Here is a 108938-nt window from a genome sequence, read left to right on the forward strand (position 1 = left end):
AGGAACCTTTCTACTTCCCCAGCGATGAAGAAACAGAAACAGAGCACTGATGTGGGTGCTTGCGTTCCAACAAAAACCAAACGGAGGAGATGTGGCTGCCATATCATGTTAGGATAGGATTCAACATCTGGACTTCTAACATAACTGTCTTATACACTTTTATTCCATTAGCCAGGAACAGGACTGCACGTAGGTCACAAAGTGAGTCTGCATTTCTGGTGAAATCTGCTTGGAAGTGACTGGCCATAAAGCAGTTCAAGGCAGCTCTCCTCGACTAACAAGAATGTGCCAACAGGATGAGAACTGTGATAAAAGGATGCATGTTTACATTTCCTGGGGCAGACCGGACAAAAACAGCAATAAAAGACCTTGCTTTGTGGTAAACAAGAAGATGACCATATTCATAACAAAGGTCCCAGGAAATTGGCCATAAGAGACATTTGTTCAGTAGAAGCTAGTTATATGCCATATGTAGATAGGAAAGGCTCGGAAGTTGTGTCATATCTTAGAGTTATGTTATTGGATGTTTTGTACCACTTGACATATACGTATAAACTTACCCAATTTGCATATTCCCCCCAATAAAAGGGCGTGCACAGCTCTATACTGTGTCATTTCACCCAGAGAGAAATGTGTCCAGGTTTTCTTTCTAGGATTCGAATTCGTGAGTGACCCCACACGTCTGGGTTGCCCTAAGTCCCTCTGAAGACCCTGTTCCCCACAGGGACTTTGTGGCTTCCGCAGTCCATAAATTATGCTTTTGCTGTTGCAGAATATGAGGTCTAGGCACTTTTTGAGTCAATTATTGTTTGTTACTAGTTGGTCGAGTCCTACTTTGGTAACAGCGTTGTAAAGGTTGTATGGATGGGTTCAGACATGCATTCGTTTAGGGTCCAGTTGATGCGAGGTAGGTTGAGGTCACCAACAAAGATAAGGAGGCTGCCCATGTAAGCAGTGAGGTTAATTTCACCGTCACCTCTGCCCCTGTCCAGCTCTCCAGCTAACCCCCTGAATTCACCCGAATGGAGGCGGCGGCGATTTCAAGGGACCAACAGCCAATCCTTCTTGGCGCTGCATTGCTGCAGCCTCCGAGCTCCGCTGCTGTACCCGGGCACTGTTACCTCTAAGCTGCACTGAGAGAGAAAGAGAGAGAGAGTGGAGAGCACCGGACTTTGCCGTCGCCTCCGCCCCCGACTGGCTCTCCAGCTAAGAGGCAGCAGCCACGTCCACTCCTTCACCCTCCACGGCGTCCAGCACCCAGCACCCAGCGCCTCCACCCCCGTCCAGCTCTCCAGTTAAGAGGCAGCAGCCATGTCCACCCCTTCATCCTCCACGGAGCCCAGCGCCTGGCCCCACACCGCCTCTACCTCCCGATAGCGCGCCCGACCTTTTCCTTCAAATGCCCAGCTGGGTGATCTCAGGTGTAACAGCCAACATTTGCACCCAGGACTGAGCGAGCTTGAGAATCACTTTCAGAGTCAACTGTTGAATCAAGATGTTTCTTCTCTCAGGTGAGTGGGATGGAGAAGGGGCCTGCCATCCTTCACCCCAAATCCCCCCCACTGTTTAAAGGCATCTTGCTCTTCCTCTCAGTTTGCCCCAGAGAGAAGAAAGGGAGGGAAGGAGCAGGATTGGACTCTGAGGTTTCACTGAGGAAAGACTGAGTTGTGGGTTTCTCCTTTTACCCTGCCTGAATGTAAGGTTATTACGCAGATAGCCATTCCTAGCCATGATTCAACAGGGATTGGACCTACTCCTGTTCACGCCAGCATCACTGTCCACTGAATCCTGGAGGAAGACTCTCCAATTATGTGTTTCCCAAAAATCAAAACACTTGAATTGAATGATAAAGTTTATTTGATTCTCAAACTACAGAACTAGCAGAAGGAAAGCAAAGGATGATGAGGTGTCAAAGACAGCAGGGGGGAGAGGGATTATGGACCATCTGGTGATGGATGACTGCAAAACTCAAGGAATTTAGCCGTTTGTAGAACTACGAGTTGCACCTGTCTGTTGTGCAAAGTGTAACTCTCTCATCGGATACCGGTGAAGTGCACTTAGTAGAACATCCCCTCCTGACTGGCCCTCCTGTGAAGGAAACACAAAGCAGAATGATTCTTTTAAAAAATACCAAAGAACAGTTGTGGCGGTTGCTGAACAAAGTGGCAAACCCACACAACACATTCTTGCATCCCCTCCCAGTAGAAAGGCAAATCTCTTTCGTCCTCTACTTAATACTCGGGAGTAAATGACTAAAGAAGAGATTTCTAGGGAAATCCTGTCTTTGGACATGACTCAGTGGCAATTCTACCTTTCTAGATATCTTCGTCTCTCCCCGAGCTGCATTGGCTTCTGATTAGTATCTGAACGCAATTTAATGTGTTGGTTATTACCTATAATGCCCTACAAGGCTTAGGAACAGTTTACTTATGGGACCGTCTTCTGCCTCATATATCCCTCTGTCGCCTCTGCCCCTGTCCAGCTCTCCAGCTAACCCCCTGAATTCACCCGAATGGAGGCGGCGGCGACTTCAAGGGACCAACAGCCAATCCTTCTCGGCGCTGCATTGCTGCAGCCTCCGAGCTCCGCTGCTGTACCCGGGCACTGTTACCTCTAAGCTGCACTGAGAGAGAAAGAGAGAGAGAGTGGAGAGCACCGGACTTCGCCGTCGCCTCCGCCCCCGACTGGCTCTCCAGCTAAGAGGCAGCAGCCACGTCCACTCCTTCACCCTCCACGGGACCGTCTTCTGCCTCATATATCCCAGCGGCCGGTCAGATCCCTACGGATTCTGTCAGAGAAGCATTGCCGGCTGGTGGGACCACAGGGAAGAGCCTCTGGCGCTTCGGTGCCTCCAGCCCTCTGGAATCACTCCCCCTGGAGGTTCATACTGCCCCCACCCTCCTGGCCTTCTGAAAGGCTTTAAAAACTCAGCTTTGCCCGCAGGCCTGGGGCTATTGAGAGATAACACCTTGGTCCGGACACTAGTGTATCAGTAGAGTGGATGAGTGATAGATGATTGTATTTAATATTGTGGGGTTTTAATATTTTTGGGTTTTTATTATGTATTTTGATATTTTTAAAATTCTGTACACCACCCTGAGTCCACAGGAGAAGAGCGGCTTATAACAGTGATGGCAAACCTATGGTATTGGTGCCACAGGCGGCATGTGGAACCATATCAAAGGCTTTGCTGAAGTCCAGATAGGATATTGCCTATCTGGACTTCAACAAAGCCTTTGATACAGTTCCACATAAAGAGCTGATAGATAAATTAGTGAAGATTGGACTTAATCCCTGGATAGTTCAGTGGATTTCAAGCTGGCTGAAGCATAGACATCAGAGAGTTATTGTTAATGGCGAGTATTCTGAGCAGAGACAGGTTACAAGCGGTGTGCCACAAGGGTTTGTTCTGGGTCCTATTTTTTTTAATATGTTTGTGAGTGACATAGGGGAAGGTTTGGTAGGGAAGGTTTGCCTATTTGCCGATGACTCTAAAGTTTGCAATAGGGTTGATATTCCTGGAGGGGAATGGGACTTTTTGCCTCCGCCAGTTGGATGAGACACACAGAATGATAGAGAGGAAAGGGAACTCAGTGGCCATCTAGTCTGACCTGACCCACCTTCTCATTCAGGAGACTTACAGAATGATAGATAGGAAAGGAAACTCAGTGGCCATCTAGTCTGACCCACTTTCTCATTCAGGAGACTCACAGAAAGACAGAGAGGGAAGGGACATCAGTGGCCATCTAGTATGACCCCCTTCTCATTCAGGAGACTTACAGAATGATAGAGAGAAAAGGGAACTCAGTGGCCATCTAGTCTGACCCACTTTCTCATTCAGGAGACTTACAGAATGATAGAGAGGAAAGGGAACACAGTGGCCATCTAGTCTGACCTGCCCCACCTTCTCATTCAAGAGACTTACAGAATGATACAGAGGGAAGGGACCTTGGTGGCCATCTAGTCTGACCCACTTTCTCATTCAGGAGACTTACAGAATGATAGAGAGGGAAGGGAACTCAGTGGCCATCTAGTCTGACCCACTTTCTCGTTCAGGAGACTTACAGAATGATAGAGAGGAAAGGGAACTCAGTGGCCATCTAGTCTGACCTGACCCACCTTCTCATTCAGGGTTGGACTAGATGACCTCTGTGGTCACTTCCATCTGTCTGATTCTGTAGAAATCTGCTTGAGAAGGGTGTTGGACTAGATGGTCTCTATGATTCTATATGACCTCCTTAAGGTCCCATCCAATTCTGTAAGGGTCAACTGCCGAATGAAGGAGGGGTGAAAAGAGGCATGGGTCCCCAAAGTTGGGGGGCAGGGGGCTTTGTGGGGAAAAACTTGGGGAGGCTAATGATCCTTTCCTATTTGAAGAGAGAGAGAGAGGTCTGTTCATACTCTGGGCATCTAGACAATCCCATGCCTTCTTCTGCGTTCATGTGGAGAGTCCCCAAAGTGTGTGGGGGCTTTGGGAGCTCTTTCACACACACACACACACACACACACACACACACACACATTATCAGCAGTGATGAACTTTTGTTTTCAACAAAGCTAAACTCCAATAGTTATCCCATCAATAGATATGGAATTAAAATCACCAAAAAGCTCCTCATATTCAAAGAAACAGAAATTAAGAAAAAATGAGAAAAATATAGGAGTTATCATTCTACAAATTGGCATACTGGTCACATTTAGTTGGGACTAGGTAGCATTCACTTTGTAAATGAGAGAAGGCTGGTTGCTGTCTGGGGCCCCTTTATGACCTGCTCCTCATTATCTGTGGAATTTTTACGATGCCTCGAAGCAGATGCAAAGGGAACAAGCGGTTATGACAAAACAAACTAGAGGGCTTCTAATCCAACCCCCTTCTCAAGTAGGTGACCCTTACAGAATTGGATGGGACCTTAAGGAGGTCATCTAGAATCATAGAGACCATCTAGTCCAACCCCCTTCTCAAGCAGATTTCTACAGAATCAGAGAGATGGAAGGTACCACAGAGGTCATCTAGTCCAACCCCCTTCTCAAGTCAGTGACTTCTACAGATTCCCAAACAAATTAACAAATGTTGGAAGGGACCCTGGAGAGAGTGAGAGAGAGAGAGTGAGAGAGACAAATGCAAAGGGAGTTTGAGAGAGGACCATGTTGCAGTGTGTTCCCCCGGCCAATTTAGCAGGTCATAATTTGTCAAATGTGTATGGGCGGAAGGACAGGGTGGGACTGGATGACCACCAATGTCCCTTCCAAATCTTGTTAAATGTGTATGGGTGGAGGGTGGGGGTGGCCCCCTACCCCCATGTCTGGGGCCTCCAAATTTTTGCCTCTCTTGACACTTTCTTTTGTCATAAATGCTCCACGCATCATAAAAATTCCAAAGATTACCATGAGTAGCATGTCATAAAGGGGCCCCAGACAGCAACCAACCTTCACTTCTGTCCTTTGCTAACTAGCAGTCTCTCCCAAACCTCTTTTGAGAGGACTGCTCTGATTGGTTTCCCAAATTAGCTTTTAAAGGATTAGCTTGTTGTGAGGCAAAGAGTTCCACCAGCCAATTTAGCAGCCCAAGAATTTGACCGGAAGACCAATTCTCCTAACGAAGAGGGTTGGACTAGATGGTCTCTGAGGTCTCCTCCCTCTCTATCATTCTGCAAGTCTCCTGAATGAGAAGGGGGTCAGACTAGATGGCCACTGAGGTCCCTTCTCTGTCTATCATTCTGTAAGTCTCATGATTGAGAAGAGGGGTCATACCAGATGGCCACTGAGGTCCCTTCCCTCTCTATCATTCTGTGAGTCTCCTTAATGAGAAAGTGGGTCAGACTAGATGGGCACTGAATTTCCTTTCCTGAGCAGGACAGGGTGGCCAAAACGGGAGGGACTAATGGAGCTCAAGAGAGGAGAAAGGTGTGGGGAAAATGAGCATAACGGGGTGGGCAAAAATGGGAGGGACTCATGGAGCTCAAGAGAGGAGAAAGGTGTGGGGAAAATGAGCAGGACAGGGTGGGCAAAAACGGGAGGGACTTATGGAGCTCAAGAGAGGAGAAAGGTGTGGGGAAAATGAGCAGGACAGGGTGGGCAAAAACGGAAGAGACCCATGGAGCTCAAGAGAGGAGAAAGGTGTGGGGAAAATGAGTAGAACGGGGTGGGCAAAAACAGGAGGGAAAGACCCATGGAGCTTAAGAGAGGCTCTTTTCGCCTTGCTTCGTTGGGACTGCCACCTCTTGCCACCTCTCGCTGTCACTCCCCCCACTCCGTTCACCTCAGCTTAGTCTGCCCCCCCTCCCGCTTTTTTTTAAAGCCTTAATGTTTTGGATGTTCCTAATGGGCTTGCATGCATTATTGGCTTTTCCATTGATTCCTATGGGAAACATTGTTTCATCTTACGAACTTTTCACCTTACGAACCTCCTCCCGGAACCAATTAAGTTCGTAAGACGAGGTATTACTGTATAAGCATTAGTTTTTTCATCACAATTTTCCTTTCGTTGTGTTCAGAAAAGTTAAAATTAGTATCCCAGTGAAAACAGTTTTCAAAAGGACCAAATTTAAATACCTAAAATAAACCGGTTTTGGTCCGGGTCTTATACGACCTGAACAGTACATGTGTGACGTTTTTACGAACAGAAAGCAGGTTAAATTTAGGAAGAGACGTCAACTCTCCAGGTGCCAAAGCTTTGCCTGCAGAACAGTAGTATTTGCTTTGGAACTGGTTCACCTGGTCTGATCCAGTTTTTGGTTTGGTGTTGGGTGCAAAAAGGCCACCCTTGTTCCTGAATCTCCCCGGTCTTCTCTCTGAATCCCAGATACCCAGCCCCCTCAAGGATGACGTCTCAGAGGGGTATAACTAAGTGTCGGCTTGCATGCTGGGCTACACTTTGCAAGGCTGAATTGAAGATTGAAAGATGAAAGCTGTGATACTGTCCTTGGTGGTGGCGGCATTTCTCTACTCAGGTAGGGCCACCAAGCTTTGGTCTTGGGTGACAATCCAACAAAATCTGCTGCACGAATCCCAGTGACCAGTGGGCCTTCTCCGGGTCCCGTCAACTAAACAATGTCATTTGGAGGGACCCAGGGAAAGAGGCTTCTCTGTGGCGGCCCCGGCCCTTTGGAACCAACTCCCCCCGGAGATTAGAATTGCCCCCACCCTCCTCGCCTTTCGTAAGCTTCTTAAAACCCACCTCTGCCATCAGGCATGGGGGAACTGAGATATTCTTTCCCCCTAAACCGCTACAATTTATGCATGTTATGTTTGTATGTATGTTTGGTTTTATAATAAGGGGTTTTTTAGTTGTTTAGTATTGGATTGTTACATGCTGTTTTTTATCACTGTTGCTAGCCGCCCCGAGTCTACGAAGAGGGGCGGCATACAAATCCAATTAATAATAATAATAATAATAATAATAATAATAATAATAAGAGAGGCAGAGGGAGGTATGATATTCAAGGCTGTTGTGCTTCAATAAGTTAAATAAGGTCCAGGAGCGAAGTGTTTTTAATAGGAAAGTGAACACAAGAACAAGGGGACACAATCTGAAGTTAGTTGGGGGAAAGATCAAAAGCAACGTGAGAAAATATTATTTCACTGAAAGAGTAGTAGATGCTTGGAACAAACTCCCAGCAGATGTGGTTGGTAAATCCACAGGAACTGAATTGAAACATGCCTGGGATAAACATCCATCCATCCTAAGATAAAATACAGGAAATAGTATAAGGGCAGACTAGATGGACCAGGAGGTCTTTTTCTGCCGTCAGTCTTCTATGTTTCTATGTTTCATTCTGCTGGTGCGGGTTTCTCGTTGTTCTGCACTCCATGGGAGCCTTTTGGGCTGAAGAAGAACTCTCCATTTGGAGAGGAGCCCATAGCTGGGAAAGCGGCTATTCTAGGCTGGTATTCAGAGGTAGACTACCTCTGAAAGTGAAGGTTCCTTTTCATAGTGGATTCCATTATAGAATTACTCCTGGGGATAATAAGATTAGATTAGATTAGATTTATTGGATTTATATGCCGCCCCTCTCCACAGACTCGGCAAAAACAGTACATAGTAACAAATCTAATATTTAGCCATCTAAATTACAGTTTTAGGTTAAAAAATTCATAAAAACAACCCCAATATATATAAAAAAACAAGCACGCAATCAATCATACACCAAAACAACATGGGCAAGGGGGAGATGTTTCAATTCCCCCAGGCCTGACGGCAGAGGTGGGTTTTAAGTTGTTTACGAAAGGCAGGGAGGGTGGGGGCAGTTCTAATCTCTGGGGGGAGCTGGTTCCAGAGGGTCGGAACCACCACAGAGAAGGCTCTTCCCCTGGGTCCCGCCAGACGACATTGTTTAGTCGACGGGACCCGGAGAAGGCCAACTCTGTGGGACCTAACCAAAAGATAAATACCAAACTGAGATTTTATTTCTTCCATCCAGGATACACTCTGGACTGCCGAAAATGCGATGAAACGGTTTGTCAACTCTATTGGACTTGTGCAGAAGCGGAGACTCTTTGCTATATATTGAAGAATAAAACCGATACCATGGGTAACCAAAGTTCTTATCTTTTCTCAGCAGATGTGGTTGATAAATCCACAGTAACTGAATTTAAACATGCCTGGGATAAACATAGATCCATCCTAAGATAAAAATATAGGAAATAGCATAAGGGCAGACTAGATGGACCATGAAGTCTTTTTCTGCTGTCAGTCTTCTATGTTTCTATGTACATAATAATCATTTTGGTCTGTGTTTCCTTCCCAAGGAGTTCAGGCTATCCAGGGATGTGCTGAAACCTGCCCTGTTCCAGAACCAGATCAAGAAGTGAAGTGCTGCAAAACCAATTATTGCAATAGCTACTTCTAAAACCGGCGAATCATTTCGCTTTCCTTTCACCTAATATGAACCATCCTTGATGATTTATGCTTCCGGCCTTTACCACAAGAGGGTCTGTAGTCCCTCTTCTGCTTTTTCGGACAACCCACCATTTCTCCCTTTTCTCTTGTTCCGCAACATCAATCTGCTACGTCTGTAATAGGATGGTTGAATAAAATTCAGCATTCAATTCAGCTCTGTTGATTTTGGGGGGGTTTCCAACAGGGATGGGCTTCCGATCCTTTGGCAATGGGTTCGCTTCCCCATTGCTGGGTGGGCATGGGCACCTGCACCAAAGCAAGGAGGGGCATTTTTCACCCTGCCAGGCTGCAAAGGCTTTCCTCGAGCCCCCAGGAGAGCAAAAACTGTTTTCCCAAGGCCCTGGGGGCTTCCGGAGGCTAAAAACGGGCCTGTTTCTGGATTCCCAGATCTTCCAGGAGGCTCGTTTTTCGCTCTCCCAGACCATCCTCATGGCCCTTACACTTATTTGTTTATTTGTTTGTTTGTTTGTTTGTTTGTTTGTTGATTTATTGATTTATTTAATTTGTATGCCGCCCCTCTCCGCAGACTCGGGGTGGCTCACAACAATAATAATAACAATATACGATGTAACAAATCTAATATTAAAAGAAAGTATCTAAAAACCCATCATTTAAAAAAGCATACAACACAAACATACCATACATGAACTCTATAAGCCTGGGGGAGATGTCTCAATTCCCCCATGCCTGGCGATATAGGTGGGTCTTAAGCAATTTACGAAAAGCAAGTAGGGTGGGGGCATTTCTGATCTCTGGGGGGAGTTGATTCCAGAGGGCCGGGGCCTCCACAGAGAAGGCTCTTCCCCTGGGGCCCGCCAGATGACATTGTTTAGTCGACGGGACGCAAAGAAGGCCAACTCTGTGGGACCTTATCAGCCGCTGGGATTCATGCGGCAGAAGACGGTTCCAAAGGTATCCTGGTCCGATGCCATGTAGGGCTTTATAGGTCATTACCAACACTTTGAATTGTGACCGGAAACTGATCGGCAACCAATGCAGACTGCGGAGTGTTGAAGATACGTGGGCGAATCTTGGAAGCCCCACGATGGCTCTCGCAGCTGTGTTCTGCATGATCTGAAGTTTCTGAACACTTTTCAAAGGTAGCCCCATGTAGAGAGCATTGCAGTAGTCGAACCTCAAGGTGATGAGGGCATGAGCGACTGTGAGCAATGACTCCCGGTCCAAATAGGGTGCACCAGGCGAACCTGTGCAAACGCCCTCCTTGCCAACAGCCGAAAGATGATGTTCCAATGTCAGGGTTTCCTGACTAAACAGGGTGTTGGACTAGAAGACCTCCAAGGTCCTTTCTAACTCTGTTCTTATGATTACTTAGAGAAAGACTGGTCAGCTTCTGCTCAGGCAATCTCACTCTACTCACAAGAGCCTACAAAACTTTTGCCAGACGCATCTTAGACTACTGCTCATCTGTCTGGAACCCATACCACATCTCAGACATCAACACCCTTGAAAATGTCCAAAGATACTTCACCAGAAGGGCCCTTCACTCCTCCACTCGAAACAGAATATCCTACGAAAATAGACTAACAATCCTGGGCCTAGAAAGCCTAGAACTACGGCGCCTAAAACACGATTTGAGTATTGCCCACAAGATCATATGCTGCAATGTCCTACCAGTCAATGAGTACTTCAGCTTCAACCGCAACAACACAAGAGCACGCAACAAATTCAAACTCAATACGAACCGCGCCAAACTTGACTGTAAAAAATATGATTTCAATAATCGAGTTATCGAAGCGTGGAACTCATTACCGGACTCAATTGTGTCAACCCCTAACCCCCAACACTTCTCCCTTAGACTCTCCACGATTGACCTCTCCAGGTTCCTAAGAGGCCAGTAAGGGGCGTACATAAGTGCACTGGTGTGCCTTTCGTCCCCTGTCCAATTGTCTTTCCTTTCTTTCATCTATCATATATATTCTCTTCCTGTCATATATCCTCTCCTCTAAGCCCACTTTCACCCTTTGATATTATCACGTGTCTATTTTCTTCCTATATACTTGTGTATTGGACAAATGAATAAATAAATAAAAAATAAATAAATGGCAATCAATTTCACAAAGGTGTTGTGGGACCTCAGCAAAGGGCATTGGAAGGGAGATCCAGCTGATTAAGAGTTATTTGATGGCTCACCTGTAAAAACTAATCCATCAGATCAGTGAAAAATTATAATATTTGGAAAATAGTCACAATTCTGTTGCAACTGTGAAATTATAAGATCTGGGGGGTGGAAGCACTGAGACTTTCTTTATTCTTCTTGCTCACAACTTCACAACATCTGCCTTGTATTACTTCTACAACTTTACTAAACAGAAAGTCTTGATTAGATAAAATCAATTTGAACTGACGTAATCCTCTAGTTTGAGACAAACTGAAATATGCTGCGAAATTTTCCATTTAAGCAACAGGGAAATGGTACGACTCGGTTCTTTTCAGTTACGCCTCTGGGCATAGCAACAATATTTCTGCTCAGGTTATGCCAATCAGTAGAGAAAAGTACACATCTCTCTTAAGCTGCTATACTTGAAGGTACATCCAGAAAGAACATTAGATATTGATTCAAAGGTCTTTTATTTATTTATTTATTTTGTCCAATACACAATGAGGGTTTTAGAGGGTATATATCTATATACACATAGTAAAATACATGATAGAAACATAGAAGACTGACGGCAGAAAAAGACCTCATGGTCCATCTAGTCTGCCCTTATACTATTTCCTGTATTTTATCTTACAGTGGATATATGTTTATCCCAGGCATGTTTAAATTCAGTTACTGTGGATTTACCAACCACGTCTGCTGGAAGTTTGTTCCAAGGATCTACTGCTCTTTCAGTCAAATAATATTTTCTCACGTTGCTTTTGATCTTTCCCCCAACTAACTTCAGATTGTGTCCCCTTGTTCTTGTGTTCACTTTCCTATTAAAAACACTTCCCTCCTGGACCTTATTTAACCCTTTCACATATTTAAATGTTTCGATCATGTCCCCCCTTTTCCTTCTGTCCTCCAGACTATACAGATTGAGTTCGTGAAGTCTTTCCTGATACGTTTTATGCTTAAGAGCTTCCACCATTCTTGTAGCCCGTCTTTGGACCCCTTCAATTTTGTCAATATCTTTTTGCAGGTGAGGTCTCCAGAACTGAACACAGTATTCCAAATGTGGTCTCACCAGCGCTCTATATAAGGGGATCACAATCTCCCTCTTCCTGCTTGTTATACCTCTAGCTATGCAGCCAAGCATCCTACTTGCTTTTCCTACCGCCTGACCACACTGCTCACCCATTTGGAGACTGTCAGAAATCACCACCCCTAAATCCTTCTCTTCTGAATTTTTTGCTAACACAGAACTGGATTCCACACATCAAGTCTGAGAATCAAAACATTTACTCGAACGTAAGTCATAACCAAGGCCTGTCGGCTTAATCAACCAGCCTGAGGCATCAAAACAGTGATGGGCAGTAGCCGGTGTGGTCAGGTGCTTCCCTAGTTTTGGAGTGTGTTGATGCAGCTTAAGATTGGGTTGGCTTCTTTTAGCCACTGCTGCATGTTGCTGGCTCATATTTAGTTGGTTATCCACCAAGATTCTGAGATCTCTCTCACAGTCGCTACTGTTAAGAGTGGCTTCTCCCAGTTTGTATATGTGTTTTGGGTTTTCCTTGCCTAGGTGTTGGACCTTGCTTTTGTCAACATTGAACTTCATTTTGTTAGCTTGGACTGACAGTGTTAGTCTATTGAGATCTTTTTGTATTTTGAGTCTATCATCCGGGGTATTGGCTACCCCCACCATCTTGGTATCATCTGAAAATGTGATTAGTTTCCCCTCAATTCCCTCGTCTAGGTCGTTGATGAAAATGTTGAAGAGCACTGGTCCTAGGACTGAGTCCTATTTATTTATTTTATTTATTTATTGGATTTGTATGCCGCCCCTCCCCGTGGACTCGGGGCGGCTAACAACAGTGATAAAAACAACATGTGACAATCCAATACTAAAACAGCTAAAAACCCTTGTTATAAAACCAATCATACATACAAACCTGCCATGCATAAATTGTAGAAGCCTAGGGGGAAAGAATATCTCAGTTCCCCCATGCCTGACGGCAGAGGTGGGTTTTAAGGAGCTTACGAAAGGCAAGGAGGGTGGGGGGTATTCTAATCTCTGGGGGGAGTTGGTTCCAGAGGGCCGGGGCCGCCACAGAGAAGGCTATTCCCCTGGGTCGAGCCAAGCGACATTGTTTAGTTGACGGGACCCGGAGAAGACCCACTCTGTGGGACCTAACTGGTCGCTGGGATTTGTGTGGCAGAAGGTGGTCCCGGAGATATTCTGGTCCGATGCCATGAAGGAATTTATAGGTCATAACCAACACTTTGAATTGTGACCGGAAACTGATTGACAACCAATGCAGACTGCGGAGTGTTGGTGTGACATGGGCATATTTAGGGAAGCCCATGATTGCTCTCGCAGCTGCATTCTGCATGATCTGAAGTTTCCGAACACTTTTCAAAGGTAGAACCGTGAGGAAGCGCTTGTTGCTTTAATAGTGAGCCAAACTCTGATTACCATGTCGGAAAGAGAATCTTACCGAGAGAGCTCAGTCTGTTAAAACTGAAGTAAGGCTTTCCGAAGGTCGATGGAATGAAAGCACAAGCATTCATTATAAAAATGAATTAAACTTTTTATTATAAAAGTAGAAAAAAATAAGTTTAACCGGAGCAAAGCAGGGTTACATCATAGAGAGGGAGGAGCTACATTAAAAACAGAGTTAACCATTTAACTACAGGATGCTTTCTTAATGTCTTTGGAGGCTGTCAATCCACAGCGTGACAGCCCCATGTAGAGAGCATTACAGTAGTCGAACCTCGAGGTGATGAGGGCATGAGTGACTGTGAGCAGTGAGTCCCGGTCCAGATAGGGCCGCAACTGGCGCACCAGGCAAACTTGGGCAAACGCCCCCCTCACCACAGCTGAAAGAAGTTTCTCTAATGTGAGCTGTGGATCGAGGAGGATGCCCAAGTTGCGGACCCTCTCTGAGGGGGTTAGTAATTCCCCCCCCCCCATGATAATGGATGGACAGATGGAGTTGTCCTTGGGAGGCAAGACCCACAGCCACTCCGTCTTACCCGGGTTGAGTTTGAGTCTGTTGACACCCATCCAGACCCCAACAGCCTCCAGGCACCGGCACATCACTTCCACTGCTTCACTGACTGGACAAGGGGTGGAGATGTAAAGCTGGGTATCATCTGCATATTGATGATACTTCACCCCATGCTCTTGGATGATCTCACCCAGCGATTTCATGTAGATATTAAATAGTAGGGGGGAGAGGACCGACCCCTGAGGCACCCCACAAGGTAGTAACCTAGAGGTCGACCTCTGACCCCCCCCCCCTCTAACACCGACTGCGACCGACCGGAGAGGTAGGAGGAGAACCCCTGAAGAACAGTGCCTCCCACTCCCAACCCCTCCAGCTGGCGCAGAAGGATACCATGGTACCCCGCTATCTCCCCCTCCTGTATTTGGAACCATTGAGGACAACTCATTTGATGCTGTTGGTCACCAATTGTTGATCCATCTCCATGTGTTGTAATCAATCCCATTTTTTTTTTCCAATTTGTTGAGTAGGAGATTGTGGTCGACTTTATCAAAAGCTTTACTGAAGTCCAAGTATATCAGGTCTACTGCATTTCCCTGGTCTACTGATTTGGTTACAGGGTTGAAATATTATAAGAGATTCGTTTGGCATGATTTGTTCCTGAGAAAACCATGTTGGCTGTTGGTGAATTTAATAGGCCAGATAAAAATGTCCATTCACGAGAGAGTGAATGTTGTGTATTGTTATTGCAAAAATCGACAACTTTAGTCCAGGGATGGGCTACTGCCCGGATGGGGGTGAACGCAGTGGGGTAACGAAAATGGAGCTCCACCCCAGAGTCCCCAATTTGCACTAAAAGATGTTGAAAGAAAATGCCCACAGTGTGGTAGTAAAAATCTTGGTAGCCCTTCACTGCTTTGGTCCCACACAGAGATAATATTATATACATACCCTGCTAAAAAAAAAAATCTTTAGGAAAACAGCCATTATAAGGAAGAACTTCAATGTCGAGATACAAATCAGAACTGCTGAAGTCCTGTGCTTGAGGGAAGCAAACAGAACGGGACAAATTCTAGGAAGCCGAAGAAATACAGCATTGCAACAAAGAATGAGATGTTCTCGTTGGGGACTGCAGAGAACTGAAGAACATCATGCGCAACTGGAAAAGCTAACAGAATTGAGTTCATAGGGGAAAGAATGTCCCACTTAAGTTGTTGGGTTCTAGGTGTTCTCTTAAGCCAGCTGTATCTCATGCCCTCATCACCTCGAGGTTTGATTACTGCAATGCCCTCTACAATGCCCCGGCCCTCTGGAACCAACTCCCCCCAGAGATTAGAACTGCCCCCACCCTCCCTGTCTTTCATAAACTACTAAAGACTCATTTATACCGCCAGGCATGGGGGAGTTGAGATAGCTCTTCCCCCTAGGCCATGACAAGTTATGCATGGTATGTTTGTGTGTATGTTTGGTTTTATAATAGGGGTTTTTAGTTGTTTTTTATTATTGGATTGTACATGTTGTGCTTATTATTGTTGTTAGCCGCCCCGAGTCTACGGAGAGGGGCGGCATACAAATCCAATATATTATTATCATTATTATTATTATTATTATTATTATTATTATTATTATTATTACATGGGGCTATCTTTAAAGAACGTTTGGAGACTACAGTTAATGCAAAATGCAGCTGTGCAAGCTATTATGGGCCTCCCAAGACATACGTATATCTCACCATCATTCTACGAGCTTCATTGGCTGCTGATTGGTCTCTAGACACAATTTAAAGTGTTGGTTATGACGTACAAAGCCCTACGTGACTTAGGACCAGGTTACTTACAGAACCGTCTTTTGCCTCATGTATCCCAACGGCCAGTCAAGTCCCACAGAGTCAGCCTTCTCCAGGTCCCATCAGCTGACCAATGCTGGCTGGCAGGGCCTATGGGAAGAGCCTTCTCTGTGGCAGCCCCAGCCCTCTGGAATCCACTCCCTCCAGAGATTCGCACTGTCCCCACTCTCCTGGCCTTTTGCAAGGTCCTAAAAAGTCACCTTTGCCAGCAGGCCTGAGTCCGTTGAGTATTAACGGCTTCTTCCAAGGACTGCTGGAGTTGGAGCGCCACCACCTTCTCAACAACCTTCCCCATAAAGGGAAGGTTGGAGACTGGTGGGCCCCAGGGGAAGAGCCTTCTCTGTGGCGGCCCCGGCCCTCTGGAATCAACTCCCCCCGGAGATTAGTACGGCCCCCACTCTCCTTGTCTTTCGCAAGTTAAGACCCACCTATATTGCCAGGGATGGGGGACATCTCCCCCAGGCTTTCTTATATTTTATGTTTGGTATGTATGTGTTGTGTGGTTTTTAAGTTGTTGGGGTTTTTTAATGTAATTTTATTATTAGATTTGTTCCATTGTTATACTGTTTTTATTGTTGTTGTGAGCCGCCCCGAGTCTTCGGAGAGGGGCGGCATACAAATCTAATAAATTGAATTGAATTGAATTGAATTAACACCTTGCTCGGCCGATGATATAAATGTAGGATTGTGGTTAGAATGAATGTGAATGTCTGATTTTAGTACCAGTTATATGTTTGTGTTTCCCTTTGCTGTATCTTGTATTTTATTCCTATTTTTGTAAGCCTTCCCGAGTCTATGGAGAAGGGCGGCATAGAAATCCCAACATATAAAATAAATAAATAAATCTCTTCAGATACTTCCTTAACAGGCCAGATAATAAGGTCCATTCATGAGAGAGCTCACAGAAAGCTCACGGAATTCAGTTTGTGGGGAAAACAATGTCTTGCTTAACTTGTTGGGTTTGATCGAAGTGTTCTCTGAGATCAGCTTTGTCCCTGAAAATGCTTCCTTAACAGCCCAGATAACCATCTTCTGCCGCACGAATCCCAGCGGCCGATAAGGTCCCACAGAGTTGGCCTTCTCCGGGTCCCGTCGACTAAACGATGTCGTCAGGCGGGACCCAGGGGAAGAGCCTTCTCTGTGGCGGCCCCAGCCCTCTGGAATCGTCTGGGTAACTTATTTTTCGGGTGGGGTGTTATGGAAATTTCAATAAAATTAGGAGGAAAAGCAAGTAGGATGCTTGGCTGCATAGCTAGAGGTATAACAAGCAGGAACGGGGAGATTGTGATCCCGCTGTATAGAGCGCTGGTGAGACCACATTTGGAATAATGCTGTGTTCAGTTCTGGAGACCTCACCTACAAAAAGATATTGACAAAATTGAAGGGGTCCAAAGACGGGCTACAAGAATGGTGGAAGGTCTTAAGCATAAAACGTATCAGGAAAGACTTCATGAACTCAATCTGTATAGTCTGGAGGACAGAAGGAAAAGGGGGGACATGATCGAAACATTTAAATATGTCAAAGGGTTAAATAAGGTCCAGGAGGGAAGTGTTTTTAATAGGAAAGTGAACACAAGAACAAGGGGACACAATCTGAAGTTAGTTGGGGGAAAGATCAAAAGCAACGTGAGAAAATATTATTTCACTGAAAGAGTAGTAGATCCTTGGAACAAACTTCCAGCAGACGTGATTGGTTAATCCAGAGTAACTGAATTTAAACATGCCTGGGATAAACATATATCCATTGTAAGATAAAATACAGGAAATAGTATAAGGGCAGACTAGATGGACCATGAGGTCTTTTTCTGGTGTCCGTCTTCTATGTTTCTATGTTTCTAAAATATTTTCCCCCATTTGCTATTTTTACTTGATTAACTTAGTTTCAGCTTGCCTGTCAATTATCTAGTGGAGACGCTGGTTCCCAATCCAAATTGTGGTTTCTGTTAATATTTAAGGGAAGATGGTGATAGTATAAGGAATAAAATATCATTTGATTAAAACTTCCCATGGGATAACACCAGACTATTTCTAAGTAGTCTCAACTGTGTTGACAGACTAAAGGGATATTTAGCTCCGCTTCGGAGCTGTTCCTAATTGCACTAGGGGAATGTAGCCGGAGATTGCACTCTGGGTAATGTAGTCCATGACATGTGACCTCATCTGTGTGTTCATATCATCCATTAAGCTATACCTAGGCAGCTGGGTAATTGTGCCATGCTCTCCAACAGCCAAGTCTTAACAAAAGACCATGCCATTGCCTGCAGATGGGAGAAATGAATCTCTTTTCACCTACGTGTAGTGGGACAGATTATGGACATCAGATCTGTGATATGAAGATACCAGACAATAAATGTAATCTGTATGACTTACCCATTTGCACGGAGTTGTATCTGACTGAGAGAATCTTTCCTAAGCTTGGACCAGAACAACAACCACTTCCTCTCACTTCCAAGCCATTTTGACCAGGGTTAATCGTCACCAAAGTGGCCTAAAGTTAGCTTTTCCCTACCCTCTTGCAGTTGTGCCCTTTCCACACCAGGTGGATAGAACCATCATTGACTCATCTTGGAAACTGTGGGAGGGGGGGGGAAACATAACCAGGAAGAGAATGTGGTTAATGATGCCCTTTGGGTTCACTTCCAAAGTAGGAAGTTGTTTTTAATTGAACCGGTTTTGCAAAATAATGTTATCGTGGTTATAGTAGCGTATAGTTATATAAGAGGAAGAAGGTGTTGTGAGTGGTCCACATCTGGCTCAGCTGGTCACGGATTTTGAGGGGGATGAGCCGGGTCCATCTGGGTATCCTAAGCCAGTGTTCTTACCAGCTGAGAGTGAGAGTGAAGGAAATTAGAACCTGGAGGAACTGGGGAACCATCAGAGACTGTAGAACCCTAAGCCATGGTAGTGTCAGAGTCCGAGGACGATGAGGGTGTTGAGGGACCTATATTAGATGAAAGAGTCAGAAGAAAGAGACCCAGACATGAATATCTCTATAGACAGGGGTCTAGGCATTGAATATCTCCATGGGACATTTGGCTGCTGGGAAAAGGGGGTGTGGAAAGACAACATTTGTAATGGAGGGCAGAGTTTGGGAGCTAAAAGACTTTCTTATTCCTCTTGATCCTTGATTCCTGCTTTTGTTTGTAGTTGAAAAATGTCTTTGTACCTGCCATGAGTACACTTGTCAAAGAAAGAACATCAGACCGTGTTGTGGTTTAGCCTGAGGCAGATCAAAGGCCAGCTGCATCTCTGCTGGCTCCATGCCCGGAGGAGGCTGACAGCGAAGAGGAGGGGGCTGAGCAGTCGGATGGGGGAAGGTCCAGTCAGGAATGTGACGAGGAAGAACAGCATGGGAGCCCCGGGGAGGGGCTCTCCCCTGCCAGTAGCTTGGAGTCATTAGGTGACGAGGCACAAGCTGTCATTGACATGCGACAGAGACATTTAGATCAAGGGAAGGAGCAATTAAGGAAATATTATCAGCATTGAATAAGGAACACCAGGGCTTGGGTGTGGTCCTCATTAGCAGGGAAGGGTTTATAAGGCAGGCAAGCTATTGAAGCCATATGGAGTGTTATCAGTTTGGAGTTCCTGTAACCTGCATTGTTTCTCGGCGTCTCTGTTCCTGGCTTGTGGCCCAGCAGTCTTGCAGAACCGTGGGAGGTGTATGTCTGTTATCTACAGCCTCGTCTTGGCAGCAAGAATCCTATATTGATGCATGGACAATTACCTTCGTGTATATATTTGGAGTTCCAGTGTTTTCCTGCTTTGTAAGGACATTTTCTGTTAGCTTCGTTTTCCTTGAACATTATAAAACTGTATTTGACTTTTATCGGTGTGTCTGGCTTATCTTTTTGGGTTGGTTATAGCTTCCGGAGTGACCCAGACAGAACAGACCAGGAGAATTCTAACCTTCTGGCTAGCTTCCCAGGTTCTCCAGTATCTATCGCTAATGAGAGACTGCAGCCAGTCTCGCATTCCAATGATTTAACTTTCATACTACAGAACTGTGTTTGCAAAAAAATACTTGCTGTGCTAGTTTTTGATTCTCAGCGTGAATTGGGTCATTATTTCTAGTAATTGGGCCAGCCGGGCAGAACAGAAGGATGCTATGTTAGCCATGGGTTTTGACAATCTTTAATAAATGTTCTCACTATAAATTTTCCCAGGATTATTATGGTGAGGCAAAAAAAGGTTTTGTGCTAGACTTAGATACAAGTGCATACTAAATAAAAACACTACTTAATACAAAGGACTTCTCTATGTACAAAGGGAAACTTATGTTCTGCAATATGGATACAGAGACCAATTTTCTCATAGGAGAACCGAGAATTTAGTGTGTTGACCCTACGTACAGGAGGAGAGCCTCTGAGATGCTTCAGGAGTCTGGCTGAAATTTGTTGGTCTCTCTTTCTTGCAAGAATGATGAGCAATCCCTTATCTAGACTGGAAGATGTAGAAGAAACTGCCCAGGATTCCCAAAGCCAGCACCATATTGCTCATTTTCACGCTGGACGCCCCACTGAAATTGCACATGGAAAGCTGGCAGCACTTTGTAGCGGCAGACGATGACCCAGTGTCCATGAAGTTTTCGTCACAGGTTGGAGCACATTGCTTGCTGATCCGGTAGTCATCGGGCTGACCTTATGTGGAGGAATAAAATCAAGTAATTATATAAAATGCAAGAAATTAGAAGCCACCAAAAAGGGGTGGATTAAAGCCCTATATAGACTCAGCTTCCCTTTCCAGTTGGACCTTCTTTTTTATTATTATTATTTATTATTATTTTATTATAAGACAAGACAAAACACAAACAGACATAAAACATATATAGGGGCTTTTGCTGCCCCGCACTTATCAGAAGTTTCTAAATTAAAATATACATATATCTTCATGCAAAGATACATATTCTTATATTCCTTACAAATATTTTCTCTAATTCTTAATACTTAACATTCTAATATTGTTTACTATTAATTACTTACACATTTATAACTATTTACTATTTACACATTTATAGAAACATAGAAGTCTGATGGCAGAAAAAGACCTCATGGTCCATCTAGTCTGCCCTTATACTATTTTCTGTATTTTATCTTAGGATGGATATATGTTTATCCCAGGCATGTTTAAATTCAGTTACTGTGGATTTATCTACCACGTCTGCTGGAAGTTTATTCCAAGGATCTACTACTCTTTCAGTCAAATAATATTTTCTCATGTTACTTCTGATCTTTCCCCCAACTAACTTCAGATTGTGTCCCCTTGTTCTTGTGTCCACTTTCCTATTAAAAACACTTCCCTCCTGGACCTTATTTAACCCTTTAATATATTTAAATGTTTCGATCATGTCCCCCCATGATCAATTATCAATCAATCCCCTCAATTATGACTTGATTATTTATTCATAATTCCTTAATCTTCTATCTAGACAAGGGGTAGGCAAAGTTGGCTCTTCTATGACTTGTGGACTTCAACTCCCAGAATTCCTGAACCAATCATGCTAGCTCAGGAATTCTGGGAGTTGAAGTCCACGTGTCATAGAAGAGCCAACTTTGCCTACCCCTGATCTAGACAATCATAAACCTTATCCTAGACTTTGTGATATTCTTATTCTTCCTGTCCTTTTAACCTTCTCATCATCATATCCATTTCAGCACATTCATTTACTTTTTTAATTGTCTCTTCTTCTTTTAGAGTTTCTTCACATTTCCACCGTTTTGCAAACATTATTCTTGTCACCGTCAAAATATGTATTATCAAATATTGAATTTATTTTTTGTAATTTTTGGGGAATATACCTAATAGGAAAAGTTCTGGAACTTTCCTTAGTTCATACTTCGTTATTTCTCTTAACCATTTTTCGTTCATATTGCAATATGTTTTGGCTTTGGGGCATATCCACCACTGATGGATACGGTAGTAAAAATTTTGGTAGCCCGTCACTGCCTGAGTGGTGCCAAGTGGGTGTGGAGTCTTCTTGCAATTGCTGAAAGGACTGTGTGGTAGACTGAAGGTGGTCTTCAAAGGAACAGCAGAAAGTCCAGCTGCCTCTTGAAAAAGCACCTTTGGCACAACCATGACCTGAGTGATGGAGAATCTCCATAGAGATTCTACTTCAATACATACCATTTCTGCCGCGGTTAATAGTTTTAACGGTACGACAGTATTTGTCTGTTTCCGCGCACTTCTTTATTGTTGTTATACAGTTCCAGTTGGAGGGTTCATTGTCACAGTAATAGCAGGCAAAGGAATACACTGAATAAAAGACAGAAAAACACATTTTTTTAAATTATTATTATTATTATTATTATTATTATTATTAATCAGATTTGTATGCCGCCTCTCTCCGTAGACTCGGGGCGGCTAACAACAGTAAAAAGACAATGTAAACAAAGCTAATATTTTAAAAATCTAAAAAACCCAATTAAAAAAGATCAGTCATACATACAGTCAGACAATACATAAATTTTATAAGCCATGGGGAAGGGAATATTTCAATTCCCTCATGCGTGACGACAGAGGTGGGTTTTAAGGAGCTTACAAAAGGCAAGGAGGGTGGGGGCAACTCTGATATCTGGGGGGAGTTGGTTCCAAAGGGTCGGGGCCGCCACAGAGAAGGCTCTTCCCCTGGGTCCCGCCAAACGACATTGTTTAGTTGACGGGACCCGGAGAAGGCCAACTCTGTGAGACCTAACTGGTTGCTGGGATTCGTGCGGCAGAAGGCGGTCCCGGAGATATTCTGGTCCGGTGCCATGAGTAGCCTGACTAAACATCTTTCGTCCATTGAGAAACTTTCCAGACTAAGAATCCAGTATCCCTGGATTTTGTAGTCCAACCTAGGAATGGCTGAGCATTTTATTTTATTTTTTTAAGAAAGCTTTTATTATTTAAAACAGACAAACAGACATACAAAAATAACTCATATCTCTGTTTTTACAGGTCTAATACCATAACATTTTGCATATTATTGTTACAAATCACACCTCTATATCATAAACAAACTACAGTGATACCTTGTCTTACAAATGCTTCATCACACAAACTTCTCGAGATACAAACCCGGGGTTTAAGATTTTTTGCGTCTTCTTACAAACTATTTCCACCTTACAAACCAACCGCCGCTGCTGGGATGCCCCGCCTCCAGACCTCCGTGTCCAGTGAAGCACCCGTTTTTGTGCTGCGGGGATTTCCCTTAGGCTCCCCTCCATGGGAAACCCCTCCTCTGGACTTACATGTTTTTGTGATGCTGCAGGAGAATCCCAGCAGGGGAATCCCAGCAGCGCAAAAATGGGTGCTTCACTGCCAATGGAAGTCCGGAGGTGGGGTTTCCCAGCGAGGGGAGCCTCAGTGAAACCCCTGCTGGGATTTCCCTGCAGCATCGCAAAAACACAGAAATCCGGAGGTGGGGTTTCCCTGGAGCGGAGCCTCAGGGTAATCCCAGCAGTGCAAAAACGGGCGCTTCGCCTGGCAAAAGGGGTGAATTTTGGGCTTGCACGCAGTGTTCCCTCTAATTTTTGGGGGGGGTGGGCGGAAAAGTATAGTGTCTGAGCAGCAGTCCCTTTGGGACTGGGCGGCACAGAAATAATAAATAAATAAATAAATAAACAAACAAACAAACAAACAAACAAACAAACAAATAAATAAATAAAAAACCCACCGTTTTGCCTCAGGGAATTTCAAAATAAAATACTGTACTGTGTGTCTATAACAGTGAGCTCATAATAGGGCAACTCTATCAATATCAAAATGCCACTTAAATAGTTGAGCTAGTTTCAAACTAGATTTTGATTTTCTTTCTCTCTTTCTTACTCCCATTCTTTTTCTTTCTCTTTTTCTTCCTCTCTTTTTTCTATCTGTTTCTCTCTCTTCCTCTCTTCCTCTCTCTCTCTCTCCTTCCCTCTCACTCTTTCCCTCTCGGCTTCTGGGTAGGTTTGGAAAACTCTGAGTTGATGATGATTTTTAAGTGAGCGATTGCTCACTGCTCAGCTTAGAGGGAACTATGCTTGCACGCATTAATCGCTTTTCCATTGGTTCCTATGGGAAACATTGTTTTGTCTTACAAACTTTTCACCTTAAGAACCTCGTCCCGGAACCAATTAAGTTTGTAAGACAAGGTATCACTGTATATACAATTTAGCAAGTTAGTAAGGCATACAATTTTGGTACATTCGAATCTTCTATACGTACATCTCTCCTTTTTTGTGTATTGGTATATTTAGTGGGTTTTTTTAATCCATTCATACCATCTTTGCCATATCTCTTTGGTTTCTTTAATTCTTACTCCTTTAAAGCAATTTGGAGAACAGCTTGACCCCCTTCTCTTTGTGGCAGCCCCTCAAATATTGGGAGACTGCTATCATGTCACCCCAAGTCCTTCCTTTCATTAAGCTAAACATTTCCAAGTTGATCAGCATCTTCTACTGCAATTCAGTCACAAAGCATCAAGAGCCAACCAAACTGTTCTGGTTACATCTTGAAGTTTACATCTATAGCAACAGCAACAGCATACTACTTCATAGGGCGTTTACAGCCCTCTCTAAGTGGTTAGTTAGAGAATCAGTATATTGCCCCCAACAATCTGGGTCCTCATTTGACCCATCTCGGACAGATGGAAGGCTGAGTCAACCTTGAGCCGGTGGTGAGATTTGAACTGCTGAACTACAATGAGCAGTTAGCGATAGATAGATAGATAGATAGATAGATAGATAGATAGATAGATAGATAGATAGATAGATAGATAGATAGATAGATGATTGATAGATAGATAGATAGATAGATAGATAGATGATTGATAGATAGATAGATAGATAGATAGATAAAAGATAGATAGATAGATAGATAGATAGATAGATAGATAGATAGATAGATAGATACCGTGTTTCCCCGAAAGTAAGACAGTGTCTTACTTTCTTTTTACCCCCAAAAGCCCCACTACGTTTTACTTTCGGGGTATGTCTTACATTGGAAAAAAATTGAAAGGGTCGCGTTCCCGAAGGCATCTCCCCAGAGTCCAGAAGGGCAGCCGCGGGACAGGAGCCTCGTGAGCCCTTTTCCAAGTTCAACCTCAGGGCTCCAAGCGGCGTGCACGCGTGTCGCCGCAGACGCGTGTTGGGGAAGCGTGTGTCTGGAGGGGAGGAGCCGCTCTGCGCAGTTGGGCAGCCCCACCTGCCTGCCGGAAAGGAGGCGGGCGAAGGAGGGCGCAGCTCCGGCCGCTCGCCTCGGAGCCGGTCGGCCTCGCTGGCGGCTTGCAGCCAAGCCTCGGCAGGACTCGGTTGCTGGGACGAGCACCTTCGCTGCAAGCCGCCGCCCGCTCGGCTCGCTTCGGACCAGTGCCGTCCTTCGCTTTGCCAAGCCGGGGAAGAGGCGGTGGCGCTGTGGCGAGGCGAAGGCGAGGGGCACGCGGGGAGCTTGGAAGCGACGTCATCGGGCTCCCCCCCGGCAATACCCCCATGTTTCCCCGAAAGTAAGACATATGTCTTACTTTCGGGGTACGGCTTATATTAGCCGACCCCCCTGAAACCCCCGATACGTCTTACAATCGGGGGTGTCTTACTATCGGGGAAACAGGGGAGAGAGAGAGAGAGAGAGAGAGATAGGAATAGCAATAGCAATTAGACATATATCGCTTCAGAGTGCTTTTACAGTCTTCTCTAGGCAATTTATATAATCATTGTCTTGCCCACAACAATCTAGGTCCTCATTTGACCCACCTCCGAAGGCTGGAAGGCTGAGTCAACCTGGAGCCAGTGGTGAAATCTGAACTGCTGAACTACAGCTGGCAGTTAGCCGAAGGAGCCTGTAGCGCTGCTCTCTAACCATTGCACCACCCCGGCTCTTAATTGCCGGTTGTCTATTTAGCCTTAGATATGCAGGACCTGATGAAATTCTAATGGGGATTTAGGCATGTAAGATCCGCTTCTTTGTTTTTCTGCCCTGCCTAAGTTGAAATAACTCATTAGAGCCAAATAGCTGGGTGGAGCTGGGTGGAAAGAGAATGACCTAGAAATGAATCCAAGAAAGAATTCCCCGGGGCGGTTTCATCAGAAGGCTGTAGGTGGTGAGATTGGCAATTAACCTGTGGGTGAAACCTGTTGGCATTGCAACATTTCATCAAGCGTCAGAATTGGGAAGCATGAAAGACAGAATGAGAAAGATTGGCGCTGTTTCAAATCAGCCTTATGATTTTCCCCGGGCATAAATTGGGTCATTAATAGAAATTTGCCCAGCCAGTCAGAAGTGGATTCTTCCCAGCTTGGACCCTGGTTCACCCAAACTGATGATAATAATAATAATAATAATAATAATAATAATAATAATAATAATAATAATAATAATAATAATAATAATTGTGCAGATTGTTGTTGTTGTTGTTGTTGTTATTATTATTATTATTATTTATTGGATTTGTATGCCGCCCCTCTCCGCAGACTCGGGGTGGCTAACAACAATAATAAACACAACATGTACAATCCAATAATAAAAAACAATTAAAAATCCCTATTATAAAACCAAACATACACACAAACATACCATGCATAACTTGTCATGGCCTAGGGGGAAGAGCTATCTCAACTCCCCCATGTCTGGTGGTATAAATGAGTCTTGAGTAGTTTACGAAAGCCAGGGAGGGTGGGGGCAGTTCTAATCTCTGGGGGGAGTTGGTTCCAGAGGGCCAGGGCCGCCACAGAGAAGGCTCTTCCCCTGGAGCCCGCCAAACGACATTGTTTAGTCGATGGGACCCGGAGAAGGCCAACTCTGTGCGACCTTATCGGTTGCTGGGATTCGTGCGGTAGCAGGCGGTTCCGGAGGTAATCTGGTCCAATGCCATGTAGGGCTTTAAAGGTCATGACCAACACTTTGAATTGTGACCGGAAACTGATCGGCAGCCTGTGCAGGCCACGGAGTGTTGAAGAAACGTGGACGAATCTAGGAAGCCCCACGATGGCTCTCGCGGCCGCGTTCTGCACGATCTGAAGTTTCCAAACACTTTTCAGAGGTAGCCCCATGTAGAGAGCGTTGCAGTAATCAAACCTCGAGGTGATGAGGGCATGAGTGACTGTGAGCAATGACTCCCTGTCCAAATAGGGCCGCAACTGGTGCACCAGGAGAACCTGGGCAATAGGTTCCCTCTGACAGCATCCCTCTGGTGATGTCACAATGACGTTGTCAATGAACCAAATAGCATCTGAGAAATAAATCAATTTCCACTCCTGTGCTTTCACACACAGTTCGATTTATTAACATAGAAACATAGAAGACTGACGGCAGAAAAAGACCTCATGGTCCATCTAGTCTGCCCTTATATTATTTCCTGTATTTTATCTTACGATGGATATATGTTTATCCCAGGCATGTTTAAATTCAGTCACTGTGGATTTATCTACCACGTCTGCTGGAAGTTTGTTCCAAGGATCTACTACTCTTTCAGTAAAATAATATTTTCTCATGTTGCTTTTGATCTTTCCCCCAACTAACTTCAGATTGTGCCCCCTTGTTCTTGTGTTCACTTTCCTATTAAAAACACTTCCCTCCTGGACCTTATTTAACCCTTTAACATATTTAAATGTTTCGATCATGTCCCCCCTTTTCCTTCTGTCCTCCAGACCAGCGTTTCCCAACCAGTGTGCCGTGGCACACTAGTGTGCCGCGAGACACGGTCAGGTGTGCCGCAAAGCTCCTAGGGAAGCTCCAGCTGGGCGGGGCGCTGCCGGTGCCGGTACCTCCAACCTGGAGCTCCCACTCGCAACTGTCCCCCGGCTACTGCCCGATGCCGCTGTTGCCGGCGCTCTCCTGCTGGGCCCCAAAGAAGGAAGGCAGGAAAAAGGAGAGCTTCATTCTTCGCGCCTCCTTTTTCCCGCCTTCCTTCTTTGGGGCCCAGCAGGAGAGCGCCGGCAACAGCGGCATCGGGCAGTAGCCGGGGGACAGTTGCGAGTGGGAGCTCCAGGTCGGAGGCACCGGCAGCGCCCCACCCAGCTGGAGCTTCCCTGGCGTCAGCGACAAGTGTCCTTTGGAGCCCGGCAGGAGGGCACCGGCAGTGAGAGCAGGAAGGCGCCATCAGCAGTGGCACCAGGTAGTAGCCGGGGGATGGCAGTGGCAAGAGCTCCAGGGTGGAGGCACCGACGGTGGCGGACGTGCTGCAAGAGTGACAGAGAGAAAGAGAGAGAGAGAAAGAGAGAGAGAGAAAGAGATAGCAAGAGAGACATAGAAAGAGAGAGAGAAAGAGAGAGAAAGAAAGAGAAATAGCAAGAGAGGCAGAGAGAGAGAGAGAAAGAAAGAGAGAGATAGCAAGAGACAGTGAAAGAGAGAGAGCAAGAGAGAGAGAGCAAGAGAGAGAGAAAAAAGCAAGAGAGAGATAGTAAGAGAGACAGAAAGAGAGAGATAGAGCAAGGGAGAGAGAAAGACATAGAGGGAGGGAAGGAGGGAGAGAAAAAGAGCAAAAAAGAGAGGAAGAAAGAAAGAGGGATGGAGAGAGAAAGAAGGGAAGGAAGGAAGAGAGAGAAAGAGGAAGGGAGAAATAGAGCGAAAGGGAGGAGGAGAGAGATTTTTTTTGTCCAAACTTTTCTTTAGCCCGCCCCTTTCAGTGTTCCCCAGGATTTTGAAATTGTGAATAATGTGCCGCGGCTCAAAAAAGGTTGGGAAACACTGCTCCAGACTATACAGATTGAGTTCATTAAGTCTTTCCTGATACGTTTTATGCTTAAGACCTTCCACCATTCTTGTAGCCCGGGGTCTAGAAACCAAGACTTACGAAGAGAGATTGCGGGAACTGGGCATGGATAGCCTAGAGAAAAGGAGGGCCAGAGGGGACATGATAGCAGTCTACAGGTATATGAGGGGTTGCCACAGAGAGGAGGGGGCCACTCTATTCTCCAGAGCACCAGGGGGCCGGACAAGGAACAACGGCTGGAAGCTGACCAAGGAGAGATTCAACCTGGAAATAAGGAAGAACTTCCTGACGGTCAGAGCGATCAACCAGTGGAACAACCTGCCTGCGGAGGTTGTGAACTCCCCAACTTTGGACTCTTTCAAGAGGAGATTGGACTGCCATTTGACTGGGGTGCTTTAGGATTCCTGCTCAGGCAGGGGGTTGGACTTGATGACCTGCATGGTCCCTTTCAACTCTAACAATAAATAAATAAATCGGACGCGAGTGAGCAGAAGAGAAAAAAATGTTTTAATATTAATATTCAGCCCCCATTCATAATCTCAATGAGGTTTTTGCTTCTGCACAAGTCCAAGAAGCAAAAGTTTGTGAGGGGATGCACGCAAGGGAGTGTTTTAAGCAATTTTTTGTTTCTGCACATGCGCAGAAGCGAAATCTTGCAAGGAGATGCACACAAGAGACTGTTTTCAGCAATATTTTGCTCCTGAGCATGCGCAGAAGCCAAAAAATTGCCCAAAATTTTCTTGCACATGGGTCCCCTCGCGAGTTCTTGCTTTCTGCACATTCATGTGAGCCGCCCCGAGTTTTCGGAGAAGGGTGGCATACAAATTGAATTAATAATAATAATAATAATAATAAGAAGAAGAAGAAGAAGAAGAAGAGGAGGAGGAGGAGGAGGAGGAGGAGGAGGAGGAGAAGAAGAAGAAGAAGAGGAAGAAGAAGAAGAAGAAGAAGAAGAAGAAGAAGAAGAAGAAGAAGAAGAAGAAGAAGAAGAAGAAGAAGAAGAAGAAGAAGAAGAAGAAGATTTGTATGGCGGCTCCTCTCCGGAGGCTCGGAGCAGCTCACAACAACAGAACACAGTACAAATCCAATAGTTTTAAAAAAAAAAATTAAAACCCATTAATATAAAAACATTGGCCTCTTGCTTGTATAATCATCGTGGTTCCATCATATTATTTGTCATGTTTTTAATATGCAATTTCGTATTAAGAAGAGAAGAGGTTGGTTGGGAGAGACTCTTTCCTATCAGATCATAAATAATTGGAGATTGTAGGCTACTTCCGCCACTCCCATATCCCCTTGATTTCCTGTGTGGGTTGAGAGGTGGCCTCCTTAGCAAATGTGTCATCCATCCAAAGCCACAATGCACATTGAAAAACATCCTTTCTTTTGGGACAGCCCCAAATGGCTGTGCCAAAACTTCCAAAGGTATTTCAATGCGTGAAGTGTTAATACCACTTTATACTATTTGCACTGGTTGCCAATCAGTTTCCAGTCACAATTCAAAGTAATGACCTATAAAGCCCTGCATGGCATCGGACCAGAATACCTCTGGGACTGTCTTCTGCCGCACGAATCCCAGTGGCTGATTAGGTCCCACAGAGTTGGCCTTCTCCGGGTCCCGTCGACTAAACAATGCCATCTGGCAGGACCCAGGGGAAGAGCCTTCTCTGTGGCGGCCCCAGCCCTCTGGAATCAATTCCCCCTGGAGATTTGAACTGCCCCTACCCTACTCGCCTTCAGTAAAATGTTGAAGACTCACTTTTGCCGCCAGGCGTGGTGGGATTAATCTCCCCCCCTCCTTTTTCACTGACCTTTATTATGTTTATGTTCAGTCGGCCTGAGTGTGTATGATTGTGTAGTAGATACGTTTTTTATAACAATGTATTTTAAATTAGTTATTTAATTTTTTTAACATTATTTGTATTTATATTGTATTGCTGTTATGTTGTGAGCCGCCCCGAGTCTTCGGAGAGGGGTGGCATACAAATCTAATAAATTATTATTATTAATAATTATTATTATAAGACCTTGGTAAAGCCACACATGGAATACGCATGAATCCCAGCGACCAGTTAGGTCCCACAGAGTGGGTCTTTTCCGGGTCCCATCGACTAAACAATGCCGTTTAGCGGGACCCAGGGGAAGAGCCTTCTCTGTGGCGGCCCCAGCCCTCTGGAACCAACTCCCCCCAGAGATTAGAATTGCCCCCACCCTCCTCGCCTTTCGTAAGCTGCTTAAAACCCACCTCTGCCATCAGGCATGGGGAAACTGAGATACTCTTTCCCCCTAGGCCTCTACAATTTATGCATGGTATGTTTGTATGTATGTTTGGTTTTATAATAAGGGTTTTTTTAGTTGTTTTAGTATTGTATTGTCACATGCTGTTTTTATTACTGTTGTTAGCCGCCCCGAGTCCACGGAGAGGGGCGACATACAAATCCAATAAATAAATAAATAAAAAGGACGTTGAGACTCTAGAAAGAGTGCAGAGAAGAGCAACAAAGATGGTTAGGGGGCTAGGAATAATTAGAGGACACCATGAGAAGGCCAACAATTGGGGGGGAAGAAAAAAGAGAGAAAGAGGGAAAGGCCTATTTGAAAGGATGTATAGAAACCGTAAATAAATTGTTAATATTAGCTGCATAAGTATGAATAAGTATTAATGAATGTCATGTGAAATGTAAACTGACTTGTCACATAATTTCCACTGTTTTTAAATATTCTTTGTTTGTCATCTATATTTGTAAATATTTTTTTTAAAAGGGCCAACTATTATTTAATAACTCACATATTAACAAATGGTTTTCGCTCAAAGTTGGAAAAAGGGAAAGGTACCAACTGATGATGTGGCAATTAGGAAAATATTAGAATGTGCAAAGTGGAGCAAACTTACACTAGAGTTACAGAACAAATGGGAAAAAGAATACTATACTGCAGTGACGGCGCCAGTGCCCACTCCAATAACTCAAATAAATAAGGTTCAGGAGGGAAGTGTTTTTAATAGGAAAGTGAACACAAGAACAAGGGGACACAATCTGAAGTTAGTTGGGGGAAAGATCAAAAGCAACATGAGAAAATATTATTTTACTGAAAGAGTAGTAGATCCTTGGAACAAACCTCCAGCAGACGTGGTAGATAAATCCACAGTAACTGAATTGAAACATGCCTGGGATAAACATATATCCATTGTAAGATAAAACACAGGAAATAGTATAAGGGCAGACTAGATGGACCATGAGGTCTTTTTCTGCCGTCAGACTTCTATGTTTCTAATGCCTGGGGAGGGCAAAAAAAAGCTTCCTCTACTCCCTGGAGGCCCTCTGGAGGCTGGAAACGGCCTGTTTCTCAACTTCTGGTGGGCCCAGTAGGCTCGTGTTTTGCCCTCCCTAGGTTCCAAAGTCTTCCCTGGAGCCGGGGGGGGAGGGTAAAAACACCCTCCCTCATCCCCCCCGGAGGCTCTCTGGAAGCCAAAAACGCCCTCCCAGAGCCTTTGTGTGAGCTAAAAATCTACTGGCCAGCACACACATGCATGCTGGAGCTGAGCTAGGGTAACGGCTCGCGTGCCAGCAAATATGGCTTCGCGTGCCACCTGTGGCATCCGTGACATAGGTTCGCCATCACTGCTGTACTGTGTGAGATAAATTGTATAACTTGAATAGGTAGGTAAGGTAGGTGGGTAGGTAGATGATAGATAGATAAATAGACAGACAGACAGACAGACAGACAGACAGACAGACAGACAGACAGATAATTCATTCTGGAATAGACAGCACTGGAAGGAAGGAGAGATGGAAGGAAGGGAAGAAGAAAGGAAGGAAGGAGGGAAGGAAGGAAGGAAGACATGCATAAATAAATATGTACGTAAATATACATACATACATACATACATACATATATACATACACAAATAATATGTAAATATTTGTTTTAAGTATAGTATATCTATATTGAATGACTGACTGACTGAATGAATGAGTAAATGAGTGAGTGAATGAATGACTGTTATATTGTGACTTTATTCTACAATGGGAAAGGAAGGAAGGAAGGAAAGAAAGAAGGAAGGAAGGAAAGATGGAAGGAAAAAAGGAAGGAAGGAAGGAAAGAAGGAAGGAAGGAAGGAAGGAAGGAGGAATACAGACCATACATACATACACACACACATACATACATACATAAATCCATGTCAAGTGGGGAAGAACTGACTACATTTAAAATACAAATGAGAAATTACCTGGAACCCACCCACCAAGATCAAGAGGCAGAACTCTAACTATAAAAAATTAAAATTTATATTTTAAAAATTTATCCACTAAACAGAAATTCCAATCAGCCCATTTACTGATGTCAACATAGTGCTATTTCTTAAAGGTGTCCCCTGCAAAGAGAGGGAAGAAAGTACAGCCTTCCATCTGGTAGAGCCAGGAGACCTTTTCTAGGAAAATCCATCCTAATAGACATCCTAACCTCATGTTTTGCTGTCTTGCCTCCCCTGTTTCACCAATACTGCATCCAATTTTGGTCACCACGATGTAAAAAAGATGTGAAGACTCTAGAAAGAGTGCAGAGAAGAGCAACCAAAGATGATTAGGGGACTGGAGGTGAAAACATACGAAAAAAGGTTGCCGGAATTGGGTATGTCTGGTCTTATGAAAAGAAGGACTAGGGGGGGCGTGATAGCAGTCTTCCAGTATCTCAGGGGTTCTTCCAAATCTTCCAAAAATGAATAGAAGACTGGAGGCTAAAATATATGATGAATGACAGCGGGGCCCTTGATATTCTCTGAGGTTAGTTGTAACATCATCAGTGCTAGAAGGTGTTCTGTGCACGGCCCTCAGAGCAATCCCACCGACTCAAAAATCCTTTATTCTATGAATAAATCAAACTTTATTGATATAAGCACACATGACAAAAAGCATATTTTAAACTGCAAGGGGAAAAGAGTTAGTTTTTTCTTCTGAGCAAAATAATGCCCAGGAAAGGCGAGTCCATTCATCATTTAAGCATATGAATTTGCCGACCGAAGTCCTGGCCAACAAGCTTCCAGCAGAGAACGTCTTTTTGGAGCAGAAATCATGGTTTTAAAGCCTTGTTCGATCACACACACCCCGTCTCACATCTCTCCCATTGAACAACGCTGAAACTCCGCACTCAATTTCCCAAGATCCTTTGCCTTTATACTGCCTGGATGTGACATCACACCCCAAAGAGGCTAAGTCTGTACAATAACATTTTTTACTATGCAAGTCCTATTTTTTTATCTACCTATCTATCTATCTATCTATCTATCTATCTATCTATTTATTTATTGTTAGAGTTGAAAGAGACCATGAAGGTCATCGAGTTCAACCCCCTGCCCAAGCAAGAACCCTATAGTGCACCAGTCAAGTGGCAGTTCAATCTTCTCTTTAAAATGTCCAGAGTGTTGGAGTTCACAACGTCCGCTGGGTAGGTTGTTCCATTGGTTGATCGCTCTGACCATCAGGAAGTTCCTCCTTATTTCCATGTTGAATCTCTCCTTGGTCAGCTTCCAGCCGTTGTTCCTCGTCCAGCCCTCTGGTGCCCTGGAGAATAAAGTGATCCCCTCCTCTCTGTGGCAACCCCTCAAGTACCTGTAGACTGCTATCATGTCCGCTCTGGCCCTCCTTTTCTCTAGGCTATCCATGCCCAGTTCCTTCAGTCTCTCTTTGTAAGTCATGGTTTCCAATCACTTAATCATCTTGGTTGCTCTTTTTTGCACCTTCTCCAGAGTTTCAATGTCTCTTTTGAAGTGTGGTGACCAGAACTGAATACAGTACTCCAGGTGTGGTCGGACCAGAGCGTAGTAGAGTGGTATTAAGACTTCCCTGGTCTTGGAGTGTATTCCCATGTTGATGCAGCTTAGGATTGTGTTGGCTTTTTTAGTTGCTGCTGCACATTGTTGGCTCATGTTTAGTCGATTGTCCACCAAGACTCCGAGGTCTCTTTCACAGTCGCTACTGCTAAGAGGGGTTTCTCCCAGGCTGAATGTGTGTCCAGGGTTTTTTCTGCCTTCCTTCCTTCCTTCCTTTCCCATTGTGGAATAAAGTCACAATATAACAGTCATTCATTCATTCACTCACTTGCCATCTCAGAAATCTCCTATATCGAACATCTAAGAACAGATTGTCCACTCTAATGTCTTCCTCATCCTCTGACTAGGACCACTCCTCCATTGTCACATCAGCCCCCTCTAGTGGTTCCTCGGGCTCACTCAGGTCACTTTATCCCCCACTCTCGCTCTCTGCATCAGCTGGCAACCCCCCTGGCCCCCAGGGTATCCAGAGGGGCCTGACTCATCCTCCTCAGAATCTGACATGACCTGAGGTGGACAAGGAGCACTCACAACAATTATCATTATCATTATTTGTAGGACCAACCAGATATTTAGACTGAATATTCACCTATCAAGTTCTTCCCAAAGACCTAGATAAGCGGATGTTTTTCTGATGATGTAAGTATCATCACAGAATATAAACTGCTGCTGTTATTATCATTTTGCTGATACTATCTGAACTTTTTTCTTTTTATATTTCTTTTCTTTGACATTGCATATTATTCACCTTCTGGCTATGAAGCAGAATATAAATAAACAGGTGTATCTAGTTTGTCATATTTATTTTAAGCTGTATTATTTATTATACATTATTTATTTAATGCAAGCTGCTTCGAGATATTTGGAGACGGGCAACCTAATTAAATAAATACACGAGTAAATTACATAAATCCTACATCACCATGTAGCCAAGATCGACAACTGAATGTACACTTTCTCACAGACATAAAGAGCTGTGTGATAGAATTCACTATCTCGCTGGAGCTACCAGTCTCAAGTGAAGTCTATCTCACAAAGCTACATGCGATAAACAGTCGGACAAAAGCTACCCAATTTGTCGGCTCTGGTGCAAACCTAGAAGAATGGAACTCTGGTGCAAACCTAGAAAAAAAATTGATTATTCTTTTATTTAGTTATTTGATTATGTCTGAAATAGATAGCTCTGGTCACTGACCTCAGACGCCTTCCTACACACCAAAACTCTTCAAGAATTGCCCCATTGTTGTCGTTGTTTTAATTAATTTTAAAAAGCCATCAACACTTAATGAAAAATGTTCTGTTCATTTTGTAATGGGATTTTTTTTTTTAAAGGCCATACCTTTCTCTGTGCAAACGACAGCCACCAGGAAGGCAACAAGCAGAGTTTTCATGGTTGCAGAGTTTCCCAGAGCCTCACCAGAGGTTCATGCAAAGGGAAGGTTCTATTTATACCTTGGAGGTGTTGCCTTTTTTGTTGTTGCTGCTGTTTTTGTTATGGTGTGGGATGCCTGTATTGCCATCGCCACGAACGGCAGGGAAGAGCGATGCAAATTATCAAGGGAGGATCCCGAATCCAGGGAAGGGCGCCTAATTTCCTAGCAAGATATCCCAGGCATTAAAATTCTTGTGCTGCCTACAGTCCAGGCAAGTTTCTAATTGTCCAGAGAAAGCGAATACTGAGTTGGAGGGAGGAAGAAGCCTCAGATATCCTTTCTTTCCACTCCAAAGGAAATATTTGGCCAGGAGATGATAAATCACAGTTGCAATTCACCTGAAAAGGTATATGGTTTCCTGATTGAGCAAGGTGGGTTGGACTAGAAGACCTCTAAGGTCTCTTTCAACTCTATTATTCCACATTCTATCTTTTGGACACAGGGTGGAAAGCAAGAGTCCTTTGAGACGACCCTAACACTTGGAGAAATTAATAATAACTATTATTATTATTATTATTATTATTATTATTATTATTATTATGTCAATATAACACAGCAAACGAGATCACTATGCTGGATTTCGTATTTCATCACATAAGCATAAGCCAGTGAGAGTGGTCCCAGTGGTCCTTGTCACACTGGGCACAGTGCCAAAAGATCTCAGCGGACATTTGAAAACATCGGAATTGACAAAATCTCCATCTGTCAATTGCAAAAGGTTGCTTTACTGGGATCGGCTCACATAATTTGCTACTACATCACACAGTCCTAGGTGCTTGGGAAGCACCCGACTGGTGATGAAATACAAAAGTCAGCGTAGTGATCTCATTTTCTGTGTTGTATTGTTGAAATAATAATAATGATAATAATAATAATAATAATAATAATAATAATAATAATAATAATAATGACAACAACAAGAGGGATCTTGGAGGTCTTCTAATCCAACCCCCTACTTAGGCAGGAAACCCTATACCACTTGAGACAGATGTTTATCCAACATCTTCTTTAAAACTTCCAGTGTTGGAGCATTCACAACTTCTGGAGGCAAACGGTTCCATGCATCAATAATCCAGTGATTGAGCAACCACAACTTCCAGATGTGACTTTGATTTCAGCTTTAAATCACAGATTTCATGTTCAGCTTTCTTATTTCTCCTTCCTGTGAGCAATCTTCTGGTTTGGCTTTATCTAGGGTGGAATGAAGTTGAATTAGCAACTAGGTCATCTTTGTGGGTAAATAAAGATAATTTTGGTTTATCCCACACTTTTATATTTACGTTTTGACCCGAATTGACATCCAGAGCAGAAATTCAGACCCTGGCAAAGCTCCTTGTTAAGAACCGACTGATTTTGACTTCTTCATTCATTGTTCTCAGTAGATTTTAATACTTTTCACTTAATATGTTTGGCCTAGAACATCAAGATGTTCCAATGTAAAACATTAGTGCATTTACCATGCATTAATGCCCAGTACTCTTCAACATGTTCATCAATGACTTGGACGAGGGGATAGATGGGGAACTTATCAAATTCGCAGATGACAACAAACTGGCAGGAATAGCCAACACTCAGAAGATAGCCACAAACTACAGAAGGATCTTGACAAACGTGAACATCTAACTATCTAACAAAATAAAATTCTATGGTGAAAAAAATAAGGTTCTACATTTAGGTAAGAAAAACAGAATGCACGGGTACAGTATATGTGGTACATTGCTCAACAGTAGCACCTATGAGAGGGATCTTGGAGTCCTAGTGGATGACCATTTAAATGTGAGCCCGCCGTGTGCAGCAGCTGCCAAAAAGGCCAACACAGTTCTAGGCTGCATTAACAGAGAGATAGAATCAAGATCACACAAAGTGTTAATGCCACTTTATAAGGCCTTGGTAAGGCCACACTTGGAATCCTGCATTCAGTTTTGATGGCCACGATGCAAAAAGGATGTTGAGACTCTAGAAAAAGTGCAGAGAAGAGCAACCAAGAAGATGAGGGGCCTGGAGGCTAAAACATATGAAAAACGGTTGCTCCACTGATGAAGTTTCTCACTATCAGGAAATTTCTCCTAATTCTACGTTGGATCTCTCCGTTACTTCTTGTCCTCGTGGATTGTTTTTCAGGGCTCTTTATACATTTCCAAAGGAGTACAAAACACACACGATATTAGTCAATCAGATACTAGTTGTCAACATTTACTTATACAGAAAGTAAAAAAGGGTTACAATATAGAAGATGTAGAATGTACAACAAAAAGGAACTTGCGGTTAGTATGTGGGTTCATGCATGAAGCTATGTGCCTTGAGAGCAGCTAGCAGATCTATCTATACACCATCAAAGCCATGTCCTTTTCCTGTTGCATAGCTATGTTCCACCAGATGCAAGGCAGATTATAAACACAGAATGTACTTTTGTACACTATATATGTGGGGCATGGGTCAAGGCTTAAGAAATGCAGAATTTGGGCTAGCACTAAATATGAATGTATATTTATTTATTTATTTATTTGTTTGTTTGTTTGTTTGTTTGTTTGTTTAAGTTATTTATTGTTAGAGTTGAAAGGGACCATGAAGGCCATCGAGTTCAACCCCCTGCCCAAGCAGGAACCCTATAGTACACCAGTCAAGTGGCAATTCAATCTTCTCTTTAAAATGTCCAGAGTGTTGGAGTTCACAACGTCCGCTGGCAGGTTGTTCCATTGGTTGATCGCTCTGACTGTCAGGAAGTTCCTCCTTATTTCCAGGTTGAATCTCTCCTTGGTCAGCTTCCAGCCATTGTTCTTCGTCCGGCCCTTTGGTGCCCTGAAGAATAAAGTGATCCCCTCCTCTCTGTGACATCCCCTCATATACTTGTAGACTGCTATCATGCCCGCTCTGGCCCTCCTTTTCTCTAGGCTATCCATGCCCAGTTCCCTCAGTCTCTCTTCATAAGTCTTGGTATATCTCAGGCTAGCTTCCTCAGTTCAACTGTTCTTCATATAGTTTAGCCTCCAATCCTCTAATCATCTCAGTTGCTCTCCTCTGCACCACTCTATACTAAAGAAAGTGGTTAGGACAATGGAGGAGATTATATGATGCTGGCTTCCCATTATTCAGGATACTGCTTATTAACACTAGGTGCTTAGAGCTCCGAAGCATTGCAAAAGACCCTACATACCAACTCTATGCTTTGTTTCTGGGGGCTCCCCTCTGGGAGGAGGTTTGTAAGTATTTCTAGCAGGACTACCAGATTCTGTAACTGCTTTCTTCCCTAGGCCCTCAGTCTGCGAAACTCGCAAGATTGGTGTTTTTCACAAGTTTTAAGATTAATCTTAAGAAGTTAGTCTTGTACATGTATACATCCAAACTCAACTGTGTTGTTTTTATTGTCTGTCTGTCTGTCTGTCTGCCTGCCTGCCTGCCTGCCTGCCTGCCTGCCTGCCTGCCTGCCTGCCTGCCTGCCTGCCTGCCTGCCTGCCTGCCTATCTATCTATCTATCTATCTATCTATCTATCTATCTATCTATCTATCTATCTATCTATCTATCTACCTACATTATCTATCTATCTATCTATCTATCTATCTATTTATCTATCTATCTATCTACATTATCTATCTATCTATCTATCTATCTATCTACATTATCTATCTATCTATCTATCTATCTATTTATCTATCTATCTACATTATCTATCTATCTATCTATCTATCTATCTATCTATCTATCTATCTATCTATCTATCTATCTGACTTCTATGCTGCCCAATCCCATAGGACACAGGACGGCTTACAACAATATAAAAACACAATATAATACAATAATGGAAGAAGTCAATATTAACAATAAACACATTAAAAGAATAAAAGAATAAAATCCCATAGAAACAGCAATCCAATCAACTAGACATACATACCTGTAGAATGCGGCCACGAGAGCTATCGTAGAGCCACCTAGATTTGCATTGGCTCCCAATCAGTTTCCGGTCACAATTCAAAGTATTGGTAATGACCTATAAAGCCCTACATGGCATCGGACCAGAATACCTCCAGTACCGCCTTCTGCCACACGAATCCCAGCAGCCAATAAGGTCCCACAGAGTTGGCCTTCTCCGGGTCCCGTCGACTAAACAATGTTAGTAGAGAAGAAATACGAGATATAGGAGAGACTATATGACAGGGGACGGAAGGCACTCTAGTGCGCTTATGTACGCCCCTTACTGACCTCTTAGGAATCTGGAGAGGTCAACTATGGATAGTCTAAGAGTAAAATGTTGGGGGTTACGGGATGATACTACAGAGTCCGGTAATGAGTTCCATGCTTCAACAACCCGATTACTAAAGTCATATTTTTTACAGTCAAGTTTGGAGCGGTTAATATTAAGCTTGAATCTGTTGTGTGCTTTTGTGTTGTTGTGGTTGAAGCTGAAGTAGTCTTTGACAGGCAGGACATTGCAGCATATGATCTTGTGGGCAATACTTAGATCATGTTTAAGGCATCGTAGTTCTAAGCTTTCAAGACCCAGGATTGTAAGTCTAGTTTCGTAGGGAATTCTGTTTCAAGTGGAGGAATGAAGGGTTCTTCTTGTGAAGTATCTTTGAACATTTTCAAGGGTGTTAATGTCTGAGATGCGATATGGGTTCTAAACAGATGAGCTGTATTCGAGGATGGGTCTGGCGAACGTTTTGTAAGCTCTGGCAAGTAGTGTGAGATTTCCAGAGCAGAAGCTACGTAGGATTAGATTAACAATTCTTGAGACTATAACATTTATTTATTTATTTATTTATTTATTTATTTATTTATTTATTTATTTATTTATTTATTTATTTATTTATTTATTTGACTTGACTTGACTTGACTTGACTTGACTTGACTTGACTTGACTTGACTTGACTTGACTTGACTTGACTTGACTTGATTTGATTTGATTTGATTTGATTTGATTTGTATGCCGCCCCTCTCTGTAGACTCGGGGTGGCTAACAACAATGATAAAAACAACATGTAACAATCCAATAATAAAAACAACTAAAAACCCTTATTATAAAACCAAACATACACACAAACATACCATGCATAACTTGTAATGGCCTAGTGGGAAGGAATATCTTAACTCCCCCATGCCTGGCGGCATAAGTGAGTCTTGAGTAGTTTACGAAAGTCAGTGAGGGTGGGGGCAGTGCAAATCTCCGGAGGGAGTTGGTTCCAGAGGGCCGGGGCCGCCACAGAGAAGGCTCTTCCCCTGGGGCCCGCCAAACGACATTATTTGGTCGACAGGACCCAGAGAAGGCCAACTCTGTGGGACCTTATCGGTCACTGGGATTTGTGCGGTAGCAGGCGGTTCCGGAGGTAATCTGGTCCAATGCCATGGAGGGCTTTAAAGGTCATAACCAACACTTTGAATTGTGACCGGAAACTGATCGGCAGCCAATGCAAGCTACAGAGTGTTGAAGAAACGTGGGCGAATCTTGGAAGCCCCACGACGGCTCTCGCGACTGCGTTCTGCACGATCTGAAGTTTCCGAACACTTTTCAAAGGCAGCCCCATGTAGAGAGCAATTGAATCTCGAGGTGATGAGGGCATGAGTGACTGTGAGCAATGACTCCCTGTCCAAATAGGGCCGCAACATGGTTCCCTTGTAACAGCCCCTTCAAAGCTTGCTAGTAGATTAACAGGTCTTCGCTGTGGAAAAGGTTGCGCAAGATAAATACATGGAGAACCCATATCTTCCTGAGTATTGTGTCATAGAAAGAATCTGAAACTGTGTTTCACACTGGGAACTCCCTGAAAAGCTATGCTTGGCATTACTTGTTTGACTCTCTCAAAGTTTCCATGTTGTGAAAATGTATTTAAGTGGGTGCGAAAACAAAACTGAAAATAGATAGAGGACACAAACACGAGCGGTGTCTAAAAGGGGTGTGTCTGTGCAACAGGCTGGTTCTGGCCCAATATTATGGTATCGGTCACATGGCCATAGAACAAAACTCAAGTCAAGTCAATCAATCAGAATACAGCTGGAAGGTGCCTTGGAGGTCTTCTAGTCCAGCCCCCTGCTGAATCAGGAAATGCCATACCATTTCAGACATAATGTCAAAATGTCCAGCCTCCTCTTAAAAACCTCCAGTGAGGAAGTACCCACAACATCTGGCGGCAAGCTGTTCCATTGTTCATTTTTATCAGATTAACAGAGTTGGGACCTTGGAGGTCTTCTAGTCCAACCCCTGCTTAGGCAGGAAACCCTGCACCACTTCAGACATATGGTTATCCAACATCTGCTTTTAAACTTCCACTGTTGGAGCATTCACAACTTCTGGAGGCAAGTAGTTCCACTGATTAATTGTTCTGTCTGGAAATTTCTCCTTAGTTCTAAGTTGCTTCTTTCCTTGATTAGTTTCCACCCATTGCTTCTTTTCCCACCGTCAGGTACTTTGGTAAATAGTCTGACCCCCTACTCTCTATGGCAGCTATCATGTCTCACTTTGTCTTTCTCTTCACTAGACTAGCCATGCCCACTTCTTGCAAGAGTGGAGCAGAGTGGAATGGAATGGAATAGAATAACATAGAACATAGAGAATAAAGAAGAGTGGGGTAGGGTAGGGTACAGTAGAGTAGAGTAGAATAGAACATAGAACATAGAGCATAGAGCATAGAGCATAGAGCATAGAGCATAGAACATAGAACATAGAACATAGAACATAGAACATAGAACATAGAGAATAAAGAAGAGTAGGGTAGCATAGGATAGGATAGGATAGAGTAGAATAGAATAGAATAGAATATCGAAATGATTGAAACATTTAAATATGTTAAAGGGTTAAATAAGGTCCAGGAGGGAAGTGTTTTTAATAGGAAAGTGAACACAAGAACAAGGGGGCACAATCTGAAGTTAGTTGGGGGAAAGAAGAGTTGGAAGGGACCTTAGAGATCTTCTAGTCCAACTCCCTTCTCATTCCTATTTCTGACAGTCACGGTGTCATTCAATCCCCTTTTGTGACAGTCTGGCCAGCAAAATCAAACGGGGAAACCAGATTCACTGAACAACAGTCTTCTTAATTTTTTTAAACAACTACCGTGATTCACTTAACAACTTTGGCAAGAAATGTCATGAAAAATGGGGCCGAACTCACTGAACAAATTTCTCACTGAGCAACATCAGATCTGGGCTCAGTTGTGGTTGTAAGTCTTTATTGCATGACGTGAACCTTTGGCTTGATTTAGAACTCTTGGTTTGACACGGCTGGAAAAAAATTAAGTCCATAATTACTGAGAATAAACCTTGGCAGAACATAACAAAGAATCTTCAATGTTTTAATTCAGAAGGGGAAAAAATGACATTACTTTGCCAAGTTAGTCGAAAGTTCAGAGTTTAGCTGTTTCCTTTTACAATTGGCTTTTGTGCCATGAGCGGTGAAGTTTCAATGTTAAAGTTCTCTTAAAAAAGAAACATTATTTAAAACAAAACAGACATATAAAAACACACAAACATAAAAGAAAAACAGACCTATCCGAGATGGTTTACATCCCAATTTTCGTCAGAAGCACATACGGAGTTGTATATGTTTTTACATAAAATTGGAAATACAGTGATACCTCGTCTTACAAACACCTCATCATACAAACTTTTCGAGATACAAACCCGGGGTTTAAGATTTTTTTGCCTCTTCTTACAAACTATTTTCACCTTACAAACCCACCGCCTCCGCTGGGATGTCCCGCCTCCGTACTTCTGTTGCCAGCAAAGCACCCATTTTTGCGCTGCTGGGATTCCCCTGAGGCTCCCCTCCATGGGAAACCCCACCTCCAGACTTCTGTGTTTTTGTGATGATGCAGGGGAATCCCAGCAGGGGAATCCCAGCAGCGCAAAAACGGGCGATTCACTGGCATTTGTTAAGATATTCCTTCCCCCTAGGCCATTACAAGTTATGCATGGTATGTTTGTGTGTATGTTTGATTTTATTATAAGGGGTTTTAGTTGTTTTATTAATTGGATTGCTACATGCTGTTTTTATCATTGTTGTTAGCCGCCCCAAGTCTGTGGAGAGGGGCGGCATACAAATCCAATAAATAAATAAAATAAATAAATAAATAAATTTGCTGGTTGGGGAATTCTGGGAGTTGAAGTCCAAATATCTTCAAGTTGCCAAGGTTGGGAAACACCGCCCTATAGTATTCCAATAGGTTTTGCTTTAGTGCACGTCCACCATGAGTGATAAAAGGATCCTTTTTCTTTTTTACACTTCCAACACAACGGCGATACATTTGGAAACATTTTTGACATTCTCTCCGGTGCTAAATGCCAACGGTAGAACACCTTGCAACGTTAAAGTTCTCATGAAGTTGGAAGGTTGATTCTCACATTCCTGCAGCACAGAGAAACAACGTTAATGACCTGGGGAACTCGGGGAACTGGGAACAGGTATGGGAAGTCAGCATTCCAGTTTTTCCAGAAGTATTTGTTGCAAATCTACTTAGCTAGGCAGGAGCTGGCAAGCAAGCAACACTTCAAAGTCGTGATGTAGGTAAAATGTTCCTAAACAAATGGGATTAACTTATGGCTCCTATGAGGGATCCTTGTTATTCTCTAAGCTGGGTGGTTTCTTGCACAAGTTTCATTACCCAACTAGATGGATCTTGAGAGACTTGAACACTGGGCCCAATCTAATAAAATGAAATTCAATGCAGAGAATTAGATGGCAGCTGTGGCGAGGGGGGGTGTTTGCCCAGGTTCGCCTGGTGCACCAGTTTGCGGACATATTTGGACAGTGAGTCTCTACTCACAGTCACTCATGCCCTTATCTCCACAAGGTTCAGCCACTGCAATGCTCTCTACATGGGGCTACCTTTGAAGAGTGTTCGAAGACTGCAAATCATTATTATTATTATTATTATTATTATTATTATTATTATTATTATTCTACCACTCTACTACACCCTGATCCAACCACACCTGGAGTACTGTGTTCAGTTCTGGTCACCACACTTCAAAAGAGACATTGAAACTCTGGAGAAGGTGCAGAAAAGAGCAACCAAGATGACCAGGGGTCTAGAAACCAAGACTTACGAAGAGAGACTGAGGGAACTGGGCATGGATAGCCTAGAGAAAAGGAGGGCCAGAGCGGACATGATAGCAGTCTACAAGTATACGAGGGGATGTCACAGAGAGGAGGGGATCACTTTATTCTCCAGGGCACCAGAGGGCCGGACGAGGAACAACGGCTGGAAGCTGACCAAGGAGAGATTCAACATGGAGATAAGGAGGAACTTCCTGACGGTCAGAGCGATCAACCAATGGAACAACCTACCAGCAGACATTGTGAACTCCAACACTCTGGACATTTTTAAGAGAAGATTGAACTGCCACTTGACTGGTATACTATAGGGTTCCTGCTTGGGCAAGGGGTTGAACTCGATGGTCCCTTTCAACTCTAACAATAAATAAATATTTGCTCCTATGGCTGTGTTCTTAATCCCCTGAAGATGTGGTAGCTTCAACATTGTAGATCCTCAAGCAACGAGGATCCCCCATCTGGAACCTGCACTGAATAGCGAACATTAATACAATCGGGAGAGTCCAGAAATATTTCACAAGAAGAGTCCTCCATTCCTCTGCTCGCAACAAAATACCTTATTCCAGCAGACTTGAAATATTGGGCTTAGAAAACCTAGAGCTACATCGCCTTCGATGTGATCTAAATGTAGTTCATAAAATCATGTACCACAATGAATACTTCAGCTTCAACTGCAACAACACACCTCACTTATCTGTACTTACTTTGCTTATGTTTATGTTTACCTGCTATCTTGTGCATGTTTGACAAACAAACAAATTATAAATAATAAAAATAATAAATAAATAATAAACTGTAAACTCAAAACTTTATTATTTTATTTATTTATTTATTTTGTCCAATACATAACACACATCGAAGAGAAAGATATGTAATAATATAAGTAAAGAAAAGAATAGAAGAAAAGATATAAAAGTATAGGTGAACCTATTTGAAAGGAAGAAAAGATAAATGAGATAAGGAGAGACAATTGGACAGGGGGTGGAAGGCACACTGGTGCACTTATGCATGCCCCTTACTGACCTCTAAGGAACCCGGAGAGGTCAATCGTCCTTTTATTTTATGCATCCCCTCCCCTATTTATCTTTAGTAAAGATTATATTTTCAAATAAATAGATAGATAGATAGATAGATAGATAGATAGATAGATAGATAGACAGACAGACAGACAGACAGACAGACAAATAAATAAATAAATAAAAACAATCAGAAAGTCATTTGTTTGCGATGGTCTGATAATTCCTGCTTTTGGCAGGGGAGTTGGGCTAGAAGACCTTCCCTGACCTTAAGAGCCAGGGTGGCACAGCAGGTAGAGTGCTGCACTGCAGGCCACTGAAGCTGACTGTAGATCTGTAGGTCAGCGGTTCAAATCTCATCACCGGCTCAAGGTTGACTCATCCTTCCATCCTTCCGAGGTGGGTAAAATGAGGTCCCGGATTGTGGGGGCAATAGGCTGGCTCTGTTAAAAAGTGCTATTGCTAACATGTTGTAAGCTGCCCTGAGTCTAAGGAGAAGGGCGGCATAAAAATCGAATGAATGAATGAATGAATGAATGAATGAATGAATGAATGAATGAATGAATGAATGAATGAATAATGTAGTTCTGGGAAATCCACAGAAGAGGAGAAAAAAGGCTGATCTCCTCTAACCTCTAATTGGCACTTTTAGAACCAGATGACGTTATTACATCGACACCCATCATCCCAAATGGCATTATTACATCGACACCCATCATCCTGGACACTTTGGTGGAGGAGGAGATGAATCACACTTGTCTTAAACCGTCTCACATTTTCTAGTTTGCGCAACCCATTTAACCAGGTTGCTTACAGTCACATGACTGCATTTGTTTATTTATTTGTCAATCAAGTATAGGATAGTAGTTTCTATAAACATAACCTAGAAATTAATGATAAAAGAAAACAATATTGTGTGGTCTGTGCTTAGGTAGTATTTAAGACGACGTAGTTCTAAGCTTTCTAAACCTAGGGTTGTAAATCTAGTTGCATAGGGTTTTCTGTTGTGAGTGGAGGAGTGGAGGGCTCTTCTAGTAAAGTATCACTGGATATTTTCTAGAGTGTTTATGTCCGAAATGCGATGTGAATTCCAGACAGATGAGCTGTATTCAAAGATTGGTCTGGCAAAAGTTTTGTATGGTTAGTAATGTGAGATTACCAGAGCAGAAGCTACGTAGAATTAGGTTAACAACTCTCCTTGTACAATTTCCATCTATTATTCCTTGTCTGGCCTTCGGGGGGCTTTGAAAAATAGTTTGACTCCCTCCTCGCTTCAACAGCCCCTCAAATACAGTGATACCTCGTCTTACGAACCCCTTGTCATACGAACTTTTCAAGATACGAACCTGGGGTTTAAGATTTTTTTGCCTCTTCTTCGTTGGGAAACCCCACCTCTAAATTTCCATTGCCAGCGAAGTGCCCGTTTTTGCGATGCTGGGATTCCCCTGCAGCATCGCAAAAACACGGAAGTCCAGAGGTGGGGTTTCCCATGGAGGGGAACCTCAGGGGAATCCCAGCAGCGCAAAAACGGGCACTTCGGCTGGCAAAAGGGGTGAGTTTTGGGCTTGCACGCATTAATCGCTTTTCCATTGATTCCTGTGTGAAACATTGTTTTTTCATCTTACAAACTTTTCACCTTACGAACCTCGTCCCGGAACCAATTAAGTTCATAAGACAAGGTATCACTGTATTGGAAGGCTGCTCTCATGTCTCCCCTGGTCCTTCTCTTCAGCAGCCATGCCCAGTTCCTGCAACCGTTCATCGTTTTGATTTGGTCTCCAGTCCCCTCATTATCCTGGTTGTTCTTCTCTGCACACTTTTTAGAATCCCAGTATATTTTTTATTATTTATTTATTTATTTATTTGTTTGTTTGTTTATTTATTTTGTCCAATACACAATGAGGGTTTTAGTGGGTATACACACACACACACACACACATAGTAAAATACATGATGAAGGTTATAGAGGAGATACTCATAGTAAAATATATCTAAGAAATAATAGAAAAGAAGATAAAGTAATAGAACATATCAATGAAAGAAAAGAAGAAGAGATATAGGAATAGAAGAAAGGTATAGGAGATATAGGAGAGCAATAGGACAGGGGACGGAAGGCACTCTAGTGCACTTGTACTCGCCCCTTACTGACCTCTTAGGAATCTGGATAAGTCAACCGTAGATAATCTAAGGAGAAAGTGTTGGGGGGTTGGGGATGACACTATGGAGTCCGGTAATGAGTTCCACGCTTCGGCAACTCGGTTACTGAAGTCGTATTTTTTACAGTCAAGTTTGGAGCAGTTAATATTTAAGTTTAAATCTGTTGTGTGCTCTTGTGTTGTTGTGGTTGAAGCTGAAGTTAGTCGCCGACAGGCAGGACGTTGCAGCCTATGATCTTGTGGGCAACACTTAGATCTTGTTTAGGGCGTCTTAGTTCTAAACTTTCTAGGCCCAGGATTGAAAGTTTAGTCTCGTAGGGTGTTCTGTTTCAAGTGGAGGAGTGAAGGGCTCTTCTGGTGAAGTTTTGACAAAATATTGACATATTTTTTTATAGTGTGGTGACCAAAACTGGATGCACTACTCCAGGTGTGGTCTTACTAAGGCTTTACAGAGTGGTTTATTAGTACCTCCCTTGATCTTGATTTTATCCCTCTGTTAACGCAATTTAACACTGCACATTGTTGGCTCATCCAGACTGAAGTGTTCGTGGGTGTAATTATCGAGGAGACGCTAAGGCATTTCCAACTTGCTTTATTAATTGATAACAGCGTAACTGGAACAAACGTGTCTGACAGGAACTCAACTGTCACTAGCTGGCAACGCCCCTTTTATATTGCAGTTTCTCCCTGACTAACCAATCACGGCTCATATTAATCCCGCTCCTGCAACTGCCCCCTTGTGGCTTTTCAGTATACTACACAGACATCTTAAAGTTGTTCAAGGTTTTCTTTATCATGGTTAAATTTAGCCTAGGCTTAAGTGATAAGATAGCAGGGTAATTAAATAAGAACAAATTACTGTAAATATACTTAATTGACCTAGAATGTATATCGAAAAAAGAGCGGTAAACTGCTGAAATGTAAGCCTAAAAACTTCAACCATGTTTGTTAATTTTGTTTATTTTAATTGTTTAAATAAAGTCTATTTTTAAAACCTAAAAAAAAAATAAGTACACAATTACAACATCCTAATACACGATATGATCCGAAGTATAAAGAAATGTTTACATAGGTATAGAGTCCTCAGAGAGGGGCAGCATACAAATCTAATAAATTATTATTATTATTAAACACTGTTTAACTCCACAGCTTGGACCATAAAGAAAACACTCAATCAGGTAAAGGCCTAAGAGATGACCAATATAATTACAGTCTGCAGGACTAACCAGGTCACCCTCAAATACTGAAATACTGGAGTTCTGGAGACCTCACCTACAAAAAGATATTGACAAAATTGAAGGGGTCCAAAGACAGGCTACAAGAATGGTGGAAGGTCTTAAGCATAAAACGTATCAGGAAAGACTTCATGAACTCAATCTGTATAGTCTGGAGGACAGAAGGAAAAGGGGGGACATGATCGAAACATTTAAATATGTTAAAGGGTTAAATAAGGTCCAGGAGGGAAGTGTTTTTAATAGGAAAGTGAGCACAAGAACAAGGGGACACAATCTGAAGTTAGTTGGGGGAAAGATCAAAAGCAACATGAGAAAATATTATTTTACTGAAAGAGTAGTAGATCCTTGGAACAAACTTCCAGCAGATGTGGTAGATAAATCCACAGTAACTGAGTTTAAACATGCCTGGGATAAACATAGATCCATCCTAAGAAATAGTATAAGGGCAGACTAGATGGACCAGGAGGTCTTTTTCTGCTGTCAGACTTCTATGTTTCTATGTTTCTATACTGCTATCATGTTCCCTATAGGCCTTCTTTTCTCTAGACTAGTCAAATCCAATTCCTGCCACCATTCTTCCTGCATTTTAGTCTCCTGGTCTTTAATCTATTGAATACATTTATAACTTAATGTGGTGAAATGCAAATTCTATCCCTACCATTCATTCCTGGATCTATGCATTTTGCAAACCTAGACATTCTTCTTAATAAACTATAGGTAACCATGAGTAAGTCAAGGCTATATCTAGATTTCATCTGAAGACTTTCCAGTGAAAACATAATAATATTATCTGTACAAAATGCAATTTTTCACTATAATGGTTCTTTGAATGGGAGATGTTATCCTAGGTCAATTTTTACATGAGACTCTAGATTTCATTCTTTGAAAGGAAGTAGGTATGGTAGACCATTTTTGACTTGAGATTCTAAATTGCATAACTACTTTGAGTGTAAGAAGCTATGGTGGACCACATTTGACACAAGACCCTACATTTCATATTTTCTTTGAATGGGAGAAGCAATGGTAGCTTCAAAGTGTTGGTTATGACCTATAAAGCCCTTCATGGCACCGGACCAGAATATCTCCAGGACCGCCTTCTGCCGCATGAATCCCAGCGACCAGTTAGGTCCCACAGAGTTGGCCTTCTCCGGGTCCCGTCAACTAAACAATGTCATTTGGCGGGACCCAGGGGAAGAGCCTTTTCTGTGGCGGCCCCAACCCTTTGGAACCAACTCCCCCCAGATATCAGAGTTGCCCCCACCCTCCTAGCCTTTCGTAAGCTCCTTAAAACCCACCTCTGTCGTCAGGCATGGGGGAATTGAGACATTCCCGCCCCCTAGGCTTATAAAATTTATGCATGGTATGTCTGTATGTATGATTGGTTTCTAAACTGGGGTTTTAAATTAACTTAAATATTAGATTTGTTTACATTGTGTTATTATTGCTGTTAGCCGCCCCGAGTCTGCGGAGAGGGGCGGCATACAAATCCGATTAATAAATAATAAATAAATTGTGGATCATTTTGGATGTGAGACCCCAAATGTCACATTTCTTGAGTGGGAGAGGCTGTGGTAAATCTTTTTGTTTGCTTGAGACTCTAAATTTCAGAGCTTCATTGAGTTGGAGAAGCTACCATAGATCATTTTTGATACCCTAATTTTCACAACTTCAAGTGGGAGAAGCAATGGGAGGCCGTCTTTGATGTGAGGTCCTATATTTCAAAATGTGTTTGGGAGAAACTACAATAGATGATTTTTGACTAAATTTCAGAGCTGTGTTGTGTGGGGAAACTACAGTAGACCATTTTGAACATGGGCATGTCACAAAGTACCAGAGATTGAAAAGTAGAGCTGTTAGACAAAGGCTTTTCATACTCAGTAAATCTCATAACACTTGCCTATTTACAAAAACACAAATTGCAAAATGAGGAGATGGAACTGGTTCTAGAGATGATCTGGATAAGTGGATAAAATTTGGCTCCTTCTCTTCACCCTGCATCCCTTTCCTGGAACCCTTGCGAAGAGATTTTATTTTATTTATTTATTATTTATTCATTTGTCCAATATACAAATACATAAGAAGAAAAATAGACATGTGATAATATAAATGAGGGTGAAAGCGAACTTAGAGGAGAGGATATTTGAAAGGAAGAGAATATATATGATAAGTGAAAGAAAGGAAAGACAATGGGAGAGGGGACGAAAGGCACACCAGTGCATTTATATACGCCACTTACTGGCCTCTTAGGAACCTGGAGAGGTCAATCGTGGAGAGTCTAAGGGAGAAATGTTGGGGGTTAGGGGTTGACACAATTGAGTCCGGTAATGAGTTCCACGCTTCGATAACTCGATTGTTGAAATCATACTTTTTACAGTCAAGTTTGGAGCGGTTCGTATTAAGTTTGAATCTGTTGCGTGCTCTTGTGTTATTGCGGTTGAAGCTGAAGTAGTCATTGACCGGTAGGACGTTGCAGCATATGATCTTGTGGGCAATACTCAAATCGTGTTTTAGGCGCCGTAGTTCTAGGCTTTCTAGGCCCAGGATTGTTAGTCTATTTTCGTAGGATATTCTGTTTCGAGTGGAGGAGGGAAGGGCTCTTCTGGTGAAATATCTTTGGACATTTTCAAGGGTGTTGATGTCTGAGATGTGGTATGGGTTCCAGACAGATGAGCAGTAGTCTAGGATGGGTCTGGCAAAAGTTTTGTAGGCTCTTGTGCATAGTGTGAGATTGCCAGAGCAGAAGCTGCGTAGCATCAGGTTAACAACTCTAGAAGCTTTTTTGGCGATATTGTTGCAGTGGGCTTTAGCACTTAGGTCATTCGATATTAGTATTCCAAGGTCTTTTACTGAGTGTGGGTTGGCAGTGAGAGATTGTTTATTCAGTTCGTATGTGTGGTTTGGATTCTTTTGGAAGACAAGACCCTCCTGTCCTTTTCTAGTAACTTCTTACTCTTCTTCAAGTTCTGTTGTCAGAGTGGCTGGCATTCCTCTCTCCTAGAGATCCCCAAATATTACACCAGGATTGTTGGCAACAGGAGGTCCCAAATGAAGCAAAACCCAAGGCCATCTGAAGATCTGGGCAAAAGGCTGAACATCTCTTGGTGATTCTCTTTTTGAAGGTCATCATGCCTGAAGGACACAAGGAAGAAACTGAAAGTGGGCTAATTTATAACAATAATAACAACAACAGAGTTGGAAGGGACTTTCAAGGTCTTCTAGTCCAACCCCCTGCTTAGGCAGGAAACCCTACACTACTGCAGACAGATGGTTATCCAACATCTGCTTAAAAACGTCCAGTGTTGGGGCATTCACAACTTCTGGAGGCAAACTGATTAATTGTTCTGACTGTCAGGAAATTTCTCCTTAGTTCTAAGTTACTTATCTCCTTGTTTAGTTTCCACCCATTGCTTCTTGTTCTACCCTCAGGTGCCTTGGAGAATGGGTTGACTCTTTCTTCTTTGTGGCAACCCGAGATACTGGAAGGCTGCTATCATGTCTCCTCTGGTCCTTCTTTTCATTAAACTAGCCATGCCCAGTTCCTGCAACCGTTCTTCATATATTATAGCCTCCAGTCCCATAATCATCTTTGTCGCTCTTCTCTGCACTTTTTCTAGGGTCTCAATATCTTTTTTGCATCGTGGTGACCAAATATCTCCAGGACCGCCTTCTGCCGCACGAATCCCAGCGGCCAATTAGGTCCCACAGAGTTGGCCTTCTCTGGGTCCTGTCGACTAAACAATGCCGTTTGGTGGGACCAGAGCAAGAGCCTTCTCTGTGGCAGCCCTGGCCCTCTGGAATCAACTCCCCCCAGAGATTCGAATTGCCCCTTCACTTCCCGCTTTCGGTAAGATGTTGAAAACTTATCTATGTCGCCAGGCATGGGGGGAATAACTATGTTGTCCCCCCAGCACCACCTTTTTTCTGACTAATATATGAGAATGGTGTGATTGTGTATTAATTATCATTTTTTAATATTTATGGGTTTTAAATTGTTTTTAACTTATATTGGATTTGTACTTTGTATATTGTATTGCTGTTGTTGTGAGCCGCCCCGAGACTTTGAAGAGGGGCGGCATACAAATCTAATAAAACTATAAACTATAAAACTGGATGCAGTATTCCAAGTGTGCCCTTTCCAAGACCTTATAAAGTGGTATTAACCCTTCACATGATCTTGATTCTCTCCCTCTGTTAATGCAGGCTAGAACTGTTTGGGCTTTTGGGGCAGCTGCTACACACGGCTCCTTCTCAGGAGATGGTGGGAAAAATATCTTTGAAAATTGCATTGGTGGATTCCTACCAGTGTGTCTCTCCCATACGCTCTGCGTGACACCTGTGGCACGCGTGCCATAGGTTCACCATCATGGTTATAGGTTCTCCTGCTAGACCAGGGATTGAACTGGAAGACCCCCAAGGTCCCTTCCAACACTGTTATTCTGTTATTCTATTGGTACTCAACATAGAGCATAGAGCTGGAACAGACCTCAGAGCTTTACTAATCTCTCTGGGGATCTTCTTCTGCCTTGGATCCATATAATCTGGGTCTCTCTCTCCCCCTCCCTCTCTCTCCCCCTCAATCCCTCCCCACTCCATCCCTCTTTCTCTCTCTCTCTCTCCGTCTCATCCTGCTGCAAGAGATCAAGGCAACTGCCCTACTTTTGGAATACACTCCAAGACCAGGGAAGTCTTAATACCACTCTACTACGCCCTGGTCAGACCACAGCTGGAGTACTGTGTTCAGTTCTGGTCACCACACTTCAAAAAAGACATTGAAACTCTGGAGAAGGTGCAGAAAAGAGCAACCAAAATAATCAGGGGTCTAGAAACCAAGACTTACGAAGAGAGACTGTGGGAACTGGGCCTGGATAGCCTAGAGGAAAGGAGGGCCAGAGCAGACATGATAGCAGTCCACAGGTATACGAGGGGATGTCACAGAGAGGAGGGGATCATTTTATTCTCCAGGGCACCAGAGGGCCGGACAAGGAACAACGGCTGGAAGCTGACCAAGGAGAGATTCAACCTGGAAATAAGGAAGAACTTCCTGACGGTCAGAGCGATCAACCAGTAGAACAACCTACCAGCGGACGTTGTGAACTCCAATACTCTGGACATTTTTAAGAGGAAATTGGACTGCCATTTGGCTAGGATGCTATAGGGTTCCTGCTTAGGCAGGGGGTTGGCCTTGATGACCCGCATGGTCCCTTCCAACTCTAACAATAAATAAATAAATAAAAATAAATATTGATGCCAAACAACTAGTGGCCAGGTTACTTTCACCCCAGCTGGTCAGCAACCAGATGCCTGAAACGTACCGAATTCATATGTGGCCATGGCTGTCACGCAGAACGTTTCTTCCTCGCCACACTCTCGGAAACGAAGACACCACAGGTTGCTGGGGCGATTCTCACACACGAAGCAGGTCAGTGGGGAAACTGCAGAAGGCGAGAAGGATGGGAGGAGAACAAGGAAAGAGCGTTTCAGCTCTGGAAAGCGACGTCTGGCAAATATTCTTTCCCAACATTTCCAGATGTGGTTTAGCCTCCGAATCCCCAAGTGTAGTAGCCTTATCTCAAACCTTTTTGACTTTTGCTTGCTGGTGTAGGGTCAGAATCAACCATTTATATTGTTGAGGTACTTTGAAGGAGGATGAGCAGTTAAAGATGCCAGCTGGAAAGTGGATAGGCTATGTTTGAGACCCTAGTGTCATGAGTGTAGGAGCGAGGATGGCATTAGAGCAAAGACCAGCAGTCAGACAGTGGATCCTGGCCGCTGAAATCTCACCATAGAACATAAGAACATACCTTGCTGAATCAGGCCAAAGCCCATCGAGTCCAGCATTCTGTGTCACACAGTGGCCCACCAATTGCACATGGGGATCTACTCAAGTTTTGCTCTTCTTTTCCCTTGACCCCCAGCAAATGGTACCCAAGGGAATCCTGCCTGCCTCAACCAACATAGAAGCAGCACATGGACATCCATTTCAATAACCACTGATACACTTGGCATCCATGAATCTGTTTAATCCTGCCTTGAAGCTATCAAGGCTGACATCTGTCACGACATCTTCTGGAAGGGAATCCCATCAACCAACTACCCTCTGGGTGAAGAAATATTTCCCTTGATTTGTCCTCACTTTCTTACCTATGAGCTTTAGGGAGGGCCCCCTTGTGCTAGTATTGTGTGAATTTTTCTCTATCCACCTTTTCTATCCCCTGCATGATTTTATACACTTCGATCAAGTCACCCCTTAAACGCCGTCTTTCAAGGCTGAAGAGACCAAGGCCTTGCAACCTGGTTTCCTAAGGAAGGGGCTCCATTTCCTTGATCATCCTTGTTGCCCTTTTTTGAACCTTTTCCAGTTCCATTCTATCCTCCTTGAGGTGCGGTGACCAGAACTGTACACAGGACTCCAAGTGTGGTCTCACCATCGATTTGTACAGAGGCAATTTGTACAACACTTGAGGCATAGAAAGGAGATACCACAGGATTGCCCAAATGTACTCCAGACAGCTGTTCCTTAAAAGTAGACTGCAAGATCCAAGGCTTTTGCTGTGAGCCATGCAGCAGATTCCAGCTAAGCTCGCAGTGGTAATGTCACCCAATCAATCAATCAATCCTAAACCCTGACTGTTCCTTGGAAGGACAGAAACTGAAGTTCGAAATCCTTTTGCCCCCAAATGGGAAGAGGGGATTCCTTGGAGAAGACTCTGAGGTTGGGAAAGATGGAAGGCCAAAGAAGAGGAGAACGGCAGAAGAGGGGATGGTTAGATGGTGTCATTAGAAACATAGAAGACTGACGGGAGAAAAAGACCTCGTGGTCCATCTAGTCTGCCCTTATACTATTTCCTGTATTTTATGTTAGGATGGATCTATATTTATCCCAGGCATGTTTAAATTCAGTTACTGTGGATTTACCAACCACGTCTGCTGGAAGTTTGTTCCAAGGATCTACTACTCATTGACCGAAGGAATGTGAATTTTGGGCAAAGTGTGAGAAACGGTGGAAGACAAGAGGTCCTCACATGCAATTGCAAAGACAAGATTATTTCCGGGACCGCCTCCTGGTGCATGAGTCCTAGCAACCAATTAGGTCCCACAGAGTCGGCCGTCTCCAGGTCCCGTCAACTAGACAATGTCGCTTGGCAGGGCCTAGGGGAAGAGCCTTCTCTGTGGGGGGCCCGGCCCTCTGGAATCAGCTCCCCCTAGAGATTTGTACTGCCCCCACCCTCCTTGCCTTCCGCAAGTCTGAAGACTCACCTATGCCACCAGGCTTCGGGTCATTAGATTCTGCCCCCCAGCCAATGAATGTATAGTGGGTTTGTTGATTGAATGGATATGTGTGCGTTTTAACTGGTTCCTTGGTTTTTAGATGTAACTTCAAATTTTAATTTATTGGATTTTGATGCATATTGCCTTTTTATATATTGTAAGCCGCCCCGAGCCTTCCTCAAGTGTCGTGTTGGGCAAACCGAACTTGCACAGCTTGGGTTCGTACCGAACTTTGCACCGTTCGTGATGCCGAACCCGAACTTTACTGAAAGTTCGTGCAAAAAGTTCGGAGTTCAGTGCAAACTTCGCGACGGGCTCTGCGATGGACCAATGGACAGCCTTCTTCTTACCTGAAGCCATGTGGTCTCCAGACTTAAAGCTAAAGAAAAGGCTTCAAGAGTCAAGAGTCCAAAGACTCATCTATATCACTGGGCTTGGTACCATTAGACCTTAGCTGCCTAGTCAACGAATGTATGTATGTCTGTTGTATAAATAGTAATAATTGATTTTTAATATCATTGTGGGTTTTAGACTAGTTAGTTTTAAAATTAATTGGAGTAGGATGTTCTCACTGTTTCTTTTATATGTTGTAAGCTGCTCTGAGTACTCAGAGAGGAGCGGCAAAGAAATCAAATCAAATTATTATTATTATTATTATTATTGTTGTTGTTGTTGTTGTTGTTGTTGTTGTTATTTATTAAATTTGTATGCCGCCCCTCTCCATAGACTCGGGGCGGCTCACAGCAGTGATAGAAACAATGTACAATACAAATCTAATAATACGAAGTTAAAAACCCATAATTTAAAAAACATGCACACAACACACCATACATAAATGATATAGGCCTGGGGAAGATATTTCAATTCCCCCGTGCCTGACAGCAGAGGTGGGTTTTGAGAAGTTTACGAAAGGCAAGGAGGGTGGGGGCAATTCTGATCTCTGGGGGAAGTTTGTTCCAGAGGGCCGGGGCCGCCACAGAGAAGGCTCTTCCCCTGGGTCCCGCCAAATGACATTGTTTAGTCGATGGGACCCGGAGAAGGCCAACTCTGTGGGACCTAACCGGTCGCTGGGATTCGTGCGGCAGAAGGCAGTCCTGGAGATATTCTGGTCCGATGCCATGAAGGGCTTTATAGGTCATAACCAACACTTTGAATTGTGACCGGAAACTGATCGGCAACCAATGCAGACTGCAGAGTGTTGGTGAAACATGGGCATACTTGGGAAAGCCCATGATTGCTCTCGCCGCTGCAAATCAAATCAAATCAAAAATAAATAGTTGGCTATGACTTAGCAACTGAACAACTAGATAGAACTGGAACCCTTGAAATGTTCTACCCCTCCCAACACATAATACTTTTCCAATAGAAGTAGGTCAATAAACAAATCAAAACTAGAGTTGTGTAACTTTATCAGTGCCTGAAGGTAACTTGGGCAATCAATTGCGTTGGTCTGGGTAGTGCGGGCTTACCTTCGTTTTTAACTAGAAACAGCAGAACAAGAATGACCAGATAGACCTTCATGGCCGGAGGTTCTCCGTCTCCCTCGGACACCCTTGAGTGGACCTTGGAGGACCTGACGAAGCAGTGGACTTACCTTCTCCAAAGGAACTGGAACATTTGTGAACAATGATATACATTGACTTCCCCTATGGGAGGTACAAACTGAAATGAAATGATCGATGGTTGCCTCCAGAAAATAGGTGTTGCTAGGACTTTCTCCACCATTATAAGCTCCTCCTCTTTACCTTGCCACTTCTCTATCTATGGGAAGTCAATGGCTGGCTGGAGATCACCTGAAGAGCATCAGATTTGCAAGACATTTGGATCAGAGGCGGTCACGTTCCTGCCAATGTGAATGCAACTTATGATGCAAGGTCTCCTGAACTGTTATATACAGAAAGTCTGGTCCAAATGTATGGAATCCATCTGATTTAGGTGTACATAAGAACCTAAGAAGAGCCCTGCTGAATCAGGCCAAAGCCCATCGAGTCCAGCATTCTGCGTCACACAGTGGCCCACCAATTGTCCATGGGGATCTTGAGCAGAAAGAGAAGGCAAGACCCTCCCTTTCCCTTGACCCCCAACAAATGGGACCCAAGGGAACCCTGCCTGCCTCAACCAACATAGAGGCGGCACATGGACATCCGTTTCAATAACCACCAATACATTTGGCATCCATGAATCTGTCTAATCCTTCCTTGAAGCCATCAAGGCTGACAGCTGTCACAACCTCTTCTGGAAGTGAATTCCATAAACCAACGACCCTCTGGGTGAAGAAATATTTCCCTTTATTTGTCCTCACTTTCTGACCTATGAGCTTTAGGGAGAGCCCCCTTGTCCTAGTATTGTGTGATGGAGGAAATATTTTTTTCTCTATCCACCTTTTCTATCCCATGCATGATTTTATACTCTTCGATCAAGTCACCCCTTAAACGCCCTGTTTCAAGGCTGAAGAGACCAACGCTTCACATGATCTTGATTTTATTCTTTTGTCGATCTGGCCTAGGACTGAAGAATCTCATTGGAAAAAATCTCCAATGGGTTTATTTATTTATTTATTTATTTATTAGATTTGTATGCCGCCCCACTCCGGGTGGGGTGTGAAATTTACAAGAGGGTTAGAAAAGGTTCAAATTGCATTTGTTCGTTCGTTCATTTGTTCGTCTGTCAAGTACGTATTGGTGATATACAAAGATATAACAATATCTATAGACATGATACTAGTAAGAGAAATATTAGGACAGGGGACAGAAGGCACACTGGTGCACTTATGCACGCCCCTTACTGACCTCTTAGGAATCGGGTGAGGTCAACTGTAGACAGTCTAAAGGGTAAAGTTTTGGGGGTCAGGAGATGATACTACAGAGTCTGGGAGTGAGTTCCAGGCATCAACTACTCGGTTACTAAAGTCATATTTCCTGCAGTCGAGTTTAGAGCAGCTTACTTTAAGTTTGTATCTGTTGTGTACTCATGTGTTGTGGTTGAAGCTGAAGTAGTCATTGACAGGAAGGACATTGTACCGTGTTTCCCCGATAGTAAGGCCATGTCTTACTTTCTTTTTACCCCCAAAAGCCCCACTATGTCTTACTTTCGGGGTATGTCTTACATTACCATCCCCGGAAGCGAGCCAGTTTATGCCCTGGAAACCAGCTACTCTTCCAGCCAAGGCACCTTTTGAGCGGCGTTGCAAAAAAAAAAAAAAAACATCTTACGTCTCCCCTTCCCCCAACCCCGGCCTCTTTCACACAACCCGACCTCTTTCTTTCTCCTTCTCTGGCAGATCGAGCGCGCGAAGTGGCACCTCTCACCTTCCGCCGCTGCTGGCCGCCCGCCCTCTTTCGCCCAGCGCCGCTTGAAAGGACCCCCCCCCCCCCTTGGCTTCTGCGATATGCCGGAGAGCCGGAGAAGGGGGCGTCCGGACCCCCCCACCCCCAGCAGAAGCCAAGGGAGGGGGGTCCTTTCAAGCGGCGCTGGGCGAAAGAGGGCGGGCGGCCAGCAGCAGAAGGCGAGAGGTGCCCCCTTCTCCGGCTCTCCGGCATATCGAAGAGGCACCTCTCACCTTCCGCCGCTGCTGGCCGCCCTCTTTCGCCCAGCGTCGCTTCGGAAGCCGCCGAACGCCGTCAGGGGGGTGCTTGGCGAGCGGCACTTGGCGAACGGAGAGGCGGTCACCAAGCGCCCCCCTGACGGCATTCGGCGGCTTCCGAAGCGACGCTGGGCGAAAGAGGGCGGCCAGCAGCGGCGGAAGGTGAGAGGTGCCTCTTCGCGCGCTCGATCTGCCGGAGAGCCGGAGAAGGAGGCACCTCTCGCCTTCTGCTGCTGGCCGCCCGCCCTTTCGCCCAACGTCGCTTGAAAGGACCCCCCCCCCTTGGCTTCTGAGATATGCCGGAGAGCCGGAGAAGGGGGCGTCCGGACCCCCCCACCCTCAGCAGAAGCCAAGGGGGGGGTCCTTTCAAGCGGCGCTGGGCGAAAGAGGGCGGGCGGCCGCGGCGAGGCGAAGGGGATGGGCGCGTGGGGAGCTGCGAGAAAGGAGGCGGCCGAAGCGGCGGCCCTGGCCGAAGCGGCGGACCAGTTCGCGGCGCTGGCGAGGGAGCTGCGTGCCCAGGAGAATCTCCCTTACGCAGCCTGGTGCCAGCTGGCGGTGGCGTGCTGCGTAAGGGAGACTCTCCTGGGCGCGCAGCTCCCTCGCCAGCGCCGCAAACTGCTCCGCCACTTTGGCCAGGGCCGCCGCTTCGCCCGCCTCCTTTCTGGCAGCTCCCCACGCACCCATCCCCTTTGCCTCGCCGCGGCGAGGCGAAGGGCGCGCGGGGAGCTGCCGGAAAGGAGGCGGGCAAAGGAGGGCGCAGCTCCAGCCGAACAAAGTGCAGCCGAGCAAAGTGCAGCAGGTCAAGCAGGCCACCAGGACAGGCCACTGCCGGCCGCTCGGAGCTCTCCACAAGGCTCGGCGTGCGCGCGGCTGCTCCTCCGAAGCCGGCTCGGGGGTTTCCATGAAGAGGCGGTGCCTGCGCCACGGAGGCAGCTGGCACCAGGCTGCCTAAGGGAGATTCTCCTGGGCGCGCAGCTCCCTCGCCAGGGCCGCGAACTCTTTGCAAAGCGAAGGACGGCGCTGGGGCCGAGGGAACCGCCGCCAGGGCTGCTGCCGCGCTGCCTGGGTCTTCCCGAAGTCATCGGGCTCCCCCCCGCAATACCCCCGTGTTTCCCCGAAAGTAAGACATATGTCTTACTTTCGGGGTATGGCTTATATTAGCCAACCCCCCTGAAAACCCCCATATGTCTTACAATCGGGGGGGTCTTACTATCGGGGAAACACGGTAGCAGATGATTTTATGGGCTATGCTTCGGTTGTCTTTATTTTTTTTATTATTATTTATTATTTGGATTTGTATGCCGCCCCTCTCCGAAGACTCGGGGAGGCTCACAACAAGTGAAACAATCATAATAATCCAATTAATTAAAATATTTAAAGATTTAAGAAAAACCCCATATACTAACAGACACACACACAAGCATACCACGTATAAATTAAACGTGCCCAGGGGAGATGTTTAATTTCCCCATGCCTGACGGCAAAGGTGGGTCTTAAGGAGTTTACGGAAGGCAGGAAGAGTAGGGGCAGTTCTAATCTCCGGGGGGAGTTGGTTCCAGTGAGCCGGTGCCGCCACAGAGAAGGCTCTTCCCCTGGGACCCACCAACCGACATTGTTTAGTTGACGGGACCCGGAGAAGGCCCACTCTGTGGGACCTAATCGGTCGCTGGGATTCGTGCGGCAGGAGGCGGTCTCGGAGATATTCTGGTCCAGTGCCATGAAGGGCTTTAAAGGTCATAACCAACACTTTGAATTGTGACCGGAAATTGATCGGCAGCCAATGCAGACTGCGGAGTGATGGTGAAACATGGGCGTACCTAGGTAAGCCCATGACTGCTCTCGCAGCTGCATTCTGCACGATCTGAAGTTTCCGAACACTTTTCAAAAGTAGCCCCATGTAGAGAGCATTATAGTAGTCGAACCTCGAGGTGATGAGGGCATGAGTGACTGAGCAATGAGTCCCGGTCCAGATAGGGCCGCAACTGGTGCACCAGGCGAACCTGGGCAAACGCTCCCCTCGCCACAGCTGAGAGATGGTTTTCTAATGTGAGCTGTGGATCGAGGAGGACGCCCAAGTTGCGGACCCTCTCTGAGGGTCAATAATTCCCCCCCCAGGGTAATGGACGGACAGATGGGATTGTCCTTGGGAGGCAGAACCCACAGCCACTCCGTCTTATCCGGGTTGAGTTTGAGTCTGTTGACACCCATCCAGGCCCCAACAGCCTCCAGGCACCGGCACATCACTTCCACCGCTTCGTTGACTGGGCATGGGGTGGAGATGTAAAGCTGGGTATCATCGGCATATTGATGATACCTCACCCCATGTCCTTGGATGATCTCACCCAGCGGTTTCATGTAGATGTTAAATAGCAAGGGGGAGAGGACCGACCCCTGAGGCACCCCACAAGGGAGAGACCTCGGAGCCGACCTCTGACCCCCCACTAACACCGACTGCGACCGGCCAGAGAGGTAGGAGGAGAACCACTGGAGAACAGTGCCTCCCACCCCCAACCCCTCCAACCGGTGCAGAAGGATACCATGGTCGATGGTATCGAAAGCCGCTGAGAAATCGAGGAGCACCAGGACAGAGGATAAACCCCTGTCCCAGGCCCGCCAGAGATCATCCATCAACGCGACCAAAGCGGTTTCCGTGCTGTAACCAGGCCTGAAACCCGACTGTCGGGGACTTAGATAATCGGCTTCTTCCAAGGACCGCTGGAGCTGGAGTGCCACCACCTTCTCGACAACCTTCCCCATAAAGGGAAGGTTGGAGACTGGACGATAGTTATTAAGTACGGCTGGGTCCAGAGAAGGCTTCTTGAGGAGGGGGCGCACGAGCGCTTCTTTATAGAGTGTTGGAAAGACTCACCTCCCCAAGGAAGCATTGGTAATCTCCTGGGCCCAGCTCTGTGTCACCTCCCTGATGGCCAAGACCAACCAGGAGGGACACGGATCCAGTAGACAGGTGGCGGAACTCACAGCTCCAATGGCCTTGTCTACTTCATCAGGTGTCACCAAATCAAACTCTTCCCAGACAGGTGGACAAGTACGTGCCCCAGTCACTTCGACTGACTCGTTGTCAGTCGACTCTGTTTTACAATTGGAGTCGAGGTCGGCCCGGATCTGAGCGACTTTATCAGCGAAAAACGTGTTAAACTCCTCGGCACTACTCTGCAAGGGCTCCCCATCTCCCCCCTGATTAAGAAGGGAGCGGGTCACCCTAAACAGAGCAGCCGGGCGGGATTCCGCTGATGCAATCAAGGCGGCATGGTACGACGTAGTGCTAAGCTTTCTAGGATTGTGAGTCTAGTTGCATAGGGTATTCTGTTGTGAGTGGAGGAGTGGAGGGCTCTTCTCGTAAAGTATCTCTGGACACTTTCTTTTTTATATACAGTATATATAAATATGTTTATTGATGCTTTTATATTTTTCGATACAACATATAATCCTATTTACAGGTGAATCTGCATCATGTATATACATTCTTATCAAATATACCTTTGATTACATTTGTACATACTCTTGTTGTGGAATCCTGTTTGTCCATGAAAACCGTTTTGTCCAAATTGAGTAATAGTCCGAATCAATTTGATTATTTAGTTCCATAGTCAGCCTGTCCATCTCGGCACACTTGTAAATTTTTTTGATTATCTTGGTCTTTTTCCATTTCTGTGCAAATGCGATCCTTGCCGCTGTTATTATATGCAAAATTAAATATCTTACATTTTTAGGATAAGATCTTTTCATAATTCCTAATAAGAAAAATTCAGGTGTATACTCGATCGTTAAGCCTGTTATTTGTTGTAACCAATTACTCACTTTTTTTCCAATATTTTTTCGTCTTTGTACAAGCCCACCACTAATGAAAATAAGTACTTTTCTTTCATTTCCAGCATGTCGAATTGTTATTTTTGTGTATTTTAGCCAATCTCTTTGGTGGGAGATGCCAGCGGTATAGCATTTTATATTGATTTTATTTATATACCATAGATTGAGTCAATTTGATATTTCTTTTCCAGATTTGTTCCCATTCTTCTAAATATATATTGTAGCCAAAACATTTTGCCCAGGCTATCATTGGGCCCTTTACTATTTCTTCCGGTCTCTCTTTTTCCATTAGATATTTGTAAATTTATATTTATGTTTTGTGTAGCTAGTTCTTCTCCAAAGACTTTCTGGACACTTTCTCATGTACAGTAATACCTCTTCTTACGAACCTAATTGGTTCCGGGAGTAGGTTCATAAGGCGAAAAGTTCGTAAGACGAAACATTGTTTCCCATACAAAACAATGTAAAAGCAATTAATCCGTGCAAAAAGAAAAAAAATCACGAAATGGCGCTCCGCTGGGCGCCACCGCCCAGCTGTCACCTGGTTTGGTCTTCGTGACGTCAAGGCTACGCCCATGGAATTCCCTATTGGGATTCCCCACCTCCTTTCTAGCCTCCAGATCGGCCAAAAACGCCGCCGCTGATCGTAAAAACGGCGCTCCGCCGAGCGGCGGCGCCCAGCTGTAACCTTCTGAAACAGCCGGGTGCTTCTCGGCGGCCTCCGGAACTCAAACCCGAACTTCTGGGTTCGGCGTTCGGGAGAACGCCGAGAAGCCCCCCGGCTGTTTCAGAAGGTGACAGCCGAGCCGGAGCGCTTCTCGGTGGCCTCCCAAACCGGAAAAGTTCAGGTTCGGGTTCAGAACGCCGAGAAGCCCCCCAGCTTTTTTAAAAGGTGACAGCCGGGCGGCGGCGCCCAGCAGAGCGCCATTTTGCGATCTGCAGTGGGTTCATAAGCCGAAAAAAGTTCATAAGAAGAGGCAAAAAATTTCCAAACCCCGGGTTCATATCACGAGGGGTTCGTATCACGAGGTACCACTGTATTTATGTCCGAAATGCGGTGTAGGTTCCAGACAGATGAGCTGTATTCAAGGATTGGTCTGGTGAAAGTTTTGTTTGCTCTGGTTTGGCGTGTGAGATGATCAAAGTAGTTGGTAGAACCGCATTCCCTCCACATAAAGAGGCAATTCATCCCCGCCTTATAATTGCACATTCAGTGACTGCGGAGGAAGACGTGACGATTTCGCAGATTGCTGAGAAGATTAAATCAACCGTACAATTAAAGAATTGCTGCATGTTCTGAACTCATTTCTGGAGAACACGACCATTGGAGTTGAATTTCTACTTCCTGGCATTTGGGCAGGCTTCCTCCAGAACTGTGAAATCATGGCAATTACCTTACCATCATTATTACCATTACAACAATGACTCTACCATAAATTCGTGCTGGTTGCCAAACACCTGACAGTTGATTGTATAAGTGTGAGGATGCTGGGATGGCTGTAAGTGTGAGGAAGGTTGCAACTTCAGGCATGGAATGTAAAGGGTTGTAAATTAAGAGTTGGTACTTTCTCTGCTTGGTTGTGTTGTTTTTTCTTCTTTTCCCTTCCTTTATTCCTTTTCTTCCTTCTTTTGGTTTCCTTCCTTTCCCTTCCTTTTCCTACCCGTACCTCCTTTCCTCTGAAGTTCCCAACCTTGTTCACTTTCATCCTTCCTTCCCTCTGCCTCCCTCATCTTCTTCCTTCCTCCCCATCTTCCTTCCTTCCTCTGAAATTCAACCTCCCTCCCTCCCTTTTACTTTTCTTCCTTCCCTTCCCTCTTCCTTCTTCTTAAATTCCAGACCCCCCTTGCCCTTTTTTCTTCCTCCCTTTCCCTTTCTCATTCCTTCCCTTTTCTGCCCTCATTATATTTCCTTCCTTCCCTCCCTTCCCTCTCCCTTCCTTTCTCTTAAATTCCAGATCTCCGTCGCCCTTTTTTTCTTCCTCCCTCTTCCTTTCTCGTTCCTTCCCTTTTCTGCCCTCATCGTATTTCCTTCCTTCCCTCCCTATCTTCCTTCCTTTCTTTCACCTTCTTTCCTTCCCTCTCTTAAATTCCAAAACTCCCTCACCTTTTTCTTCCTCCCTCCTTCTTCCTTTCTCATTCCGTACCTTTCCTTCCCTCGCCATCTTTCCTTCCTTCCCATCTTCCTTCCTTCCTTCCCTCCCTTCCCATCTTCCTGCCTTTCTTTCCCTCCTTCCCTTCCCTTCCTTTCCCTCTCCCTTTTCTTTTAAATTCCAGTCCTCCCTCACCGTTTTTTCTTCCTCTCCCCTCTTCCTTTCTTGTTTATTTCCTTCCCTTACCATCTTTCCTTCCTTCTCATCTTCCTTCCTTCCTTCCTTTCCCTCCTTTTAAATTTTATTTATTTATTTATTAGTTGGACTTGTATGCCGCCCCTCTCCGAAGACTCGGGGCGAAGACTCGGGACCTCCCTCGCCCTTTTTTCTTCCTCCCTCCTTCTCCCTTTCTCGTTCCTTCCCTTTTCTGCCTTCACCATCTTTCCTTCCTTCCTTTCCCATCTTCCTCCCTTCTCTTCCTCTTTCCTTCCCTCCCTTCCTTTCCCTCTCCCTTCCTCTTAAATTCCAGACCTCCCTCACCCTTCCTTCCCTTTTTTTGCCTTTTTCTTTCTTTCTTTTTTTTCTTTCTTTCTCTCTCCTTTCTTTCTCTTTCTTTCTTTCCTTTCTTTCCTTCTTCCTCCCTCCCTCCCTTCCTTTTCCTTTCCTTGCATTCTTCCCATCAAACTGGGCACGTTCACACAACAAGGTGGCTGACAGGCGGAGCACAAGAGCCCCTCACAGACTCCGATAAAGCAATCACAAGATTTTTACTTGTGACTTCTGTACATCTTTCTCCATAAATGTGACCGGAACAACATCAGACACTGGCAAAGACGCACGCCCTCGTGTGGCGAGAGGTCGCATCACATCGAGAAGAAAGTAAGAAACCACCCGAATCTTTTCAAAACTCCATTTTTAATTGGTTGCAAAATATTAGAAAAATGGGGCAATCCAAGGAAAAAGGCCCTGTGATTGACCTCAAAAAATACATTTATAGATAAATCCTCTGTTGAACAAGACAGTCTCAAATAAATAAATAAAGGCATTAGAATTGGGGTCGAATAAAACCACCCAAACAAGTTTCTGAGAAAATAGCAGCAGAAAAGAGTATTATTGTAATACATTTCTGGCATGACATATATTAGAACAGAAATGAATCTTCTTCTCTTTTTTTTTGGTTATTCCCATTGTATCAAGAACAATATACACAATGATGAAATTGTAGTGGCAATTTCACATGAAAATAATTCCGACATATTAGTTTCTATTAGTGCAAATTTCTAGCTCTGAAACATTCCACGCTACCTGCTTCACATAGTGATAGAAATAAGCTATTCAAATATTGAACTGTATAAAATTTTTATTTTAATAAGCAGACCTCTTAGCTGCTTCCTTCACTGGGTCCTGGTGAATTCAGCTAAAACCCCAAGCAAAGCTGGCACTTAAAGTCTTAAATATACAGTGATCCCTCGATTTTCGCAGGGGTTGCGTTCCCAGACTGCCCGCGAAAGTCGAATTTCCGCGAAGTAGAGATGTGAAAGTATATACACCATTTTTGGCTACGGACAGCCAAAAATTCCCCCTGCGCACCCTTTTCCAAGGCCACGCAAGGAGCTGGGCTTGAAGTTGGGGGTGGGGAGCGACGAAAGTGCGCAGGCCGGCAAAGATTGTTTTGAATGTCGGCCACTTCCACCTCCCCAGCGCCTCCAGCCCCCTCGCCGCTACCCCCCGCCCACCCGATCCACCCCTCTCACCGGCTTTCTTGGGGTACGGGTCCTCCTGAAGCAGCGCTGGCGGCTACGGCTTCTCGTCCTCCTCATTCGGCCGCTAGCCGCTCTGAGCGCTTTGAGAATGCCCGCCCCACCCCTCTCACAGTCCCTTAGCTGAGAGCGCTTTCGTCCCAGCTGTCAGCAAGGGGGCTGCAGGAGAGGTGGGGCAGACGTTCTCACAGAGAGAGAGCAACAGAGCGAGATAGAAAGGAGAGAGGGAGAGAGTGAGAAAGAGAGAGAGAGCAAGAGGGGAGAGAGTGGAAGGTAGAGAGAGAGAAATGATAGAAAAAAGGGGAGAAAAAAGAGAAATGAGAAAATGATTGAAGCAGAGAATGACAGGAAAGAGAGAAAGAGAGAGAGAAGTGACTCTTGATGATGACGTATGACGTCATCGGGTGGGAAAAACCGTGGTATAGAAAAAAAAAACACGGAGTATTTTTTAATTAATATTTTTTGAAAAAACATGGTATAGCCGTCTCGCGGTTTGAACCTGCGAAAATTGAGGGATTACTGTATTCCCAAAGTGATACCCTCTTCTGTCTTGGATAAAAGTGTCCATCATCCCCAATCAACATTCATTCCTATGATGGCTTTGGACGGCCACTGAACTAGAAAAAGTTGATTCCACTCCACTTACTGCTTTACCAGGTAAGTAAATTGATTCTGCATTGAATTCTTCCCATTATATTAATGAACGCCAATCACCTTGTTCTCAGAAAAACATCCAATAAACCTGAAAGTGACTCTAGAAATAATTAGATCTAAGAATACTTTTAATCACCAGTGGCACCAAACTCAAGGGCTGAATTTTTTAAGGAAGTAGAATTGAAGCATAAAATCGATATGTGGCAATTGAAACAAAGATTTTAACCCTAGAATTACCACCACCGCCATAATTGTTGTGGAAGGATTAGATGATCCCAGAATATTAATTGTGGAAGGAATCCCACCTACTAATGGCTCTAGAAACAAACTCTGGAATTAATCACTCAATATATTGGCACTTTAGACCAGTGTTTCCCAACCTTGGCAACTTGAAGATATTTGGACTTCAACTCCCAGAATTCCCCAGCCAGCAAATGCTGGCTGGGGAATTCTGGGAGTTGAAGTCCAGATATCTTCAAGTTGCCAAGGTTGGGAAACACTGCTCTAGACCACAGGTGAGCAACTATGGCCCCTTGATGATTTGTGGACTTTATCTCCCAGAATTCTTGGTAAAAGGATCATAGTTGCCTAACCCTAGTGCAGGGGTAGGCAAAGATGGCTCTCCTATGACTTGTGGACTTCAACTCCCAGAATTCGTGAGCCAATCATGCTAGTTCAGCAAGTCTGGGAGTTGAAGTCCACAAGCCATAGAAGAGCCAACTTTACCTACCCCTGCCCTAGTATATATGTTGCATCCTTTGTTGGTTTTGAAGTCTAGCTACTGTTTAATTACCCAACCATCATAAACTGGCTATGAATTGTACAAGTGAAACTCGAAAAATTTGAATATCGTACCATGCTGCTTTGAGACAGTAACTGCTGCCAAAGAGGCACAAACCAAGTCCCGAGAACCAATGCATGCTTATACTTTTCAGAGGTGCGATATTAACAATATAATAATAATTAATAATAATAATAATTTATTAGATTTGTATGCCGTCCCTCTCCGAAGACTCGGGGCAATATTGTTCTGTGTACAATCCTTGCTTTATTGATTTCATGCAACATTCTAATTTTCTGAGATGGTGGATTTGGGGTTTTCATAAGCTGTACCCCATAATCATCACAATTATGACAAATCACAACTTGAACTATCTTGCCTTGCATGTTATGAGCATCTCTCATATATTACGAGAGATATCATGGGCTTTCCCAAAAATGCCCATGTAACACCAACACTCTGCAGTCTGCATTGGTTGCGGATCAGTTTCCGGTCACAATTCAAAGTGTTCGTTATCACCTATAAAGCCCTTCATGGCACCGGACCAGGGTATCTACGAGACCGCCTTCTGCGGCATGAATCCCAGCGACCGGCTAGGTCCCACAGAGTGGGTCTTCTCCGGGTCCCGTCAACAAAACAATGTCGTTTGGCGGGGCCCAGGGGAAAAGCCTTCTCTGTGGCGACCCCGGCCCTCTGAAATCAACTCCCCCCAGAGATTAGAATTGCCCCTACCCTCCTTGCCTTTCGTAAGCTCCTTAAAACCCACCTCTGTCATCAGGCATGGGGGAACTGTGACATTCTTTCCCCCTAGGCCTTTACAATTTATACATGGTATGTTTGTTTGTAGGGATGTTTGGTTTTACAATAAGGGTTTTTTAGTTGTTTTAGTATTGGATTTACATGATGTTTTTTATTACTGTTGTTAGCTGCCCCGAGTCTACGGGGAGGGGCGGCATACAAATCCAATAAATAAATAAATAAATTATGTTTCACCTTTTAAGTTGCATTACTGAAATAAGTGAACGTTTGCACGATATTCTAATTTTTCGAGTTTCACCTGTAGATGTTTACTGACAAAATCTGCAGAACTTTCCTGACTTGGGTAACTTTGCACAATTTCTATTACAAATACTCGGTGATAAATTTAACTTATCATCAGTGAGTGTGTCAAAACTGTGTGTAGGAACAGCCTTGGGCTACCCATTTCTTCTGATCCACATTTTTGAAGGCATCTCCGATAACATCTGGACCGCAGTCCAGTTAAGGAGGAAGGGACCTACCTCTATCTTGTCTCTCCCAAAGGAAGGCACTCAACTGGTTTAGTTAGCTTGAGATTCCTCACTAAAGGATGAGGAATAAAGATGGTGAGGTAGCACCCAAGGAGGAAAAAAGTTAGAAAATGCACCAAATGGCCTACGAAAAGTCTCTTTCCTTCCTGGACTCCATGTATCTCCTCAAAGTTGTTGTTCTCGTGAGCCATCCAACATCTAAGGATGGAGAACGAATACTTACTCATAAATAAATAAAACGGGGCAAACTCCCGTTTTACGCAGAAGAAGAAACGACGGGCTCTCCATTCTCTTTTAGATGTATTTTGTGTGCAAAACAGCTCTCCCTGATAACAAAGGCACACACAACATGCCAACGAGCGAACCTCAACAGACTGGGAGTCGCCTAGGTCCTTTCAGAATACAAAATCTTCACCCGCCATCGCAATGGCCCACGCAAACTTCTCTCGTTGAGTTTTGCTGTAAATCTTCTCGATGGGCACGTCAAACCGTCGGCACCTAGAGTCAAGGAATGCAGAAGGACACAGGTCAGCATCAAAGCAGAAGTGGAGGAGGCAATTATTTATTATTTATTTATTATTTATTTATTATTTATTATTTATTTATTATTTATTTATTTATTATTTATTATTTATTATTTATTTATTTATTATTTATTATTTATTATTTATTTATTTATTATTTATTATTATTTATTTATTTATTATTAATTATTTATTAATTATTTATTATTTATTTATTAATTATTTATTATTTATTAATCAGATTTGTATGCCGCCCCTCTCCGTAGACTCGGGGCGGCTAACAGCAATATTAATACAATGTAAACAAATCTAATATTTAAGTTAATTTAAAAAAGAACCCCAATTTAAGAAACCAATCATACATACTGACATACCATGCATAAATTCTATAAGCCTAGGGGGAAGGGAATATCTCAATTCCCCCATGCCTGACGACAGACGTGGGTCTTAAGGAGCTTACAAAAGGCAAGGAGGGTGGGGGCAACTCTGATATCTGGGGGGAGTTGGTTCCAAAGGGTCGGGGCCGCCACAGAGAAGGCTCTTCCCCTGGGTCCCGCCAAACAACATCGCTTAGTTGACGGGACCCGGAGAAGGCCAACTCTGTGAGACCTAACCGGTCGCTGGGATTCGTGCAGCAGAAGGCGGTCCCTGAGGTAATCTGGTCCGGTGCCATGAAGGGCTTTATAGGTCATAACCAACACTTTGAATTGTGACCGGAAATTGATCGGCAACCAATGCAGACTGCGGAGTGTTGGTGTGACATGGGCATACCTTGGGAAGCCCATTTTATAGAAACATAGAAGACTGACGGCAGAAAAAGACCCCATGGTCCATCTAGTCTGCCCTTTTACTATTTCCTGTATTTTATCTTACAATGGATATATGTTTATCCCAGGCATGTTTAAATTCAGTTACTGTGGATTTACCAACCACGTCTGCTGGAAGTTTGTTCCAAGGATCTACTACTCTTTCAGTAAAATAATACTTTCTCATATTGCCTTTGATCTTTCCCCCAACTAACTTCAGATTGTGTCCCCTTGTTCTTGTGTTCACTTTCCTGTTAAAAACACTTCCCTCCTGAACCCTATTTAACCCTTTAACATATTTAAATGTTTCGATCATGTCCCCCCTTTTCCTTCTGTCTTCCAGACTATACAGATTGAGTTCATTAAGTCTTTCCTGATACGTTTTATGCTTAAGACCTTCCACCATTCTTGTAGCCCGTCTTTGGACCCGTTCAATTTTGTCAATATCTTTTTGTAGGTGAGGTCTCCAGAACTGAACACAGTACTCCAAATGTGGTCTCACCAGCGCTCTATATAAGGGGATCACAATCTCCCTCTTCCTGCTTGTTATACCTCTAGCTATGCAGCCAAGCATCCTACTTGCCTTTCCTACTGCCCGACCACACTGCTCACCCATTTTGAGACTGTCAGAAATCACTACCCCTAAATCCTTCTCTTCTGAAGTTTTTGCTAACACAGAACTGCCAATGCAATACTCAGATTTAGGATTCCTTTTCCCCAAGTGCATTATTTTACATTTGGAAACATTAAACTGCAGTTTCCATTGCTTTGACCATTTATCTAGTAACGCTAAATCATTTACCATATTACAGACCCCTCCAGGGGTCTGTATGGGTTTTTTATTACGGGGTTTTATAGTTTAGATATTATATTCGATTCCTATTTATTGTTCTGTGTTTGTATTTATATCATTATTGCAAGCCGCCCTGCGTCCTTTGGGATTGAGCGGCATAGAAGTCGAATATATATAAGTAAGTAAGTAAGCAAGTAAATAAATAAAACAAGTAATCTTAAAACTCCAAATTGATCTAAAAAACAATCATGCACAGTCCATCAACTTATTTCTCATTCAGCATACATTCTTTCATAGGCAAGGGCCGTAAATATTAGTGTCCCCAAGCCTATCAGCACAAGTGCGTCTTCAAATTGCCCCTATTAAAAATCAAATTGCCTCCAGGGGGTATGAGCCCCACTTTGGGAACCAGGGGTCTAAGGGCTATTGCTATTTTTCATGTTCTCCAAATTTCATTGTTTTCGGTCAGATGTTTCATTAGTCAGCTAACATCAGCACTGCAAGAGACTGAAACTAAATCTACTGCTTTGATGAGGTTATCTAGCTGGTTTGCCCAGGTTCGCCTGGTGCACCAGTTGCGACCCTACCTGGACCGGGGCTCACTGCTCACAGTCACTCATGCCCTCATCACCTCGAGCCTCGACTACTGTAATGCTCTCTACATGGGGCTACCTTTGAAAAGTGTTCGGAAACTTCAGATCGTGCAGAATGCAGCTGCGAGAGCAATCATGGGCTTCCCCAGATATGCCCATGTCACACCAACACTCCGCAGTCTGCATTGGTTGCCGATCAATTTCCGGTCACAATTCAAAGTGTTGGTTATGACCTATAAAGCCCTTCATGGCACCGGACCAGAATATCTCTGGGACCGCCTTCTGCCGCATGAATCCCAGCGGCCGGTTAGATCCAACAGAGTTGGCCTTCTCCGGGTCCCGTCGACTAAACAATGATGTCTGGCGGGACCCAGGGGAAGAGCCTTCTCTGTGGTGGCCCCAACCCTCTGGAACCAGCTCCCCCCGGAGATCAGGACTACCCCCACCCTCCTTGCCTTTCATAAACTTCTTAAAGCCCACCTCTGCCGTCAGGCATGGGGGAACTGAGACATCTCCCCTTGCCTATGTAGTTTTATGTATGGAATGTTTGTATGTTTTTATATAAGGTTTTTTTTTTAGGTTTTTAATGTAAAATTGTTATTTTAGACTTAATATTAGATTTGTCATTGTATACTGTTTTATCACTGCTGTGAGCCGCCCCGAGTCTGCGGAGAGGGGTGGCATACAAATCTAATAAATGAATGAATGAATGAATGAATGAATGAATGAATAATAAATAAATAAATAAATAAATAAATTCAATTCAATTCAATTCAAGTCCAATAGAATTGGACTTTGTTTGTGACTACGTAGGGATTCCAGGCTGAATCCTATCTTGACTCTGCCCCCATATTCTGCCATTCCTTCTCCCACAAGTTTATTTGTTTGGATTTCTACACTGCCTAGAGATTTGTTTTGAAGTTCCTGTCCTTCATTCTCCCTCTAAAGCCCCCTTCTAGCTGCCCTTTACCCACCAGGCCACAGTGATGCGGGGGTCCAGGTAATTCAACTTAGAGGTGCCCAGGGCAATCTGCTTGTTTTCCACTTTGTCGGTGGCCTGGAATTTCAGCTTCGCCAACTGTTCTTCTAGCTTCTTCACCAGCTTCTTCTTCCTTTCTAGGGCACTGTTTCAAAACAGAGACGCACTCGTAAAAGTGTTTCTCAAGCTTAGGCACTTCAAGATGGATGAGTTTCAAACTCCAGAACTCCCTCGCCAATATGAGTTATTTTAAATACAGTAGTACCCCTAGATACGAGCTGCTCCACATGTGAGTATTCCAAGTTACGAGCCGCGACGTGAGCAAAATTTCTGTTCGACACCCAAGCTCAAATTCGGGATACGAGCCGAGCTTCCACTAGGTGGCGCAAGAATCTCCTTGCTTCCGGTTATCTCGGCGCGAAAAACAAAGTCTAGAGGCATTCGTTCGAGATGCGAGTTGATCGACTTACGAGCTCGGGTCTGGAACGAATTAAACTCGTATGTCGAGGTACCACTGTATGTATAATTACAATAGTGGCCAAAATTGTGGAAATCCTTTTTTGGGAAAAGTGCGTTTTCTAAAACTAGTTAACACCACCACTTTTTCTCGGAGTAGTGCCATAAAATTATATACCGATGGAGAGATAATTTAATCAAAAATGTAAAGCAATAACTTATATGAAGGATTTGCTATTAGACTAGCAGCTATAAAGAAGAAAAGTGAAACAAGATACAGTGGTACCTCTACTTAACGAACTTAATTCATTCCATGACCAGGTTCTTATGTAGAAAAGTCTGTAAGAAGAAGCAATTTTTCCCATAGGAATCAATGTAAAAGCAAATAATTTGTGCCATTGGAGAAAACACAGGGAGGGTGGAGGCCTTGTTTCCTCCCAGGAGATTCCTAGAGAGGCCCCACGGAGGCTTCTCCCTGTTTTTTCCAGCTCTGTTTCCTCACAGGAGATTCCTAGAGAGGCCCCACGGAGGATTCTCCCTGCCTTTTCCGGTTACAATTTCAGAGGTTCGGGTTTGTAAGTGGAAAATGGTTCTTGAGAAGAGGCAAAAAAATCTTGAACATCCGGTTCTTATCTAGAAAGGTTCGTAAGTAGAGGCATTCTTAGGTAGAGGTACCACTGTATACAAAAATTATCACCGTAGGGGGGGGAAACGAGATATACAAAAACTATCACCATGTCAGTTAATAGTTGGGTAACCTTTAGCACGAGTTACAGCCTCATGACGTCTTCCCAGGGAGTAAACCAAATCTTTTAGTTCTCCAGTTGTTATAACGTGAAACCAAGGCAACTCCCAATTTCCTGGTGATTGGCCCAAAATCACCCAGACAGTTTTCATGCCTAAGGCAGGACTAGAACTCCCAAATTTCTGGTGATTGGCCCAAAATCCCCCAACCAGCTTCCATGCTTCTTGTGACCTAGAACTCACAGTCTCCTGGTGTTTGGCCCAAAGTCACCCAGCCGGCTTTCATGCCTAAGGCAGGACTGGAACTCACATCTCTTGGTTTCAAGCCTGGGGCTTTCACCACTACACTGATATCTACACTCACCATGAGTGACTGTGAAAGGGATCTTGGACTCTTGGTGGATAACCAGCTAAACATGGGCCAGCAATGTGCAGCAGCGGCTAAAAAACCCAACACAATCCTAAGCTGCATGAACAGGGGGATACACTCCAAGACCAGAGAGGTAATAATACCATTCTATAAGGCCCTGGTCAGACTGCACCTGTAGTATTGCATCCAGTTCTGGTCACCACAATTCAAAAGAGATATAGAGACTCTGGAAAGGGTGCAGAAAAGAGCAACTAAAATGATAAGGGGACTAGAGACCAGGCCATACGAGGAAAGGTTGCTGGAACTGGGCATGGATCGTCTAGTAAAAAGAAGGGCTAGGGGGGACATGATAGCTGTATACAGGCACTTAAGGGGTTGCCACAGAGAGGAGGGGGACACACTGTTTTCCAGGGCACCAGAGGGCCGGACGAGGAACAACGGTTGGAAGCTGACCAAGGAAAGATTCAACCTGGACATAAGAAAGAATTTCCTGACAGTGAGAGTGATCAACCAGTGGAACGGCCTGCCACCGGAGGTTGTGGACTCCCCAACTTTGGACACTTTCAAGAGGAGATTGGACTGCCATTTGGCTGGGGTCATGTAGGATTTCCTGCTCAGGCAGGGGGTTGGACTTGATGACCTGTAAGGTCCCTTTCAACTCTAATAATAAATAAATATCTACATACCTTTTAATGACAATAAAGAGGGACCCTCATTGCTGAAATTAAACACCCCAGGCCTCAAAAGAATTAAGATATTTCACTCACGCTTTGGATTTTGCCTCCTTCTTGCATCTGTGTTCTGCTATGGCCTTTCTCAGCCCCACTTTTGCGTCAACCAGCTGGTCCTTTCTGGCGTCTATCTGGAAATACAGGATGAGTAAGACAAAACGGAGTCCTCTACTCAGAGGTGGTATTCAGCCGGTTCGGGCAAACCGGTAATACTAACCTGTGAGTGGTGCTATGCCAGTGATGGCAAATGAGAGAAAAATGCAAAGTTTGATTATTTATTTTTAGAAACATAGAAACATGGAAGACTGACAGCAGAAAAAGACCTCATGATCCATCTAGTCTGCCCTTATACTATTTTCTGTATTTTATCTTAGGATGGATCTATGTTTATCCCAGGCATGTTTAAATTCAGTTACTGTGGATTTGCCAACTATGTCTACTGGAAGTTTGTTCCAAGGATCTACTACTCTTTCAATGAAATAATATTTCCTCACATTGCTTTTGATCTTTCCCCCAACTAACTTCAGATTGTGCCCCCTTCTTCTTGTGATCACTTTCCTATTAAAAACACTTCCCTCCTGAACCTTATTTAACCCTTTAACATATTGAAATGTTTTGATCATGTCCCCCCTTTTCCTTCTTTCCTGATACATTTTATGCTTAAGACCTTCCACCATTCTTGTAGCCCGTCTTTGGACCCGTTCAATTTTGTCAATATCTTTTTGTAAGTGAGGTCTCCAGAACTGAACACAGTATTATTCCAAATGGGGTCTCACCAGCGCTCTATACAGCGGGATCATAATATCCCTCTTCCTGCTTGTTATACCTCTAGCTATGCAGCCAAGCATCCTACATTTGTAAGAAGGGAACAAGAGGGCAGCTATATTTTGTTACAGAGCCAAAGATATATTTTGGACTCAAATGACCTTCTCAGTATAATTATATAATCATGCGTGCCAAACATGCATCAGTACCAGCATTGTATTTTAAGAACATTTTGTGAAAATGTTTATCAATCTATCTCACCTATCTCTCATCTATCTATCTACCCACCTCTGTCATCAGGCATGGGGGAATTGAGATATTCCCTTCCCCCTAGGCTTATAAAATTTATGCTTGGTATGTTTCTATGTATGATTGGTTTCTCAAATTAGGGTTTTTTAATTTAACTTAAACTTAAATATTAGATTTGTTTATATTGTCTTATTATTGTTGTTAGCCGCCCTGAGTCTACGGAGAGGGGCGGCATACAAATCTGATAAATAAATAAAATAAATAAATCTATCTACAGCATCTGTCTGTCTGTCTGTCTGTCTGTCTGTCTGTCTGTCTATCTACAGCATCTATGCCTGTCTGTCTGTCTGTCCATCTACAGCATCTGTCTGTCTGTCTGTCTATGTACAGCATCTATGTCTGTCTGTCTATGTACAGCATCTGTCTGTCTGTCTACAGCATCTGTCTGTCTATCTATCTACAGCATCTGTCTATCTGTCTGTCTATCTATCTACAGCATCTGTCTGTCTGTCTGTCTGTCTATCTACAGCATCTGTCTGTCTGTCTGTCTATCTATCTACAGCATCTGTCTGTCTGTCTATCTATCTACAGCATCTGTCTGTCTGTCTATCTATCTACAGCATCTGTCTATCTGTCTGTCTATCTATCTACAGCATCTGTCTGTCTGTCTGTCTATCTATCTACAGCATCTGTCTGTCTGTCTGTCTGTCTATCTATCTACAGCATCTGTCTATCTGTCTATCTATCTACAGCATCTGTCTGTCTGTCTGTCTACAGCATCTGTCTGTCTATCTATATCTATCTACAGCATCTGTCTATCTATCCATCTACAGCATCTATCTGTCTATCTATCTACAGCATCTGTCTGTCTGTATATCTATCTACAGCATCTGTCTATCTACAGCATCTGTCTGTCTGTCTGTATATCTATCTACAGCATCTGTCTATCTATCCATCTACAGCATCTATCTGTCTATCTATCTACAGCATCTGTCTGTCTGTATATCTATCTACAGCATCTGTCTATCTACAGCATCTGTCTGTCTGTCTGTATATCTATCTACAGCATCTGTCTGTCTGTCTGTCTATCTATCTACAGCATCTGTCTGTCTGTCTGTCTACAGCATCTGTCTGTCTATCTATATCTATCTACAGCATCTGTCTATCTATCCATATACAGCATCTATCTGTCTATCTATCTACAGCATCTGTCTGTCTGTCTGTCTGTATATCTATCTACAGCATCTGTCTGCCTGTCTGTCTATCTACAGCATCTGTCTGTCTGTCTGTCTACAGCATCTGTCTGTCTATCTATATCTATCTACAGCATCTGTCTATCTATCCATCTACAGCATCTATCTGTCTGTATATCTATCTACAGCATCTGTCTATCTACAGCATCTGTCTGTCTGTCTATCTATCTACAGCATCTGTCTGTCTGTATATCTATCTACAGCATCTGTCTATCTACAGCATCTGTCTGTCTGTCTGTCTGTCTACAGCATCTGTCTGTCTGTCTATCTATCTACAGCATCTATCTGTCTGTCTATCTATCTACAGCACCTGTCTGTCCGTCCGTCCGTCTATCTGCCCTGTTTCTCCCAAAATAATTATTATCCCCTGATAATAAGCCCAATCAGGTTTTTGAGTGCATGGCAACAATGCCAAGAGCTTATTTTACTGTCTCACCTTTCCCTGGAGATTCTTCATGGACTTCTCATAGGTCTTTGGAGTTGCCCGCTGATGGTTACACAAAACGGCCACTGCTCGGTTGGCTCGATTGTAGGAGAGGAGCTTAGCAGCCAGGCTGTCCTTCTCTGGGGGTGCAACGTGTGAGAAATTAGCTCAAGGAATCAAGATCATCAGAAGAACAGAGTTGAAGGGACTTGGAGATTATTATTATTATTATTATTATTATTAATTATTATTATTATTATTATTAACTATTATTATTAACTATTATTAATTATTATTATTATTTATTATATTTATTATTATTATTATTATTATTATTATTATTATTATTATTATTTATTAGATTTGTATGCCACCCCTCTCCGGAGACTCGGAGAGGCTCACAACAACAAAGCAGTACAAATCCAATGGTTAAAACAATTTAAAACCCTTAATATAAAAAAAACAATCATACATCTCATACAAACTATACGTAAAGCGGAAATGGCCCAGGGGAATCAATTTCCCCATGCCTGGCGACAGAGGTGGGTTTTAAGGAGCTTACGAAAGGCAAGGAGGGTGGGGGCAATCCTAACCTCTGGGGGGAGTTGATTCCAGAGGGTCGGGGCCGCCAGAGATAAGGCTCTTCCCCTGGGTCCCGTCAGACGACATTGTTTAATCGACGGGACCCGGAGAAGGCCAACTCTGTGGCACCTAACCGGTCGCTGGGAATCGTGCAGCAGAAGGCGGTCCCGGAGATATTCTGGTCCGATGCCATGAAGGGCTTTATAGGTCATAACCAGCACTTTGAATTGTGACCGGAAACTGATTGACAACCAATGCAGACTGCGGAGTGTTGGTGTGACATGGGCATACTTGGGAAAACCCATGATAGCTCTCGCAGCTGCATTCTGCACAATCTGAAGTTTCCGAACACTCTTCAAAGGTCGCCCCATGTAGAGAGCGTTCAATAGTAATGCTAATGCTACTGCTAGTCCAGTGATGGTGAACCTATGGTACAGGTGAGTCATTGCCCTAGCTCAGCTCCAGCAAACGTGTGCGCTGGCCAGCTGATTTTTGGCTCACACGGAGGCTCTGGGAGGGCATTGTCAGCTTCCAGAGGGCTCTGGGGGGATGGGAGTGGGTGTTTTTGCCTTCCCCCTGCTCCAAAGAAGCCTTTGGAGCCTGGAGAGGGTGAAAAACGGGCCCAAAGGGCCCACCAGAAGTTAGGAAACGGGCTGTTTCTGGCCTCCAGGGGGCAGGAGAGAGGAGTTGAGACACCTTTCCCCCAGGCTTTTTTATACTTTGTTGTATGTTTGGTATGAATGTGCTGTTTGGTTTTTTTTAAATAATGATAGGGTTTTATACGTTTTTAATATTAGATTTGTTCCACTGCTATATTGTTTTTATTGCTGTTGTGAGCCGCCCCAAGTCTTCGGGGAGGGGCGGCATACAGATCTAATAAATAATAATAATAATAATAATAATAATAACAACAACAACAACAATAATCATTTTCACCCTCCCCAGGTATTGAATTATAGGTGTGAGCACTCGCCCAGGCGCAATAGTGTGTGCGCAAAAGGGTTTGCCATCACTGCCTTAGAACATGATGCATCATATGATGATGAGGTTGAATAACCAAGTTGAAACAGAATTTTATAAAACTTGGCAGAAGGTTTACAATTGGTGGAACATAAAAAAAGACTTTTAAAAGTGTTAAATAAATTTACTAGATTGAATATACCATATTTGATAGATAAGATTTTTTTCTCTTTACAAATTGCTTTAAATTACAATTATACAATTGGTGAAAAGTACTGGAAAGTTAAAATTTCTATGTTAGCATATATTATATAGAGATATTTTATTGATGTTTACTTTTCTGTATTGATCTTAACTATAAGCAGGGGTTTTTTCTGTATTAAGAAGACTTCTATGCTGAGCAGAGCAATTGTAGCTCCTTTTTGTGTTAAACATTGTACGTCTTGTTTTGTCTTTTATTCTGAAAAATTAATAAAATAAATATTATTTTAAAAAAGAATTGATTTACTATTGGTCAGTGCTTCGAGCTGTTCCTGCAGTGTGATGGACGCATTGTATGTCCGCAAGACTTTTGCCGTCAATCCATCCATCAGGTCCTGGAGATGTTTGTTCAGCGTTGTTGTCTGAGAAGACAAGTGGGGAATAAAGTTAGAGAAGAGGAGCAGGAAAAAATAATGGCCCAGGTAACAGCTCTCAACTGACCTTCAATTTCAAGAAGGCACAGGTAGGAATTTAACTCCTATCTTTCATGCAACTGAGAAATAATTCCTTTCTCCCTCAAAGGTATTTATTTGGTGTTGTGGTTAGCTCAGGCCCAGCTCCCGCCCCAAGGACTGTGGATGTGGGGGAGACATCCACATGCTGCAGGCCTGTTTTGCCCCCGGTGGAATCTGCTGATGAAGACTCCTCTGACCAAGAAGACATGAGTGACAGGGAGGAGGAGAGTGTGGCAGACAGCTCAGGAGATCAATTATCTAGCTCCTCCTTGGATTCAGAACAAGAGTTAATGATACAGCCACACATGCGGAGAGCGATGCATAGGCAGCAACAACTGAGAGATTATTATCAAAGAAAATGAGGCCACCTGTGGTTGGGTAGGGCTGTGGTCATTAGTGAGGCTGCTATAAATAGCAGCCTGTGGGTTTGGCCATTGTGGAGGATTATCTGATCGTTGTGTTTCCTGCCTGCCTTGCTGACTTTGACCTTTGTGTGCTGATTTTTCCCCGCTTTGAAGCTAAACCAGAGCAAAGTGTGTTTCACTTTGTGAAAGAAGAAGGACTGTGAATTGCTTCACAGCTGCAAGCTAAGTATCTCAGAACTGATAAGGGACTTGTACAAATTACCAGTTTGTTTGGAGACGAGTGCTCTTTGCTATACCAAAAGAGGGCTTGGTTTAAGTGAATTTTCATTATAAAGAACATTGTTTTGAATTTTCAAACGTGTGTGTGTGTCTGAAATTTGTACCTGTGAATTTTTGGGAGGATTCTACCAGAGAGCCCGACAGAACAATTTATTATTTATTAATTCGATTTCTGTGCCACCTTTCTCCTGACACTCAGGGCAACTTACAGCAAAAATTAATGCAAATGTGTTAGAAACCTAAGTGAAAATACAATCTTAAAACCCCAATACTTAAAATTAATCAATCACACATCATGCACCATACAACCTATCCTTGGCTGGGGCTAGATATTAGAAACTCAGTGGCCCCAGGCCTGTCGGCAGAGGTGGGTTATTAATACCTTACCGAAGGTGGGAAGAGTGGGGGAAGTGCAAATCTCTGGAGGGAGTTCATTCGAGAGGGCCGGGGCCGCCACAGAGAAGGCTCTTCCCCTAGGCCCCGCCAACAACATTGTCTGGCTGAACCTGGAGAAGGCCAACTTTGTGGGACCTGACCGGTCACTGGAATACATGGGGCAAAAAGACGGTCCTGTAAGTAACCTGGTCCAGTGCCATGTAGCTGTGGGATTGCCATTAATCCACTTCCCATAATCTTTAATCCAAGAGAAATCTTACTGAAGAGTTTTGTGGTAGTAATGAAAGCTACTTCTGCCATATGTACTAAGACGTCTCCAAACTTTGGCAACATTAAGACCTGGAATGGGGGCTGGAAATTCTTGGGGTTAAAGTGCAGAAGTCTTAAAGTCGCCAAGTCTGGAGACCCCTGGACTTAGGAGAGATAATGAGACCCTGGAACTGAAATGCAAATAGAAGATATTCAAAAAGTAAACTATCCCGCGTAATTCTATTGAATCTTTATCTTCTTCCATCTCAGAACCCCTAACTATACTGCTCAAAAAAATAAAGGGGACCCTTAAACAAGCACTTACAGAAAGCTTATCAAAGAGGTTGTCTCCAGGTTCTTTCTCCTCCATGAACAACTGCAAATTCTTGAACACCTACAGCAAAGACAGACCTCACAGTAAGGACTTCAAAGAATTTAATAATAATAATAATTAATAATAATAATAATTTATTAGATTTGTATGCCGCCCTTCTCCGAAAACTCGGAGCGGCTCACAACAACAATAAAACAATGTTACAATGGAAACAAATTGTCTCAGTTCCCCCATGTCTGGCGATACACGTGGGTCTTAAGTAATTTGCAAAAGACAAGGAGGGTGGGGGCAGTTCTAATCTCTGGGGGGAGTTGATTCCAGATGGCCGGGGCCGCCACAGAGAAGGCTCTTCCCCTGGGGCCCGCCAAACGACATTGTTTAGTCGACGGGACCCAGAGAAGGTCAACTCTGTGGGACCTTATCGGCCGCTGGGATTCGTGCGTTAGAAGGCGGTTCCGGAGGTATTCAAAGAATTTACATTGTCTAAAACACCACTGTGTGTAGACCCAAGAGACAAAGCTATGAGGGTTATCGGGAAAATAAGGTTACAAGGCCTGTAGCTCTTGCAGGAATGTTCGCAGGGGGCAACATCTTTCGGCTGTGGCGAGGGGGGCATTTGCCCAGGTTCGCCTGGTGCACCAGTTGCGGCCCTATCTGGACCGGGAGTCACTGCTCACAGTCACTCATGCCCTCATCACCTCGAGGTTCGACTACTGTAATGCTCTCTACATGTGGCAACCTTTGAAAAGTGTTTGGAAACTTCAGATCGTGCAGAATGCAGCTGCGAGAGCAATTATGGGCTTCCCTAAATATGCCCATGTCACATCAACATTCCGCAGTCTGCATTGGTTGCCGATCAGTTTCGGGTCACAATTCAAAGTGTTGGTTATGACCTATAAAGCCCTTCATGGCACCGGACCAGATTATCTCAGGGACCGCCTTCCGCTGCACGAATCCCAGCGACCAATTAGGTCCCACAGAGTGGGCCTTCTCCAGGTCCCGTCGACTAAACAATGTCGATTGGCGGGACCCAGGGGAAGAGCCTTCTCTGTGGCAGCGCCGGCCCTCTGGAACCAACTCCCCCCGGAGATTAGAATTGCCCCCACCCTCCTTGCCTTTCGTAAGCTCCTTAAAACCCACCTCTGCCATTAGGCATGGGGGAACTGAGATATTCTTTCCCCCCAGGCCTTTACAATTTATGCATGGTATCTTTGTTTGTATGTAAGTTTAGTTTTACTATAAGGGTTTTTTAGTTGTTTTAGTATTGGATTTACATGATGTTTTTTTTATTACTGTTGTTAGCTGCCCCGAGTCTACGGAGAGGGGCGGCATACAAATCCAATAAATAAAGAAATAAAATAAATATTCCTATCGTGTAGTGGGAAGCCAGTGGAAGAGAACAAGCAGTGCCAGTGGTCAGTAAATCATCGACTGGCGTTGTGAGGATACTTAGAGATGAACGTTCTCATTCCGTTTCCCTCCAAGTGCAAAGTGCGCGCCGTAATGCACTACCTGAATGCTAAGAGCATGAATGCTGCTGCAATGGGTGCCCAAGATTTGTGCGCGATGGTTGCCCAAGATTTTTCTCGCCGATTGCTGAGTTTTGAATTTTTGGGCTGAAGGAGAACGGGCATGGGGCCACTGCATTGATTGACATTTGCTCTCTGGGGTACAGTGACAAGCCCACGTTTCATCTCCTGTCGCTAGACCAATGAGAAACGCCTGCCCTTCAATGTCGAAACGGTCAACATTTTGTGCGCTTCAGTAAGCATCTTGGGCACCCATTGCATCAGCGTTCCTGCGCTCCCAGCGCCCAGTTAGATCAAGACATCTCCTGCCTCCTCACCTGCTTCTCCACCGACACCTTGTTGTAGTAACGGATGCAGTCTTTGCCCAGGAAGTCGAAGACCACCACGTTCTCCTTGCCCCCCTGCCGAGAGTGCAGAGCGATGTGTTCCACCCGCAAAGAGCAACAGCCCACCGTGTCCGCCGACTCCCCTTCCTCCTTCTCGTGTCCTGCCCTCAGGGCCAGCTGGAAGGAGACAAAAGAAGGGCCATCTTTACTTTATCGTCACCAGAAGAGCCCTTCACTCCTCCACTCGAAACAGAATCCCCTACGAGACTAGACTTTCAATCCTGGGCCTAGAAAGCTTAGAACGAAGATGCCTTAAACATGATCTAAGTATTGCCCACAAGATCATATGCTGCAACGTCCTGCCTGTCGGCGACTATTTCAGCTTCAACCACAACAACACAAGAGCACACAATAGATTTAAACTTAATATTAACCGCTCCAATATTGACTGAAAAAATATGACTTCAGTAACCGAGTTGTCGAAGCGTGGAACTCATTACTGGACTCCATAGTGTCATCCCCAAACCCCCAACACTTTACCCTTAGATTATCTACGGTTGACCTATCCAGATTCCTAAGAGTACAAGCGCACTAGAGTGCCTTTCATCCCCTGTCCTATTGCTCACCTATATCTCCTATACCTTTCTTCTATTCCTATATCTCTTCTTCTATTCTTTCATTGATATGTTCTATTACTATATCTTCTTTTCTATTCTTTCATAGATATATTTTACTATGAGTATCTCCTGTATAATCTTCATCATGCATTTTACTATGTGTATATATATATATACCCACTAAAACTCTCATTGTGTATTGGACAAAATAAATAAATAAAATAAATAAATAAAATAAAATAAATTCTAGGCTGCATTGATAGAATAAAGATCACGTGGTGTTAATACCAATTTATAAGGCCTTAGTCAGGCCACACTTGGAATATTGCATTCAGTTTTGGTCGCCATAATGCAAAAAGGATGTTGAGACTCTAGAAAAAGTGCAGAGAAGAGCAACAAAGGGGATTAGGGGACTGGAGGCTAAAACATAGGAAGAACGGTTGCAGGACTGGGCATGGCTAGTTTAATGAAAATGACCAGGGGAGACAGGATAGCAGTGTTCCAGTATCTCAGGGGTGGCCACAAAGAAGAGTTTTCAAAGGTAGCCCCATGTAGAGAGCATTGCAGTAGTCGAACCTCAAGGTGATAAGGGCATGAGTGACCGTGAGCAAAGACTCCCTGTCCAAACAGGGTCGCAACTGGTGCACCAGGCGAACCCGGGCAAACGCCCCCCTCTTTTTTCTAAGTTTAGGATTCTATACTCTATACTCTCTTTTCTAAGTTTAGGATTCTAACATTGGTTGTAATCCCAGTGTGGACTGCTAACATCAACCATTTGGGCAGTGATAAACCCGGTGCTGCAGTGTCTTTATCCTTCACCTTATCAATGAAATAGAGCGCCACTGATATTTGCCGCTTCTTCAGATCCTTTGATTTCCAATCATCCCGGTACTGACGTCGGATCCTATGGACCACCTTCTTCAACCGACGAGCGACTTCATATTTTTCCCAGTCTTTCTCGCCCTATAACAAAGAAAGGACTGTTTTGTAGGCCGTTGCCGATTATTGCAGCGATACAGAAAACTATCTTGTCAATAAAAAGCATCTCATTACTGTCTTATACTTTCTGTGTATCTAGGGAAAAGGGTAAAATGTGGGTTAACTATCCATATCTATATGGAATGCCCTCTGTGGATATGATAGGATCAAACCTATGTGCCCGGTTAAGGCAACCCAACCCTTTGATTAGCTTAAGGAAATAATTAACCATTTAAGCTTCCATTTACCTAAGGTAATTAAACCCTTCTATTTGTTTAAGGTAAAAACTAATTAGATATTCTTGTATATTTAGTAATCATACCTGGACAGGATTTTGTCCATATGCTATGTGCTATTATTATTTATTATTATTATTTATTAGATTTGTATGCCGCCCCTCTCCGTAGACTCAGGGCGGCTCACAACAGTGATAAAAACAATACATGGTAACAAACCTAATAATTAAAATCTAAAATAACAGTTTTACATTAAAAAGTCTAAAAAGAAAAAAAAACCAATATATAAAATACATACAAACAGTCATATCATGCACAAAACTACATTGGCATGGGGGAGATGTCTCAGTTCCCCCAAGCCTGATGACAGAGGTGGGTTTTAAGGAGTTTACGAAAGGCAAGGAGGGTGGGGGTGGTCCTAATCTCTGGGGGGAGTTGGTTCCAGAGGGTCGGAGCCGCCACAGAGAAGGCTCTTCCCCTTAGTCCCACCAGACAACATTGTTTAGTCGACAGGACCCGGAGAAGACCAACTCTGTGGGACCTAACCGGTCTCGCAGATATCCTGGTCTGGTGCATATTAACTATTCACATTGTAACTAGGTTAAGTGAAAAGTTAATTCCAAGTTAAGCAATCATATACAGTTCTATACACACAACAGCTAACCAATAATATTCCCCTTAAGATCACACAGTTCCATATACATATATAATTCCACAATATTCCTCTCCTACTGAACATAGTTCTATACATAATAAACAGACTTACATACATAATAAACAGACCGCTATTTAGCACACAGCAATATATGGCACACAGCAATAGCAAGCATTAGCAAGACTAACCACAATTGTCACCAACTACAGCAATCCAGAGCAACACATCTGCCTCCCTTTTATGGCTAATTGGAGCCCTATCCCTTAAAGTAACATTATACTAATTCCTCCAAACATACATTGCTGGTTAGTTCAGATTCAATTCAATTCAATTCAATTTATTAGATTTGTATGCCGCCCCTCTCCGAAGACTCGGGGCGTCTCACAACAATAATAAAACAATATTATAGCGAAACAAATCTAATTTTAAAAGAAGCATATAAAACCCTATCATATTAAAAAGCAAACAGCACATACATACCAAACATAAATATAAAAATATAAAAAGCCTGGGGGGAAGGTTGTCTCAACTCCCCCATGCCTGGCAGTATAGATGGGTCTTGAGTAATTTACGGAAAACAAGAAGGGTGGGGACAGTTCTAATCTCCGGGGGGAGTTGATTCCAGAGGGCCGGGGCTGCCACAGAGAAGGCTCTTCCCCTGGGGTCCGCCAAACGACATTGTTTAGTCGACGGGACCCGGAGAAGGCCAACTCTGTGGGACCTTATCGGTCGCTGGGATTCGTGCGGTAGCAGGTGGTTCCGAAGGTACTCTGGTCCACTGCTATGTAGGGCTTTAAAGGTCATAACCAACACTTTGAATTGTGAGCGGAAACTGATCGGCAGCCAATGCAGGCCACGGAATGTTGTAGAAATGTGGGCGAATCTAGGAAGCCCCACGATGGCTCTCGTGGCCGCGTTCTGACAAACACAACCAGTGAAGTACGTAGTACTGACAATGTGTGTGTGAGAGAGGCAGAGAAGAGAGTGGGAAAGAGGGGGGAGAAAAAGAGGGAGAGATAGGAGAAAGAGGGCATAGAGGAGGTAAAGAGAAAGGAGAGGGAGAGAGGGAGAGAGGGAGGGGAGGGAGAGAAGAAGGATAGATAGAGGAGAGAGAAAGTCCACCTGACTGGCACTGAGTAACTCACTACAAAGGTAGGTTAGCGATGGGTCTCACCTTCAACTTGGAACTGGGGTTCAACATTATATATTTGATGGAGCCCTGAATGTTCTCTGTCCAGGATGCCAACCAGGTGACGGTGTTATCGCACCTGACCTCCCTCCACTTGTGACCGCGTGGAGGCCGGGGGGTCTTTGAATCTCTGGGAGGAAGGAAAAAGGGAAAAAAAGTTTAAGACGTCAAAAATGCCATCAAAAAAGCACTGCAAAGAATGTTCTTTCTGCGACAACTCAGGAAGCTCAAACTGCCCAAGGAGCTGCTGATCCAGTTCTACAGAGGAATCACTGAGTCTGTCATCTCCACCTCTAGAACTGGTTTGGTTCTGCCACCCAAAAAGACCAACACAGACTTCAGAGGAGATATACAAAGATATAACAATGCTTATATACACGATACTAGTAAGAGAGAAACATTAGGACAGGGGACGGAAGGCACACTGGTGCACTTACGCACGCCCCTTACTGACCTCTTAGGAATCAGGTGAGGGCAAAAGAGGAGAGTCTAAAGGTCAGGTTTTGGGGGTTAGGTGATGATACTACGGAGTCTGCTACGGAGCTCCGGGCTTGAACTACTCGGTTACTAAAGTCGTATTTCCTGCAATCGAGTTTAGAGTGGTTTACATTGAGTTTGTATTTGTTGTGTGCTCGTGTGTTGTTGTGGTTCAAGTTGAAGTAGTAGTTGACAGGAAGAATGTTGTAGCAGATTTAAGACTGAATTGGATTTGTATGCCGCCCCTCTCAGGGGACTCTGGGCGGCTTCCCTGAATCCTCCGGAGTGCAAAAAACAGCACAACGGCAAACCGGAAGTGCGTTTTCCTGAACTTCCTGTTTGCCCATTTGGGCAATTTTTACCTACCAGGCTGCAGAAAGGCCTGTGCGCCTGCGTGGCGGGCAGCGCAGAGGGGATGCGTATGCATGGGGGGGAAGGGGTGTGGGCCCCCACCCCTTTTGGCAGGCAAACCGAAAAAGGTTCACCACCCCTGTCACAGACCCATCATTACCCAATTCCAGACTCACTTGCTACAATTGATGACCACGTCTTCAGGCACGATCCTCTTCTTCAGCATTCCCATTTTGGGGTGATCCCCACGGCCCCGGAATAGACCCGGAGGTTCGGTTTTGAAGTTCCCGATCTTCTCCCGATGCCCATCGATTATGCAGTAACCGTATTCCTCTTGGATTCGTTCTGCCTCCCCTTTCAACCTCTATGAAAAAGATGGTCAACCAAAAAGAAATCCAATATTTAACCATTCACATTTTGACAATGGTGAGAGTGGCCTTTGCGCAACAGAAGAAAAACAAAGAAACCCCAAAAGAGAGAATGATAATTTAAAAAATTATAGACCATGCAGAGCTTGGTGCCTGGAGGCTGTTGGGGTCTGGATGGGTGTCAACAGGCTCAAACTCAACCCTGATAAGACGGAGTGGCTATGGGTTTTGCCTCCCAAGGACAATCCCATCTGTCCATCCATTACCCTGGGGGGGGGGGGGGGGGAATCACTAACGCCCTCAGAGAGGGTCCACAACCTGAGCGTCCTCCTCGATCCACAGCTTACATTAGAAAACCATCTTTCAGCTGTGGCGAGGGGGGGCATTTGCCCAGGTTCGCCTGGTGCATCAGTTGCAGCCCTATCTGGACCGGGAGTCACTGCTCACAGTCACTCATGCCCTCATCACCTCGAGGTTCGACTACTGTAATGCTCTCTACATGGGGCTACCTTTGAACAGTGTTCAGAAACTTCAGATCGTGCAGAATGCAACTGTGAGAGCAATCATGGGCTTTCCCAGATATGCCCATGTTACACCAACACTCCGCAGTCTGCACTGGTTGCCAATCGGTTTCCGGTCACAATTCAAAGTGTTGGTTATGACCTATAAAGCCCTACATAGCATCAAAGCATCATACCAGAATACCTCCAGGACCGTCTTCTGCCGCACAAATCCCAGCGACCAATTAGGTCCCAGAGTTCGCCTTCCCCGGGTCCCGTCGACAAAACAATGTAGTCTGGTGGGACCCAGGGGAAGAGCCTTCTCTGTGGCAGCCCCGACCCTCTGGAATCAACTCTTCCCGGAGATTAGGACTGCCCCCACCCTCCTTGCCTTCTGTCCCCTGTCCTAATGTTTCTCTCTTACTAATATCATTTATATAAATATTGTTATATCTATATACTGCCAATACATACTTGACAAATAAATAAATAAAATAAAATAAATAAATGGACTTCCTTCAAAAGGTCCCAAGTTTCAACAAGAGTGAAAAAAAGACCTTAAGTTGCACCAACATCAATTGTGTCTGCACCTGTTTCTCTTCCTTGGACAAAGCCTTCTGGGCTTCTTGCTTTTCCAGAAAATAGTCACAGATGTCGCTGAAATCGCACCTCTTCAGATCTCTGATTTTCTTCCTTTCCTGCGGAGTCATCACCTAGGGGGGATGAGTTATACTCAATAATCGTGGCAACAGGAGAACTGTGTACTTCAACTCCCAGGATCCCTTGGCCACTGCAGACAAGGGTTAAGTATAGACTTCAATTCCCAGAATTCCCTGCGCAACATAGCTACTTTAAGCAATGTCTATGGAGAGGGGCAGCATACAAATCCAATAAATAAACAAACAAATAAAAATAAAAATATATAAATAAATAAATATAAATAAATAAATAAATAAAACTAAATAAATATATGCAAATAAATAAATAAATATAAATATAAATAAATAAATAAATAAAATATATACAGTGATACCTCGTCTTACAAACGCCTCATCATACAAACTTTTCAAGATACAAACCCGGGGTTTAAGATTTTTTTGCCTCTTCTTACAAACTATTTTCATCTTACAAACCCACCACCGCTGCTGGGATGCCCTGCCTCTGGACTTCCATTGCCAGCAAAGCACCCGTTTTTGCGCTGCTGGCATTTCCCTGAGGTTCCCCTCCATGGGAAACCCCACCTCTGGACTTTTTGTGATGCTGCAGGGGAATCCCAGCAGCGCAAAAACGGGCACTTCACTGGCAACAGAAGTCCGGAGGTGGGGTTTCCCAGCAAGGGGAGCCTCAGTGATATCGCAGCATCGCAAAAACACAGAAGTCCGGAGGTGGGGTTTCCCATGGAGGGGACCCTCAGGGAAATCCCAGCAGTGCAAAAACGGGTGCTTTGGCTGGCAAAAGGGGTGAATTTTGGGCTTGCACGCATTAATCGCTTTTCCATTGATTCCTATGGGAAACATTGTTTTGTCTTACAAACTTTTCACCTTAAGAACCTCGTCCTGGAACCAATTAAGTTTGTAAGACAAGGTATCACTGTATATATAAATATATATATATATAAATATAAATATATATATATATATCTATCCTAGTCTCCCTTAATTTTCAAATTCAGCTTAAACATGTGACATATATATATATATATATATATGTTTTTCTTAAGTCGGATCACCCTGGTATATTTAAGGAACGTCACAGCTCCTTTTTGCCTCTAGGCCCAACCCAGGACCACTACAAGGCAGTTAATATATTTATAGCCGACAACTATATTCTGTATGTGTTAAAATGTTTTCAGCTGGAATTTTAAAATTAAGGGAGACTAGGATGGTCCCATTTCGGCCTTATTAGGCCTCATCAGCTAGCCACACCCCTTTCTTTTACTGGGATTCGATCTGGTGAACTCTGCATTGTAAAGCAGAGAACTAGCAGTTAGAGCTATTCGATCTGAATCCTTCCAGCTCTGTACCAGGGAGGGGCTATATGTTTTTCTTAAGTCGGATCACCCTGGTATATTTAAGGAACGTCACAGCTCCTTTTTGCCTCTAGGCCCAACCCAGGACCACTACAAGGCAGTTAATATATTTATAGCCGACAACTATATTCTGTATGTGTTAAAATGTTTTCAGCTGGAATTTTCAAAATTAAGGGAGACTAGGATGGTCCCATTTCGGCCTTATTAGGCCTCATCAGCTAGCCACACCCCTTTCTTTTACTGGGATTCGATCTGGTGAACTCTGCATTGTAAAGCAGAGAACTAGCAGTTAGAGCTATTCGATCTGAATCCTTCCAGCTCTGTACCAGGGAGGGGCTATATGTTTTTCTTAAGTCGGATCACCCTGGTATATTTAAGGAACGTCACAGCTCCTTTTTGCCTCTAGGCCCAACCCAGGACCACTACAAGGCAGTTAATATATTTATAGCCGACAACTATATTCTGTATGTGTTAAAATGTTTTCAGCTGGAATTTTAAAATTAAGGGAGACTAGGATGGTCCCATTTCGGCCTTATTAGGCCTCATCAGCTAGCCACACCCCTTTCTTTTACTGGGATTCGATCTGGTGAACTCTGCATTGTAAAGCAGAGAACTAGCAGTTAGAGCTATTCGATCTGAATCCTTCCAGCTCTGTACCAGGGAGGGGCTATATGTTTTTCTTAAGTCGGATCACCCTGGTATATTTAAGGAACGTCACAGCTCCTTTTTGCCTCTAGGCCCAACCCAGGACCACTACAAGGCAGTTAATATATTTATAGCCGACAACTATATTCTGTATGTGTTAAAATGTTTTCAGCTGGAATTTTAAAATTAAGGGAGACTAGGATGGTCCCATTTCGGCCTTATTAGGCCTCATCAGCTAGCCACACCCCTTTCTTTTACTGGGATTCGATCTGGTGAACTCTGCATTGTAAAGCAGAGAACTAGCAGTTAGAGCTATTCGATCTGAATCCTTCCAGCTCTGTACCAGGGAGGGGCTATATGTTTTTCTTAAGTCGGATCACCCTGGTATATTTAAGGAACGTCACAGCTCCTTTTTGCCTCTAGGCCCAACCCAGGACCACTACAAGGCAGTTAATATATTTATAGCCGACAACTATATTCTGTATGTGTTAAAATGTTTTCAGCTGGAATTTTAAAATTAAGGGAGACTAGGATGGTCCCATTTCGGCCTTATTAGGCCTCATCAGCTAGCCACACCCCTTTCTTTTACTGGGATTCGATCTGGTGAACTCTGCATTGTAAAGCAGAGAACTAGCAGTTAGAGCTATTCGATCTGAATCCTTCCAGCTCTGTACCAGGGAGGGGCTATATGTTTTTCTTAAGTCGGATCACCCTGGTATATTTAAGGAACGTCACAGCTCCTTTTTGCCTCTAGGCCCAACCCAGGACCACTACAAGGCAGTTAATATATTTATAGCCGACAACTATATTCTGTATGTGTTAAAATGTTTTCAGCTGGAATTTTAAAATTAAGGGAGACTAGGATGGTCCCATTTCGGCCTTATTAGGCCTCATCAGCTAGCCACACCCCTTTCTTTTACTGGGATTCGATCTGGTGAACTCTGCATTGTAAAGCAGAGAACTAGCAGTTAGAGCTATTCGATCTGAATCCTTCCAGCTCTGTACCAGGGAGGGGCTATATGTTTTTCTTAAGTCGGATCACCCTGGTATATTTAAGGAACGTCACAGCTCCTTTTTGCCTCTAGGCCCAACCCAGGACCACTACAAGGCAGTTAATATATTTATAGCCGACAACTATATTCTGTATGTGTTAAAATGTTTTCAGCTGGAATTTTAAAATTAAGGGAGACTAGGATGGTCCCATTTCGGCCTTATTAGGCCTCATCAGCTAGCCACACCCCTTTCTTTTACTGGGATTCGATCTGGTGAACTCTGCATTGTAAAGCAGAGAACTAGCAGTTAGAGCTATTCGATCTGAATCCTTCCAGCTCTGTACCAGGGAGGGGCTATATGTTTTTCTTAAGTCGGATCACCCTGGTATATTTAAGGAACGTCACAGCTCCTTTTTGCCTCTAGGCCCAACCCAGGACCACTACAAGGCAGTTAATATATTTATAGCCGACAACTATATTCTGTATGTGTTAAAATGTTTTCAGCTGGAATTTTAAAATTAAGGGAGACTAGGATGGTCCCATTTCGGCCTTATTAGGCCTCATCAGCTAGCCACACCCCTTTCTTTTACTGGGATTCGATCTGGTGAACTCTGCATTGTAAAGCAGAGAACTAGCAGTTAGAGCTATTCGATCTGAATCCTTCCAGCTCTGTACCAGGGAGGGGCTATATGTTTTTCTTAAGTCGGATCACCCTGGTATATTTAAGGAACGTCACAGCTCCTTTTTGCCTCTAGGCCCAACCCAGGACCACTACAAGGCAGTTAATATATTTATAGCCGACAACTATATTCTGTATGTGTTAAAATGTTTTCAGCTGGAATTTTAAAATTAAGGGAGACTAGGATGGTCCCATTTCGGCCTTATTAGGCCTCATCAGCTAGCCACACCCCTTTCTTTTACTGGGATTCGATCTGGTGAACTCTGCATTGTAAAGCAGAGAACTAGCAGTTAGAGCTATTCGATCTGAATCCTTCCAGCTCTGTACCAGGGAGGGGCTATATGTTTTTCTTAAGTCGGATCACCCTGGTATATTTAAGGAACGTCACAGCTCCTTTTTGCCTCTAGGCCCAACCCAGGACCACTACAAGGCAGTTAATATATTTATAGCCGACAACTATATTCTGTATGTGTTAAAATGTTTTCAGCTGGAATTTTAAAATTAAGGGAGACTAGGATGGTCCCATTTCGGCCTTATTAGGCCTCATCAGCTAGCCACACCCCTAATAAGGCCGAAATGGGACCATCCTAGTCTCCCTTAATTTTAAAATTCCAGCTGAAAACATTTTAACACATACAGAATATAGTTGTCGGCTATAAATATATTAACTGCCTTGTAGTGGTCCTGGGTTGGGCCTAGAGGCAAAAAGGAGCTGTGACGTTCCTTAAATATACCAGGGTGATCCGACTTAAGAAAAACATATAGCCCCTCCCTGGTACAGAGCTGGAAGGATTCAGATCGAATAGCTCTAACTGCTAGTTCTCTGCTTTACAATGCAGAGTTCACCAGATCGAATCCCAGTAAAAGAAAGGGGTGTGGCTAGCTGATGAGGCCTAATAAGGCCGAAATGGGACCATCCTAGTCTCCCTTAATTTTAAAATTCCAGCTGAAAACATTTTAACACATACAGAATATAGTTGTCGGCTATAAATATATTAACTGCCTTGTAGTGGTCCTGGGTTGGGCCTAGAGGCAAAAAGGAGCTGTGACGTTCCTTAAATATACCAGGGTGATCCGACTTAAGAAAAACATATAGCCCCTCCCTGGTACAGAGCTGGAAGGATTCAGATCGAATAGCTCTAACTGCTAGTTCTCTGCTTTACAATGCAGAGTTCACCAGATCGAATCCCAGTAAAAGAAAGGGGTGTGGCTAGCTGATGAGGCCTAATAAGGCCGAAATGGGACCATCCTAGTCTCCCTTAATTTTAAAATTCCAGCTGAAAACATTTTAACACATACAGAATATAGTTGTCGGCTATAAATATATTAACTGCCTTGTAGTGGTCCTGGGTTGGGCCTAGAGGCAAAAAGGAGCTGTGACGTTCCTTAAATATACCAGGGTGATCCGACTTAAGAAAAACATATAGCCCCTCCCTGGTACAGAGCTGGAAGGATTCAGATCGAATAGCTCTAACTGCTAGTTCTCTGCTTTACAATGCAGAGTTCACCAGATCGAATCCCAGTAAAAGAAAGGGGTGTGGCTAGCTGATGAGGCCTAATAAGGCCGAAATGGGACCATCCTAGTCTCCCTTAATTTTAAAATTCCAGCTGAAAACATTTTAACACATACAGAATATAGTTGTCGGCTATAAATATATTAACTGCCTTGTAGTGGTCCTGGGTTGGGCCTAGAGGCAAAAAGGAGCTGTGACGTTCCTTAAATATACCAGGGTGATCCGACTTAAGAAAAACATATAGCCCCTCCCTGGTACAGAGCTGGAAGGATTCAGATCGAATAGCTCTAACTGCTAGTTCTCTGCTTTACAATGCAGAGTTCACCAGATCGAATCCCAGTAAAAGAAAGGGGTGTGGCTAGCTGATGAGGCCTAATAAGGCCGAAATGGGACCATCCTAGTCTCCCTTAATTTTAAAATTCCAGCTGAAAACATTTTAACACATACAGAATATAGTTGTCGGCTATAAATATATTAACTGCCTTGTAGTGGTCCTGGGTTGGGCCTAGAGGCAAAAAGGAGCTGTGACGTTCCTTAAATATACCAGGGTGATCCGACTTAAGAAAAACATATAGCCCCTCCCTGGTACAGAGCTGGAAGGATTCAGATCGAATAGCTCTAACTGCTAGTTCTCTGCTTTACAATGCAGAGTTCACCAGATCGAATCCCAGTAAAAGAAAGGGGTGTGGCTAGCTGATGAGGCCTAATAAGGCCGAAATGGGACCATCCTAGTCTCCCTTAATTTTAAAATTCCAGCTGAAAACATTTTAACACATACAGAATATAGTTGTCGGCTATAAATATATTAACTGCCTTGTAGTGGTCCTGGGTTGGGCCTAGAGGCAAAAAGGAGCTGTGACGTTCCTTAAATATACCAGGGTGATCCGACTTAAGAAAAACATATAGCCCCTCCCTGGTACAGAGCTGGAAGGATTCAGATCGAATAGCTCTAACTGCTAGTTCTCTGCTTTACAATGCAGAGTTCACCAGATCGAATCCCAGTAAAAGAAAGGGGTGTGGCTAGCTGATGAGGCCTAATAAGGCCGAAATGGGACCATCCTAGTCTCCCTTAATTTTAAAATTCCAGCTGAAAACATTTTAACACATACAGAATATAGTTGTCGGCTATAAATATATTAACTGCCTTGTAGTGGTCCTGGGTTGGGCCTAGAGGCAAAAAGGAGCTGTGACGTTCCTTAAATATACCAGGGTGATCCGACTTAAGAAAAACATATAGCCCCTCCCTGGTACAGAGCTGGAAGGATTCAGATCGAATAGCTCTAACTGCTAGTTCTCTGCTTTACAATGCAGAGTTCACCAGATCGAATCCCAGTAAAAGAAAGGGGTGTGGCTAGCTGATGAGGCCTAATAAGGCCGAAATGGGACCATCCTAGTCTCCCTTAATTTTAAAATTCCAGCTGAAAACATTTTAACACATACAGAATATAGTTGTCGGCTATAAATATATTAACTGCCTTGTAGTGGTCCTGGGTTGGGCCTAGAGGCAAAAAGGAGCTGTGACGTTCCTTAAATATACCAGGGTGATCCGACTTAAGAAAAACATATAGCCCCTCCCTGGTACAGAGCTGGAAGGATTCAGATCGAATAGCTCTAACTGCTAGTTCTCTGCTTTACAATGCAGAGTTCACCAGATCGAATCCCAGTAAAAGAAAGGGGTGTGGCTAGCTGATGAGGCCTAATAAGGCCGAAATGGGACCATCCTAGTCTCCCTTAATTTTAAAATTCCAGCTGAAAACATTTTAACACATACAGAATATAGTTGTCGGCTATAAATATATTAACTGCCTTGTAGTGGTCCTGGGTTGGGCCTAGAGGCAAAAAGGAGCTGTGACGTTCCTTAAATATACCAGGGTGATCCGACTTAAGAAAAACATATAGCCCCTCCCTGGTACAGAGCTGGAAGGATTCAGATCGAATAGCTCTAACTGCTAGTTCTCTGCTTTACAATGCAGAGTTCACCAGATCGAATCCCAGTAAAAGAAAGGGGTGTGGCTAGCTGATGAGGCCTAATAAGGCCGAAATGGGACCATCCTAGTCTCCCTTAATTTTAAAATTCCAGCTGAAAACATTTTAACATATATATATATATATATATATATACATATATAAAATATATATGAATAAACATATAAATAAACATATAAATAAATATATAAATATATAAATAAATATAAATAAATAAATAAATAAGGACTTCCAACTCCCAGAATTCCCCAGACAGCATGCCTTACTTCTGGGACTTCAATTCCCAGAATTCCCTGTGCAACATAGCTACTTTAAGCAATGTGGACCTCAATTCCCAGAAAACCCTAGCCAGTATAACCACTCAAAAAAGCAGATATACTGTAAAAGTTAGCAACAGTAATTTCCTACACCAGGGCTATGCAAATTTCAAGACTTGTGGACTTCAATTCCCAGAATTCCCTGCGCAACATAGCTACTTTAAGCAATGTCTACAGAGAGGGGCGGCATACAAATCCAATAAATAAACGAACAAATAAAAATAAAAATAAATATATATAAATAAATAAATATAAATAAATAAATAAACTAAATAAATATATACAAATAAATAAATATAAATAAAAATAAAAAAATAAATAAAAATATGAATAAACATATAAATAAATATATAAATAAATAAATATAAATAAATATAAATAAATAATGATGAGGCCAAAATAAGGCCGAAATAGATCTATCCTAGTCTCCCTTAATTTTCAAATTCAGCTTAAACATGTGACATATATATATATATATATATATATATATATATATATATATATAATATAAATAAATAAAAATATGAATAAACATATAAATAAACATATAAATAAAAATAAATAAATAAATAAGGACTTCCAACTCCCAGAATTCCCCAGAGAGCATGCCTTACTTCTGGGACTTCAATTCCCAGAATTCCCTGTGCAACATAGCTACTTTAAGCAATGTGGACTTCAATTCCCAGAAAACCCTAGCCAGTATAACCACTCGAAAAAGCAGATATAAAAGACAGAGTTAGCAACAGTAATTTCCTACACCAGGGCTATGCAAATTTCAAGACTTGTGGACTTTAATTCCCAGAATTCCCCAGCCAGCTGGGAATTGGTCCACAAGTCATAAAATTGAACTCTGGGAGTCTTAAAGTTGAATTTTGGGAGTTGAAGTCCACAAAGTCTTAAAGTTGAATTCTGGGAGTTGAAGTCCACAAAGTCTTAAAGTTGAATTTTGGGAGTTGAAGTCCACAAAGTCTTAAAGTTGAATTCTGGGAGTTGAAGTCCACAAAGTCTTAAAGTTGACACTGTACCAAGCAACCTCAACCTCCTGTCAGTTTCACCTTTCCATCATTCTGCTTTTGAGAGATGGGGAGGGCACTTCCCCTGTAGTAATCTCCCAAATAGCTCCCACCCCCCACCCCACCGCAGTCGATACCTGCATCCAGTCACAGAAAAAGTTGTCCCGGAATTTCTTCTTGCGTACACAACCTTGGTCCAGCATCTTGGCATAAAATGTCGCCACTTCCTCGGCGGCACGGCTGAGTTTCACAGGCCTGCCTACAACAGAAGGAGGTGACCATGCAGTGATCAGGTGGAGGTCGTGGCTATCCTTCCATCCCAGCAAGGACCAACTCTTCTCTCCACCCACCTACGAGGCTCAAGAGATGCCACCACACCCAGCTTCTCTCCCACCTTGGATGTCTGTAGATATTCTCAATCACCCAAGTAGTAATAATAATAACAACAACAACAACAAAGTTGGGAAGGACCCTGAAGGTCTTCTAGTCCAACTAGTGGAACTCATTACCGGATGACATTAGTGTCATCCCCAAACCCCCAACACTTTACCCTTAGATTATCTACAGTTGACCTATCCAGATTCCTAAGAGGTCAGTAAGGGGCGAGTACAAGTGCACTAGAGTGACTTCCGTCCCCTGTCCTATTGCTCTCCTATATCTCCTATACCTTTCTTCTATTCCTATATCTCTTCTATTCTTTCATTGATATGTTCTATTCCTATATCTTCTTTTCTATTATTTCTTAGATGTATTTTACTATGAGTATCTCCTCTATAACCTTCATCATGTATTTTACTATGTGTACTGTATACCCACTAAAACCCTCATTGTGTATTGGACAAATAAATAAATAAAATAAAATAAACCCCCTGCTTAGGCAGGAGACCTTACACCACTTCAGACAAATGGTTATCCAACATCTTCTTAAAACCTTCCATTCACAACTTCTGGATGAAACTTCTGTTCCACTGGTTAATTGTTCTAACTTTCAGGAATTTTCTCCTTAGTTCTAAGTTGCTTCTCTCCTTGTTTAGTTTCCACTCATTGCTTCTTGTTCTACCCTCAGGTGCTTTGGAGAATAGCTTGACTCCTTCTTCTTTGTGGCAACCCCTGAGATATTGGAACACTTCTATCACGTATCCCCTGGTCCTTCTTTTCATTAAACTAGCCCTGCCCAGTTCCTGCAACCGTTCTTCCTATGTTTTAGCCTCCAGTCCCCTAATCCCTTTTGTCGCTCTTCTCTGCACTTTTTCTACAGTCTCAACATCCTTTTTGCATCATGGCGACCAAAACTGAATGCAGTATTCCAAGGGTAGCCTTACCAAGGCCTTATAAATTGGGCATTAACACTGTGTGATCTTGATTCTATCCCTCTGTTAATGCAGCCTAGAACTATGTTGGCTTTTTGGGCAGCTGCTGCACATAGAAACATAGAAGTCTGACAGCAGAAAAAGACCTCATGGTCCATCTAGTCTGCCCTTATAGTATTTGCTGTATTTTATCTTAGGATGGATATGTGTTTATCCCAGGCATGTTTCAATTCAGTGACTATGGATTTATCCACCATGTCTGCTGGAAGTTTGTTCCAAGCATCTATGACTCTTTCAGTGAAATAATATTTCCTCACGTTGCTTTTGATCTTTCCCCCAACTAACTTCAGATTGTGTCCCCTTGTTCTTGTGTTCACTTTCCTATTAAAAACACTTCCCTCCTGGACCTTATTTAACCCTTTAATATATTTAAATGTTTCGATCATGTCCCCCCTTTTCCTTCTGTCCTCCAGACTATACAGATTGAGTTCATGAAGTCTTTCCTGATACGTTTTATGCTTAAGACCTTCCACCATTCTTGTAAATTTAAATTTGGCTGGCTCCTGTTTAAATGGTTGTCTACTAGGACTCCAAAAACTTGAAAAAGCCCAACTTTGGAGCTCCACCTTGGATGCAACCACCTACCATTATAGTAGAACTTGACGCAGTTTGGCAGAGGATGGTAGGGTGGAGCAAAGTAGGGTCCTTTGTGGTGAAGTTTATGCCATTTGACCCCATCATTCCGTTTCTCTTCTTCCCACCTGGCGAGAAGAAATTTAGAAAGTGTTAAAAACATCATCCGAGAAGACCAAGAGCCTCTTGGGCAGAGGGTCTTCAAACTTGGTAACTTTAAGACTTGTGGACTCCAACTCCCAGAATTCTCCAGCTCTCAAGTTAAATGATAAAACAATGTTTACTTGCTGACTGTGACTCTTAAAGAGGGAGCTGCAGAAAAGCAAACAAGAGTTTTAATAACTTGCATTGAGAAAAGCCTGCAGGATTTCAATCAGCTTATACTATTTTCCTAGGATGCAGTAGCCCTTAAAAATAAATAAATGAATGAATGAATAAATGAATGAATGAATGAATGTACTGAGGATTAGTGCCTTGAGCAAGGGTTGGACTAGAAGACCTCCAAAGTCCCCTCCAGCCCTTATGATTCCACAATTTATACATCTTTATGCAACACTATAACTGTCTGATTTGGTCCTGCAACCCAACAAGAATGACACAGACTTCAGAGGAGAATCAGAACTGCAGAACAAAACAATGGCTGCCACCTGCCTTCCATTGAGGACCTGTATACTACACGAGTCAAAAAGAGGGCGGGGAAAATATTAACTGACCCCTCACATCCTGGACATAAATTGCTTCAACTCCAACCCTCAAAACGCCACTACAGAGCAGTGCACACCAAGACAATTACACAAGAACAGTTTTTTTCCCAAATGCCATCACTCTGCTAAACAAATAATTCCCTCAACACTGTCAAATTATTTACTGTCTGCACTACTATTACTACTAGTTTTTTCTCATCATTCCTATCACCCAATTTCTTCCACTTATGATTATATGACTGTAACTTGTTGCTTGTATTCTTAAATTTTTTATTAAGTGATTGTTTCCTGATTGCTTATTTGACCCCTATGACAATCATTCAGTGTTGTACCACATGATTCTTGACAAATGTACCTTTTCTTTTAGGTACCCTGAGAGCATCTGCAGAAAAAACAAATTCCTTGTGGGTCCAATCACATTTGGCCAATAAAGAATTCTACCTATTTCCAAAATTAAGCCATAGTTCCAGTAAAAATATTATTGTTCACTTTGGTTTGGTTATTGTATTTTATTCTTTTTAAATGTAAACTAATAAAAAATATTTAAGGGAAGGGGGGAGTAAGGGAGGGAGGGAGGGAGGGAGAAAAGAAAGAAAGAAAGAGGAAGAGAGGAAGGAAGGAAGAAAAGGGAGGGAGGGAGAGAGAGAGAGAGAGAGAGAGAGAGAGAGAGAGAGAAAGAAAGGAAGGAAGGAAGGAAGGGACAGAGAGTAAAGGAAGGAAGAAAAGAAGGGAGGGAGGGAGAGAGAAAGAAAGAAAAAGAAAGAAAGAAAGGGACAGAGAGGAAGGAAGGAAGAAAAGAAGGGAGGGAGAGAGAGAAAGGAAGGAAGGGAGGGGACAGAGAGGAAGGGAGGAAGAAAAGAAGGGAGGGAGAGAGAGAGGGAGGGAGGAAGGAAGGAAGAAAGGAAGGGACAGAGAGGAAGGAAGGAAGAAAGAAGGGAGGGAGAGAGAGAGAAAGGAAGGAAGGAAGGGACAGAGAGGAAGGGAGGAAGAAAAGAAGGGAGGGAGGGGGGAGAGAGAGAGAGAAAGGGAGGAAGGAAGGAAGGGACAGAGAGGAAGGGAGGAAGAAAAGAAGGGAGGGAGAGAGAGGGGGAGGGAGTAAGGAAGGAAGGGACAGAGAGGAAGGGAGGAAGAAAAGAAGGGAGAGAGAGAGAGACAGAGAGAGAGAGAAAGGAAGGAAGGAAGGGACAGAGAGGAAGGGAGGAAGAAAAGAAGGGAGGGAGAGAGAGAGGGAGGGAAGGAGGAAGGAAGGAACAGAGAGAGAAGGAAGGAAGAAAAGAAGGGATGGAGAGAGAGAGAGAGAGAAAGAAAGAAGAAAAGAAGGGGGGGAAACCTCATCTCACCTCCCATATATTCTTTCCAGTTCTAGGACCCCACTGGGAGAAAACGCAGCCAAAAAAATCCAAAGAAAATCACTATATACAGAGCATCAAACCTCCTTTTCTCTTTCATGCTTTACCGCCAGCAACGCCGGGGCGCCTCCCACGCTCATGCACGCCCCATGCACACCCGCAAAACACGTGTCTCCGCCGTGCAAACCCTCGAACACAAGTAGTACCTCGCTTTGGGGGAGACCAAGCCGTCGGATGCAGGCGGTGCAAATCCGGTGTGAACGTGGGCAGAGGCGCAACCTGGCAAGGGGGAGTGTGCCCAGATCCGTGCCAGGCTGGGCCCAAGCTTGAGCATGCCTTGCCCCCCCCAATCATGTGCAACTGGCCACATGGAGGGCTTGGCTGGTGCAGGGGGAAGGAGGGAAGCCCGGTGTAGCAATCCCTATTTTGCAAAACACATGCAGTTTAATTTTGCAAAAGGAAGCAGGGCTCCCGGGGGTGCCGTTTCCTGCACGAGGCATGGTGCAAAGTTGCTTTTTCAAATGCAGCCAAACGCCGCGGGTCTTTTTGCTAGGAGCCTCCGGTGCAATTGCAAAACACAAACACACAAAAAATTGGCCATGCCCCGAGGCATCTGGGAAATGTAGTCCTGGTTTCAGGGCAACTTAATAGATCACCAGAACAACCGAGAGCTCTCTTAAAGAGACAGGCGTCTTTCCTAATGGGGAAGGCATGCTGGGATCCAGGATGTGTGTGGCTTTAATAAGCATGTTTTAAATCCAGCATGCCTTAAACGTGACCTAAGCATAGCCCATAAAATTATATACGACAACGTCCTTCCGGTCAATGACTACTTCACCTTCACCCTCAACAACACAGGAGCACACAAGAGATTCAAACTTAATGTAAACCGCTCCAAACTCGATGTGCAAAAAGTACTTTACTAACTGAGCAATTGATGCAAGTGTCTTCTCCTAACCCCCAAAACTTTACCCTTAGTCTGTCCACTGTTGACCTCTCCAGATTCCTAAGAGGTCAGTAAGGGGGTGTGCATAAGTGCACCAGTGTGCCGTGCCGTCCCCTTGTCCTAATGTCTCTTTATGTCTTACTATCATCTCTAATGTTCTCCTAATCCTTTATTCGTGTATATTAATATGATTATTTCCTCACATTCCTATATTATGTACTTAACAAAATAAATAAATAAAATAATAAATAAGGTGGGTGGACTTCAACTCCCAGAATTCCCCAGCCAGCATGCTCTAGGTAGGTGGACTTCAAGTCCCAGAATCCCCCATATAGCATGTTTAAGGTATGTGGACTTCAACTCCCAGAATTCCCCAGCCAGCATGCTCCTAGGTAGGTGGACTTCAAGTCCCAGAATCCCCCATATAGCATGTTTAAGGTATGTGGACTTCAACTCCCAGAATCCCCCCAGCCAGCATGCTTTAAGATGGGTGGACTTCAACTCCCAGAATCCCCCATATAGAATTTTTAAGATGGGGTGGACTTCAACTCCCAGAATCCCCCATATACCATGTTTAAGGTGGGTGGACTTCAACTCCCAGAATTCCCCAGCCAGAATGCGTTAAATAGGTGGACTTCAATTCCAGAATTCCCTGTCAGTATGTTTTAAGGTGGGTGGAAAGAAAAGGTAGAACCACAAGTCTGACCTAAATATAGTACACAAAAGTGTCTGCTACAATATCCTATCTGTCAACAACTACTTCAGCTTCAACCACCACAATACAGGAGCACATAATAAATACAAACTCAAGGTAAACCGCTCCAAAACTCAGTTACTGGAATAGGACTTCTGCAACAGAGTGGTCAACGTCTGGAATGCTTTACCTGACTCCATTGTTACATCCTCAAAACAGGGGAGCTACAACCTTAAGCACCTCATTCCTAAGAGGTCAGTGCATAAGTGCAACAGCATGCCTGCTTCAATTTATTTGTACTCACTTCCTGTGTTTATGGCCATGTTTATACTTACATCTGTTATCTCCTACATATTTGACAAACTAAATAAATACATTAAAATGAATAAATTAAAATGAATAAATCTTCGGAGAGGGGCGGCATACAAATCTAACAAATTATTATTAATAATAATAATAATAATAATAATAATAATAATAATAATTTATTAGATTTGTATGCCGCCCCTCTCCGAAGACTCGGGGCGGGCATACTATTATTATTATTATTGTTGTTGTTGTTGTTGTTGTTGTTGTTATTATTATTATTATTATATAAAAAATAAAGTTGGAAAAGGTGCTTCCTTCTGATTTTTCATTGCAATTCAAAATTGCAATTTTCATGTGTCCAATAATTTTGCTGGAAGGTGATCGCTATTTGAATGAACAATGCATATGTCTTATCACTTTGCTACAAATCTGCGCTCTCCTAGACGGGCTAGGACAGAATTCAACATGACAGCACCTTCTGAAAATTGTAATCCAGACAGCAATGCATTTTGGGAGTTGTAGTCAAAGGAATCAGACTGAAAGAACTACAAAGAAACTCAAAATTCAAAACTCGGGTGACATCTGGTGGATAAATGGAAGAATAGCAGGACTAAAGCAGTCCTAATAATAATGCAACTTCTTATATATAGGAGAGTACAACCACTACATACAAAAAATAGAAGCAATAACAAATTAATTCAGAAAAATGTTTGGTAGAACCTAGGTAAGATTAACTCATTGCATTGTAAAGCTTACAACTCTTTTTATACTTGACATAACTTACTGATCATTCTTATTACTTAGCTCATCGCTTTTCAATGTCTTTTCAAATAAGTGAAGAAACCCCTTGCAAATTCAATAAATCAATCTTAAACTACCTCCAACTAATTTCCCCAAAATTTTGGAATGGCACTCTGATGTTGAAAAAGTAACAGCAAGTCCTGTTTTTTTCCCTAACACTTGCTCTATGAAATCGTGGGCATCACTGGAGGTTTTAAAGAAGTGGCTAGACCAGTGATGGCGAACCTATGGCATGGATGCCACAGGGTGGCACGCAGAGCCATATCTGTTGGCAGGTGAGCCATTGCCCTACTTCAGCTCCAACGTACATGTGTGTGCCGGCCAGCTGATTTTTTGGCTCCGACAGAGGCTCTGGGAGAGCGTTTGTGGCTTCCAGAGAGCCTCAGGGGAAAGTGATTGGGGGAGGACGTTTTTATCCTCCCTCGGCTCCAGGGAAGCCTTTGGAACCTGGGGAGGGCAAAACACAAGCCTACTTGGCTCATTTCCAGCCTTCAGAGGACTTCCGGGGGGGGCTCTTTTCACCACAGGAAGGAAGGAGGGAGGGAGGGAGGGAAAGAGAGAGAGAGAGAGAAAAAGAAAGACAGGACAGACAGAAAGAAAGAAAGAAAGAAAGACAGAGAGGAAGAAAGGAAGAAAAGAAGGGAGGGAGGGAGAGAAAGAGAGAGAGAAAGAAAGGAAGGAAAGAAGGAAGGAAGGAAAGAAAGAAGAAAGACAGACAGACAGAGAGGAAGGAAGGAAGGAAGAAAAGAAGGGAGGGAGGGAGAGAAAGAGAGAGAGAAAGAAAGGAAGGAAAGAAAGAAAGAAAGAAAGAAAGACAGAGAGGAAGGAAGAAAGAAAAGAAGGGAGGGAGGGAGAGAAAGAGAGAGAGAAAGGAAGGAAAGAAAGAAAGAAGAAGAAAGAAGAAAAGAAAGAAAGAAAGAAAGAGACACACCATCTCCACTTGTTCTCCTCGGCTTTTGATCTTCTCCCGCAGTTTCCCTTCGTCCTTCTTCTTTTTCTTCTTCTTCAAAGTCTTGTCCGCTTCCTCGCTTTTCCTTTTCCGGGATCCCCTGAGAAAGTCTACATTTCGAAGGCCTCTGTTGCTTCTGCTTCTCTTGGTCTTGTTTTCAACTCCATCTTGTAAGTCTCCTCCTTCTTCTTCTTCTTCTTCAGAGTCACCTTCCAGCTTGATCTCAAATGGTGCCCCAAATCCAGACTCATCTTCTGTCCTTTCTTCTTCCATCTCTTTCGCCAAGTGAGGGATTTTCTCACCCGTCCATTCTCTGTCTCTTTCATCTTCCCACTCCTTCTCCGTCTGCTTGGGTCTTCTCCTGTCCACCCCATTTTCTCCCTCTCCTGGTCCAATGTTCTGCTCCAACTGCTTGTCATTATTCCCCTCTTCTTCCGCTCTTCTGAAAGCCTCCTGGTCCAGACATTCTGTGGTTCTGCTACCTCTTTTCTCCTCCTGCGTTGAGTGACCTTCTGTCTCTACTTTCCCAACATGAATTCTTTCGTTCTTTTTCCTCACTGTCCTCTTCATCTGGTCCCGTCACTTGGGAAGGAGTGCGTCGCTTGCTCCTGCCGTTCAGTCACCTATTAAAGACAAAATGTGAATGGGCTTTACACGGTCTTTGTTCTGTTCCAGCACCAAGCCCCCCCAAAATCAGATGCACAGTTTTAAATAATAAAGGATTTACTATTTACAAGAATTATTAAGGTTTTTTCAAAATGAAACTGAAGTATTTTAACGGCTCTGCCGTATTTCTATGAAAGTCTTTTCAGCTGGCTAGAGCCCCAGAAGGAGGTAAGGAGATATTACCTAACTGTAATAATATACAGAAACAGAGATGTACAGAAGTTAGCTGGAAGTCCGGAGCTCCTCAGAAAGCCAAAACACAAGCCGAAACAACTGAAAACTAGATGCTAGAATAAAACCAAGTCATTCTCTGCACAGAAGCAGCGTGTTACACCATCACCCTATTAGAGTTTCAAGGTCATCTTTTGACAGCACCAGGCCGGAAGAAGATGGGCATGTACGCACCGGGTGGCAGAAGATTAGTGGTCCACATGGCAAACTTGTGGGTGTGGGACAAGGGAATGAGAGACGCGCCAAGATGGCTCTAAGAATAAATTGGAACTTTGTGGAAGTATCTGCCTTGAACTTTGATTTAAACTTAGATGTTAGTTGGAACATTGACACTCATGTTTGCAAACTCGTAGCAAAGGTAAGTGAAAACCATCCCTGTAAGGAGGGTCCTGCCTGAGCCCTTCCCATGCCCCTTTTCCTACTGTGGGCTGAGACATCCTTGAACGGCCAGTTGTCCAGTTTGCAGCTCTTCCTCCTGCCTCCCAGGGCCATTCCCATTGCACAACTACATGCAACTGCTAACACAAAATCCCACCGTGCTTACTGCCTTGTTCCCACGTTCGGCCATGCATGGCCCCTCTTCTGTCTGAAGCCTGGTCTTCTTAAACGCGGGCTGTTCCCTGAAATGCAAACATTGATTGATTGATTGATTGATTGATTGATTGATTGATTGATTGATTGATTTTGTCCAATACACAATGAGGGTTTTAGTGGGTATACACATAGTAAAATACATGATGGTTGTAGAGGATATACTCAAAGTAAAATGTATCTAAGAAAGAAGAGAAGATATAGGAACATATCAATGAACATATGAAATAATAATAATAATAATAATAATAATAATAATAATAATAATAATAGATTAGATTTGTATGCCGCCCCTCTCCG

General features: G+C 43.7%; 4 protein-coding genes across 5 annotated transcripts; 1 reads left to right on the forward strand and 3 right to left on the reverse strand.

The window, feature by feature from the left end:
* Window positions 1-6901: 6901 nt before the first annotated feature.
* LOC139165524 (probable weak neurotoxin 3FTx-Lio1) lies at window positions 6902-8849 on the forward strand. The gene is made up of 3 exons (XM_070748702.1): window positions 6902-6950; window positions 8421-8531; window positions 8749-8849. The coding sequence occupies exons 1-3, from the start codon at window positions 6902-6904 to the stop codon at window positions 8847-8849; spliced, it is 261 nt and encodes an 86-aa protein (XP_070604803.1).
* An 11439-nt stretch (window positions 8850-20288) lies between these two features.
* On the reverse strand, window positions 20289-35742 carry LOC139165525 (lymphocyte antigen 6E-like). Its single transcript, XM_070748703.1, has 3 exons — window positions 35691-35742; window positions 21981-22109; window positions 20289-20494 (listed from the first exon to the last, which is right to left on the reverse strand). The coding sequence occupies exons 1-3, from the start codon at window positions 35740-35742 to the stop codon at window positions 20289-20291; spliced, it is 387 nt and encodes a 128-aa protein (XP_070604804.1).
* A 16446-nt stretch (window positions 35743-52188) lies between these two features.
* LOC139165526 (lymphocyte antigen 6E-like) lies at window positions 52189-58022 on the reverse strand. The gene is made up of 3 exons (XM_070748704.1): window positions 57971-58022; window positions 54545-54664; window positions 52189-52361 (listed from the first exon to the last, which is right to left on the reverse strand). Exons 1-3 carry the CDS (start codon window positions 58020-58022, stop codon window positions 52189-52191), a joined length of 345 nt encoding a protein of 114 aa, XP_070604805.1.
* A 12159-nt stretch (window positions 58023-70181) lies between these two features.
* On the reverse strand, window positions 70182-104023 carry TOP1MT (DNA topoisomerase I mitochondrial). 2 transcript variants are annotated; one of them, XM_070749300.1, is made up of 14 exons: window positions 103658-104023; window positions 101411-101526; window positions 99593-99714; window positions 90871-90993; window positions 89589-89776; window positions 88570-88714; window positions 86346-86489; window positions 84901-85086; window positions 83046-83114; window positions 81224-81338; window positions 79186-79313; window positions 76519-76613; window positions 74177-74326; window positions 70182-70984 (listed from the first exon to the last, which is right to left on the reverse strand). In XM_070749300.1, exons 1-14 carry the CDS (start codon window positions 103819-103821, stop codon window positions 70882-70884), a joined length of 1848 nt encoding a protein of 615 aa, XP_070605401.1. In that variant the 5' UTR covers window positions 103822-104023; the 3' UTR covers window positions 70182-70881. The 2 variants fall into 2 exon arrangements, with proteins under 2 accessions (XP_070605401.1, XP_070605402.1); XM_070749301.1 differs by lacking the exons at window positions 90871-90993; window positions 103658-104023 and having other exon boundaries at window positions 101411-101468.
* Window positions 104024-108938: the final 4915 nt, after the last annotated feature.

Source organism: Erythrolamprus reginae, chromosome 3, assembly GCF_031021105.1.
Source record: "Erythrolamprus reginae isolate rEryReg1 chromosome 3, rEryReg1.hap1, whole genome shotgun sequence".
Lineage (NCBI taxonomy): Eukaryota > Metazoa > Chordata > Lepidosauria > Squamata > Dipsadidae > Erythrolamprus > Erythrolamprus reginae.

Bases quoted from the DNA above. Each gene is read 5' to 3' on its own strand.
- LOC139165525 (XM_070748703.1), bottom strand. From the start codon at position 35,742: ATGAAAACTCTGCTTGTTGCCTTCCTGGTGGCTGTCGTTTGCACAGAG. The intron at 22,110-35,690 runs GTATGGCCTTTA...TCTTTTATTCAG, and splicing joins TGTCGTTTGCACAGAGAAAG to TGTATTCCTTTGCCTGCTAT. The intron at 20,495-21,980 runs GTATGTATTGAA...CCTCCACATAAG, and splicing joins TATTAACCGCGGCAGAAATG to GTCAGCCCGATGACTACCGG.
- LOC139165524 (XM_070748702.1), top strand. From the start codon at position 6,902: ATGAAAGCTGTGATACTGTCCTTGGTGGTGGCGGCATTTCTCTACTCA. The intron at 6,951-8,420 runs GTAGGGCCACCA...TCTTCCATCCAG, and splicing joins GGCGGCATTTCTCTACTCAG to GATACACTCTGGACTGCCGA. The intron at 8,532-8,748 runs GTAACCAAAGTT...TTCCTTCCCAAG, and splicing joins GAATAAAACCGATACCATGG to GAGTTCAGGCTATCCAGGGA.
- TOP1MT (XM_070749300.1), bottom strand. From the start codon at position 103,821: ATGTGGCCAGTTGCACATGATTGGGGGGGGCAAGGCATGCTCAAGCTT. The intron at 90,994-99,592 runs GTATCGACTGCG...CATCCCCCCTAG, and splicing joins TTTTCTGTGACTGGATGCAG to GTGATGACTCCGCAGGAAAG. The intron at 86,490-88,569 runs GTGAGACCCATC...TCTTTGTTATAG, and splicing joins ACCCCAGTTCCAAGTTGAAG to GGCGAGAAAGACTGGGAAAA.
- LOC139165526 (XM_070748704.1), bottom strand. From the start codon at position 58,022: ATGAAGGTCTATCTGGTCATTCTTGTTCTGCTGTTTCTAGTTAAAAAC. The intron at 54,665-57,970 runs GTAAGCCCGCAC...CGCCTTCTGCAG, and splicing joins GTTTCTAGTTAAAAACGAAG to TTTCCCCACTGACCTGCTTC. The intron at 52,362-54,544 runs GTACGTTTCAGG...TGTGTCCTTCAG, and splicing joins CATGGCCACATATGAATTCG to GCATGATGACCTTCAAAAAG.